General features: G+C 38.3%; 5 protein-coding genes across 9 annotated transcripts; 2 read left to right on the top strand and 3 right to left on the bottom strand.

Annotated features, from left to right (window-relative positions):
- Positions 1–8150: 8150 nt before the first annotated feature.
- Positions 8151–49746, bottom strand: prkci (protein kinase C, iota). The gene is made up of 18 exons (XM_042497331.1): positions 49421–49746; positions 36883–37004; positions 33685–33774; positions 30940–30990; positions 30034–30119; positions 27857–27994; positions 27661–27715; positions 25679–25731; positions 23610–23786; positions 20188–20285; positions 19206–19292; positions 18966–19101; positions 18732–18819; positions 17187–17312; positions 15580–15659; positions 15185–15274; positions 10357–10472; positions 8151–9864 (listed from the first exon to the last, which is right to left on the bottom strand). Exons 1-18 carry the CDS (start codon positions 49501–49503, stop codon positions 9777–9779), a joined length of 1764 nt encoding a protein of 587 aa, XP_042353265.1. The 5' UTR covers positions 49504–49746; the 3' UTR covers positions 8151–9776.
- A 2601-nt stretch (positions 49747–52347) lies between these two features.
- Positions 52348–65385, top strand: phc3 (polyhomeotic homolog 3 (Drosophila)). Its single transcript, XM_042498418.1, has 15 exons — positions 52348–52418; positions 54052–54258; positions 55011–55166; positions 55257–55337; positions 56058–56210; positions 56375–56464; positions 56687–56909; positions 57772–58415; positions 58507–58630; positions 59934–60241; positions 61101–61260; positions 61344–61461; positions 61899–62031; positions 62915–63221; positions 64917–65385. The coding sequence occupies exons 2-15, from the start codon at positions 54085–54087 to the stop codon at positions 65069–65071; spliced, it is 2826 nt and encodes a 941-aa protein (XP_042354352.1). The 5' UTR covers positions 52348–52418; positions 54052–54084; the 3' UTR covers positions 65072–65385.
- Positions 65386–67591: 2206 nt separating this feature from the next.
- Positions 67592–75587, bottom strand: dapk3 (death-associated protein kinase 3). The gene is made up of 9 exons (XM_042497996.1): positions 75516–75587; positions 74618–74716; positions 72243–72603; positions 71695–71824; positions 71465–71513; positions 71354–71380; positions 71087–71239; positions 70933–70978; positions 67592–70217 (listed from the first exon to the last, which is right to left on the bottom strand). Exons 2-9 carry the CDS (start codon positions 74677–74679, stop codon positions 69687–69689), a joined length of 1359 nt encoding a protein of 452 aa, XP_042353930.1. The 5' UTR covers positions 74680–74716; positions 75516–75587; the 3' UTR covers positions 67592–69686.
- Positions 75588–79265: 3678 nt separating this feature from the next.
- On the top strand, positions 79266–93242 carry sppl2 (signal peptide peptidase-like 2). 2 transcript variants are annotated; one of them, XR_006106392.1, is made up of 15 exons: positions 79266–79359; positions 82095–82211; positions 82733–82915; positions 83029–83118; positions 83423–83562; positions 84965–85107; positions 85864–85960; positions 86218–86334; positions 86765–86846; positions 86961–87035; positions 87122–87184; positions 87659–87758; positions 88586–88663; positions 89910–90184; positions 90839–90927. XR_006106392.1 is itself a non-coding variant. In XM_042497698.1 (15 exons), exons 1-15 carry the CDS (start codon positions 79312–79314, stop codon positions 91004–91006), a joined length of 1662 nt encoding a protein of 553 aa, XP_042353632.1. In that variant the 5' UTR covers positions 79266–79311; the 3' UTR covers positions 91007–93242. The 2 variants fall into 2 exon arrangements, 1 of the variants encoding a protein (XP_042353632.1); XM_042497698.1 differs by having other exon boundaries at positions 89910–90070; positions 90839–93242.
- A 1103-nt stretch (positions 93243–94345) lies between these two features.
- arhgef18a (rho/rac guanine nucleotide exchange factor (GEF) 18a) lies at positions 94346–119519 on the bottom strand. Of its 4 annotated transcripts, XM_042498273.1 has the most exons (24): positions 119323–119519; positions 114049–114245; positions 113016–113111; positions 112508–112564; positions 111932–111990; positions 111179–111310; positions 110624–110727; positions 109510–109650; positions 108852–109102; positions 106210–106335; positions 105853–105970; positions 105020–105271; positions 103822–103898; positions 103348–103529; positions 101938–101993; positions 101477–101656; positions 101047–101190; positions 99984–100099; positions 99849–99905; positions 99700–99747; positions 99057–99524; positions 98131–98440; positions 97684–97788; positions 94346–96093 (listed from the first exon to the last, which is right to left on the bottom strand). In XM_042498273.1, exons 6-24 carry the CDS (start codon positions 111244–111246, stop codon positions 95942–95944), a joined length of 2955 nt encoding a protein of 984 aa, XP_042354207.1. In that variant the 5' UTR covers positions 111247–111310; positions 111932–111990; positions 112508–112564; positions 113016–113111; positions 114049–114245; positions 119323–119519; the 3' UTR covers positions 94346–95941. The 4 variants fall into 4 exon arrangements, with proteins under 4 accessions (XP_042354207.1, XP_042354208.1, XP_042354205.1 ...); XM_042498274.1 differs by lacking the exon at positions 113016–113111 and having other exon boundaries at positions 111179–111332; XM_042498271.1 differs by lacking the exon at positions 113016–113111.
- Positions 119520–123990: the final 4471 nt, after the last annotated feature.

Genomic DNA, 123990 nt, shown 5'->3' with positions numbered 1-123990 from the left:
TAGTATTAAGAGTAGTAGTAGCATTTTATTTTATTTTTTTTTTTATTTTATTTTATTTTATTTTATTTTTTTCTATTCTATTCTTTCATTTCACGCACATAAACAAAGGTGCCATATTTTACAAAAGGTAAATTTAGAACATGTGCATTTATTCCTCCCTTTATTTTTTTTTTAAAAAAGTGAATGTTTATACCATTATTGTAATATTATACATATGTATATTGTTTAAATATATAATAATAATAATAATAATAATAATGTTATTTTAGAACATGTGCATTTGTTCCTCCCTTTATTTTATTTTTTTAAAGTGAATGTTTATACCATCATTGTAATATTATACATAAGTATATTGTTTAAAAAAATATAATAATAATAATAATAATAATAATAATAATAATAATAATGTTATTTTAGAACATGTGCATTTGTCCTCAAATTTATTTATTTTTCCCAAATATGTAAATGCTTATACCATGATTATAATATTATATGTATGTAAATTATTTTTACGAATTATAATAACAATAATAATAATAAGAGGAAGAGGAATGGGTTTTTTTTAATCAATAATTGACATGTTTGTTTAGAGGTCTTTACAGGGATCCAGATTTGGGTCTTCACTATTGCTGCTCTTCAAATTGAATTTTGAGTGATGGATTAGATTTTTAGGGTCATTGGTGTGAATTTTTTAGATGTATTATTAGTAGTAGTAGTGGTAGTAGTAAAAGTATTAAGAGTATTAGTAGCATTTTATTTTATTTTATTCTATTTTTTTCATTTTCATTTTTTCATTTCATACACATAAACAAAGGTGCCATATTTTACAAAAGGTACACCACCACCCCCAATATTTAGAACATGTGCATTTGTTCCCCCCTTAAAAAAAGTTAATGTTTATACCATTATTTTAATATTATACATATGTGTATTGTTTAAATATAATAATAATAATATAATATAATAATAATAAATAATAATAATAAATAATAATAATAATAATAATAATAATAATAATATATAACAATGATAGTAACAATAATAATAATAATGTTATTTTAGAACATGCATTTGTCCCTCCCTTTTAAAAAAAAAGTGAATGTTTATACCATCATTGTAATATTATACATAAGTATATTGTTTAAGAATATAATAATAATAATAATAATAATAATAATAATAATAATAATAATAATAATAATAATAATGTTATTTTAGAACATGTGCATTTGTCCCCAAATTTATTTATTTTTCCAAAATATGTAAATGTTTATACCATGATTGTAATATTATATATATATATTTAATAATTATAATAATAATTTTTTATGTATAATTTTATCTATAATTGACATGTTTGTCTAAGCTTTTGTGTGGGATGGGAAGGATTAGGATTGTGAATGTCTGCTCCATTTATTCCAAATAAACAAAAACCCAATAAACATAATGTAAAAGTAAATAATACTAATACTACTAATAATAATAACAATTATAATACTATTATTTTCTTATTTTATTCAATTTAACCCCCCCCCCCCTTTTGCATGCATACAAAATGCCAACAAGCATAATGTGAAAGTGAATAATAATAATAACATTTATTTTATTCTTGCGCACGCATAAACAAAGACACAAACACACACACACACACACTCACACACATAAACACACACGCTCACACATATAAACATGGGTGCCAAATTTGACAAATTTTCCAAATTAAACTGTTTTTGCAAGATACTATTACAATTATTCAGAATATTAATTTATTTGTTTCTTTTTTTGTCATTTGTTATTGTCATGAGGAATTTTGTTTGTTTGAAACAATTTTTTTCTCTACATTTTTGTACATTGTTTCCCCATAATATTTCTTTGATTTTTAGGTGTAGATTTTATTTGGCGGGGGGGGGGCAGAAAACTCAAAATACACCTTGAGAAAAACCTTATTTCAGTGAAGGATTCTGTGTTTGTGTCTGGCTTTCCATCACCATGAAAATGAGAGGATAAGAGAGGACAAACTCAGTGGACAAAAAGGGTCTCCAACACCTCCCCCACACGTCCCCGCTCTCTTTTTATGGACCCATCCTCTGTTAAAGGTCAAGAGGTCATTCAGGCAGTCCATTGTGCCTTTGGTGATGATGGGAGTTAATGAAATCTGAGCTGGAATGAGATTTTATGAATTATATCTTTGATATTTTCATTTTAAGGAGGTTTGATTCCCTCAGCGAGCAGAGGATGAAGTACATGAAAGCCATAATTGAGTTTAAGTACCTAAATCAATAAACCAGAAAATGAGTGAAAAAATTATTGTCACTTATTAAATATTACTTGAGTAAAAGCGTTGAAGTATCTGATATATACTGTACTTAAGTATCAAAAGTAATTTTATTATATTAAATGTACTGAAGTACTAAAGGTAAAAGTATAAGTAAATGATGATGATATAAAGCAAGAGAATTAATGAAGGTTTTTTCCTCTAACACCTGGATCGACACCAGCTTTCTTGTGCTGCATTCAGACACTTTTCAAAAGCATTTAAACCTCTGGAACCTGCCAAAATTGGTTTCATTTCCTTAAAAAAATAAAATAAGATAAAAAATCGTAATAAGCAACTTTGCTCGAAATGTCACGAAAATTGCAAAAAAAAAAACAGAAAAAAAGAGAGAAAAAAATTAAAATGCAAAATTAGCATGGGGATATTATTTTTAAAAAGGGGAAAATTCTTATAATAATAATAAAAAATATTTTACAAAAAAATAATAGCACGTTCTAAGGTCATTTCTTGTTCGTTTTTGTTTTTACTTTTTACTTTTTTTTTTTTTGCTTATTTTTAGGTAATTATTTTGAAACTTTTTACTAATCATGCCAGTTTGCTCAACAATCAAAGGGTTAAAAACGGAGCCTAAGTTACATTTGAAGAAAATCAACATCTTTTTCATAACTTGAAGGATTTATTCTGATTTGGTTTTATTGTTTGAAAAACTTTATGTCACAGCTTCGTTTGTATGAAAAGTGCTGTTGGTAAAGTACAAATACTCCCTAGAAATAACTACTCAAAGTATTATTACTTTGTTACATTACACCTCTGCTCTGAGCAGCTGTTTATTCTCAGATCTGAATATCATCTGTAACTCCTGTTCTTGGCTGGAGCCCTAATCTGTAAAGGTTATCACGCTCTGTCTCCTTTTTTTCTTTTTTTCAGCTGGCTGGCTGACCCACAGTCTGATGTCACACGTCTGTGCGAGCAGAGAGGCTTGATAAAGCTTTGATAAACAACACCGTCGGCCGTTTCGCCGCAGCCTCTCTCTGGCTCACTCTCTGACAGCAAGGTCAGCAGTTGTATTATGAGAGCAGATGTGCGTACACCCTGTCCAGCCCCAGAGAACAACAAGAGGGACATTGATTTTCCTGTAATAACATCACTCTGTGTACTGCGGGGAGTAAATTAATCTCATGTCTGCCATATTGTGACCAGCGCTGATTGTTCATTAGGAGTAAAATATTTTTAAAAATCTGACAGATGAGGAGCAAAGAGATTCACAGACAGAGTGTAACACATTGATAAGCCTCGCCATTAGACTCTAACTGTTATTGGACTTAGTACTAAGTGGACCCCCGGGGGCCTCGCAGTCGTTTTCATACATCCTGTCTGGAATCGATGGGGGATATTGAAATATGTCAGGAGTTGTTGAGTGGATGTGTCTGTAATTTGGGGTAATGATGCTTGCTGAAGTGCTGGTCTGCGGTCACACGCCTTTTTTTTTTTTCTTTTTTCTTCTAGATAAACCGTGTTAGGATTTGGTGTCTTTTACCCCCCGTGTATGCAAATGAATCAGGAGAAAGTTTAAACTGTTCAGGATTCACATTAATGGGGAAATATTCACTTTTCTTAAAATTAAGTTGATACCCTGATAGTTTTTCCAAATTCTTCCAGAATGCTGAAGACTTCAGGTGTGGTTGTGGCAGGTGTTAGTCACGTACCGGTCACGCTCTTTCACCGCGGAGTCTGAGGTGTGTCAGACAGTTCAGGGCGGACGTTCAGCTTATGTTCTGCTCTCTGTTTATGTGTCACCACTTCTTTTTCTTCTTTCTTCTTCTTCAAACCTCAGAGCGAGTGTATATTTACAAAACTAATAAAGTTTGCCAGTTCGAACATTAAATATGTTCTCTATTCTATTCTATTCTATTGATTATAGGTCAGTAATAGGAGGGATTATAGGTTGGAGTTGGGGTTGTAATATATGTCATTAGAAAATGGGTCTTTTTGCATATTGGATGCTTTTTTGTATATTTTTGTCATATTTTTAGTATTTATTTTTTGTTATTTTTACATATATTATATACTTTTTTTTTACATTAACGCTCTGAAACCTGAGCAAGTTGTCTGGATTTTCTTTTAAAAACAGGAACACATTTGGTAACAGTAATGTTAAGAGGACTGTAATTGATTGTTTCTGTTGTTATTGCTAAATTTATTATGATTTTTTTTCTCAAAAAAAAAGGGAAAAAAAAGAAAAAAGGTAAATATAGAAAGGTTGGCCATTTGTATCTGTATCGACAGTAGCTTCTGTCATTAGTAAGAAAGGGTCAGGTATTATACATATATATTATATATTTTCTTCCTGCCTGTTTGGTCATAGAAAGTGTAGAGGTATTATGAGAAAAAATGAATCGTCTGTTTTTGTTATCGTTTTGGAAATTACACACTGAAACGAGCAAATGAACCAAATATGAATATGAAAGAGGGAGACAACACAAAGACAAATTATGTACTTTAACAATATGATGCATTGATTTAAACTGGCCTTGCTCGTCGTCCTTGCCTCACGGTCAGCCGTGCTTGTTAAAAAACGGTGTGGCTCGACTGCAGTCCACTTTAGATGATGTGGCACACTGTGATTGGCTCATAGACATCAAATCAAATAAGTTTGTGCATTTAGGTGGAGTCACATGACAGTATTGATAGATCTAGACATCCTAGAAAAGTTATGTCCATCAGAACAGCGGGGGTACCTGAAGGGAGTAAGTTTAAACCTGTATTTTTCCAGACCATAACCAAATTTCACGTATTTTTTTGTGTTTGCGTGTTCATCTCCTGGAGTCCTGAATCATATCACACACATCAAATGTAGTTATTATTCTAATATAAGTTTTCAGCTCTCAAACTAGCTGTGAGCTGAAATACAGTTTTTCACTCTTTATTTAAACTGAACATTTGAAAATCCAACGATAATTTCTGTTGGAACAAAATGCCTGAAATCACAGCCAGAAATTATTTCTGGCTGTGATTTCAGGCATTTTGTTTTTAAAAACTAATTTCTAAATCAAAAACAAAACAATAAATTATTTTAATAAAAAACACACAAGAAAATCATATTTTTGAAAAAAAAATCACAGTTTTTTTTAGGGATTTAAAAAATCACTTTCTAAAATTAAAAATCACCAACATTTTGTAATTGTGTCGCTCATTGGCCTCCTTCCATGCTTTTTAAAAAAAAATAAATCAAGCCAATTTGCTCTGGTTTCACAGGGTTAACCGCAGCAGCACAGTATCTGATTCATAAAAACATGCAAACGTATCTGTTTTACAGAAACGTACAACCCCAACATTTATCATAACGACTGATTTGCCATTTTTCTCCTTGTAAGCCTTGTTCATTCGTGCAGAGTACGAAGGTGTTTCTGAAGTGAATCGTCTCAAGTGTTTCCTAATGAAAGACACGTTTTTATACCTCAAAATACTTCACTGTGTCATTACAATCACTTCAGCTGCACACAGCAATTTAAAGCCACCTCTCAAGGAGTGTGTTTAACAACAGATGCTGAATAGCAACTCATTACTGCAGAGCTCAGGTCAAGAGCTCCGGTGTTGTATCGGAGAGTATTTCCCCGTCTAATAGTGTTTCCCCCCATTAATGCAAATTTCTCACTGCAGTGGTTAGGTTTGGTAGGGGCACAAGTGCACAAAGACCAGGTGAGTAAAGAAATAATAATTATTATTAATAAATAATAATTCAAGTTTTTTCTTATAAAAAGCATATATAGTTGTTTTTTAAAATAAAATAAAATGGTTTACCAAACACACTCCGGAGTTTAAATAATATAAAATATAGCTTATAATATAACATGTGCAATATGAATATTTCATAAAACGAGGGAGAGGGGTGAGAAATGGAAGAGGGAATAACAAAAATATATGACAATAAATTAGATAGGCCGAAAAGACAAAAGTTAAAGTTCTAAATAAGTTATATAGAGAATTATGTAAGTGATTCAAGTAAAATAATTGCTAAATAATTTAAAAAAAACTCCGAAACACACTTAATTTCATCATATAACCATAAAGTGATGATTGCAAGTATAAAACCTTAAAAACACTGAGAGTTTGGGTCGGGTTTAGAGAGGGGGACACACACACTGACAGGCAAAATGCAGCATGATAACATGAAGACTGAGCCAAGCAGCACACTACCCACCTTAAACTGCAGTGTGTGTTTTACTAAGAGGATGCATTTAGCACCGAGTATGATTCTTCTGCTGCTTAATTAATCCCTTCAGGGACGGAAAAAAACACCCAACAAGATAAGAGCAATTAAAACAGGATGTTTTTTCACATCCTCCTCCGTTTTACATCATTAATTATACAAGGTTAGTGTTCCCCGTGTCTTCCACCGGGTGATGTGGAGACACGCTGCCTGGGGGAGGCGTACCCCTGTTCTCCAGCGGAGAGGGCACAGGAACAATGTCAAACACACCATCAGGGGAATACAGAATTATGCAAAGACATTTATCCTCGTCCTGCAATGCTGTATTTGTCTCACGGAGTGGTACAAGGGGAGTAATTTTCCACAAAATCTGGTTCAGTTGAGACAATATACAAAGGTTTAGTGGAGCAGGATGTGAAATAAGCCGCACACAATGGGTTTCTATCCAGCATTGTGCGGCTTATTTCACATCCTCCTCCGTTTTACATCATTAATTATACAAGGTTAGTGTTCCCCGTGTCTTCCACCGGGTGATGTGGAGACACGCTGCCTGGGGGAGGCGTACCCCTGTTCTCCAGCGGAGAGGGCACAGGAACAATGTCAAACACACCATCAGGGGAATACAGAATTATGCAAAGACATTTATCCTCGTCCTGCAATGCTGTATTTGTCTCACGGAGTGGTACAAGGGGAGTAATTTTCCACAAAATCTGGTTCAGTTGAGACAATATACAAAGGTTTAGTGGAGCAGGATGTGAAATAAGCCGCACACAATGGGTTTCTATCCAGCATTGTGCGGCTTATTGCGGCACACAAATCAATCCGTTTTATTATTTCTGACACATCATCATTTCCACGACCCTTTCTTTTTCACCTCTCGGCGCTCGGCACTGTGTGAGGGGCGGAGGGGAGGGCAACGGTGTCAATGACCTTTTGACCCCCGGGGTACGCCGAGGGCCTTCTAAAAGCCGGACGGGAGTCATGTGACCAGTGGAGACACGAGCAGCTGGAGTGGAAAAGCTCAGGCTTGATGACTCAGGTCTAAAAAGGGTTGCTGCAGTTTAAGGTAATGTAGATTTAAGTCTTTTTAAGACTTTTTATTAATGCCACTTGGAATAAAGTTGGAATAAAGACCAATTTTCTAACTAAAATTGAAAGAGAAGTTTATTGTCCTTCAACTTTAATGACCCCGAAATTAGAATGAAATCAATTTAAAGTTACAAGAGTTTTTTTTCTTGGTACAAGATTATTGTTTTGGCTTTTGCCTTTATTGAAGATAGGAAAGCTTAAGCGTGAAAGGGTACGTGGAGCACCCACTTTACCAATCTGATAACTGGGCGCCCAAAGTTACAAGAAAATTTGCTACAAAAAAAGGAATTATTGGAAAATTATCAGATCATTTGGGGAGAATATTAATTCTATAATGATTATAATTATATATTTAAAATTAAGTTACAGAAAAATAATTGTATTACGATTAATATTTTTTATTTTATTTTAGCAGTTGTTTTCTGGTCATTTCCTGTTTTTTTCTTCCTTATTTCAGGTAATTAAAATATTTGGGTCATTTTTTAAATTTTTAAAGAAATCGAGCCAATTTTCTCAGGTTTCAAAGGGATAAATTAAGGACAGACCCACGCTGACACAAGCACGTATTACCACAAGGAGAGAAATAAAATGTTTATTTTACCGTCTGTGTTTTTTTCTTTGCACACTAATAATAATAAACGTCAGCAGAGTCCTCTGGGTGGTAAACATCCCCAAAACACAACAAATACAACAAATAGTGTTTCCATCAGGTTCACCCAGTAACATTTTGGAATCAATGTAGTGATAAAAAAAAAAAATCAAAATTTAATCTGATTGACAAAAAAAGTAACAAAAAAAAGCTAAAGTAACGTGCAACAGATGAACAAGTTCCTCCGGTCACCACGTGAGCCCGTTAACGTTTTCAGAGTAGAGAGAAGCTTCGAGTGGACGAGAGTCTGGAGGTTCATGCGCCATCGCTTAGTGTCGTTACAGTCAGGGGAGAGAGCGGCTCTTCAGAGCCTCGATATGCTTCGGTTTTACAAAATATCTCATTCAGGTTATGGTCGATGTGGAAAAAACGGAGCGCACAGTCTGCAGTCTGCGTCGTGGCTTTGAACTTCTGACCGAACTCTCGTTTCAACAATCACTTTTGATTTACGATGAAAGACGTGGAATGGAGAAAGTACAAAAAAAAAGATGACAGACGATGTTTCAGAAAGGCATAGTATTAAAAAAAATGAGCAAAAGAAATCTGAATATATAAATTCTATGACTCGGGACAGCACATCTTTATGTTCACTGTACCTTCGATTTCGTACCAGCCAGACATTTTTCAGAAAAATGTTTTTTGGTCCTGTTTGTTTCATGGATGGTCTGCACAGTAAAATCTAAGCTGTGCTCTAGCGTTTTTAGATGTGCTTCTCTTCCAGCTCAATCCCTGCATAGCGAGCTCTTTATTGTTTTCACAGTTTGAGTATTAACTCTTTGTTAGTGTCGGGTGGTTTCTGCTGTATTCCTCATTCTGCGGCGAAGGGACTTGAAGCAGACACCGTCCAGATGTTGCGTATTCGTCTAAACAACGACGCCTGAACCTTTTTTTTTATCAGGCTGGACATTTAGAAGACATTAGAACAACATATATAATGATGTTGTTAAATAAAACATGAGAAAAATATATAGATTTTTTAACCTTTTGTTAGTGTTATGCTTTTCTCTACAGAAGGGGCGACAAATCCAAAATGACTTTCCGATGATTTGAGTTGTCAGTTTTGTCCGTCTGTGGCTTGAAGCTAAAAAGGCCTTGTCTAACATTTATAGTAGAATCATATATATACAAATAAAATATGCATTGAAAACGCTCCACCAGCTGGAAGGAGAGGATGTTCAGTTCATCTGTCGGGGGCCGAGCCTCACCCGCCGCCCCCGATGTACAGCAACCTTGGAAGAACTTTGTAGCCTCGTCGGCTACCGATAAAGAGGCCCCGATGAGAAAAATCGATATCAGTGCAGATTTACATGATATAAAAATAATTAAGAAAGAAGGTAGGCTTAAGGGCAAGTGGTTATAAATGGCAGAGTGTGAGACTGGTTTTGGCAAATAAGCGTTCTACGGTGCATGTGCGGCCCTCGAACAGAAGGTTGATGTCGCCCGGGTTGTCTCGTAACCATGCAGCTTGAAGACACTGAGACGCCACGTAACACGTGCATGAGAGTGTGTGTGTGAGTGGTTGGTGTGTGTGTGGGCACAGATGCCGTGTCCCCTCACACACACTCCTCCGCTGACATCAGGAGTGGGTTGATGTACTCGAATCCTTCAAACTCAGACTGGTCGATCTTCTTGACCACATCGCTGCGACGAAGGAAAGAAAATTGGCATCAATTATAGAAATTATGATGTTTTATAATACAGGGTTCACATTTTAACGGATTAGTTTTTCCATGACCTTTCAAGGAGCCGTTATTTAAAAAAAAAAATCTTGCCGTACAGTCTCAAAATATATTTAAACGTAATTTCAGCTAGCTGGCGTATATGAAGGGAGAGATGGATCGCAGAAAAAAATAAACGTACATGATGTTAAACAAAACGTGACATATCGACGCACATTAGATCGACTTTATGTCAATAGCTTCAGAAAAATTTAATTGCCGCCAGGTTACATTATGTGGAAGGTTAACCACTGAAGATTACTCTAACAATTTCATAACACGCAACAAAAATACCATGACTTTTCCAAAACTTTTCCAGGTCTTCAATGACCGTGGGAACCCTGATAAATAGTGAAAATTACATGTTACGTTAATTCTGATAAAGTGACAGCGAGATAATTAATTTGGGACTCACTCGTCATCAGGCGTGAGCTGGATGGGCTCGTTGGTGAACTGGGCGTCGAAGTTGTCCAGTCCAAATTCCCCTGAGATGTTGGGCTTGAAAGGAGGCACCACCTGCTTATGCTCCAGCTGAAACAGCGACACAGAATCACTTCATCAGAACTGCGACCGACTCCGACCGACCGTTACGTCGGTCAAAACGGATTTGGCTGTTCAATAACAATATTCATCTATTTGTTCATTTTTCCAGTTTGAACAGAGTTAAACGAACATGAAGGTCGTCAGATTATTTCCTGCTCATTCTGTCCCGTCTGTCCTCATTGTTTACTGATTTTATATTTGGAAAGCTCGACTTGCCCAGCTAGAACTGAAGAAGAAGCGTTCACGAACTGGTGAACTGATTGAATCGACAGAGAGGCGTTTGCCTCAAACACGATGTGTACCATCCCATTTACACCTCGGCTACTTGCGATTACATTTATCACATTAAAAATAATGCTGGTGCATTTACTCACACCTGTAATTACTTTCGTTTTCACTTACGTGTTTAATTAATTCATTCATTGTCCCTACTGACAATAAAAACACGTGATCACTCTCCGAATATCTAAACACAAAAGTAATAATGACAGTTGTTGACCGAAAGAAAATTTATCTGCAGGTGCTTTCATAATCGATGGACAATTTCAGTTATTTTCCAGAGACAAACATTTTTCTGGCTCCGGCTTCTTAGCTTTGAGGATTTGCTGTGTTTTATTTAAGTCAATATAATATCGTTTATTTTGAACTGTGGGTCAGACAGAACGAGCACTCTGAAGGCATCATATTAGGCTCTGGTTTGACCTTTTTCTTTGACATTTCTAATCACTAAATAATTTATGGATTGAGAAAATAAACTGTGTATTGCAGTCCCATAGTGATGGTTCAAATGTTATTTTGGAGCTGGGTCTATCATTTATGGGAAACGAGCTGAATAAGGTCACTAAAATCATCCCACCACAGATTTCTCTCCACTGATAAACACTCCAGCTGAGGCCCATTGTGCCGTTTAAAACTGTGACTAAAACCTTGATGACGCACTCAAAGTCAGCGCCTCAGATTATCACAGTGTGGAGGAAACTCTCAGTCCTTCATCCGTCTCTCAACTGGCACGCAACCACGCTCCCCCTGCAGGCCGACAACTGCACTGCAGGGCGAACTTTCAGGTTAGTGTGTGTGTGTGTGTCTGTGTGTGTGAGAGAGAGAGAGAGGAAGTGGGAGGGGTGTAAGCTGATCCCTCCAGACACTGTGACCGACCGGTGGGTCCCTGCTCCAGACCAAACAGGGAAAAAGGGGTCATGTTGATCCCTGGCGAGCTGTCTGTCTGACTGTCCGTCTGTCTGTCTGTTCACTCGTAAAGGTCATTTCTGTCCACCTGACGAGTTTAAAACGTGCCTGATCATTTACGCACGGGCAGAGTTTCAGAAGTACGCTCCTTTTTCTTTAAAGGCGTATTTACATAAAGGTGCAAAGAAACTTTTTTTTCCTCCCACAGTAACATGATTTGAATTTTCAATGCAGTAAAACCACATTTCAATCTTATAATGCATAAAATACTACTAGCATAAAATTGCTGAATTGATTCATAACAAAGAATAAAAAAAACAAACTATATTGTTAATAAATGGAAATGTAAAAGAGAATAAAAACAGAGTAAATTATTAAGTATTTAAAATAAAAATAAAAATTATACAAACTTGGAAACTGTGTTGTCCACAGAAATTAGTCGTTCATTTAATCATCTGATGATATCAGAAGGTTTAAATTTGGGACTGAACAATAAAGCTGTCGGTTCAGCTGAGTTCATAGAGGAAAAACAAAAACAATAGCTGCAGGGTGCAAATTTAGTAAATTTAATTTCTCTCACTTTGAATTATACAAAATAATAATTATAACTGTTAAATGCAAACACCAAAACACCTGTTTTTCTTTTATTTATGTATTTTTAAACGTGTTTCTAGCTTATCAGAGTAATATGTTGCACAATATTATATTCAACTGGTTCAGTCCTGCGACAAAAATTACATTTAATTTGTAGCATTTACATACGGTCTGCAACTGGCAAAGAAAAATTATGTATTAAATTTTTCTGTCATAAAATCTGTGTTGAAGCGTTAAGTCGATGAGTCAGTCTACAGAAAATTAACAGACAACTATTTCGATAATTCATTCATTGTCGTTTTTTAAGCCGAACAGTTAAACGTTTGCTGGTTCCAGCTTCTCAAATGTGTCACAGTTTAATAAATAGGGAAAATCATTTGTAGTTTCAACCTTTTATAAAAATGTTATCTCGATCAGCCTGTCATCTTTTTTTTGAATGTCACAGCACGCCACAAAAACTGAGAAAAACGATTAGATATTTGTTTAATTTTACAGTTCTGTCATCGAACAGGAATGTCGTTCACTCCTAAATGACTTTTACTCGTCGCTGACACTGAGAACAGGACGCTTCATTAATCACTGAGTATTTTTAGTCTGAGTTTAATGTTTAGTGAAATTCCTATTAGCGATTCTGAGAAGCTCAATATAGTCGAGTCCTTTTCATTTACATCACACAAAGGTCTTTATAAAAAGGACCAAAATTAGGGATGACCTAATTTGATCTCTATCAGGGCATTTTTTAAATGATCAGGATCGGCTACATTGAGCCAGATCCAATCCTTTGTTTTACGTCACACAAATGTTTCAACTGGCAAAAGTTTCATGCAAAGCAATGCAAAGTGCAGCCGTCACCATTACTCCCCGTCTCTCCTCCAATCTGCACCCGCCCACCGTGACACAGCGCACACGACAAATGACAGCAAAATGAAGTGTGTATTTATGTTATACACTGAAGTTACGAGCACTCCTTTCAGCTCCTGCACTTTACTGTCGTCTCTGGCACATTTCTGTCTTCTTTCTGACCTGTTTTCTGTTACTGTTTTTAATGGTGTGAATAAATAAATGAAATGAGAAAATCAAGTGTGAAATATTTTTGGCCAGATAACTCGATATTCACATTATGACAACAGCGCAGGGCTGACTATTAGTGCTTTCACTAAATATTTACACAATGAGATTTTAGTAATCAGGAAAGTGGATATAATGACTAAGTGAGCTAGAGCAGCCTGGTTAGTAAAAAACAACACTCATGAGATTACGATGTCCAAAATTTAAGGCGATATCTAGTCTCATATCATGATATTGATATAATTTCCATATATTGCCCAGCCCTGATGCCGGTTCACCAGGGAAGGCACAGAGACAAACAATCTGTCACACACGACTGCAGGTGTTTACAGGGAACCACGCAGAAGCTAATAATATCATTACTCTACAGCCGCTACATTGTACAATCAGCATGTAATTTATGTCAGGTTAAAGCCACATTATGGCCGAACCACTGCGGTAAAACACACACAGCACTGCTACGCCGCATCCTCAAACACAATGTGTATTTGTTGACAAGCTGAGGGACGTGGAGCCGGCAAAGACGCCGTGAGAGGCCAAACAGTAATATTGTGCAAATAAGACTCTGCTAGCATCAACTGTGCAATGTGGACCGTTTACATGAGAGAGCTCCCCTCTGTGCTGCACTGGACTCACGTGCACATCCATCTTTTGCACACTTATTTGCACCTTTTTTTTCATTTTTATTGCTCTTTTTAATCTTCTTGGCTTTTTGTTTGTTTCTTTGTTCTCTGTACATCCTCTATCTCTATTATGATTAATATTGTTATTTTATTTTATTCTAGGTCAAGTGCCTTCCTTTATATATTTGCATTTATATATTTGCATATTTGCATTTTTGCCTTTTTTAACGAATATTTCATTCAGTTGCTGCTCTCTTATTTGCTGCTGCAACAAAACAATTTCCCTCACGGGATTAATAAAGTATTTCTATTCTATTTTATGCTATTCTATCCTATAATGTCTATAGGAGGAGGAGCTACATTAGAGAGAGTCATTTCTTACATGGTAGTTGAGATTTGGTTTACAAGGTTCCAAACTTACGAGACAACTTTTTGCCATAAGATGGATTTATTGATTTATTTTATGCGAGTCTGAGACATAACTTGCTGTAAAGCCGTATGTACTTCTTGTAAGAGAGCCAAGTGCTCTGTGGGATTTGGGAGGATGCCATTCTCCCTGCTGAAAGTTAGTGTACTTTTAGATCAGCTTTCAAACTACTATTTTTTTTTTAGGTGGAAAAGCTATATAATTTTGCTTTAAAGCAAAAATGTGTCAGTTTCCATTCTAATAATACATTTATTAATGGCTTCCTTATGACGATAGAAAGTTGTTTCACAATCTGATGGCTTGATTGATTTCTCCTTCAGACAAATGAAATGAAATGTTCATCTGTGACACTTCACCTCTACAGTATCTGCTTTCCTGTCCTGTCAGTCAGTGATCCATCTCTACTCATTTCTTTTCCATCTCTGACTTCCTGTCTTGGTCAGTCCGTTAGTCCGGCTGTCTGCTGCTGTCTGTCCTCTGCTGTTTGTTTCTCAGCCCTGTCTCTCTGCCTGCTCAACAGGACACGAGTCTCATGGCATCACTAATAACCCTCAGCTTTGACAGAGCTTCTACGCCTGCAGGGCAGCAGAGAGAGAGAGGGTGACCCCGTGCACTTGGATTTGACCTTCTGCTGTCTCGCAGCAGCTTTCTGTTTTTCCTTCTCCCTGCGATCGATATATGGATTGATTTTGACCTATTTAGCAACCGGGCATGCACTGGCACCTTCATTTGAAATTATGATTAATATCGTGATTATGCCAACGAACTCAAGAAAAGTAGAAGAGAAAATTTAAAAAACTCACAAGGTCCCAGTCGACGTTTCGGAAGAATGGATGGCCCATGATGTCGGCAAAGCCTGTCTGAGGGTGGCAGCCTAGACGCTCCTTGGGATCCTGTGGGAGCGAGGGCGAAAGAAGGGTGAGAGACGGTGTGAGATGATGGCAGACGAAAAGTCAGATGACGGGCAAGAAAGGTAGAGAGGGTGAGAAAGGAGAGAATGTGCAAGAAAGGTGGAAATGAGGAGAGGATTTTGGTGAAGGGGGAAATACAGATAGATGAAGAGGTATAAGAGCCACAGAGTGATGGGGGTGGAAGGACGTGAGGGATGGCAGTGGCTCCCACTAAAGCCATAATAATGTAATTCTCAGGGGAGAACACTGTTTTACGATTGATCCCGACATGTCTGACCCTTTCTTACCTTGTTGAGGAATCCCTTGAGGACGCTGGCGGCTTTGACTGACAACGAGCGGGGGATTCTGATCTGTTTTTCCAATATTACTGCAGGAGGTGAGAGGAAAAGAGAGGGGAGAGAGGAGTGAGACGGACGGTCCCTGGAGGCTAGGATGACAGAAGACGGCACTGACCCTGCTGCAGTTACGAGTTCAGTCCTGTCGAGTCTACTCGTGTTGACCATAATGCACAGAAGCCTTTCGACGAAGTGTCGAGGCCCTCTGATGAAGCCGTCATCATATAATATTTCAGTCGCATTTTAATTCCCGTCAATCCAACGCTTTTCTGGCAGCTTTAAGAAAACACTGACATGTTTTGAAACAGTATTTTCAATGAAATAACGACATGCATTCACACGTTTCTCTGTAACAGATGCCGTGTGCCTGGTGCCGGGTGGAGGGGCTACTGCAAAGGTGTCAATACAAAGGTGTGACATGATTCCATGGTGCTTTTTTCCCTCAGGTTATAAACTTTAGCAGCATGTGCACGTACGTGTGTGTGTGTGTGTGTGTGTGTGTAGGGCTATCATGATAACCACGGTATTACAGTATTGAAAAGCCAACAGCAGGGGATGGCAAGGAACCGCCACAACTGCTCTGTTCATGTTTCTTTATTTCACGGGAGCATCGTGGAGTTACTGTCTATTCTGCACTGAGGGCGTTTCTTTCTTATTTCCTAGACTTTAAAAAAATTTAACTTCAGGCAAAAGACTGCAGCCGCTCATTACTGCCACTTTTTACCCCGCCGGTAACAGCGGAGGAGGGGCCACAAATATCAAACTCCACATCACTGAAAAACAACAAGAATGGACAGGGCTCATACACAATTTTACAATAACATTTCAATGACTTGGAGGCAAATTTTAAAGACAATACAATTTTCTGAAACGTCCCCTGATACTTCTTATCAGTTCTGTTTAATTACCATACCATTATGTTATCTAAAAAAAAAAAAGAATTTAAAGCAGGATTGGAACTACATAATTATATTACCAATGAAAACAAAACCACACTTTTTGTTCTAAAAAGATTTTTGGGTATTCTTTTTTAAAGAAAACATCTCGGCTTTTTTAAAAAAAAAAACATTCAAAAATATTTGAATGATTAATGGTGTAATATTTGGAGAGTTTTAAAGAAAACATGCCTTCCAGATGAGGGATTGGAAGACATGTTTTCTTTAAAAATCACCAAAAATTACACCATTTATCATTCAAATTCCTAATGGTCCCTGGACACATCATGTGTTATCATATCGGTTTGTCAAACAAAATTCCAGACTTTTGCCTCCGCCGACATTCAGATTCATAGCAGCCTGACGCAACTAAAGCGCCTCAGCTGAAAAATACACAACATGAACGACTATTTAATTTGTCTTCATTGTTGTCACTTAAAAAGCAAAAGCAACAACATAGCCAACAGCCTGACAGTAAAGCTTATTTAAAACACATTACAATCAGGATAAATTAAGTTATTTGAAAAAATAACAAAAAATGGCAGTGATACCACATATTGAGCCAGCCTTGATCACCGCAGGGGAAAATCCTTTACTGTGTGTGTGTGTGTGTGTGTGTGTTACCTTGGAAGAGGTAGTCTTCTGTGTTCTGGTCTGGGTTGTCAGAGCTCCCGACGATGTCGAAGGGCGACCGGCCCGCCATCATCTCAAACATCAGCACGCCCAGCGCCCACCAGTCGACACTGAACCCTGAACACACACAAACACAAACACACACATTGAATGTTGCAACAAGAAAAGAACATCGAGAGACACAGACACAGACACACACAGACACACAGACACAGACACACACACACACACACACACACACACACACACACACACACACACATTTTAACCCCCAAACAGAAACACAGCTGTGTGTGAAAAGTGCGCTGGAATCTCATTAACAGAGCAAACAAAACAAGGTATCGAATCACATTTATAACAATGTTCATGCGTGTTCAAGCATAATTCTCATTATCTCCAGGTTCAAGGTATCTTTAACTCATATATTTCAAATACTGGCACAAAGCATAACAGTATTTTGGGGTTACTATAGCAACCACTCCCACCGTGAAAGCATACCAGTGTTTTTGCATGCTTTCACCCCTTGACATCAAATCTCATACTTAACATTTTTTTCAGAACGAGCCAATTAGAGCTGAACGGCAGTATCCTGAAATACACACAGTGATATGTTAAAACTGTTATATTTTTCACCTGAAATTAGCATCACGACACATGAAAATAGTGAAGAGAGACAAAAGGTTTGGTAAGAGATTTGTCTCAGAATAATAAAAATATAATATGCGGCGATAATATGCTGATAGATATGGGAAATCAAATAGTTTAATATGGATTGCTTCGTGTAAACTCCTCACCCAAGAAAGAAAGTTACGTGAACATGCCTCTTCTGTTGACTCTTGTTATGCCTCTTTTTTATTCTGTTGTTGTTGTTGCACACTTAATAAATCAATCTCAGAGTAATTATAATTGGTCGCTGGCTGTGCAGGCGGCGCCCTCGAAAAACCAGCAGCACATGTGTAATTAAATTAGACTTAATTATGTTATTCATCAGATAAACTAAACGGTTTGTCTTCACGTATAAAAGCACACTGAGCTAGTTTCCAAGTTGTGTGAAGCAGTAAAATGGATTATGTACGGTAACGTGGTGGATTTAATTATAACAGTGAATCCAACAAGGATTCTGTTTCATGCACATTAAGCGATTTTTTAGTATAATTTTATACTCAGCTGATGAGGTTTTTTTTTGTTTTTTTTACTGTCAACATTCTGCTACAGCGCCCCCATCCCCACAGAGATCCTTGCAAGGTTCATCTTATTTTTTTATTTTTATTTTTTCATTTTTTAAAATGTATTTATTATTTTTTTTGCAGCAGTGCTTTGTAAGTTCTGCTTATTTTTTTTATAGATATTTTAAAATTATTTTTATATTTTTCTAATTTTCAGCTTTTTTTGTCTTAATTTCCTATTTTTTGTTTTATAGTGTGCATGCTAATTTAATCCTAAACCCAGACATTACTGGATAATGCCTCCTGTACTGTATCACAGCAAATGAAATTGTAGCATTTCTACTGAGTGCTTGCGTATTGTAATTCTCACCGTAATCCTCTCCTCTGAGTATTTCAGGAGCGATGTAATTAGGGGTACCACAGAAAGTGCTTGTCGTATCACCTGGTCTCAAGCCCTCCTGCAAAAACAAAAAGATCACGAGCTATGAGATCATGTCAGAGGGCCGTTAAACCGACACTGGAGCTTTGCAGGTGCTTTTATCATTTAGCATCGTGGCGTCATTAGAGCCACCGTTTTTCATACACATTAAACCGCAAAGCCCACCTTGCACATGCCGTAGTCTGTAAGTTTGATGTGTCCCTCAGAGTCCAGCAGCACATTGTCCAGCTTCAGATCTCTGTAGATGATTCCCCGCTCGTGGAGGTAGTTAAGTGCCAGACTGATCTCTGCTGAGTAGAATCTGACAGAGACATTCAGGTGTTTTCATTATCACATATGAGCACCGAAAGACTTGAAACAAAATCAATCTCTCTCATTTTAATGAGACAAAAAGTGCGACTCTACCTGGCGTGTTCTTCTGGGAGTTTCCTTTGTCTTTGCATGTGGAACATGAGATCTCCACCGTTCACATATTCAATAACAAAGAACAGTCTGTAGAAAAGAAGAGAAAATGTTACAGTTTCTTTCTTTTTTTGAACTTAAATACATCATACAAAACTGCTGTTTCCCTTTAAGAGGACCTAAGAATCTATTTTGTCGATTAGCTTCTAACTAAGGATGTACCAATCAGATCTTAATGATTCGGTATCGATCAGCTATACTGAGCTTCGTATAAAGAACACTGTAAATTGGAAGAAATGTACCCCCCCCCCGTCCCCGTCTATTTCTCATTGGATCAAAGATGTTATGTATTTCTTAAAGCCAAAAAAATCAAATACACACACAAAAGGTCCTTTGAAACCTTTATATATGAAGACCGTTTTAGGATTGTTGCTAGAATGAAATAAGTTGTACCTATAGAAGAATAAAAGAAATAAGTTTTTTTGTTTGTTTTACTTTTTTTTATTTATTTCTTCTTCTTCCTCTTCATGTTTGTTATTGTTTTGTTGTTGTTATTATTATTATTATTACATTTTAAATATTTTATTTATTTATTTATTGGGGGGGGTTCTCTCTTCTTTTGTTTCTTTTTTTGCCCCCTGTCTTTTTTATATTTTTTTATTTGTTTGAGTAATTAACACAATTATTTGATGAAGTATGCTGTTTTCCCTCCCTCACCTGAATGTATTTTGTAACCTGTAATCCTTTGGGTGGGTGGGCAGAGTGTTCGGGGGATGAAGACAAATATACATGTTCTGTACCCTTTTTTTCTGGGAAATCTGAGAAAAATCCATCCAACATTTTTTTAAAAAGGAGTATTTTGTTTTCTTTAGATTTATCTAGTTTCAGTACTTCCAAATTAGGATTTTAGAAGTTGTAGAAAGTTAATGTTGTGCTGCACGTTGCAGAATGAACCGTGCGACTCCAACAGAAGAGACGCTCTCACCTGCTTTCTGTCTGAAAACACGAGTGGAGGCCGACCAGGAAAGGATGATTAGACGCCTGCTCGAAAACGTGCTTTTCTGTTTGGACCCAGTCGATGTCCTGGAAGAGAAACACACAGAGACACACCCCCAGAGTAAATCAGAGACCACTCTGACACGGTATGCTTGAACTAATAAAAGCTGAATAGGCAGAGCGTTTGATCGACCCTCCTGCGCGGACAGAGACCCGGGCGGGCCGCGGCAGATAAAGGGCTGAGCCGGTAGAAGCAGGTCTCTATCGATGGCCGAATGATAATATGTCTGGACACGGATGCGGCTCGCGCTGACAGGGCAGGGACACCAGAACACTTCACCATTGATCGAAAGGCACTTGTCAGTTTGTCAATCACACTAAGTGCGTCTAATCAAGGCTAACTACTCCGACTGCCTGTGACTGTGCCGCTACACGTGTACGCTGAGATCAATTTCTGATGACATGATGGTTTATCTACATCTTCTTAAAAGGACTGATGGCTTGAAAAGGTCCGTCAACTTAACTCAGTGTTTCACACAAGATACACAAGACGGCTGTTCAATAACACGAGACAAATGTTTGTTGAGTTTTGAGTAGCAGCTCTTATTAACCGTGCTAACAGCATTAATTATGATTGTGATAATTGCATTAATTATACACGGCAGTGACAGGAGACTGATGGCTTCACTATTTACTAACCTTCTAACATTTCAGAGCGTCAGAGGGCTGTAAAAGTTTGTGTATTTGTACTGAACCGTCATAGTAAGGGGGTCATGGTCCGGTGCAGTATTTTATAACATATCTACGATTTTAGGTCATTTCCAGGTCTTGGATGTGTCTAGGACTTTAGGTAATTTCTTAAATTTTAGAACATTTCCTGGATTTTCAGGATGTCTCAAAGATTTAAGGACATTTCTCCGATTTTAGGATGTTTCGAGGACTTCAGAATGGTTCTAGGATTTCATAGCATTTCTAGGATTTTAGGACACTTCCAGGACTTCAGGACATTTCTCGGATTTTAGGAAGTTTCTTGGATTTCAGGATGTTTCTCAGATTTTAGGATATTATGGGCTTAGCTAGGACCTCTGTCTGGGGCTTGCGGGGGATCATCCCCTGTCACTTTTTTCTTTTTTGCTAAACAAGCTCTATTTTGATGCCATTTTATGCACTCTGGCACCTTATGTATACTGGAGGTACACAAACAATTATATCACAATTATACCACTTTACTTTTTATTGTGAATTAAAAAATGGTTGGCAGGCCACAGGCTGTAAGCTGACTATCACTGGCTTAGACTGGTCGCTTACGCACGGAGCAGGTTAGGACATCTTCACTGGGAAACACTGAAACAATGTGATGTTTGCTCGTCGTCATCACGACCAGTTAGGACTTTTCAAAATGCATTAAAAGAATTGACCCATTTTCTGCAGTACTGAACTCTCCAAAACAGTGATTTTGTTCATGTTAAACCCCTAATAGATAGATTTGTATTGTTATTGTTAAACTGGACAGACTGAAAGACACAATTTCACTTTTTAGATATTGCATATTTTTCCTTTGTAAGTAGCTATCAAACATAGACTCCTCAAAAGAGGATGACTGGTCTAGAAGCTGTAATGTATGCATGTAATGTATTAAGTCACTTGTTTGACTATTAAAAAAGAAGCAAGATTACATGAGATGCTGAAGTGATTAGTTCATTAATTAATAAGTTGATCAACATTATCAAATATTTCATAATTGATGAATAATAAGCTGTTCAAAAAAAGAAAGCAAACAAATGATTCTCAGATTCAGCCTCTCCAATGTGAGAATTTGCAGCTTTCTCTTTTTCATTGTAAATAGAATAAAGTCATACTTTGGACTTTTGACTGGACAAAACAAGACGTTTAAAGAGTTTTAAAAATAAATTTTCAAATATTTTGTCACATATAATATAGTATAAACATTCAAACAACTGAGAAAATAACTGAGTAATGAATCAGTCATTAAGGTAATTGTGAGATGTAGCCAGACACGCCCACATCATGTCGTATTTTCATTTGCCTGAAACGGCAACAATGGGAATAGTTCAAATTAATTTGTACATTAACTTTTAACCTCAGTACAAGAAAACGACAGCTGGGTAGATTTATGTCTTTGATCTTGAGCCAGTTCATGCTAAATTCAGTCTTTAAAACACCGTCAAACTGCATGCATAGATACAAAAAAAGCAGTCCTACTCACAGTAAATGGAAACAAAAGAAACAAACCAAAAATTACGTTGATGGACTTTTAGAGCATTTTACCGAATGTGAATCCAAATCTGGTTATTGAATCAGAATGCTTTTGAATCCCTTATCAAATCTTTTGTGTCTACTTTAGTTTTTTATTTTGTTACTGTTCTTTTATATTCATTAAGTCTGCCATGACTCATTTTTTTGCTGCGAGGGAAAACATTAAGCGTCAGACTTGTGACTAAGCTTATGCAAATTTTGCATTTCACTGTTGTTTTGTTGACTTTGTTTGTAACTCACACTTTGTATCGGTTGAGTCATAATCCGTCCACAGTTTAAGTTATGGTTTAAGGCTTTTCCGCTGTGTTCAGTAAGTCAGTCTTGTTAACAACTGTGTCACTGAGTTAGCACGTGTTTGTATACCTCACCAGTTTTTTTTTCCTTGTAGACCCCTGCAGTGTGAGAAAGAGGCAAAAGAGAATATCTAAGAGAGATCGTTAATGAGAGATTCGATAAGGGATTCGTTGGCTGCCGAACTGAAAACGGCTATCAAAACCCATTCAATCCTAACTCCATAAAGGGTTTCACTTTAAAGGGGACCTGTTCAGCTCATTTTCAGGTCTATACTAGTATTTTGGGTTTCTGCTCAAACATGTTTACATGCTTTAAAGGTCCAGTGTTTAAGATTTAGGGGGATATATCAGCAGAAATGGATTTTAAGATAATAAGTATGTTTTCTTTCTGAAGTCAGGTGAAATTAAAAAATGAATAAATAAAAGTAGCTCCCTGAGATTTTACAAAGTAAAAGTTTCTCCCATGCTGGAACTTTCTTTGCACTTTTTAATTAATTAATTTTATCTGCGATCGTAAAAATACAACGCCGATACAGATAATTGGCCCCAGTAATCGGTCAAACCCTACTCCTGACATTAGCGTGTAGTTGCATGTGTAGACTGTAGATTGTGTTGTGCACTTGCAGCAGCATTCCTGGAGCAGATGACCATTTGAAGAAATCCGTCACAATCAGTCTGTTTCCTATCATTTGAAACTTTGGCCGCGTTTATTACAAACATCCGACATTGTAACGTCACATATACAGTATGACAGAAACAGGTCCCCTTTAATCAAAACCCACTGATTCTCGGTGTCAGAGTGCACGAGTGAAACATTTCGACTTTGATGTGCGCTGTTTACCTCGTCGTCATTGACCAGCTCTTTTTTCACCACCTTCATGGCGTAGATGCGCTCCGTCTTCTTTAGCTGCACCAGCAGCACCTTGGCGTAGCTGCCTCGGCCGATCACCCTGAGCAGATCGAAGTCTGCCAGGCCGAGGCTGGAAGGCGATTTCACCGGGTCCTCACTGCTCACCGCCTGACGGGCAGGTAAGACAGAGTAAGAGGGCATGCTCGACACATCGCGCTACACACAACATAATGTGATAAACACAAGGTCAGTTTGGCATGCAACATTTCAGTCAATCAATCTTTTCTCAACTTTTCAATGAACTATTGAATGAGCTGCGCCCAGTTGTTCAAAAAAAATTAATCTGCATCAGAATGGTCCCAGGTTTGAAAATCCCATGTTTTGTTATCCAGGATCAGTTAATCCATTTTACTTCATACTGGTTTATCAACAACAAGAAGGAAACAAAAATCTTTGTTCTTCTAACTTTAAATCATTGTTGTTCAATATTGATAGCTAAGGGTGGGTGATATGACCCTAAAATACTATTACAATATTTCCGGGCATTCTACGATAGTGATATTCTTGATGATCGGACAAAATACAGAAAAATACTATGTTACATAATATCGTGCATAACGCAACAAGTAACAATCTTGGAATATCACAATATGAATTTTTCTGGTTATATTAAAAATCATAACAGTATTATCGTGAATTATAAGATATGGCATACCCCCTTTTAATCGCTATTTTAGTTTATATTATTTTATGGGAACAAAATACTCTTTTAACTTGACTTAATAGGTTTTCTAATGTGTAATTAATTTATTTTATCACTGTAACGGTTAAACAAATAATGTGCAAATAAATACACAAATTATATATGATAAATGGATAGATGGAAAGGTGTATATGTATATTTAAACAACCAGTTTTATAACATTTTTTTGTGAAATCCATCCTGAATCCATCCTTCTGCTGGAATCATGATAATCCTGATTTTTTTTTTAATCAAAGGTATCCTAATCCTACAAAATGTCTTGAACAACACAAACTGAAGGTTTGATATGCATCAAAACCAAGACTGGATTACATGATCAGATCCGATTTCAGATTTATTTATTTATTTTTATTCTGAACAACCCATGTTCAAGATCTGATCCAATCCCACATCCGATATCAGATCAAATTTCTTCTGCACAACTGGGCCCTGGTGATTTAGTTAGTGCACGAGGGTGATTTCCTTTGGGTGGTTTGCATGTGAAACTGCACCTCTTTATAAAAAGTAAATCTCAGTAATGAGTTTCTTGTCTGCATTAACCACCATCACGCCGCCACCATCAGATTAAGCGCTCCCCATATTAGTCCCACTCCTGTATAAACCTGATTACCACCCTCACCATTTCCTCGCCTATCTTCCCCTCTCCTCTCTTCTCTCCTGTAATCTCCTCTGTAGTGAACCGTTCCCACTACCTATCCATCTAACTCCGCTTTACGTCACACCCCCCATCCCCAGAGTCAGATACGGAACCACAGATAAGATCATTTGGCTTGCCCTCTTTTATCTCCGTCTATCTGTGTCCAACTTGATCCATTTTTTATCCGTCTTCAGCTCCCTGCTCTGTTCAACCACCCCACTCCCCACGCCTCCAACCCCAAACTACATCCCGGGCCATTAATCAGCCTCGGGTGTTAAGAGCTGTGATAAAAGGTTACTTTATTAGCTCCACCAGAGGAAATCAATACTCACAGCACTGCGAGGGTGCCTACGTCTGCATGCGCTCTATATCACACATGCACAGCAGGTGGAAGAAGGATCACCCAAATGTACACAATGGCAAAATAAGCAAGAAAAACAAACAATTACAGGTGATTTTTTTTCTTTCTATCCCTCTTGCAAAACTAATTTCTCACTCACAATACACACCCACCCACACACACACACACACACACACACACACACACACACACACACACACACACACACACACACACGCACACATCCATACAGAAAACATGACAGATTGACAGACTATGAGTCACACATCAACAGTGTTTGAAAAGATTTTCTCTCTCACCTCTTTCTCGCGTAATTCGTAAGTCAAGCTTTCAGTGGAGTTTTTTGGAGCGCCTGAGAGAGAGAGGAGAAAGTGACAGACAGACAGAAGGCGAGGGGGAGGCAGGAGAGGAAAAATAATGTAGGAGAGATGAGAGAAGGAGGAGAGAGAGTAGGTGAGAGACAGTCACACGCTTTGTTCACAGTCCCGCAGTCGCTTCTCTCTTCGATAGAAAACACCCGTTTCTATCCACTTGTTCAGCAATACAACAAAACAAGAGTAACTTTATTTTGCACTTGTGATCATGTAAAGGGACAGTTCACCTCAAAAGTACACATTTTTCCTCTTACCTGTAGTGCCATTTTAGTTGTTTTGAGTGTTGGAGATATTACCCGTAGAGATGTCTGACTTCTATCCAATATAATGGAACTTGATGGCACTCAACTTGTGCTGTTAAAAGCGCCAAAAAACCTAACAGTCATGTCTCTTTCCAAAAACCATGACCTGCCTACTCAAGATAATGCGCACACCTTGCTGTGAGCAGTTTCATGTTGGATTTTTTTTTTTCCTACTGAACTTCATCCACCACCCTTACATCAGCGCTGAACGAAGCATGCACCTCATAAACGAGAGGCTCTTGACAGCGTGAGACATTGATGGCGTCCTCCTCAGCTGAGCTGTTACATGCTGATTTGGTTGGCGGGTTTAGTTTAGCAGCAAGAAAATAGTTCCTACATGAGACCGCTCAGAATAAGGTCTGTGGATTATCCTGAGTAGTTGGGTTAGATTTCTAGAATGAGACATTGCTGTTGAGATTTCATAATGTTATCGCATCTTTTTGGCCCTTTGAGCACCACAAGCAGAGCGCCATCTAGTTCTGTTATATTGTAGAGAAGACAGACATCTCTACGGCTGATATTTCCAACACACACCAAAACAATGTAGATTAATAAATAGCACTTAACCCTGTGAAACCTGGGTAGATGGGCTTGATTTCTTGCAAAAACATGGATAGAAGACAATGAGCAACTTAAGAGAAATTACCTATAAAATTAGCAAGATATTAGTAAAAAGTACAAGAAAATGTACTGAAAATTAATTTTTGAAAAATCAAAACAACATAATTAACAAAAGGGACAAGAAAAAAAACTAAACTGCATTGATATGACCTGTAAAAAAATGATCAAATAAATTTATTCTAATATTCTGCACAATAAATATATAATAAAAAATAGATTTCTATGATGATTAGAAATACAGTTCTCTGAAAAAAATTCCCTTGCTTTAAAAAAAATCTAAATCCATTAATTTCCTGAAATTTGCAGGACATTTCTTTACAAGTTACTCATTGCCTGTTTACTCATTTTTTAAAAAAGAAAACAAACCAACTTACTAAGACGAGCTGAGCTTTTCTCAGGGCTAAAAGGTTTAAAAACTCGTGAAAGGCGTCTGAATGCGATGCAACAAGAGTGATGTCAACCCAGGTTTCAAAGGGTTCGGGTAGGAGGAAAAACATTTATTTTGAATTTGATGGTAAACTGTCCCTTTAAGTCATAATAATCAACATATTTCAAACCAGACTTAAACAAAGACATTTGCGTCTCAAATTCCCAGGTGGCCTGTGAGTGAGTATCTATGGTGTAAGGAGTTTCAGCTGCCTCATTAATAACAAAAACAACGACCCTAAGCCCTCTCATTCCAGTCAGCCTCGCAGCCACCTGACTGGACTTAAGTCTGCTGCTGTAGGTAAACCCCAGATGCAGCTGATCCGACTCGTAGTCTGGGTGGTCACTGATATGCTAATACGAACAGACCCCTGAGCTCAGCTTGTGTATTCTTTAAGGAAAAGTCTAATGATATTCTACATTTCCGTTAAAGTTAATAAACCTCATGAAAAACAATTAAACCAACAATTAATTGATCATAACAACAACTCTGCTGACTTCTGAAGACCATTAGTAAACACTTGTGTGTGTTCTCATGTGAGTGTGTGTGTGTGTTACCTGGCTGTTCAGTTTGGTCTAATTGACTCGATGGTGGGCCGGGCATGATTGGTTCCTAGGCAACAACATTTGTCATTCAGTATAATTGGCAATGAACAACAGAATATATTCTTTAAGTATGTGTGTGAGTCACTGATGGTAGCAATCCACTTTACTCCATCAAGCGAATGAGTATGTCGTCTGTCACAGGCCTCACCTGGATCATCGCTCGGCCACACTCCACTGTGACCAGTTTATGGCATTTCTTGTGCACCAGCAGTTTGCAGTTGATGCATTTGTAGCCTTGTCTCCCCAGACCCCAGATCCGGTCTGTACAGATGGCACAGTGGGCTCGCTGAAAAATCACCATCACAAACAAATAAGCACATCAGATTATTATTTTATATATTTCCATGTGCAGGTTTGACAGACAAACTTAATGAATTACTTAATGAACTTATTTTATCTATACAGCCGCCTTTGTGCAAGGAAAGCTCAGATGAGCTAAAAACCAACACTCATTCAATAAGGCCAGTATATCGAGCGATGCAAGTCGACTGAAAAAAAAAAAGCATGAACAAAAGTTTCACAGCATCTTGCTGGCTCACAAGAGGTCTCACGTCTTCTATATTATGTGCACGATAACATGCAATTTTGGTTAATGAATTGAAATGGGATTTAAAATTTAGATAGGAATCTCACATAGTATATAACAATTATTTTTAAAATTTACTGTTGCTTTTGTTTTGTTTGGTTTTTTTTTTTTTCTTCTACACATGTAAATCAGTCAAAATATATATTAAGTTTCTTGTCATTATTTTCCTTGTATTTCTTTCTTTAGTGTGTGTCCTTTTCTGATGTATTTTATAGCCCGATTAAACTGTCTGAAGTTGAAAATGCTGGACTATACAAGGCTTGGGCTCTCTTCTTTCTATTAAACTTATTGCATGTAGTGCACAGAAGCAGCAGAGAGAGAACATGGTGAATGACGGCATGTTTTTAACTTGGTAAATTAAGGATATATTTCGACCAAACCGGAGCTGGTGAGTGTTGGAACAGCAGACTTACTAATTAGATAATTAGCAAGAGTAATCAAGGTGCTTTGGGGGAGCTTTATTTTCTTTGTCAAGTTTGAATGACGTGTTTTTTATGATAGATAATGAGGCAATTAAGCCTTGTCAGTTTTCCTTGACCAAGATAAAATGGAATTCAACAGGTGTACAGTTGTATTTCTTTGTTTAATAAGGAAAATTGGTTAGAGAATATTACTTTTCTTAACATTTTGTGGGTTTCTATTGTGTATTTATTAGTCTGAAAAGTTGAAAATAAGTAGCTCACTCGCCGTTTGGCCGTTTGGCCGTTTGGCACAAAGTGTTTATGTTGTCATATACCATAAAACTAAAGTTAACATTTCAGGAAGGTATGAAGCATAACATACCACCTAAGCCTAGTCTATATGTGTGGGAATAAATGATTTTTTTTTTTTAACCAAAATCAGTGTGCCTCAGATGCCTTTTAGACCACCAGGATTTACCATGGACCAGTCATTGCATCTTTTTCTTGTGTGACTGTTTGCCTTAACCTTGAAGCGCGCCTAATTTTCTTACAATCACCTCCACCTAGTGTCTTGACCCAGTGCAGCACTCCCTAATGTATTCTTAGCAAGCACACATTATATTCAAGGAGACGCTACAGAGGCTGTGTGACACATAACGCCCCGCCGGTTTCAATCACATCACTCTGTGTCGCCACTTACTCCATCAATCAATACATCAAATCACGACAAATCACTTCAGGACTGTGGATGTCTCTCTCCTATAACTACACATTCACTAACTAATGTGTTAAGATTCGACTGACAAAGCAGATATTCCCCAAATATAATTCAACAATGATAATAATAAATACGTTAAGTACAGAGTGAAGGGCCTTACATTACTATTAACAAATCCACACACATTTTTATGGACAAAATTTCCAAACTTTTCCATGATTTTTGAAGGACCCATAATGACATTTTTTTTCTTGCACAACTTGCCATACTTTTTTTCTATAAAAGATATTAAATTCAAACTTATTTAAATTATTTTCAAACATAATTTTAGCTAGCAGGCATACAGGAACGGAAAAACGAACGCAGAAGCAAACACACGTGATAGCAAACAAAATGTTGTCCCACATGAGCGCATATTAGAGCTCTGTTACATCGACAGCTGCAGAAAATTAATTTGTCGGTGTGTTAAATTATGCGGAAGGTTATCCACAGAAGATTATCGTTACAATGACATTATACACAAGAAAATTCCATGACTTTTCCAAAACTTCCATGACTCTTCCAGGTGTGTCATGACTGCGGGAACCCTGTACAAAAATAAATTCAGTGTCATGTCTCACCCTGTTAAAGCGTTTGGCCTGAAAGGCGTGACCACTGGCGTAGTAAAGCTTCCTCCAGCGGCGAGCTCCACGTCGATATATAGACTCTGTGAAAAGAGGAAAAGGCTGCTTTACCTGTCTGTGCATTTGTGTATAAGTGTAGAAAAATTTGACTCTTAAGAGCCTCAATCTTAGGAAATTATTCCATTTTACTGCTGCTCAACCAAATTAAGGCCAAAGTCAACAATCAAACAGCATTTTATGAAGGTTTTACACAGCACAGATTTGAATTGTGGGTGGTTAATAAAGTTTATATGGACTTAGATAAGGATCAATAAGATTTTGAGCTTGTAAAACTATTCATAAATGGATGGTTTTTAAAGGCTGTGGATGTATTACATTTTACAGGCCTCTAGGTTCCACTGTTGACACTGAAGTTATACATGCAAGGATTGAAGCTTCACTTTTAGCCCTGTTCTTTTCAAAGTTCATATTTATGAGTTTAGGGTGTGTTCAGTGTCACGTACACTGTGGGAACTTTTAAGTTTCACACAGTTTTCGACTTTTAATCTGTGGTCTGATGTGTAAAAAAGATTTTTCTCTCACCTCACTCAATTTTTTTCCACAGATACAAATATTTTTTACACATTTGCAAACTTGAATTTCTCATGCATGCAGAGTTTTCTTTTTTTTAGGTGCACAAAGGGTGATGCACAAGCACAGGCTTTTTATTTATGGACACTGTTTCACAAACTCAAAAGTCTTTTTGATTCTTAATAATTTGAGTGAACCATTTCTATTATAAAATTCTCCTGAGTGAAAGAATTTGTTAAAATGTTTTTTTTTTTAATGGAAATTAAATGTAGTGGGTTTCTTTGGAGCCCCTGCAAATAAGGTAAAACTATGAGGGAAATTTGTTTTACTCACTGTCTTCTCCCGGACAAGGCATGCCAGGTTTCTCTGGTACACACGGGAACACTGCAGAGCAAAACAAAAACAGTTACATTAAAGTCTATTTCATCTAAAGGAGGAGAGGCTGACAGCATTACTGTGAAGGTGTTTATATGCTGCTGAGAACATTTCATTTCTTCTCACCATGACGGCAGTGTTTCCTGTATATGCACCTAGCAGTGCTGAAATATGACCTCTGCTGCTGATTTTTTATTTTATGAGCGGAGAGAAGTTCTCTGTCCTGTCTTTAGAAACGGTTATATCATTTTGCACTACGAAAGCTTCATCACCTTATACACCTGTAAGTAAATTACAAGTAAATTGTTGCTATAAATAAAACAACCAGCACCAGGTAGATGTCAACAATAAAGGAAGCAATGCTCATTATTCAGATCATCAGTCCAATAGATACACGCTGCAATAAAAATGACAAAATGAAATGAGATGAACAGACTGAAAACATTATCTTACTTGAGAAAACAGATGCTGACAGAGTTTGACTTTTGGGACATATTTATCAGATTAAAATATATATTTATAAATTATATAATTAATAAATCACAATTTATTTTATTGAAATCCTCAGCATATTGCAAAATATTTAAAATTGCAATAATATGGTATCGTGAGTACAGTATCATGATAATGTCATATTGTGGAGCCTCTGGTGATTCCCACCCCTACTGTATGTATATAACTACTGGAGACTGCATCGTCTTACACAATAATACTTTTGACAAGGGTTGCAACAGTATGATAACCATCTAAGAAAATATCACGGTTTCAGTGTGATCACATTACAGAATTATTATCGGTCAGAATGACCTTTAAAGGAATGAATGAATGTTTTGTAACTATAATTAAGACCTGAAATATTTTTTATGGAAGTATGTGTAAGAAGTCTCACCTTTGAAAATAACGTAAAATTAACAAATAAAAATAAAGGTGAGATTCTCCATCTGGTGCTTTTTTTTCTCTCTCGATATCATAGATACGCAAATGTACATGGGATGACAATCATCAACTTTCATATCCCGGTATACCCTACATCCAGTACAAACTCTACTTTTGACCATCGTGAACAGCAGTATTTCCACATATTCGGATCATACATTTAGAGTGCTCGTTACAGTGCACAAATGTGCTGTTTGTACTTCGACACTTAGGTGTCTGTTGCCAGCAGTTTGCAAAAAAATTGTGCATTTCACTTCTCCTGCTAGAACTCCATCCTCGGGAAAACACCGCTTCCTGTAGCAAACCTGACGCCTCGAGCGATTCATTTTGAAATTCACTCATTTTGTTTTTATGACGGTGCAACCTTGTTTGTGTGTGTGAAACATACAGTGAAGTTGGAAAAGACAATCTTTAAGAAGACGATGAAGATTGTGTGTGTGAGAGAGATTTCCAGCTAAACCGGGGCAGTGTGAGTCAGAGACGAGGCGTGGGCTACAGTCGACAAGCTCGTTAACGAGCAGACCTGGCAACCCCCCGCGGCACCGTCACATCCTCCCCTTCACCCTCCCTCCTCTGCTCATCTTCTGCTGTCTTGCCGGCATCCACTGTACTCTTGACCCCTCACCTCTGATTTGATTAAAACTTTACATTAACCGCACAGCGCCCGTCCCCTCTAGCCCCAGGTTACATCCTTAAATACACACAAAGCCTGTCAATCAAATGTTCCATATGGCTCCACATGTATGACCCCCCTCCCCCACCCTGCGTCTGAGTAAGCCCTGACCTCTAGACTTATGAAGTTGTACAACTATTTGTCAAGAAGGCTGAGCTCAGACGAGGATGTGAAGTCGCTCAAGGGCCCACAGACAGACGTCAACAGCGGAAGTAATGTTGTTTTCACAGGTCAGTGCGGCATTAACCGTGCGTTTGATGTCTCTTTGTTGTGTACAGTATCTAGCCGTCTGTTTTTCTAGATTTAGTCAGACATGTAAATGCACAGAGAGACTTAAAAAAAAAAAAGAACCTAAAAACAAACAGCATAAGGTTGTCATCAAACGCAGAGATTTTTGGATTTGTGGTGAACCAAATCTAAATGTGTGCTCTACATTTTTGTGGCCCCACATAACGCCAGAAAAAGACAAGAATCCCACTCGAACCATTTTCAGGCAAATAAACAGCTGCCGAAGTAAACCACATCTAAATGTCTGTTTTGCACTATTGTTGGACTGTGTTGATCAGATTTCCTACATATTTTGTATTCCCAGAACTACCAGGGGCGCTCTGAGAATAGTGGGTTCCTCAGCTAACTTTGGACTTAAAGGGATAGTTCACCCAAAAATGAAAATTGAGTCATTTTTTTACTCACCCTAATGCCGATGGAAAGTAGAGTGAAGTTTTATAGTCCACAAAACACTTTCTGGTAGCATGTAAACACTGGCATGAAGATACTGCGAGCTTTTGTTGGTCTTGTGGGTGCTTGCATACATGAGCATGGCTCCTGCACTATTGGAACCACGGGGCTAAAAAACATGGTGTCAGTAACGTTTATCAAAACAACTTGGCACGCTGGGGCTTTAGGACACTTTGGATGAGCAGTATGGAGACATTTTGTGGTTCTAGTATGTATTTTTTTAACATCACCATTTGCTTTATTTGTTTGGTAGATGAGTGCGGGCCTTTTCCCTGTGAAACTCCGGCAGTGTTTTATTTATATTGAAATCTAGTTATGTTATAAATACAGCTTGTGTGAAAAGCAGTAAGGCTCACCGTGGATAATGAGCTCCGAGTCTTTGTTGACTTCGTAGAGACGCAGAGCTTCTTCCAGCTCCAGCTGAGACGACACGGTGCAGGGGTCACCTGACAGCAGAGGAGAGGCAAGATGTCATTCAACACAATAAAAACAGTAACCAGGTTACTGGGAGGAATCAGGTTAGAAACCAGAGAGTGGTTTTACATCCTCTGACCTCGGTCCTACATTTACAAGAGCTTCATTTCTCCTCTACAACCATACTAGTGAGATGCTGCAGCTTGAAGCTAATATTTAATTTATATTATATTATATTTTAATTTATTCCAGGAGTGCATGCAGATTTTAACATTTACCATAAAATACAAAAGCCAGATATTAGTGATTTTTGTTTAATAAGTGGGAAAGGGGCTTCAGGTATTTCAGTTTGAGAGAGACCCTGCATTTAATTATTTAAGATACAAATATAACTGCAATAATTTGTTGACTAAACAACTAGTTGATCAACAGAATATTAATAATCCTTGATAATCATATAGTGGTTTCAGGGTAAAATCATAAGCAAAAAAAGGAGACCATTTGCCAGTTTTTGTGACACAAAAATAAGGATTTGATGCTCTGATGCTTTGATGTTCTTTGTCGTACATGATAGGAAACTAAATATTTTTGGGTTTTGGAGAGTTTGTTGGACAAAGCGAGACATGTGAAGATATAACCTTGCATTCTGGCATTTTTTACTTTTCAAAAAAATCATTGGCAGATTAACTGAAAATGAAAAAGTAGCAGCCCTATGTACAAGGACACATGACTTAAGATTTATAAAAAAAAAATTCATTTCTTCCCCCTGCACTGTTCGAAACATTTTCTGTCTCAAGTTTTTGTTAGAAAATCTAACAATCCAAGACCTTTTTGTGCTTCTCATTCAGGGGCTATACTTGTGAACACCTTCAGCACATTATCTTTTCTCACTATTACTGTATTTGACAGCTGCCATTCTTTTTTCTTTGCATTATATCGTTCACATGCAAACATTTTAAAAACCCTGTCAGAGATCTAAGAAGGGGAAAAATGTTTCTCATTTGCACGACATTTAAGAAGTCTGTTAATTGCAGGCAAATTAGACACAATTGAGTGACAAACATTTTGTGGTTACCAGAGAACGGATGTGAGTGTAAAAGGTGAGTCATACAGTTGACATGACATTTAAAAAAAAAAACTTGTTACACATGAGCTTTAAGTAAACTGAATAGTGTGAGAACATGTTGTGTCAGTCAATGCTGCCATTTAAAGTAGTCTTGTTTAAATCATACACGCCTAATTTGCACAGTGATCAATCTATGTCAATAATTAAAATACCACTCAGATGCAGATCTAATTATCTCCTTATCACTAACAGACAGAGTCAGGTGTCGGCGTGACACACTCAGGGAGAGGCAGCATGAGACAACCATGAGGCCATTGACTCTATTTTTAGTGGCCTATCTAACTAATCTCAACTACAAACCAACGACTTTATAAATAGCTCCTGAACAGAAACTATGACACACTGTGTGTGTTTAAAAAATGACTGCTGGAGGTTGACGGAGAACTAGTGGGTGGACTGAGACAATCATCACTTCTGGTTTTATCTGTACTGAAAAGTTATTAGGTTTTTGAGTCCATGTACGGTAAAAGATATTACAAACTGGAACATAAACAAACTATTTACGGTACATTTTAAACAGTGCTGGTATGAGTGCCTCATTAACCAGTCTAACCTGACTCACATCAGTAAGTTCAGTAAACTTTTCTCCACTAAATGTTTTAGCACTTTCCCCTTAACCTTTGCCTTACTTAACCAAGACCTTTAATCTATTTTTTTCCTGGTGTGGTTTGGTTTGGGGTAAGGGATCACATTTTTCTCATGAGAACCCTCTCACAGGTGGCACTATGGACTAGAGTCTGACTGATGAGGGATTTTTGAGGATGCTATGCAACCAATACTATTTTTTTATTTTTTTTTAAATCTGACAGAAATATTAGTTTTCTTACATCAACACCAGTGCTGGGCAGTATGTAGAAAATCAAACATCACAATCTTTTTGACCAAATCCTTGATATCAGTATTATGACAGTAGTGTACAGTTGACTTCTGGTGCTTTCACAAAAAATTAACACCATGAGATTTTTGATAAATAATCATCAGTAATGTCAATAAAATGACTAAGTGGGTAAAGGCAAATATTAGAACAGCTAGAACATAACTTAACTGTAATGCAACCTTTAAAACCAAGAACAAAAACAACACTCATAATATCAAAAATCTATGATATGTAGTTTTATATTACAATCTTTGTCTTTTTTAAAAAAAAAAAAAAAAAAAAAGGATGTCCAGCTAGCCACAAGCAACCAGTTACTACTAGTCTGCCTGAGGCACGTATTGTTAAATGATCACTAATAGTTTTGGTTTGTGCTTACATTAATTACAACTAAACTTTTTATAACATGGAGAAATAAAGCGCAGAATTCCTTCTGTAGGAAAATTCCACTTTTTTTTTGATTTATGGCAGATGACATGAAAAAAACAGACCTGTTGATGGTATTTTATTTTAAATCTTTAAACCAGTGTTACAGAAGTATTAATTAATTACACAGGTATATTCTCTAATTACGGAGATAATGACCTGAGTTCACATTGCGGGTCTGTGTGTGTGTTGTTTCCATGGCTGAGGCAGCAGGAGACACAGCTAGAGTACTTCATTACCACCATCAAGCAGCTTTTCCTTCTCAGACAGGCTAATGACTCCAGTGACTGTATGTGGGTGGCTACCAGTGGGAGCTGATCTGAGTCTAATGAGTTTGGTCAGGTTGACCTTATCCACAGCAGAGCGGTCTGACGGCTCCATCTTTCCTATGACACTATTACTGCTGCCTGACTAACTGACTGACAACCAGGTATTGGGCTGTACCCTTTCACGCCTGACGAGAAAAGACTGAGCCTTACAGTCAAGTGCGTGTCCATTTGAGCATGTGTTCATACTAACACATGGCACTGCTAAATGCTGGCAAACGTCGCTGCTGGGCTCTAAAGCTGTTAAATCTTGATGATGTCACATGTGATTACAGTTTGATTCTTGTTTTGTAAATAAATTCCCCCTGTAAGGTACGTTTTGGCTGTTGTCTGATGCCTCCTCTTACAGCACAGATTAGGAGAAGCAGTAAAAGATGGAGAGACTTACCTTCCTCGTCAATCCACTTCATGGTGAAAAGCTGGTCGTTGTCCATGGAGCACATGTCCTTCACCTCCCCGTACAGACCCTCGTATGAGATGGACGGCTCAAAATGAGTGATCATGATGTCCCTGCAGACAATACAAATAGGTCAAGTATTTTATTTTGACTTCTTGCAATTATTCTTGATGCAACAATCCAAAGTGTGGAATTGTGTTGCACTGCTTCATCAGACTGACAGCAAACCCTGCTACACATTATATGTAAACAGCTACGCAGACGTTCAATTTGTAAAAATAGTAGCACTGGTATTAAATTGGTATTTGACAGATACCAAAAGCTGGATGCACACAGCAAGAAAAAATCATATCATGCATTATAACAGATGTAGCCAGTAGCAAATAAATAAATAAAAATACATTTACCACCAAACAGAACAGACCAGAACTGTCTCATCAGTTTTTCTGAGGCTAAGGCAATAAATGCCATTAAAACATTTTAAAAGTTTATTTTTCTGAGTTGTCTTTTTTAGTTTACAATCTGTTCTATAGAATACTTACTAGAGCTAAACAGCAGATTAAAATTTTATCAAAATCTTTAGATGGCCCCCTGCAATTTTCAAATGTTAAGGGCAAAATGTGTGATGACAAATGACGAATTCTCAGATGCTGAGGTGACATCTTTATAATAAAGATCTCCAATTAAAATAAACAGAAAACAATAATAGCTCAATAACAATAATAATAATAAATACTGGATTCATATTTTGGTCGTTAACGATAGACATCGATTTTAAACACTCGCTCTCTCCGATGCACTCAAAGAAAAACTCTGGCGCACACCAGACTTTTGATGGAGAGAAAAGGAGGTGAGAAAGCGTACTTTCCCCCCAAACCCTGCTGTGTGTGAGTCACAGTCTCGCAGTCTGTCACATTTATGTGTGCATTCATCTGTACAGCATGATTGTGGGTGTGAGAAAGAGAGCAACAAAAAAAAGAGTGAGAAAGGCTGAGAAAAGAGTGAGAGAGAGCCGAATGAATCACAGGCGATGGTGGTTGTAGTTGTATTCTGAGCACTTTGGTTGCTGTTCACTGCTGCTGCACTCCATCACTTCCTGAAAAGCAGTCAAAACACTCAGCTTACTGCCCTAATCAACAAGTACATCACTGTCTGCCTCTTCATCTCACACATGCATTCAAATATGATGGTGAGACATGAGAGAAGGAGTAGTGGTGGTTGACAGAGCATCTATCCCTGATAATCTGTCCCTCATCATTTCATGGTGGTGACAGGATTGATGTCGCCTGCTCCCAGTCTTTTGGCCAGGCGCAGTAATGTTTACAACCCGAGGATGGGGGGTGGAGATGGTGCACGCTTTGCTTTTACAGGTCTGCAGGCGACAGCGGTTTGAGCTCATTTGTGGGCTGACAGGACCAGCCAAAACAAACGGGATCACCTTGGTAAAAAGGGAAGTTAAGAGGAGCTAATGTGTAAAAGCCGTCCCACCAGCAAGAGCGTGACCCCCAAGGACAAGCACCTCTTACTCCCTTTACTGCCATCGTCAAAGATGGACCCAGGTTTTCATCAATGTGAGAGCTTTACAGCAGAATGATAAAATCCAAACACATGGAGCAAACAACGCACATTTTCAAGGTCATCTCCACTGTAAGTCCAAGGACAAAATATCGGACGTAAGGTCACTGTGGGGTCAGTTACTGCCAGGAGCAAACACACAAATAACAGCAGACTGTGATTTATTAGTGGCTGATTTTTTCAGTTTTACATTACAGTCACAGCGAGATGGGATTAAGACCGTCTTTAGCGTCTGAACTGTGACACATTTCCCTGAGAAACCAAATATTTAATAGTTGTACGGTCAGAAAAAGGATTAAAATCAAATCATTTGATCGGACCGCTAAATGGACGATTTTGAGTTTAGCACGATCCAGAGGGACTGCTGGCTCCACAGACAACTCCCTTAAATCAGGAGGATGAATGAATGACCAAATTAGACCTCAGCCACATTGTTTTGAAAATGAAACCAAAGCTAATGAGCCACAACAAATTCGCACATACATCCATACAAGCACAATCACATATATGCACGGGCACAGACAGGTACACACACACATCTATCCAAACATGTACACGTGAGAGACGGACATACAAATGGAAACACAATTATACAAGCACAGACACACCTCAGTATTTGCTCATTCATCGAAATATTGTTTCTGGTATTGTTTTTGCTTATTTACTTCTCTTCTTTTTTTCTCAGTGTGTGTTTATGTATCAAAGTATACATATATGCATATGTATGCAGGACAGCACCATGGGCAGGAAGGGTGTGATATTTCAAAGATGTGCTATATGTAATACCCACAACAGGAGATTTACAAAGCAGCAAGCAGCGAACCCAAAGAAGAAAAACATAAATCGAAAATGTCCACAAATTGTGAAAAATAATGAGGTCCAGGAGCTCCTTACTCTGAACAGAGAATAAGATCAGCCACCATATAAAGAGAGATGGTAAATGATTGTTATTGCCATGTTATGCTATTAATGTGGTTTAAAAAGCGCTGCTGAAATATATGTCACACTAGAGGCCAACGCTGTTAGTTACTGTGAGTTACTCCTCTTTTACTATCGTAATGTCTGCATGCTATCTGAAAAATCACACAATGGAGCACCACAATGCTGCCATTGTTTGTTTCTGTGTAAAACAAAGCAAAGGTGGCGCAAAGAAGAGATTTAGTAGCGGCTCTATCGTGCCATCTCTGTGTAAAAAGAGCGTTTTTTTCTGGCATGTTTTGTTCAAAGGTGAACAAAATGACTAGAAAAGTAATCTAAAAGGCAACAAAAGGCATGAACCAAAAATGAAACAAAAAAATTCCAGTCCACATCAGGATACTAAAGTTGACAATTTATTGACAGCTTATACCATAAAAGAAGCAAACTACGCATCTCGCATTTTGTTTCGTCAGATTCGCTCTGTGGTAAAAAAGCCTTTTTCATTTAATCTCGCCTTGAATGCCGAGCATCTAAAGAGTGCAGCTTCCTCCCGCACAGCATGTATTAAACTGTCTTGACTGAAAATCACACATCAAGAATGAATAAAGCGTTCTGAGCAAGAATACATTGACGTAAGTCTCAGACTGATGCCTCCTCCTCCTTCCTCCTTCTCTTTTCTCACCCTCTTCCTCCATCCTGCTGGTGTTAATCATTGCCTGAGAGGGAGGGGGGAGAAAAAGCCTGGCAACTACACTCCTCTGGGACCAGTACGGCAGCTCTGCTTCCTCCTAGAGCCCTGATAACATCAGAAGATACACACACACAAACATTAAACTACAGGTTCCCACGCTTTGACTGTTGACAATCCAGCCGGCGTATTAATGCCAGCAGGCGACTTCAACTCCCTCCAGTGTAACTGGACCAGAGCTGTGGGTGTTCATTAAACACTGTGTGTGTCTACACTGTAGTTAAAGTTTACCCACGTCTCAGGTGCCCCAAACAGCATCGTCTGTGACACGGATACAAGCTCAGCTAATGGATACAGCACTTACAGGAGAGTGGCAGAGACTACAAAGTGATTATTAGAAGCAGGATCGCAACATACTTCCACCCAGGTTTATTTATATAGCACATTTAAAAACAACCAGAGTTGACCAAAGTGCTTCACAAATAAAAGTGAGCAGCACACAAGTAGTAGTAAAGCATTTTTTAAAAAGGCACAATAACAACAATTGGGGAAAATACAAGTCAATATCATAATGTTCTTTGTAATATCACAGTGAACTGAATATGTCACTATCAGACTCTGGTAAACTCTCTGGTAAAATTTCAGATTCAGATTCATATTCAGAATACTTTATTAGTCCCAGAAGGGTAATTTATGCAGTCAACCCATCATATTTTGTGACAGCAAAGAAACAAAGCAACTAATTAAAAAATAATAATAATTGGCAGTTTAACTAATGATAAAATGGATTAGTGGAGCCCAAATTTACAGGCTTACTGTGTTTTGTGTGATCTTAAAATTAATATCTTTAGGTTTTGGACTGACAGAAAACTTGGGCATTTTCTCACTATTTTTGACTCTATTACAGTAAATGACTGCGGCTCTGCTGTATAGCACATTCTCCTTTATAATTTCAGCCCCTCTGACAGCAAGGTAATAACGCCTGATGTTTCTTCACAAAACTTAATAAAGACTACAGCTGAAATTATTAGTTTATCAAAAAAAAGATCAACAGAAAATTGACAGATAACAATTTTGATCATCGATAATTACTTTGGGTGATCTTTTAATTGAAGAATTTCAGCTTTTTTAGTGTGATATTGTGTTGTTATTTTGTGATCATGGATATTTAACAACATACCTTTAGGTTTTGGAGTTCTGGTTGGACAAAACAAGCATTTTGAAAATGTCATGTAGGACTTTGTGTCAGCCTGTGAGGGGCATTTTTTACAATTTACTGCCATTTTTATAGCCAAACAGATTAATCGAGAAAAAAAAAATCATCTGAAGATTGTTTACCAAAAATAATTGTGTGTTGCAGCCACAATAATGACTTATCCTAACTTAACTGAAGTGACGATATTGCCTTTTCTAGGCTGCCATGGTCTTTGAAGACTTCCGTGCCATTTTCTTCATTTTGAAAAACGCATCAGACAATACTGCATTTTTTAGCCATTAATAACGCAACATCATCAAACCGATTCATCTCAAAAGGAATCTAAAATTACACTGAAAAAGAAGAGACTTGTGTTAGACAAAAAGAAAATGAGCTGTGTGATTCCTCAGGGTGACTAAGGCCAAAGGATTTCACATTGAGAGACTGGGAGCTCATCACTGGTGAGTAACTGGGAGGAAGCAGCATTCCTGACAGACCTGGCATTCCTCTGCTCTGTGCCGTCCTACAGCACAGCTAAATTAAAGGAGGAGGAGGAGGAGGAGGAGGAGGACGAGGAGGAGAGCGCTGGCCTGTGCCCCTGGCGTCTGTACTGCCGTGAGTAGGACTCTGCAGCCCCATCTGCCCAGCATGAAGCCATTCGTCACTGGTGAGCGCTCAAGCAGGAAGAAGGGTGCGGGTGCCTCTCTGGGCTTCCATGAACACCTCGGACCATCAATCTCTCTGTCACCGGCACCACGTATGCCCCCTGCAACACCTTCATACTACCACGTGCACACGCTCGGATGTCCAGAATCACACGCTAGCACTTCACACTAAACTTAGGTGTTTTTTTTTTTTCATAACTCTACGCCTTCCTGGAATTTCACCGGGGTATGCGGTATATGTCCATATCTGTGTGTGATCCAAACCCTACTACTCAATACACAATACACTCACAAGATGTCAACAAAAGGTAACATCTTTACACCTATTTTGCTTATTAAACAGAGAAAGACAACCATACAACTTCTATAATGTTTCTCTCTTTTACCTAAGACTTCTCCATCCTGTTTTTTTTTTTTTTTAGGTCCATGTTACCAGATCACAGCAGCAGCCACGCTAATGGCACTCGCTCGCCACTCAGCTGCAGCACATGTAGAGAAACAGAGTCTCACTGACTTTCCACATGATGTGCTTGGTTTTCAGCAAAAACAGACTGTGAAAATGGACTTTTGATCATTATATTGACTCTATACCACCTTTTACATCAGTTTTCATGTCTTTATGTGGCACAGACATGAGGAAATACAATTTTATCTTTTTTTACTTAACCTTTCCTGTTTGTGTTTCAAAATAAAAACACTTCGATAATAACGTCAGTCAATCAACGTCAGTTGTTGAGACAAGGCATTTTACTGTGAATCATTTGCAGAGGAAAGCAGTAGTTCCCACAGCTTCATAAACGAGAGGGATTTGTGCTTTTAATTGTGGAAATACAGTAGTTATTACATTAAGCGTCTCTGCTACAGCAAACACTGCAAGTGTGAACACACACTGCACACGCATGCAGCGTGGCTGGGGCGTAACCTCCACGGCATGTGATGGTCACTGCATGCAAACATCCTCAATACAACCTGAAGTTAATAGAAAGATGCATGACGGTATGTAAAATCACACCATTGGGATTTCTAAATAATTCCCTTGTAAACCAACATCACGGAAGCCTACTTCACACTAATATTTGAAGCAACATAAACACACTGAAGCAAATAGACTAATGTTGAAGCTGAAGTTACCAAAACAGCCAACAGGTCAGGGTGATTGAAACATAGACTCCAGGATGCGGTTGTCTCCAGGCAACACTGCCCTCCTGCTGCGGCGAACAGGAGGGTGCCTCGCTCCACACAGCACAATAGCACCAGCCAAACACGCGCCTGCTGAGCCATAGACAAGGTCACTCGAAAACGCCACACAGATACGTGTATGCAAACACTCGAGCTGTATTAAACACAATGTGCAGGATGTGAAGACGCCGCAACAGACAATACATCGCACGCATGTTAACAGCAGCTGAGACTCTGTGATACTCGTTAGTGAAGATGTGTGTCAGCGGAGGGGTGAGGGGTGCGCGACTTCGTGGTTCAATGCTTGAGGGGCTTTCAGAGTAAAAGTAAATGGCAAGACAAGGAACGCTTCCCGTATTTTAAACAAAGCCGAGCCTTGAAGCACTGATGCAGATGGCAGAGTCTTTGAAAGAGAAGAGCAACTCCTTTCAAAAGAGGAAAATGTCTGAACTGCTCCGTCGAGCCGGTGTAATCCCAGTTTCCTGCCAAACAACATGCCTTCCACAGGACTCCTGAAGTCAGCAAACATAAAGAAGCCCTGTGTTAGTCGGTGGGGGCAACTACACAAAATAATGTTTTTTTCTGGTCTGACATCGTCACACACAGGCAGTAAAACACAGAAATGTTTTGTTTTTCTAGAGGACCTGATACAGTAGCTATAACTTCAAGTTGCATGTCAACTTTAACTTCAGAAATAGACTGACAAAAAGGTTTTGTACGTCTAAAAAGACAAATCAGATCTATGGTAAGCTGACTGAAAACACAGAAAGAGGAGCGCATCAGAAGATTGCTTTCCTGAGCCCACACAAACAGATTCCTCCAACTAGAAAAAAAAACTGGTTAAAAATGTGACCAACACGTCAACAACTCCTGTTTATCCATTCTGGTAAAACACAGTCCTTCATGCTAACTAAAGAAAATAAGAAAGAATGCACAAATGTATTGCTTGGATAGGAATAATTACTCACATTACAACAATAAACTTCTTGATAAATTTGCTCCGTCTGCACATCATGTCAGACATGCAGGATGAGGATCAAACTTCTTTTGATTAATTGAGGTGTCTATGTAAAGCCTTTTCCATTTTGGCTTCTTTTTTGGCTGTTAAAACATTATATATCTTCACATACATACACACAACAGGACTGTGAAATATGATGAAATATATCATCTGAAGATAAAAAAAAGTCTATTGTTTCCTATTATGCTATATTTTTTATTCCATTGACATTATCTGATAAGGCTTTGTGTCTGTCTGTGTGGCCTAGGGGACGTCTACAAAACACAGGGCACCAAAACAAGCTAACACAGAGAAGCTGGAAAGCGATAATGAACACTGGGATTCTGCACAAGACACTGACACTGACCAGCCTACTCAAAACGAGGAGTAAATACCCAAAAGAGAGGCTACTTCTGTTGTTTGGACCTGGTTTGGGCATGAAAAGTCAAACACAGCACCACTATGACTTGCAAATACTATTAATATAGTCTGTTTCCAGCATACAGAAATAAATCATCATGTTTAATGGCGCTGCAGTAACAGTCTAACTTAATGAATAGTAGTGGCGGTAGATTGAGCAGGCGCAGCTTTGTGTTTTTCTACCTGCAGAGCTACGATCGCGACTATCTAGTCACATTTTGCGACCATGGAGCACCAGTGCGACTCGGAAATTTTTGTAATATATGAACCAGAGAGCTACAGTTTAACTTTGTGCCAGCGCTAACATCCAACTGCTGACCAGAAGTGTTGAGTCCACAGCAAAAACATCAACACTTCCTGCCTGAAACAAACCGGGTCTTTCAAAATTATCACAAAATGGGTTCTGCTTTGATTGATTTAATTAAATTAACTACTTTATTTAACTTTACTATAACAACATTATACTTAACGTTATTTAACATTATAACAGTATTTTATTAAAACTGTAGTTTATGTAACTTTATTTTATGGCAGTAGCTACTTTTTTGTAACTGGTTCATTTAATTTTTTTTTATTTTAGTAATTTAGAGGAGATTTCAAAATATAATTGTGGTATTATTTTAAAGCCATATCGCCAAGCCCATCTCCTGGCGTCCTACTGCTCCATCTGTCTCCACATTGCAATACTAAAGAGCTGAAAAGTCTGTGTTAGAAATTATAATTAATTGGCAAATATTTTGAAAGTTTATAAAACTATTTGTCACTTTTCAAGCAAGAAAGTAAAAAAACAAACAGCTTCTTTAAGGGAGAATTTGCTGTTTTTCTTTTTTCTTTATTATAAAAATAAAAACTGAATATGTGACAGGTTTTTCGATTATTAGGCAGAAAAATGACTATAGAGACATAACTTGGGACAAACAACATGATGGAGAACATTATCAGGAGACTGTCTTTTACACTACACTTTTATTCTCAGTCCATCACTACTACTGCATAGCATCTGAATCAGTCAGTTTCTCGTCATGTGGTCAGTGCATTTACAGCCTTCTCTATTGACCGTCAACCTGAATGACAGCCAGTGACAGGCTGCGACTGCTACAGGCTGACACCAGTCTGCTGAGGCTGGCGCTGACCGATAGCAGACATGCAAATAGGAATGAATGGACTCGGAAAGGAAATTATACTGAAAATAGATGAGCTGAGACACTACCAAGAAGTCTGAGCATTCAGAGAGTCAGGTTTACTTTGGTATTTGGATGTTTAAAAGGTTGAACAAAGAATCCCTCTGCCAGTTGATTTTATTGATTACCACTTTAAAACTTATCAGTGATGTGAGGCTCTGGAGTGTTTGGATTGCAGGGAGACCTGCAGACTCTCTAACCTTTATGTCACACATTTACTTGGGCTGCTAACAATTATTTTTACTATCGATAAACATTAATCTGGTCAAAACGCTGTGAGAAAATGATAATAAGTTTGCAAAGCCCAAGGTGACATCTTCAAGTGTCTTTTTGTTTTAGCTCACTATTATAAATGAAAAAGAGACATCAGAAATCTTGCCATCTGAGAAGCTGAGACCTGATAATGTGTAGCACTTATTTGACTATTTTTGCTCGAAAAATTATAGAAAACAATACTGAAACAATCCATTATCAAAATAGTTGCTGAATATTTTTTTCTACAAACAACTTTTTCAATGAGGTTTGTGTGACCTTTATTAAATAAATTATACATTATATTGTCTTAAAGCAGTGATTCTCAACTAACAGCCTCTGGGCCAAATCTGGCCTATGATAATGTGGAGGGTGAAAATAAAGTAATTCACACTGGGATTTTTTTTTGTACTTTAAATGTAAATAAGGTGTCAGAGTGCATAAAAAGGCATCAAAATAGAGCTTGTTTATAAAAAAAGAAGAAAAAAACTGGACACCCCCCCAACAGAGGTCAAGAATAATTATTCATGTATTAAATATTAACGTTTGTTTATACGCTGGCCCCTGGCCTAAAGTGTTTTTGTAAAACTGATCCCTGTGCAAAGTGGGGGAGCCAATGGCCCCTTCCCTACTTACTACCCTCTACTTCCAGCCCCTTTGCTCAAGCCGCACCCATCCTCAAACTCTGCCCTTAATATGATCTCAACTGCACACCTGTAAAGTTTTGTAGCTGCATCTTGCATGCTTGTGATGCTATTGCAGTGACGGACAGACAGTCAGGCAGAAATATAAACACCTGGCAAAGTAATTAAAACTGCATCTGTGGTAGTTCCCTCTATAATAGGCGTCACAAGGACCACATTTGACCCTCATGACACACACATATATGGACTCACAAGATGAAAACTATACCAGCCATCCTAATGTTGACAGGGCTGGTGAAAACAGTAAAGAAACAGTTCTAACATGTAGCTGATACCTGATCAGTCAGTACCAATCTGATATATAGAATATGTGCAACTCTTCAATCTTCCACTCCTAACTCTTGCAAGAAAACAATAACAACACTGATGACTTCCTGACTTAATAGCCAAACAGCGAGACCATCTTACCGCATTCCCTCTTTGGCAGCATAGCTGACATTCCTCAGCAGCCGCCTCATAAATACTTCAGATGCTTTCTCCTGTGCAATGACACCTAATGATCAACACATATAACAGTGTTCATCAGGTGTGTCACAGAGCCCGTCAGAAATACAACAGGTCTGGCCGAGGTGACTTGCACTTCACGTTTTTCAAGTTTTGGCAGGGCTCCAATCACTGGCTCCATCAAACAGAGCCAGCGGAGCAGGGAGTGTCATGAAAACAACCGGGTGACCAATGATTTTCCATCATCACATCCAAGTGCGAAACTAAAACAGCTGAACTGCCTATGCCAGGCTTGACAAAAACTCAAAGCACTGGCATCTCCATACTCAAACAAATGAATAGTATATTGATAGATGTATGTGTTTATAATCTCTTGTTTGTCTTTATCTTTTTCCCTTTGAGAAGTGTTTCCCACAGCAGCGCTCTTCTCAGCTGGATTGACAGCCTATTTTAACTGTAGGCATTATAGAGATGGTTAAAGCTCCAGCTGAAACAATTAATCAATTTGTCTGATGACAGAAAATTAATCAGCAGCAATTTTGATAACTGATCACATAAGTATTTAACTGAAACAAAAATGTCAAATATATTTGAGTTCCAGCTTCTCAAATCTGGTGATTGTAAGTTATGTTTGATATTGTTGTAAATTGATCATATTCAGGTTTTGGATTGTTGTTCAGACTACATATTGAATATTTGAGGACAAATGTAGGGCTTTCAGGACTTGTGACTGGCATTTTCACTTTTTATTGGACATTTCATAGATTAAACTATTTAGTACTTAATCAAAATAATAATCCCTACAAATTGCACATATTCCCTACACTAAAGACATATATAGTATTTTTGTAGAATCTTTTTCATATTTCTATCGTAATTTTTTTATTCTAAATGTGAAGAAATCCACACAGGGGTTTGCTGCTTAGCCAGTGGGTTTATTTTCTTTCAGTTTTGTTTGCTTGTTTTGCTTTATTGCAAATAGTAGCTTTAAGGGATTAATTCTGCTTTTATTTTGTTTTGTTCGCAGTAAGTGAGCCATCTCCTTTGTAATTTCTTATGTTTCTTTTTTTGGTTTTGATTTATTTGTGCCCACCGCTACAACTTTGAGAATCTAAGGCAGGGGTGTTTAAACTTTTTTTGAATGAGAGCCAAATTATATAATGTGAAAATACCTGGGCAGGGAGCTGCTTCTTGCATCAAAAAGCTAATTTAAAAAAAAAAAATTGCAAAAAACAAGATTAGCTGCTGTTAGATAACCTGCCAGTTTGCTTGTTTACAGTCTGTTTATGAGAACACAGTAGTTCCAAATTGATGAATGTCTACACGCTGTTGTCCAGCCACTGTAACGTGACGTGCAAAGTGATTATTCTTGAAAAACCAATATTGTGTGGCTGGCCATAGTTCATTGAAAGTCAATCTAGGGCTGAATGAAATTAATCAGAGGGTCATCGACATGCCTGATCTAAGACATATCTTGTGAGTTTCCCTTCCCAGTATGGGGATGCCTGATTCAGTATGTTGTTAAGTGCCCAACCTGGTTCTTCCTGTGTGAAGTTGATTTTATCCAAGAAAGTATTTTTGTAGCAAATACATATTGCTATCTTTTCATATAAAGCTGCTTGTCTGGCCTTATTATCTGTGGCTGCCATATTATATTCTTAACTTTTGCAGTAGTTCATTATTACTATTTCTTATTAATGTGTTAATTTTAGGCACCAAATATCAAAGCAAAATTAACTGTAAGAGTGAACCTACTGTATATAACTCTTCTGGTTCTGATCAATAAACACTGTCACAATTTCCTGTTGTCAGACTGGCAATCCCTAAATTACATCACGTCAACTTGCCAAAACTGCCAGTAAGAAATTCATGTTAGTCAATGTATAACAACATGCCAGGTTAATTAGAAACATTATCAAATTGGGCTAATAAACTCAATAATTTCTGCCAGTGACAGATAGTACAACTAATGGCAGCAACTGTTAGCTAACTAGCTGACAGACTAGCTCCAAAGCTTCCCAACTGTGTCACATTTAATTTAGAGAATTAAACCACTTGACAACTTCACCGTCTTACAGGGACATTTCTTAACCAGCACAGAAAGCCTGGTCTTACAGTGACAGCACGTCTGGACAGTCTCACCTGTCTGTCCGCCTGGACAAGTTGACCTGAACCTGGTACCCAACATTAGCCAGCCGTTAGCTGGGTTAGCTAATGTTAGCTTAGCCACCTTTACAAGTCCAGAATTGCTCCTAGTGTGGTTACAAATAACGTCGCTGACATAGAGGGAGAAACAGCGAAGTCTTACCCTTTATAGTACGCTTTCACCCGGACTTGGTGGGAATTCTCGCCGGGGTGGGACATGGTGCTGTCCCGCAACGTCGGCATCATAAGCTCAGCCGCGGTCGGTCCGAGTCACCGATGCCTTCCTTCCTTCTTTGGTGTCTCTAGTTGTGTATCACGCCCCGAAACCTTTGTTTATAAAGTCCGTCGACACACCGAGTCAACAACGAAGCAAGTGATGATAGAAATGAAGAATTTGGCCTTCCTTAGAGAAACAAAAATAACATGTAAAGTAAAGAAAAACTTGCGGGGTCCACCAAACAACTCCCTACTGCAAAGGCCTAACGGCGGGCGAGTCCATTGTCGGAATGCTTGGGGGAGGCGCTTAGAGAAACAGACATGTAACGTTTGACAAATATAACATTTAAAACATTAAAATAAACTGTTTTATAGAATTTTGACGTTAACGAAGTACAACAAACCAGTATAATATAATTAACAAATCCGAAAAGTTAAATAAATAACTTGAAAGCATCCCGACTGTACCAACTGAAATACTTTTTGTGGGTAAGTGCTGCTTTCGGGTTCAAACATCTGAGCTCGGACATCGTAAAAGTCCTCAAGACATGTCGCGCTTTCAAGTGCCTTGATTCGGAAATAACATCATAATTGGCCGGTAACAAAGGCAAAAGCATTTGTGTACTTCCTTTTATTTATTTATTTTTAGAAGTAGGTGAGTAACTGTGAGCTGCCGTGCTAGAATGAATATAAAGTGAATGGATGTGATTGATAAAAGATAACACAAAATACACACGCTGTCTACACAACAGGTTTACATTAACTATAAAAATATAAGTAATTGCTTTGGATATTAGTAATATTGTAATTAAATAAAACTCAGGCCTATTTGTTTAATGCATTGCAACATTAGTAAACATTAACAAATAAATAAAATTTAAATCTGTCTCTGTTGCTTGCTGCGTCTCCCTTAGCCATTCATTTTATCTACACGTGCATGTTTAAATCATAAATCAGATTATGTTCAGTCTGTGGTTCAAACATTTTTTTCCTGGTGATTCGCGCAGTTTTATCCATTTAAGACTTATTAAATACTTCTGACAGTGCTTGAACACCACGTGAAAAGAGCATCCTTCGCAACTGAGAGCGAGCTGTCCCCATGGCTGTCCCCCAGGATGAGCCCCGGGGACACCTGTCACCCAAATGTCCAGTGTGTTCACTGTATAAAATACTGTTGTTTTTGTTTTTTATTTTATTTATGTTATTCCTGTGGGACAGAGAGAGACACCCAAACATTAAGCATAAGCTTTATGCACAACATTCTGTCTGTCTGTCCATCCTTTTCTTTCTGTATTTTCTTTCTGTCAGTTTCCTCTCTTTGTCTGCCTTTCTTTCTTTCCCGTCTGTTCTTTTTCTCTCTTTTGTGTCCTTCTGTCAGCCTTCTTTCTGTCCTGATGCACCTAATAAGCCAATTAATCATTAATCGTGTAGCTATACATACTTTTGTTGCATAAATATGCATTCGTTTTTGTCAACCTATTCTTAAAATCAAAAATTCCGTCCGGACTAAGGGACTGTTCGTTATTTATGAGAATGGAGGGTGTGGTTCAGGGTCACATATCCCCCAGTCACTCAGGGAGGCTCAAGGAAAAATATGTTGATCCTGTGAAGATCATGATATCATCATATCATGATGCCACTCTGATAAATAAAGTACAGTCCCTATTTATGCTGATTCATTTTATGTATTTTTTATCATGATGCATTCTCTCTCTTTTTTTTGTGGCTCGTTTCATTTCCAAACACAACATATACAAACTGATTCTTGCAAATTTATCGCAAATAGATATTAATGTCAGTGTAAAATAAGTCAACTTTATTTTGCATATTACTGTCATGATATCCATATGCTTCAACTTTCCTTTTGTCTGTTATGTACTGACTTATTTAATGCTGCATTTTTTTACGATGCAGTTTGCAAACACACATTTTTTCTTCCTGTTTTATTTATAGATAAAATACACTAACTGTAAAGTGTCTTCTGAGAAAACAATGGGAGGGAGTATTATTTAAAAGACACTGTAAAGTCTTATAAAGATATAGTAGTAAAAAAAACTTGTAACCTTTATGTTTAGTTTATATTTAAATGTTAGCATTACTCATAATTTTGTTGTAATTGTGTGAAGTTGTTGCAACTTAAAAATGACACATGGAATTACCTTGAATTTTCTAGGTGCTGGCAACTTTAATAAATCATGTTAATCTGATTTAACTTGATCATGACACAGATCATTTTGCAAATGATGAATTTAGGAAATCTGCTAGTTCTGTTTTGTTATCATGTTTTAAAAAAAACATAAAACTGTGTTCTTTTTAGTTTAAAAAACTTCACAAAATCATGTAAATATAACTAGATTTATAGTGAACTCAACAATTATATCAAGTAGCCATAAATGAAGACTAACAGCCTGATTATATATACTTAGGCCTACATTTTTCAAGGCAATCACTTTCCTAAACTTTGTTAAGTTAAGATCAGCTTGGCAGATTTTGCAGTGGAGGAAACTTAATGTTTGTATCAGCTCGTTTTTTGAAGCATCTTTTTGCATTTTCGGACATTTGAAAAGAGTTGAAAATTACAGAGTTTAAATCCATCAACACAGTCTTCTTTTTTGAGCCGATATCTATAAAGCATTATATATCATCATGATACAAGATACCTAAATAAAAGCCACGTAAAACGCACTTTTGAAGCGGTCAAACATCTGCGGGACTGTCCCTGTCTGTCCACGCAGCAGCGCGCAGCGGACTCCGGCTGTGGAAGGTCCTCCCGCACTGCGAGCGGTGCTGTATCAAGCCGCTTTTTATTGCCTGTTGTGTACCGTCTGATTTTTTTTAATCTCCATTTTAGACAATACTGACGCATCCGTAGTCTTCATGACTGGGACAGAGTGCCGGGGTCTGGTCAGCTCCTGATGGCCTGATGGTCCGTCAATAGCAGGCAGGTAACGCCGACAAGAGGTGATGATTGTGCATGCATGAAGCGCGAGGCAGACAGACAGACACACAGATAGACAGACAGACAGGGAGTCACATCCAGATGTGCTGAATGTATTAATGCTAAGGTTCCGAAATTATGGACAGTGCATTTAAGATAAGATGATTTTGCGGTGGTTTAGGTTTTATCGAGGATAAGCTGCCGGTGTTTAATTGGACAGAAGCGGCTCTGCAGCAAAAAGCAATCAATATTCATCCTGCTGAAACACATCTTCAGGGTTCATCCCCATGAAATATGGCAAAGAATTTGACTATTTGAAGGCTAGCCCTTTCAGATGATTATATTATTATCGTGAAAATATATTTAGCAGGCTTTATCAGCAATTAAAAGAGAAAAAAAGCATCTGTTGTGGCACCTTTGTCTGACGTTTTTCTCTCTCCAGATGTGGCACAAAATAACCTTTACACCTATTTTGAAAATAGATCTGTAATGTAACGATTTACTTTTTTCATATTAGGTATTCATAACAATGTTTTCATAGGTTACATGCAATCCATCTGTTTTTCTTCATGCTGATGTCATATTTGTTTCTAACTTAGGTATAATTTTGTTGATGCAGTTATGCTTTCTATATTAAAATGACCAAAGAAAAATAGAAAAAAATAGATGCTCTAACCTTAACCACAAAGTTAAGTTTGGTTACTCAACATTTTATTTAATGTACTTTTCAATTATATACATTAATTTAAAAGACAAAATAATAAATAAAATTGGTGTATAATAAAACGCATAGGTTTATATAGACTATGTGTAACCTATATGAGATTTTTATGAACCAGAAATATATTGTTCTGTTTATTTAAGTGCTACATCTGATCGTTTATTATTATTGTTGTTGTTGTTGTTGTTGTTGTTGTTATTATATTATATATTATATGTCACTGTGCACTGTGAAATCAGATGAGTTCATCTAATGTAAAAAAAAATCTTGGAAACTGATTGCCTTGAAAATGGTAAGTAAAACTATTAATCTTTAGGTATGTTAATATGTAAATATTGTTTACTAATCATTTTGGTTGGCTAGTTTTGTGAAGTGAAGTGATACAACAAAATTGTATGTTGTTGTTATGTTATGATTAAATATAAAAAAAGTAAAATCAACTTGTCAAATTTACAATGCGTTATTTATTTATTTATTTGTGTGACTTTATATTCATTTTATTTGCTATTTCAATTGCTTTTTGGGTAAATTTCCTGAAGAGTGAAGCAAGTTAAACTTAAACTGAACAGACTAATCATGTTGACGAATGTCATTCGTCTAGGCATTTGTTTCTGTCTGACAAACCGTTTTTATTGTAGCTTTGTAATAACACAAGTATAGACAGTCCTTTAATTAAAGAAGAGATCTGCAGTGAACTCAATGTAATTAATTCGTATTTTCAAAATAAAAGCAATTTATGTAAAACGGTTTAATTCTTTGCAACATTAACGTGTTCTCTCAGCAAAGCTCGTGCTGCAGAGACGTTTTACGTGACAACAAAGAGCTGCAGCACAGAGCCATCATCACCCTGATTCAGCTGAAGTTGTGCCTGTCTCGTTTAACTTCAGGCTGTTAATTCCTGTCTGTTTCACCTCCACAGTTTTTCCATTACTGACTCTGAGTGACCTGGGAGATGGACAGACAGGACCCTGGAGAGAAGCAGGCAGAGACTAATAGGACTGTGGCCACCACCCCCACTACATCAGCAGCTGTCACCATGGCAACAGCCAGCTCTGGCAGCACCACGTGCACCCAGGCGCCCTGTGCTTCCCTCAGCATCATCTCACCCGACAGACAGGCGGTCCAGGTAATAGACTGAGCCCGGTACCTCTGCTTGCATTAAACGATATGAAGGAAAAGGCAGAGTAGTTTAGGTGATAGACTGTACCAGGGTCCTCTGCATGCATTGTCTAGTTTGACAAGAGGAACGTCCATGTAACAGACAGTATCAGTATATTTGAGACCTATGCAGGCATTGTAGCTTACAATAGGACAGGCTGGTAGTCCACGTAAAAGACAGTACCAAGGACCTCTGTATGCACTGTACAATTTGACAGACATGTAGTCCAGGTAATAGACAACATCTACGACCTATGTAGGTGTTGTAACTTACAATAAAGGCAGGTAGTCCAGTTAAATTCAATATCTGGAACCTTTGCAGGCATGTATTGCTTGGCTGTCAGGTGGTCCAGATAATAGACCCCTGCATGCATTGTTTATTTTGATTAGCAAGTAGATGACATCTTACGAAAGATAATCAGAACTGGAAATAGACAGTCTTTCGTTGCACTGCTTGGAGCATTTCAATTACTGAATTTTCATATCTCAAAAAGAAAAGTACCCATTACAAAGCATTACAAGTATTTAATTCTTGGAGTATTTGAATCCTAACATCGGATAAGATTTTTTCAAAATTAAATGTTCTAAATGCTACAAAGTTTCCTCTTTTTACTGCAATGAAAGCAAATGGAATAATAACCTGGAGACTAAAATCCTTGTGTTGCAGATAGTGGACTTCAGTTCATAAGTAATGTGCAAGATGTGTCCATCATCCAACAGGTGATCCAGCATGCCATCCACAGACCTCAGAGCATGGCGGCCCAGTACCTGCATCAGATGTACGCAGCCCAGCAGCAGCACCTCATGCTGCAGACAGCCGCCCTGCACCAGCACCAGCACAACCCCCATCTGCAGAGTCTGGCCACCATACAGCAGGTCAGATGGTGTCTGTCGTGTGTTAGTTTAAGCATGGAGAGTCGTTTTAACACAGTGTCATGAGTGTGATGTCTCTCTGATGTTTTTCAGGCTTCAGTCTGTCAGAGGCAGTCGCCCTCTTCATCCAGCGGCAGTTTGGTTCATCAGCCTGCTGGCGTTTCCCAAAACTCAGTAAGTTTCTGTGTTATGACTCATCAATCTGAGCTGCTCCGAGCACAAGTAGAAGGGAGCATGCATCTACTGCTAATCCACTTAGCACCTCTGAGCTAGTTGAGCTAGCATGAAGGATGACATTAATGTTTTCACCTCCTCCTGTCACAATCATGAGCCTGTTGTCCATGAGCCGATGCACGCCTCCTCCTGCACAGTGGTACAGTTGGCAATAATAGAGAAAAGGTAGTTCTGTAGTTCCTACGGGTCATGTTTTCTGGAAAGAGACATTGTTTTCTCAAAGTTTTTCGAGTTTTTCAAATATATTTTTCAGCTTTGAGCATCACATGCCAAGTGCCATCTAATTCCGTTATATTGGCGAGAAGGCAGACATCTCCACGGCCGTTATCTCTAACACTGCAACTCACACAAAAGGACACAAAAATGTCCTAAAATCTTGGAAATGGTTTAAAATACTAGACAAGTCCTAAAATCCCAGAGACATCCTAAAACCCTAGAAATGTCCCAAAGTCCCAGAAATGTCCTAAAATCTCAGAAACATTTATGGGGCTGCTGCAACTGGCCCCTGGCCTCCTGTCATTTTGCAAAAGTGGCCCCTAAGCAAAGCAAGCTGAGTATCTCTGCTTTAAATTGATTTTAAAAATCACTACAGGAAAGATGAAAAATATTTATTTTTGATTTTGGAGTAAACTGTCTCATTAAACTCTTTCTTTTATCCAGATAACTTTACCAGCATCTCCAGTGACAGCACAGCTGATTGGTCGAACCCAAACCTCCACTGGTGCTGCGACCACCATATCCCAGCAGACCATGCTCCTGGGAAACAGACCCGCCAACTGTAACCAAGCTCAGATGTACCTTCGCACTCAGATGGTACAAACCAAAGTTGTTGGACCTACTTAAAAACTGCATGACTTGTTTGTCCTGTTTCTATTTTTGGTGAATGTGTTTTTCTTATGTTTTCTCACAACATGCAATTTGTTTATTTGTAACCACCACGCCACCTGTCTCCCTGCTTTTTGCTTTTCTTCTGTAAGCTCATTCTAACCCCTGCTGCCACGGTGGCTGCAGTTCAGTCAGACCTCCCTGCTGTCACCTCCTGCTCCTCCTTACCTACCTCCTCTCAGGTACAAACTTTGCCAGGCACTAAATTAGAATAATGCATGTACGCCACAAAACCGCACAGTCACGGAGTTCAGGATGTCACAAACCTCAAGCATGAGCCAGATTGCAAACTTTAAAGTTATGAGAGAAATACATAAGTGAGAAACTTAATGATAGAACAGTCATGTATAAAGTTGGGCTTTTATAAACAGTGTAGAAGTGATTTCCCGTTTGTTTGTATTCAGGTGCAGAATCTCGCTCTGCGTGCCCACTTGCCTGGAGCTCTGGCCGCCGCCCACAGTGTGATTTTAAAGCCATCCACCCAGACACAAGCCGTGACTTCGGCCAACTCTTTATCCAAGACGTCAGTCTGCGGGACGAAAACCAACCAGCTGACAGACACCCCAACAGAAACTGGAACGGCTGATGTCACCAGGCTGGCCTCAGCAGCTCAGATTATAACCCCAGGTGAGGAAAATTTTACTCATGTTGCAGCTGACCAGTGAGCTAGCTAGCTTGCTGATTCCACAACGCTGTGATGCAACAGTGGTTTCAGATGAACAATTTAAAAAAATGAAATTAAAATTTGTACTAGATCTATGTTTGCAAATAAAGGATGAGTTGATTAAAATCAGCAACTATATGAAATTTCCATCCGGTTGCGCAGGCATGTTGCCGCTGATGGCATTGTACAATTCCTGCAGCCATGCCATTACCATGTCTCTGTGAAGATGTGTGCAGTCTCTGATATCCCGTCGCTGAGTGAGACTCAATCGCATCTCATCCACTCCTGCGACCACACATTAGCCAGAAGAAAGCTTGGTAGAGGAACAGCTCTCAGTCCAAGTCAGGTCAGCCTCGTCCTGATGCCGGCTCTCCTTCCTCTCTTCATCCAGTGCTTTCGGTTTTGTTCTTCCCCTCCGGACTGGCTGCTCGATGTATGCCGTTGGTGGGCATCCTCTTGCAGTCTGCTGCATTCAGTCCAAACCCCACACAACTTTTCCGATGTTGTTAAGTCTTCATCATAGAAAAGTCATGCTTCAGGAGAAGGGGCCATGGAGTCGAAAAAGTAGCAGGGATTTGTGGTACTAGCTGCTGCATCTACATGTGCTGCCGTCATCATTGATACTGTCAGCCTTTATTTCGAAAGAGCAACTGCCAGCGGGGATACACCAACTCCTATGTCATCACTTACTGCAAACAATGGTGTTGCTTCATTCCTTACTCAATCAGTAACTGACAGACATTCACATTTACAGGGTTGTCCTCGCCACGGTGATCCCGCCAAAAAGAGATACTCATGTCTGTCTTTGCGTTACTCTCCTTGCAGCTTACTCTCCAGTGCAGACCCACGCTCTGGTCAAGCAGCAGCTGTCCTGTCCACCAGGTCAGCGGGTTGCGCACCACCAGCTCATCCTCCAGCAGGCGACAGGAGGAGCTCCAAACCACAGGCAGCTCCAGCCCATTGCCCTCAGAGTCGCACCACCAGAAACAAACTCCAGCGCTCTTCCTCTTTCAGTTAAAAGAATGACCACCCCCAGCACCCAGTCGCAAACCAACAACGACCCCCAAAACCCCTCCTGCTCTTCTTCTTCTCCTCCATCTGGCACCAGCGTGTTTGCATCCTCAGCTCCGACCTCAATCCCAGCCGCCACCATTCAGCCTCAGCCTCCGCCTCTGGTGGCCGCTCCACAGCGTCGGACCTCATTTCCACAAGTGCAGAACCAGCCTCCACCTCCTCCTCCGCCTCTGGTTCTCCCCAGGCTGCCCCAGAACCCCCCCGCCTCCCTCCAGAGACTGTCCCTCCACTCGGTCCAGGCTGTGGCTGTCCAGTCGGGACAGGTGCTGCTGACGGAGCAGGAGCTGCCTGTAGCAGAGGCTCTGGTCCAGATGCCCTACCAGAACCTCCCACCTCCTCAGACGGTGGCTGTCAATCTGAAAGTGCACAGAGTCCGACAAAATGAAACGCCATCGGTGAGTTGCTCTGCATTGTGGTGAAGTTCTGTAAATATTGCCTGCTGTCAGTGTTTTTTTGATCCAGGGTTTGTTGTGTTTTGAATTCTAGTCGGGGCAAACGTGCAAAGTGAATGGATTGAGCTCAGAGGAGAGGAAAAATGAACGTTCCCCCAATCCACAGCGAGACAGGAGCCTGACACCTCTCAATGGACCTCCAAAGCAGAATGGTGCAGGTAACATATGATGAGGAATAAAACAGAAAAGATGGAGGCCAATAAAACTCGTTCTAACAATACAGAATCTCTGCATTATAAAAGTGCAACTTACTGTGTCTTGAATTAAAAATTTGAACCTAAATCTGTTTCATAAAGCTGGTTTGGAGCTTTATTTGACCACTAAAATTGGTGCAGAAAATTTTGCAAGACAATACGATAATTAACATTTCCTAGAAACTTAAAGAGACAGTTCACCCCAAAAACAAAAATAGATATACTGCCTCACAATGGTATGCCTCTCCACATCAGTCAAGTTGCACTTACAGTTTCCATCCATGTCTGTGAAAACATGGATGCTTCACACACAGAAGATACAATCAGCACAGTTTCAAGGTGGACACTCAAGGATATTGAGTCATTGCCAAAAACATGTTTTATGAGCTCACTGTGAGCTTGACCCTTGACCACCAAAATCTAAGTAGTTCAATCTTGAGTCTACTCGAACGTTTGTGCCAAATTTGAAGGAATTCCCACAAGGAGTTCTTGAGATATCGCATTCACAAGAATGAGACGGACGAGGTCACATTGATTTTCACCTTTGACCTTTGACCACCAAAATCTACCCAGCTGATCATTGAGTCCAAGTGAATGTTTGTGTCAAATTTGAAAAAAATCCCTTCTTGAGATATCACGTTCACAGAATTTGCTGGACGTTTGGACACAGTATAGTTCGGTAGAAAGAAAATAGTTCCTATGTGAAACTGCTCACAAAAAGGTCTGTGGATTATCTTGAGTAACCAGGTCATGATTATTGGAAAGAGACATTGCTGTTGAGTTTTTCAAATGTGTTATTTGGCATTTTGAGCACAAGTCGAGTGCCATCTAGTTCCATTTTATTGGAGAAAAGGCAGACATACGGCTGATATCTCCAACACTATGCAGCTCTCACCAAAACAATCTAGATTTATAAACAGCACTACAAATACAAGGGAAAATATGCTTTTGATTTTGGGTTGAACTGTCCCTTTAAATTCTCTATTTGTTGGATTACGTTACTTGTTTTGAATGATCACATAACAGCCTCCATACGGTTAAAATACTGTTCAAATGACTTCAAATTGGCTGTCTGCCACTGAAAAATAACCTATCTGGGACAAGGTTACTCTGGAGTAATGCGTTTCCATGGTCACACTTGTTTACACCTCCTTTAGGAAACAGAATTTCTTAAAAATAAACTGGAATCACTGGAATAAGCCTGGTTCAACTGGTATCCTCTCTTTAGAAAACACCCCTAAGCTCTGTTCTCTTTCCTGCCTCTCAGCAGTGATGGATTCATCCTCCATCACATCGAGTCGTTCAGTGATCAGGTCACCAGTGGTGGAGGAGCCCTCCCAGCTCACCACCACCTCCTCCACCACCACCACCACCACCACCACCAGCAGCAGCAACCCTCCTCCTCCATCTCCTCCTCTACCTCCTCTGGTCCTGCCAGCTGCAGTCAGAGGCCCCAGCCAGCCGCCCTCCTCCCCAACCAGCGTCCCAGGGAGCCCTGACAGGATTCACACATCCCACGTCCTTACACACCTCATAGAGGGCTTCGTCATCCGAGAGGGCCTGGAGCCGTTCCCGGTATGAACGCCGGATTAGCATTAAGTGTTAAGCTCTTGCACTGTATTTTGTTATTATAATAACTATTTAATATTCAAATGTTTACAGAGCAGGTATGATAGAGAATGTAGAATAAAACATTTCCAGTTTTTTAATTTTGGTGTCAAAATAAAAAAAAGGGCTTTTTTTTAGTCTCACATTAAAGGTGTAAGTATACTGACGGGAATTTGGTGGCATCTAGCAGTGGATTGCAGATTGAAACCAGTTAAACTCAGTGTTTAGGAGGTTTTTACCAGAAGCTTAATTATTAGCAGAGGTCTCTTGCTCTCCAAAACAAACGGACTAGAAACGCTGAATAAAGCAGATTTATGCTCCGGCGCTGCTCATTGCACATGGACTTCTTACTATTGAGGTCATTATGAAAATGTGAATGGTCCTATCTGGAGCCAGTGTTTGGTTTGTCCATTTTGGGCAGCTGCAGAAACATTGCTGCTCAACAAGGTGATCCGCATAAATGAGGACCTGCTGCTCGTGTTGATAAAAACAACTCATTTTAGGGGACGAAAACACAACTATTTATATTTTCAGGTAAATAATCTGATTGTATTTCCATCTTTGCTGAGCAAGTTTAGTGTGAAATTCATTAAAAGCCTGTCGCATATAGACGCCTGTCCCAAATATAAACCTTTTGACTTCAGTGATTTAGGCAAACAAAAGCCCGGGCTATTAACTGAAGTTTTACGGTATCTACTGATATCGTCTCTTATCGATCGCCAGCCCCTGAAACTGAAGCAGATCGTAGCAGATATCGTTTTGCTGTCCAGCGAATCAATATAATATTTTAGCATGATGAAACTTGTGATTTACACTCTTTATGCAGGTGGTCTCGTCCTCGCTGTTAGCGGACCAGCAGGCTTCACTTCCTGAATCTCAGGAAATCCAAACCAACGGGGACGCAGCAGCAGAGGACAGTCCGCTGGATGCTGACCAGTCGGATTCAACAGACTCAGAAATGGACGACGACGGCCCTGCAGCAGATGGTAGCTGACTTGTGTGTGTGGAAACATATATATATATATACTGTGTGTGTGTGTGTGTGTGACTAACAGCTGGTCCTGTGAAGTTGCAGAGCTGGTGGAGAGTGTGTCAGGTGTGCTGCAGTGCGAGTTCTGCGGGAGCCGAGGTTACTCTCACACCTTCCTGCGCTCCAAACGCTTCTGCTCCATGGCATGTGTCCGCAGGTAAATTAAGCGCTCACACATCGAGATGCACCAATGACACTCCAATTAACTGTTTGAACCTGAGAAAGGTAGCATGATCTCATTAAAAAACATGGGCGGAAGGCAATGAGTAATTTATAAAGAAAAGAAATAAAAAATAGCAAGAAATTGGTAAAAAAAAATAAAAATAAAATAAATATACAAGAAAATTACCAAAAAAAGAAGAAAAAAAAAAGAAAAAAGTAGAAAAACAAAAAAATACCATAAAAATTGTAAAGAAAGAAAAAAAAGTAGGATAAATATAAAAACAAGTCTGCACTCCGACAGGAAAATAAAATCTAAAACGGCTTTTGGGTTTCAGCAGTGACATTGAGACTTCAGTGACATTACTATTCAAATATGATAATCTGCAGTGAACTGTATGAATCTTAATTTAATTTTTTTGTCTCTGTGTTTAGGTTCAGTGTGAGCTGCACCAAGCGGATCACTGTGCTGAGAGCAGGTCGCTGGGGTCACAGGCCGATGGGCCGGAGAGGACGACCCCCCAGCAGCAGAGTCAACGGAGCCTCCCGAGAACACTTTCTGAGACAGGTCAGTTATTATCACTCACCTGATGCATGTAGCAAAACGCAGAGAGCTGCAGGGATCACTGGTCCTCTGAGACGAGCCGCTCTCTGGGGAACAGCTGCGTCTGACAGCGGCAGAGCGGAGAGGGAGACTCCAGATCTGTGAACACATAAATAAAAAATACTGTTTCAAAAAGACTCAGCCGAGACACTTCTTTATGTCTACAAAAAGAGTTTTCAGCCCAGGTCGGAAGAGATTAAAATATGTTGAAATGAAGAGAAAAAACTAACAGGAAAGTCTGTAAATAAAATGATGACCACCTTGTGAGGCACAATTTTATTTATTTTTTTAAAATGTCCAGAAGCATTATGTTTTCAGGGTTATCCATACGTACGTCTGATTCTTGTGAATACAATATCTCAAGATTGTGTCGAGGAAATTTCTTCAAATTTGCCACAAACATCCACTTAGACTAGAGGATGAACTGATTAGACTTTGGTGGTCATAGGTTAAAGGTCAAGGTCACTGTGAGCTTGCATCTGTCCTACTGTTGCAAATGCAATAGTTCACAAACACCCTAAAGAAATGTCTTTAAATTTGAAATTTAAAAATGACTTAATTTGACTTGATTAGATTTGGTCAAAGGCCAAGGTCACCGTCACCTTGTATCCGTCTCATTCTCATGAACGCGATAACTCCAGAATGCCTTGAAGGAATTTCATAAAACTGTTTGCAAACGTCCACTTGGGCTCAAGTACAGGTTAGATTTAAATCTAGTTTTTGATGTGTTTTTCGTGGTAAAAATACACTGTATAAACCACTGGTATACCTGGTTTACCTTTACTGTTAACAGTCTGCACCAAAAACACTGCAGACACATTGTCTTCTTTGTGTTTGTGCTCCACAGGCTCGTGGGTCGTTTGACTCAGAGGAGACCCGGCAAAGATCAGTGAGAGAAGATGAAGAGCAGGAACAGAACAGAAAAGAAGATGAGCCTCCCGTTCCCATGACAACCAGGCTCCGGAAACAGGCCGAGAGAGCGCGCGAGAGAGAGAAAGACCAGGAGAGAGAGCAGGAGAGAGCGCAGGAGAGAGAGCAGGAGCAGACGATGACAGAAACAATCAGTGTTTCTGATGGAGAAGAGGACGAAGACGTCGGCTGTCCGTCTCAGTGGAACGTAGAACGAGTGTTTTCTTTTATCAACTCCCTGCCAGGTACTGCTGACACTTTAGTACGTGTTTTATCACTGAAAACGGCAGATAAAGTTGCACCCTGAGTATCAGAAATAATTTATCCAAATACTAAACATAAGTACAAAGTTGATGTACATGTGCTTTTAATTAAGACTCCTTTTTTCACACTTCTGCTCCACAACATTTCAGAGGAAAATACTTTTTACTTCACTACATGTATCTGACGGCCGGATTTAACTTTACAGATATTTTTTTGCATACAAACATAAAATATGTTTTGTTATAATTTTAGGTAATTTACAGTATATACAAGTACAGCTGAAACAATTAGTTGATTGACAGAAAATTATCTATTTTGATTATCGTGTCAGTCATTTTTCATGAGAAAACATTTCATGTGTCCGCTTTTTGAAATATGAGGATTTTCTGCTTTTTTTTTTTTTTTTTAAATTTTAGCTATTTTTTTTAAAGGGTTGGATAACTGGTTTGACAAAACAGGGTATTGTAAAAGTGTCCCTTTAAGCTCTGAGTAACTATGCTGACATTTCTCACCATTTTTAGAGTTTTTACAAACAAAACAATCAATGGATTAACTACATTAAATATTTAACAGATTAATCCAAAATAAAAATAATCACCAGCTGCTGTTCTGTACAAAATAGAAATAAAAATGAGCTCCATATCAAACAATTGTAAGAATAAAATCCTGGTTTTATGGCAATACATCAGTTATTATAATCTAATGATATATAAAAGTCACAGGGACCACTGAATACTCTACCTTTTTAATCTTTAAGTGCTTTTATTTTTGTTTTTGCAGTGAACTGAATATTTCCTTCATGACTAGTGCTTTGTATTATGGGAGCAAAAACAAACCCCCAAAAACAATATTTTAAAAAATTAAAGTGTTTTCTGTTTTACAGAAAAAGGTGTCTAAGTGTGGTAAAAGTCTGTCTGAGTTAAAGCAGGCAGAATCTGAGTTCAGCTCATCTTTGTGATAATTGCATTTACTTTAAAATGCAATAAATCAGAGCACACTGTGACAGTTTGTAATGATTTTAGAATAGAAATTATTGATTTTTTTCCCCCTCAAAATATAAAATTACAATTTAATTTAAACAGCTATTAAAGTGTTTAAACTGAACATTTGAAACTGCAGTCAATAATATGATATGATCATAGTCATTATATGACTTCTACAAGATCATTTGGTCATCTGAAAAAAATTAAAGCCTGACAGCCATCATATTAATCCAGTAACGTGTACAAAACAAAATAAAATATCGTGACGCTCATAAGTTGCCAAACACAGAAAACGCCATGTTTTCTCAAATCCTATAATACACAAAAAGTAAACAAGATTTTAAAAAAACATTACCCCTTTTTATGTTATGCGGGTAGGTTGGTAGCACACTTTTGTTTTCCTCTCACTGTTCTCTCATTTCTAAAGAAAAATCTGCAAACACCACCGTTTTTACTGTCAAGGACATAAAATGAATCCCCTCCTGTGCATCAAATTAACGTCGCCAGATGGTAAGAAGAGCCGAGGTAGCTTTTAGTAAATTGCCTCATAAAAGCTGGAGGAGGCCCGTGTTTTTAACAATACGTATTTTTGTAGAAACTTGATATTTTACCAACTTGATATATGTTTATAAGTAAGTTATTCTTCAAACAATGAACACACACTGTTTATTCTGTAATCTGTCTTTTCTCCAGGTGGTCAGGATGTAGCCGAGGAGTTTCGCTCTCAAGAAATAGACGGACAGGCTCTGCTGCTTCTGACAGAGGAGCACCTGGTCAGCACCATGAACCTTAAACTGGGACCAGCACTCAAACTGTGCGCCCACATTAACTCTCTGAAAGATGCATAAAACATTTCTACTCTCCATCAGTGGATTTGAGTTGATGAAGAAAAACAGGACGGAGTTTTTAACTTTCCACCTCTGCAGAGACAACAAATAAAGCGACTTTGATTTGTCCTCGGACTCACACAAAGACGGTTAAAACAGACTGAGCCCACTGCCAACGATTTCACTGCCGAGTGAAGTCAAAACTCTGCAACAGCTGATTTTAACACAAAGCTGAGCAGCTCTTTTGATCTCCTCTCCTCACGCGATTGTAGCTCCGGTTATCCATTTGTTTCAAAATGGCAAAATTAAAAACTTTGTATCATTTGTAAACAAAGAAAACCACTTAACAATATTACACATGAAGTAAAAGGATGCTGTACAATCTCAAAGTTTACATTTGAAGTTTGATACACATATCATCAGCAGACTCATGATTTATGGAACCAAACTGATGACAGTTATTTATGATTTATTTATTATTGCCATAGTTAATATATAAATAAAACCATTCAAATATCGTGCATTGTTTTGTGGGTTTGTTGAGTCAAATGTTAGGATCTACTTTTACTATTGGACATTTATAAATGTGAAAAAGATTTGAACGCAAAAGCATTAATTATTTTTGAACAGACAGACTCTCAGGTTGTCTGTTCATACCACATATTCAGTAAAAAAGAAATAAAATTCAAACTAAAAGCAACTTTTTTTAAAAAATCTCATGAATTTTTGGTGTACCACCACCAGAGGGCGTCGTTTATGCAGCTACGATATTTTCCTGCTGCTGCTGTAAAGAGGACAGCACCGGGACAGCCAAGTAAAAGTTTGTTAACGGGCAGATTACTCATCCAACTCTAATAACGATGGTCATTTTATTTATTTTTTGAAAGAAGAAAAACAAAAACAGACCTATATTACATTTTGGAGGCAAATACCATTACCTATATCTGAGAGCTTTAAAAAAGTTATATTTCAGCTGACAAAAGTTTTTAATTTTTTTCTTTGACATTTTTTCTTTTACATATAACAATCATTTTAATAAGATAAGATAGAGTACCCCAAAGTTGTAAGTTATAAATGCGTAGTATGAGTCTCCAACATTTGGAAACTATTGGATGCTAATGTGCATATATGTTGGGAATTTTGCACAACTTTCCTGGTTTGTATAAATGTGCGTAATGACATATACTAACAGTATTTCAATCATTGCTTGGCCAATTTGCACATTATCTGGTTGGTTTTGGGGTTTCTTTGCGGAGGATGAATCCATTTCTGATCAGTTGTTATAACTCGTGTAACTAGTGCACATATAAGTCTCTGTTCTGATATTTTTGTTTAAAATTTTGTTTTAAAAAAACAAACTGCTTTCAGGACTTGTGTGTCCCACCTGGTAAATATGCCTTTATTATACTATCTTTGCCATGCTACCTGCCTTTCTTACCAACATTTACCAACTGTGTATCATCTCAGTGTGATGGTCTGTAAACTCAAATGTCAAGCATTGTTCCATTCATGTGTTTCTAAATATAGTATTATTTATAACCAATGAAGTTATTCCAATTATTTCAAATATATTAAAGTTACCTGTTTAATCCTGTCAATTCAATGTCCTTTAAAACATCTAAATTGAATAAAAATTAATTCAAAATCAACTCAAATGCAGTTAAAATATGCAAACATCTGGTCTACTAATATCAGAAATGGATTCAGCAACCCCAAAAACCCCCCAAAATAATGTCCAAATTGGCCAAGCAGTGGCTGTCAATATATGCCATTATGCAGATTTATGCAAATTAGGCATATTATGCAAATTGTCCAACATATGCAAGTTAGCATCTGGCAGTTTCCTAATGTTGGTGACCCACATTATGCATTTAGAAGGTAAAACTCAACATTTGTGAGATAATAATGGGGCTCTGGCACTATTAGTTTGTTATTTTTCTGATGTTCCTAACTGGTTAGCACTTACATCTGAAATATATTCTGTCATTTAGTTACAATGACAGTTTATTTTTTGGACAGCCCAGATGCAAACATTTCACATAATGTTAATCTGTGATTATTTTGGGTACACGTCATATTAATACTTGTAAATGGAAAGGATGTAGTCCCTCCTTCACTATGTTCATATTTAACTTTGCCAAATATAGTCATGCTGGATACAACAGCCAGTCACATTTACATCTGCGTCACATTATTTTGACATTTAACTAAATAAATCTAATCTACATCCGTCAAATACAGTGCGGTATAGTATTTCCTTCTGAATGTACTGAAGAAGTAGCATAAAGTTACTCAAGCAAAGAACCAGTAACTCAGAATAGTACTTCAGTTCAGTAAAAGTACTTCATTTCTCTCAAACAGCGAATGAAACGGTCTAAATGATAAACAAAGCAGCACGTTTATAAAAGTGAGAATAAACTGTACCGTTAGAAAAAAGTAATGCAATCCAAAACCATAAGTAACACTTTTTAACAAAAACTGAACAATATGGGCCGAAGTTAATATTACAGATATGAGCCAGAATAACAAAACAAACACGGCAGCAGTGATAAGTTTGTTTATTTGAAGCAAGCCGGACAGGTCTGCTCTTTCTTTTACACTTTACAGACGTTTAAAATAGATTTTGGAACACTGCTATAATCATTTAAGTGCAAATGAGTACATTTCTCTACTGAAAAATACTACGGACTATATCACATATATGTTCTACGTGGGGAATGTGTCGCCTGGATGGGAAACTCATCAGTGGAATGTTTCGAGTGTGCAGAGATGGTCGGAGTGAAAAACACGAACGGTTACAGTATACAGAGAAAGTTTCCATGCACACTATTTGGTTTACAAGGCTACTGTGCAAAAGTTGTTGCGTTATAAGACGTTGAGCAATATCAATGTGATAGAAATGTCATTAACTCCATGACAGATGAGTGCTCGCAGAGGCAATACGGTCGATCAGTTTACAGGCACTGCAGAGATGAGTTTATACATTCAAAATAAACGCTTTCTTTTTCACGGGTCTGTGAATTCAAAATCATTTCCAAATCCATTTCTGGGAGGTTTCCTGGAAGTAAACTTGTCACTTGGTGTTAATTATAGGTAAAATAGAGAGTGATCAGCTGGTTCAGTACAGAGTTTTTTTTCAAATGCTAAGTCTGTGCATCCTTGAGACTTTCAGTCAAGAGGATAGTGGGCAAACTGGACCTGCAAAATACGCACAAATTTAGCAAAGTTTTAACTGAATGATGAATAAATATTCACTGGGGTTTAAATGAACAACTTAATTCATGGAAATTCTTCTGAAAGTCAGTAAACCAACTAATATAACAGTTCCACAATTTTCTTCTTACCAGGAAACTTAAAAAATTATCTTAAAATCAGCAAATTCACAGACCTGTAAAATAAAGCATTAGACCTTAAATCTTATTTTCTATTCTGAGTGTTTATATTTATTGCATCCTTTATAGTCGACACTCTGTGCAGACATATGAGAGAGAATTAATGTCAGCTGCAGTCGACTCTGAAATGAACCAAGATAACCCGACACTATAAGCTGAATGCATATTGTGAGGCGTCCTCCGTAACCTGAAGCAAACGCAAACAGGCTGCAACAAGTAGTGAACTGATTGATTAGTCAATTGAAAACTACGATACCCGAGTCATCATTTAGCAAACATTAGACAGTTTTATGTCTCTAAAATGTGAGAATTGAATGCGTTTCTTTCATACATGATAAACTCCAAAGCTCTGGATTTTTCGAATATTAGTTTGATAAAAAAGCATTTTAGGATGTGACGTTTCATTATTCTCACATTTTATTAGCAAAATGATTAACCGATTAATTCAGACATTTCTGCGGGTCAGTGAACAAAGCACAGGTGGAACTCAGATAATATTTTCCCTCAGCAGCGGTTTGAGGAATTTGACTGGCAGAGTGGATAATTTATCCGTCTAGTCAGAGCTGATCAGATCGAAACTTAAAATGACTGAAACTTTTAGATCTGGTGTAATGAACCATTAAGTTTCACTTGCACTGCACCTGACAATCTGCTGCTCCGTCTGTGCCCAGAGTAGACTCTGTGCTCTCTGAGTATGGCTTAATAAATAACTGAACGATTTATATATTCCAACAGCACCCCTACTGAGCGGTCCAGCTCCAAAAATATAAAATCAATACGTGGTGGCAGACTATTTAACTGCAGCAGGCCACCACAAATTAATGAATGTGTGGGAAACCCTGTATTTGCAGCCATAAAGAAAATGAAAAGATTATTTTACAGCATGAGGACATTCAGGTATAGTTACGTTTCTGAAAAGATGACCAGGCTAAGAAAAAAGTAAAAAAAAAGAAAAAAAAAGCCGATAAGGTTGCAAATAATTGTCAAAAAACAGTTCGTACAATCTCTAAATTTATAAATTAACTTATGAAACACAGGAATGAGCCGTATATTGCCTCTCTGCTTCTTGCTGGTTGTCTCAAGCGTAACATAAAAAGAGTGGAACATTTCTCCCGATGGGCAGCAGCAGCGTAGCTTATGATGACAACTGACCCACTCGAACTCTGCTGTGCGAGACACGTGCAGAGAAGACGGGCAGGAGGATACTTGAGATTCAAAGTGTCATTGCTGGACGTCCGCCGGGCTCAGGGCATGCTGCTGAGGGCGTCCTTCTCTGCAGATATGGACTTCACCAGCTCCTCCACCCAGCGGACCTCAGACGCCACCTGCTCGGCCAGGACCTCGTAGCGGTTTTCCAGGCGCCCGTACTTGCGCTTGAGGATGTTTGCGGCCTGCATGGTGAGCCGCGCCTCCTCCTGGCTCTTCTTGCGCTGAACTTGAGTGCGCTGCAGCTCCTGGCGGATGTGGCTCAGATCGCTGGAGATGCTCTGGTTCTCCTCCTTGTACCAACCCTCCTTCTCCTCATATATGGACAGCAGCGCCGCCACGTCCTCCCGGCACGAGCGCTGATTGCGCTCCAGATCCCTCAGGCCTTCCTCCGCTGCCGCGATCTCCTCGAGGACCTGAGAGAAGCGCTCGAAGTTGACGTATGTGTTGTTGGGTGGCATGCTGGAGTGGGACTTGATGGTGTACTCCTTCAGACGGGTGGTCTTCAGGCGTCGGCGCTCAGTCTTGTGGTCTCTCTCTTCTTGGCGAACATTTCGCCTCTTTATTACCTGCAAAGGGAAGAATATAAATGTCTGAAATAAGGATTTCAATTTGATTTATTTTTAAAAACAACAAAAGACACAAATACAACATTTTTGTGGAAAATACCTGTACCTACATCTGAGAGCTTAAAAAAATCGGATATTTCAGCTAATATGACTTTTAATTTTTTCTTGTACTCAAATGTAACATTAATACACATTTTCGATAAGTATTTTTTAAATTTACTTTGATAAAGAATTACACGGTGCAGTATGACCAGAACATTTAAGAGACCATCAGACCATTTTTTTTGTTCTGATATTTTTAACTGGTTGTCACTTAAAAATAGATATAGATGAATATATTCCATCATTTAGTTACAATTATATCGTTTTTTTTAATGACCAACCTGGATGCAAACATTTCAGATACTGTTAATCTTGTGATTATTTGGCTAAATATCATATTCATACTTGAAAGTAGAAAGGAAGTAGTCCTTAGGTGTTCATATATAACTTTGTAAACTACTTCAAGTCAGAAAATTTGAAAAATAAAGCTAAAAATCTGTTTACATCTTTATGTTGGTCCTTGCTCCTTTGTGCTCATATCTGGTTCCTCTTTTTTGTATCTGACTGTGTTGGAGCAGCATTTCCACCATTGTTGCTAAATTCTATCTGCATTTTTTTTTCTTGAGTTAAAATAATTTAAGAAAAAGATATAAATGCTAAATAAAACACCCACCTTAATCCAGGGGTGCTCAAGACTGTCATCAATCTTCATTCTCTTCCTGCAAAAGAAAATCCACCAGTGAGAAAATGAGCCTGCAGAAACGTACATTTGTACAGAACAGGATTTTTTTTTCTTGTTTTGGCATAAAATCTCATTAAGTTCATACTTGGGATCCTTGACCAGCAGACGGCGTATGAAGTCCTTGGCCAGCTCACTGGTGTTGCTGAAATACTCCTCATCAAAGTCGTAGTTGACGGCTGAGATGTTTGTCAGAGTCTCCTGCTTCGTCTCACCCAGAAATGGTGAAGCACCGCTCAGCCTACAGGAACACAGAGAAACGATTTGCTCCATAAAAAAACAACACACATGAGGAGTAAGTGATTAACGTTTCTAAAAAAATGATGTGAAAGTTGTGATGTGAAACGTTACTCACAGGATGTACGTGATTACTCCGATGCTCCTGCAGAGGAGAGAAACAAACATGAGTGAAAACTGTCAGGCAGGTCAGTATACAGCGTCAAAAACCAACATGTTGACATCTTACCACATGTCCGCCTCCAGTCCAAGTGGCTCATAGTTGACTATTTCTGGAGCTGTAAAGCACAGAAGAACCCAAATTCAAACCAGATGTGGAGATCTAAAACGCACCATCATCCACTTACAAGGTTTAGTTTACTTGCCAGCGTGGGCACACGCTAACACAAGAGCTGAAGTGGAACATTTTTTACTTTATTTGTAAAACAGGATATTCAGGGAGGTGAAACAGGATCTCACCGACAAACTCTGGAGTTCCAAAAATGTTCTTGAACTCGTTTCCTGCTTTAATCTGATGAGCAATCCCAAAATCAATCAGCTTGATCCGGGGGTTGGGGACGTTCTTGTCCAGCAGCATGATATTCTCAGGCTGAAAGATAAAACCATATAAACTAACATAAGTGAGAGAACAAGGTGTTAAAAGAAATAAACATGTACGCAGAAAGTTACCATCATGGTCTTGCAGCAGCTTGTCACCAAAGCAGAAAAAAAACTATTAGAAACAAAATTTTCAGAACTGCCTGAAGCCTGAGGTTTTTGTTTTGACACACATTTACCTCAGTACTTAAAACTGTGGCCACATTTAACATAAAGATCCCACAATGTAACCTAATATATGTGACCAAAAAAAAAAGGAAAAATCACTCCGCACACACCAGTGCAACATACTTACGGTACAACATTCACTTCTTTTTACACCTCAACAGGAATTTTCAGTAACATGTCAACTACGACTGCCGGCCCAGAGCCTCACAAACAAGCCGTCCTTAACCACACAGACCACTGACCTTGAGGTCAAAGTGAGCGATGCGTTTGGAGTGTAGATACTGAACGCCGTCCAGGATCTGCTTGAGGAACTGGGTGGCCTCCTCCTCCGTCAGAGACTCCTTCTCAGCAAGGAAGTCAAAGAGCTCTCCTCCGGACACCAGCTCCAGGATCAGGATCACGTCTGTCTTGTTTTCAAAGATGTCGTGCAGGGTGATGATGTTGCTGTGTTGGATCTCCCGCAGGATGTTGACCTCGCGCTCGATCTCCTCGCGGCTCACCCCCCGCCGGCTGGAAGACAGCCGCCGCTTCTTGATGAACTTGGCTGCATACTCAACACTTGTGCTCTTCTCCTTGCACTTGCGAACGATGGCAAACTGTCCGCTGCAGGGAGGAGACAGGACAGGGATGTTAAAAAAAAAAAAAGGATATTAAATGACCGCTTGCCTCTATTTTTTTCAGCTTCATGTTATTATGGTGATTGAATTCTTGGCTGCTGGTCAGGGTATATAAGATACATCAAGTCATCACTTTGGGATATGATAATGTGATGGACTAAGTCTGTGCTTTTGGGCAAAAAGAAAAGCAATGGTACCTTTCCTAGTAAACAAATAATTGCTTTAACAGACAGTAATATTCACAATATGACTGTCGGTCTAAAATCACAATAGACGCCGGCGTCGTAATGGTGTGGAAACAACATTTAAATTGGTTTCCCATAGCAATCAATTTAGTTCGAAAAGTTGTCTAAAAGTGAGACTTTAAAGATCTTTAAAATCAAGAAAGAAAGACAGCAGGTTGGTGCAGAAGAATGATGAAAAAATGAAATTTAATTTTGGAAGAAAACTTGAAATAAGTTGATCTACACAGAAGAAAAGTTAAAGTATTCTCACTGCACTGGCAGACTTTTCCACTTCTGTAAGAAAACTTTAAGGATGAATGAATTGGTAAAGAGGAGATTTTAGGAGTTATCTTGTGACCCCTCAGATTTATCTTGGTGGCCTATTAGGGGATCCCAACCCCTAGGTTTGCAAACACTATGCTAAGTAATGGACTAAAATTACTGGACTCAAACTGATTGTTAGTTGCGTACATATTCAGTAGATTTGCTTGCAAACTGATATGTGATGGTGAAACCCTGCACATGCAACACTGGACAGACTTTACTGTTGTAGACAAAGATTATGGAACTATATATATTCTATTGTTTTGTTTTATATAATCAGGTTTAAATAAACAAACAACATTACTGACAAGAACAATAGGACCAATGTGCAGGTGAGGAGAAAGCATTTCATGATGCACGACTGGGCAGAGAATCTAATGTTCTCCCATTTAATGTCTGCATACCTTTCTATCTCACAACACACACACACACACACACACACACACACACACACACACACACACACACACACACACAGAGCCCTCTCCTATAAAGACTCCACACCGCAGCAGAGGTGGAAAGGCACATTGAGAGGCAGTGATGTCATAGTTTTGCTGCATTACTGCAGAAAAAGTAGCTTGGCTATAGAAAGTTGAGTTTAAACTATTAAGATCTTATGACAGAGTCTCAAACTGTCAAACACGGTGTAAAAAAGATACTAACAGGATATTTAATACGTCTCTGACATAAATGTAAACTTAAATATTTTTGACCTTCGCCAGATCAAATGTTTCGGATGGTTTGCAGCTCATATCTGTCATCAAAATCCATCTGCAACTCAAGTAACTACGTATGATCTGATTAAATTTCACACTCACATGCATTTCTATTTTTGAAGTACAGGTAATCAGGAAAAAAACACACACTTGTGCTCTGCCATGCAGCTTAAATGGTGAACTGCTGCAAGCTATGTTCTACACAGGTACTACAAAGATCATGCTATACTTAACTACAAAAATATTGTTCAATGAAACAAGGTAGGCATTTGTATTCACACAACGCTACATAAATTTTGATTGCATTAACACTTTTGGAGCAGTCCTCCATAGACGGAGCCACCAAAAACATGTTAGACAGGGTTCCTACAGCTGAAGAAGGTGGGATTTCAGACTTTCTAAAACCTTTTTAATGCAACTTTGTAATGAAGTTTAAGACCAATTTTACAGTAGCCAAAACTGAAGGAGAAGAGATCATGAACTGACATCAATTACTTAAGATATTTGAGAATTGTATCTATTGTGACATACTAAAAGACTTTTTGGTGATGTTAATACATTCTGTAAATTATTATTTTTACAATACAACCTCAGGAAAACAATTTTCAACAAGACTTTTTAGGATTTGCGGGACCCCTGGTTAGAGTCAAGTGTGACGCTGTCGACAGCAGTTATATAAGACACTTTCAGATACAGTGTGTTTTGTCGTAGGAGAAAGAACACGTGGATACCATACCTGCCCAGCTCCTCTCCCATCTCATAATACAGCTCCACATCCTCCTGTCTGAAGCCAGCCATGGTGTGCTGACTGGAATGATGATTTTTTTGAGATTCGCTGCAGAGGAAAATAAAAAGATATAAATGCTGGCAGTGTTTGGTGTGATATGACAATCAGCACAGTGACCAAAACAATCAATTTTAGTAGATTTAAATTGTGATATAAACCAGAATTTCTGTTTTCCACCTACATTACCAAATACCTGGGTTTCTTTACTCCTTATTTGGCCCGAGTCAACACAGCTTTAGTTTTTTTACAGACTTTCTGGCTGATGTCAGACCTGCATACCAGTCCTACTGACATCATCTCCTGCCCGGGACCGGCCAACTCTTACTCAATTAAAGGGACTGAGGTTTAAAAGTACTATCAGGTATTTGTCTCTTTATCATTTAAACCTCATTTAATGTGACTAGACTCTAAAAAACACAGTTAAAATAAAAAACATGTCTCACACAGCGCACACTAATGTTTTACAAGTCACAAAGATGCTGAATAGCGACTCTGCCGTTGAACGTATGTTACAAGCAGACATTTTTTCCGTAGTGAAAGCAGGAAATGTCGAGCTTATAGCCACAAACACACAAAGAAACTCACGCCAAAATGTACAACATATTCGCAAGAGGAACAAAAACAAATTTATAATTGTAAATAAGGGAATTCAAGCGACGAAAGACAGCTAGCTTAGCTGGTTAGGTAGCTAGCTACCGTACGTTTATGTATAAACACCGGCTTTTTGGCACTGCCGTTAGCTTCTTCAACACGGATAAAATACCGCGAATAACACGTTAACACTGGCGGCGACATAATATTCAATAACATACTGTGTGAAATCACTGCTGTAAAAAAGTGTACTTACAGTATGGTTGGTTATGACTGCAGCATTCCTCCTCTCAGTGGATGTGTGAACTCACACTGAACAGTGTGAAGATCACCACAATAAAATACACAACGTCCGGTGTTCAGGTTCAAAATAAAAGCCTCACAATTGACAGACGCGTAAAGGTATGTCCATGTGGCAAATGCACATTTTTTTTGGGTATCTCTATGCAACCCTAGCACTGGGACTAGTTACTCCTGCAGTGGCCTACTTTAATTTTACACACACTTGTATTATATGGCTCTGTGCACAAAATGTGCGTTTCAAAAATCAGGCTATAAAAAATATTATACATTAATATGATTTTCTACTTCATTAAGTTTATTTTTTAAATCACAAACATCAAATATTCATTAGTTGTTAAAATTTTTACCCTTAAAATGCCAGGTTATTGTCATGATGTCACTTTGAGATATATATATATATGTAAGTAGTCATTTTTTTATTTATTTTTGATATGTCAATTATTTGCAACAAAATTGATTGTGAGAATACAACTAATAGAAATATTTTCTCCATATACCTAATATGGTAAAAAATTAATTAAGTAATTAAAAATAAATTAAAAATTACATCATCCGGTGGAAAATAGTAAAATTTACAAATTCCGAGGCAGAAGCTCAGAGTGACACCCATAGTTAGTACAATGATCAAAAATAGCAGTTTGAATGGGTTTCAATTACATTTTAGTGTTTTTAGGGAAAAGAAGGATATTTCTTCAACAGAATTATGGCATTGTGGAGAAGTCTTTGAAACAAAATGTAGAGTCTTGTGTTGGAAGACAAACTTTACAGAAAAATATATTTTAATGATTAACGAATAAAAAATAATTTTGATTGTTAAACAATAAGAAAAGGTGTTTTAAGGAGTTGGATATGCACTAAATTAGGATATTTGGACTGATCACTTGAAAATCTTGGAAATCTGAAAAGCACCCATGGTGTGTTAAGGGGGGTACACCTTTGCATTTAGCTTCAAGCTCACCATTTAAACTGCAAAATATACTTAAATTCCAACAATATTTCTTTATACACACAAGTAGCATCCAAGGCCTCCACTTCCAGAAGTTATGATCTATATTTTCTGATCACATAAATATTTTCACTGAAGACAAGTAATGAAAAATATCAGCCAGTAAGCATGTCAGTAATAAAGTTCAGTGTTTCAGCCACCAAAAAGGAGTACTAGTTTTTAGAAATCAGAGCAAAACTAGCGAGTATACGCACAAAAAGGTGATTTTATTCTGAAGGCAGAAATGGTTTGAGTTCCGGTGTTGATACGTCACTTGACGCAGGTAAATATCCGGCAGACGGAAGGACATATGGATGACATCATGCTGAGTGATTCAAGCTGCTGCAGTACGTCAATGAATAACAAGATAGAGCATGCAACAGCACAGATTACAGAGGGACTGAAGTCATTTACACAACAAGCAAATAACACTGGTTGCCATGGTTAAAAAAATGACTAAATATTAGTATATCGTAATGATATAAGGTAATTAATGATATAAATCTTCATGTTTTAGTCTATTATTTCGATTCATTGTTAATGTTTAGTTTGATATAGTCCAGTTAGAACAGTTTAAAACACACACAAAAAAATTAAATAAAAATCAATACATTTGCACTTGAATGTCAAATCCAAGAGGAAAAGTTATTATCCTGCATTACATTAAAAATACCTTATATATTAACATATAATATTATCTCAACAAATGGACTATTTATCACAATGTGCAATTACTTTCCATGTGCAACTGGTGTAAAAATGTTTTTAAACTGTTGAGTTTTGCATTTTGTTTTTACATTTATATGTTTATGTTGCTTTATTTATCTTTTACATCTCTAATAATGCAAATTTCCTCATTGTGGGACTAGTAAAAGATTATCTCATCTTTGATAAAAACACATGTATTGTCAAACAACGGACTGTAATACTATTATCTTTGTTCAACCCTTTCCTTTAATGTCAATTTAATTCGCACTAGAATCAATACTAATTCACCAAGAAGCCCATTATAAGTAGGTCAGTAAGTAAGTAGGTAAGTACCGCACAGCGTATAGAAGAAGTCACAGACTGCTTACAAAGTTAATGTTTGAAAAAGCAGAAAGCTGCAGATTAGCAGTTAAACTGGAGGCCGTCCAGTAATCTATAATTACAGTGAAAATACAGGGTTTGGGATGGAAAACATAGCTGCAGCCATGCCAGCCTCGCTGCCAGCCTCTTTGGCTCAAATCTGACGACAAGAGTCCAAGTCGTGTGGTGACTGAAGGATTTTAATTCTACGTGGACTTCTTTCTGTAACATGCAACATAAGTCTGGAGCTGTTAAGAGCTTTGACAGAATTTTGAGATGGTAACATTAGCCAAATAGGAAATCCTCAACAAATGGCAAAAATGAATTAATGAATAATATATACAGTTATGCCTTTTTAAAGCTTTTTTTAAAATGACATACTATACTGTGATTTTTTTAAAACTTTTATGACATACTATACTGTAACTTTATACATTGCAATGCAATAAAACACAGATTTTCAAAATATTATTGATGACATACAATATTGTTATTTTTTTCAAAACTTTTTTATGACATATGATATTGTTACTTTTATGATTTTTTATGACACACTATAATGTGATTTTTAAAGATTATTTTTCCTGAATCTCTGCTGTGATTGTTTAATTATTTGTATGACATACTGTGCTGCTTTTTCTCTTCATTTTTTTGGTAACATAATATACTGTTTGTTTTTTTAATCACATATTATACTGATTCTTTTTATTTTTTACAAATACTGTGCCATGATTTTTTATAAAATTACAATACTGTGACTTTTTAAAATACATTTTATTATGACATACTATAGTATGATGTTTCTGACACACCATCCTGTGAATTTTTAAATGAAATTTTTATGACACACTATAGTGTGACTTTTTAAATGACATACTATACTGTTATTTTGTGATTTCTTTGTACCGTCATACTATACTGTAATGTTTTTATGATTTTTTTGAATGTTACACTACACTGTGACTTAAAAAAAACACGGCATACCTACTTGTATGACCTACATCATTATAAACTGCACTGCTGACTTTATTTTTATTTATATTTATACAGATAATGTTCCGCACTTTACACATGTATATATATGTAGATATGTACAGTCTTAGTTTTTTTTTTTTAGGTTTTTTTAAGCATATTCCTTTATACTCTATTAATAATGTGTGCTCTTTATTCTCTGTTCTTACTGTATGGCGCTGCTACATCCCAATTTCTCAGTTTTGAGATCAATAAAGTATATCTATCTATCTATTTATAAACGTATAGCATCACATAAATTGACTGACTCTGGCAGTGGGGAATAAATTACATATTTGCAAACCTATTTTATGTGAAACCTAAAAAATAATCAGGTCTGTATTTTATGTTTTACCTCATGAAATGTCCTCAATCCTTTAAAAAAAATCGATCACTCATGTATACTCATCAAATCTATCATTAATAAAAAAAAATAAAATCAAACATCTTTAGAAACTCTTGAGCTCTGGTTAAATAGACTAAAATGCTTTAGATTTTTTTTGAATGACTTTGACTTCAACCAATCAGGGACGCGTTCACTTTCTTACGACGGTGACAGCCAATCAGAAACCCCGCTGAGAAAAATGGGCGTCGCTTGTTGGAACAGCTGGTGGGGGCTCGCGTGAGGGGGCTCGAGCCGAGCGGTTGGTTGGTTGATGGGGGAAACAACAACAAGCTAGGCATCATGAGGGTCCCCGAAACACTGATTTGGGCCGCTTTTCTCGTCCAGAAGGTGAGAGAGACTGACCGTGTTTCTTCAGAAACTGTTTCTCTGTGCGTTTGTTTCGCATTTCGGCACGGGGCCGACAGAAACAGGTTGTTTTTTTTTCCAGCCGCGTTCCGGGATTATTAGCTCGGATGCTATTACTGTTAGCTTGCGGAGATCACCGCGGGCCCTGGAAACCCGCACATCACTCACATTTTTATGCTACATTAACGGAGCGGGATTACTGCTGATTCACCACATCATTTTAACCCCTTTATCGGTTATGACAGACTGGATTTTAGGTCCGATTAACTGACATTAGATCGGAAAATGTTAGCTAGCAACTCGCATCATGCTGCAGTGAGAAATCAGTGTTAACGCGTCTGAAATGTGTGAGATGAGGATTAAAATGTGTTGATATTTATGTCTGAAATACTGAACTGCACTTTGACCCCTGTTAAAGTGTAACTGTGTTGTTTTCTCTGGTCTTTATAACAAACGACATACCGGTTGATCGTTTGTTATTACAAACAGAAAATAAGGTTTTGTAGATCAGGCACTTTAAGTCTTTAGGGACTGTTCTTAACTTTTCAGAGGACGGGAGTGGCTGCGGCGTGACTTCGTTTTTTGTTTTTACTTTCCTAAAAATATGTTTTTGAGCCTCCCCGAGAGACTTGGGGATAATGCCTAATCTTCCCTAAAACATATATTAGTTTTGTTTTTTTTGATGTTTAAACATTAAAGTGAAGTTTTGGTTTTCCGCTTTCGCTTTCGCTTTTCTGATAGAAACATTCCTCTCACATTATGTGTCCAAGGATTGTTGGAAATGTGAAAGTCAAATGATTATGTCTGTTTTTATAGTTTCTTGAATGAGAAATATTATAGAGGAATTGTGTAATTTAAATTTGTAGAATTTGGTTGATTTTTACAGAATACATGGCATGTTTTCTTTGAAAATCAAGTAAATACAAAATACAGACATTTAAAATTTGTTGTATTTCTCTTACAATTTCTGGCTATGATGAACAGTCTATACAGAGCAATTTGTATAATATCTGTAAGTAGAATTTGGCCAATTTCAAGAATATATGGCATGTTATTTAAAAAAATAAATAAATGATAAGTAAATACACAATACAGCCATTCAAAATTATATGCCCCGCTTAAGCAAAACTAAAAAAAAGAAGTCCCTCACCACTGCTTAAAAATTATGTTATGCCGCCCCTTTTTGCACCACCCCTGCTCTCCACTGTTATAAATATTGAACAGTGCCTTAGGATTTCAACTGCAGTAGTCTAGCACTGACTAGTAGTAGATCATCGGCCGATATCCTGCCAGTTTATTAGGCACGCATGGCTAACACTAGCTAACGCAATCTATTACAACACTGCAGCAGTTTCCATTCAAATGTTCATTTTGTCTTGAAAATGTAGATTTAACTGTATTGAACTATGGATGTGTTCATAGTATTATTTTGTCCACTTCACTACAATTCAACAGCACTTCGTACTACGATGTGTATACTAATACACGGTATCGTTTAAGATGGAAAAAAGGATTAAAACTTTGTAGGGCAACAACCAGAAAAGTACAGTTTTACAATCAAACAGTATGTGCCATTTCACATTTTCCACACAGTTTAAAGCAGGTAATAATTATACTGGGCCCTTACCTGCTCTCCTTAGCTTGCAGTCGCATGGTCAGTTTCTCCTGTATATGCGGTTTTGTAGCTTGTCCGATCTTGTTTGGCCATTTTTGTCCCGGAGAGCCGCTCCACCTTAAATATCATTTTTACCAGCGGTTTGGTGTCCAACAGTATCCCGCAGCTGATGGGCACCGAGGTGTTTAGTCTCAAATATTTCTCCAAAAGACATTAGAAATGTGTCCCGCAGAAGATAATCCACATCCGCATTGACTAATTTATGATAAATACTAACGTCTGAAACCCGCGAGCGCGCGCCAACACTAATTGGTACACCGCCAATCAAATTACAGCAGGGAAACAGCCAATCAGCGTCAGGTGGCGTCAAATCTGTGCCACCTGCTTTCAGGCTGCAGGCATGCTCATGGTTTCATATTCATTTCTAAGTTATGCAGTACCACAAAAACTCACTTTTCTCTCCTCCTTTCCTCAAATCAGTCAAATTATCACCTCTAAGTCTTAATATGGCTAACATCCAAAATAAATCCCCACTAATCAGTTATATAACATCATCTCCAAGCTTTATCCTTGTTATAGAACAGGATGTATCGGCTACATATAGCCTGATTTAAGACCATATTTTAAAATATTCCTGTTAATAAAAAATACTGAACAATAAAGACTGTTTATAAAAAGTACTGTATAGCCCAGGGTGTACATTATGAATGTTTGGGGTTTTTTCCGTTTTTACTCTTCATGGAGGCGAAGACTTGACATCTACAAAACTTTGACTTTTTTTAACCTTGCATGTCAGAAATCTAAACTTCTGAAGACAAATAGACATAGAATAGACACATTTACTAAACATCTTTTAAGTGTTAAATTGCTCAGTGAGTTTGCAGCTGACGGTGCTACGAACTGTTTAGAGAAAAACTGTTTAACTGATCATTCTCTGTCAGCAATACATTTGACTTTCACTTTGCTACAAGACTGCAGGTGAAACGGCAACAACAGTTCATGTGCACCTGGAAATAATATTCCAGTATATGGTCCAAAAATCAAAGTTTCAAGTATTTAATGAACTTATAAAATAACACAGATGCTGTTGTCATGCCGACAGGTGGTGGGAGAGTACGGCATGGCCCATTTCAGTGACAAGGGCAAGAGCAAAGGAAAGGATTACTGCATATTCTTCAACTCACAGTGGGCTCGTCTACCTCAGGACCTCAACAAGGCAGTAAGTCATGAGAGAGCGACAAGAAGTGTAAAATAATAATGACTTCATAAAAAAAGACCTGCATAGTTCATAGCCTCAAAGAGCAGAGGGTATCCACAACAGTTTAGAGTTATATGCACGTGATCGATAAAATCTTTCAGGAAGCCTCATACAGGATGTTGAAATCTGATCTCTCCACTCTCAGTGCCTGTTGGCAGCTGCTTTATGAACCGACTGCAAATGTTGGAGATCTGTATGATTTATATCAGAATACAATGAGCAACAATAATCCACCCTAGAGGGGAAAAAAAGCATAAAGGATTACATTTTTTTGTGTTTAATTGTATCTTTAGAAATCCTAGATCCTAAAACAGTCAAGACAAGACTTGCACCTCATTTTGGAAGCATTTTTGAAAGCACAGCCTCTTAATAAATTCACATCAAATAAGTGCTGTCTTTTTTTAAAAATTTATATTAAGTTTTGAAAACTAACAGAATGTCGTCCTTGCTCTGGCTAACATTGCAAATCTTTTGTCTTCAAGTCACGTCTTCAGATCTATGACCTGACAACATCGGTCCTGTGCTCGCCCTCTGACGTCCCGGAGGGTGGCTTCCCAAATCGCATCCCCATGGTGATGAGAGGCAACTGCACTTTCTATGAAAAGGTCCGACTGGCCCAGATTAACGGTGCCAAGGGCCTGCTCATCGTCAGCAAGGACAGACTGGTAACGCTGCTTAGAACTCTATCTTCAGGCTTTTATTCACTTTGCATTAAGATCAAACTGATTCTGGCACTTCAGAAAAGAGAATACAAGTTTCTTTCGTTTGTTTTTTGCAGACACCACCAGCAGGGAACAAGACTCAGTATGAGGAGATTGACATTCCTGTAGCGCTGCTCAGCTACTCTGATATGCTGGACATAAGCAAGGTGAGAGTTCAGACACAGGCTATTGAAATGGTAGACAAATAAACATCTGGCTGCCTGTGAGGCTCCAAACAGTATCAGTTTGTCTCTTTCTGATAAGTTAATAAACTCTAAACATTTGACAGTATGACAGCAAGAGCCGATGTGGATATATTTCAGGTTGAGAGTAATAAATAAGCAAAAATACAAACTGGATCTTTGCCAAATGTAAAATAATGCAAGTTTGGTGAGAATCTACACCGGAGAAGTATGCTACGCAATGATTTAGCAAAATCTTTTGACTAAAGTCTGTTTCCACCTCCTGCAGACTTTTGGTAAAGGAAGACAGGTCGCCATGTACGCACCCAATGAGCCGGTGTTGGACTACAACATGGTGATCATCTTTTTGATGGCTGTAGGGACAGTTGCAATCGGAGGCTACTGGGCCGGCAGCAGAGACAGCAAGAAGTAAGTGGACGTGATGGAGGAAACTCACTTATCAGCATTATATCGTCAGTTGGGTTTAAGTGTTTCAACCTGTAGAGAAATTACTCCACATGATGTGCTGGTCATGACGGGCAGTGATGCACTGGAGGATAATGAATGATGGCTTTTTATTCTCAGAGCAGAGGATAATCGGGCTGGGAATTGTTTAAAAAATGACAATACCAGTATCAATACCAGTTCTCGTTAAGCGATGAATGGCTGGTTTCCATTTACCCTCAAATTGCGCAAATTGAAAAAAAAACAAAAACATTTTTTACACTCGCATTCAGTTCTTTTGATTGGCGGACCCGTACTTCCTTAAGGAATATAAACAGTCAAGAAACTGACACATTTCAGACTTCAGCCTCCTGCAGACTGTGAGACTGAGACGCACTGTAGTGGTAATAGTGGTCATTTTTTGTCTCTCATATATCACGGAAGTAAGTTATCACGTTCCCCTTCCGCAGACCCCGGGACAAAAAGGATCGAATGCAGGAATTGTTTGACTGAAGATGTTTAGATACTACGTGAGCTGCGTTATTTTGGTTGATACCAGATTCCCAGCCCTCAGGGATACCTTTTGTCTGGTTTAAAATGAATGTTTTAATCTAAATATGGTACAAAAGTTGTTTTTAAGGGACAAAACTGGTAGCTGATTATCAACAATGATGCTGGTTGTGATGAAGAGTTTACTTCAGTATGTGTTTCCACTAGATGACATTATTATAGGCCACAGAGTTTCCTTCTGCCTGCATTCTGTGCTTTTACACTGCTAAATTTAAATCAAAGTTAATCAGGGGGTCATCTCCAGGGAAAATTAGTCACAGTTTTCTTGGCGACGAGCTACAAGCGTGTAATAGCTCCGTCTTTCCTCTTATTCGCCTCTACCCGAGCAGTCTGCATTGTGTCCCTGCGACTCCACTAAAGGGCAGCGATGTTTGCTTGAGGCTGTAAGAGTGACTCATCGGCCCGAGCCAATCCGAGTCGGTCCTTCCTGACGGAGTTGCCAAGGTGACTGAGGGCACAGTCAGATGGGGTCTCTGACGCACAGGACCGCGGGCAAAAAAAACATTTTGGAATATGTGTGTGTGTTTGGAACTCGGGAAGGAAGTAAGTCCCGGCCAGCCAGTCGGCCTAATGATGGTAAATATTGACTGCCGATGTTCGGATGATCGTCCTGGCTGCTTTGGCAAGTCACCAACCATCAGTGAAAACTAAAACAAGTGAAAGTAAAACCTAAGAGGCTCACTAACTGCACCGAGACCATTTTCCTTGAAAAGCTGGCTCCAGCTGTGCATAGACGCTGATCATTAGAGTTCTGAACTTCCCAAACAGGCCTGCTCAGGTCAGCACGCCTCCCTGAATTTCCTTCCTCCTCCTGCAGACGCTACATGAAGCACAAACGGGACGACGGTGCGGAGAAGCAGGACGAGGAGACCGTAGACGTCACCCCCATCATGATCTGTGTGTTCGTGGTTATGTGCTGCAGCATGCTGGTGCTACTCTACTTTTTCTATGATCGCCTGGGTACGACACGAAAACACCTACACATCATCGACCTGAACACACATAATCAGGGTTCCCGCGGTTCCTTAAAAAGTCTCAAAAGGCACTGACTTCATTAATGTAAAAATAGGGCCTTAATTAGTATTAAAATATCTTAGATCAATCTTTTTACAATCTCAAAGTAATTGAAAACATATATCTCTAATATGTTTTTTTTGTTTTTAAATAATTTACCAAATGGCTCTGAAAAAAAGTCTTTAACATGTCTTGATCTGCAGGAACGTTGATAATATGACACTCAATATGCTGATCAAAGATACTCGTTCAGGTTTTGTTAAAAAAAAAAAGCTCTTTGGTCAGATCCACTTTAATGTGACCAACAGATTATTAGTGGTTTCAGTCCTGTCTGCCCAGTATTTATTGCTGTGCTCAAACTCAGTCTGTAATTTTTCCCTCGGTCTTTGTGGTCTGGCATGACTCGATAAGGCACTTTTTTGGGATAGAGTGTGGAGAACGTGATCGAGATTGTGTTCCTTGTGTCTTAAGATCTGCTAGCTTTTTTTTTAGCTTTCTGAGCTTTTATTGTCTTTGATCACTCAGCACATTAAATACTCGACACAGCGGTGAAACTGACACCACTATTCAGATATTCAAAGACTAACTTTGTTAAAAACCAAACACCCCAAAAATTGAATTTCTTCAATGAAATATGAGTGAATATCATGTAATAATGTAAACTTATCTCCCGCCTGCGTCCTCTGTTTCCTCACTGTTCAGCCATTTGGGTCATCGCCATCTTCTGTGTGGCGTCCGCTGTCGGCCTCCACAGCTGTCTGTGGCCTTTTGTCAGGAGACTTCCTTTCTGCAAGTGCAGGTGAGACTGTTAACATGGTTACATAATACTGGCTACCCAAAAAGTCTACAGTTTCTGAATGTCCATACAGCTGCATAATTTTACCGAGCTTTGTGTATTTGTTTACTCATTCACTTTACTTACTATACACCCTCAAATAATGTGGTTCAAGACAGAGATGGGACCTCAGGGTATAATTTTAGGCATATAATTATTGTAAGTTAATGGTTAGCCTGAGAAAACACTGCACACTTTGTGGGTTTGTCTTATGGCCACAGGGTCCCAGAGAACAACTTGCCGTACTTGCACAAACGGCCACAGATCCGCATGCTGCTGCTGTCGGCCGTCTGCATCGGTGTCAGCATCACGTGGATGGTGTTTCGCAATGAAGACCAGTAAGTGCAAAGAGAAAAAAAGTGCAAAATTCAGTCACGTGTACACGGAAAACAGTCACTGCATTAAAACTGACAGGATGTTTACACGTTGTGTGTGTTAGTCCTTTTATTATTTACAAAAGTATTTACTATCCTGGCAGAAATATTAATAGATAACAGTGTTATCATGTGGGCTGCAGATGCACTGAAATTAATTTTTATTTACATTTAAAAGGATATCTGCAACAGTAGGCCAGAGTATTACATTTAATCTCTAAACGGTGGTTTAAGAGCCTACGGTGTTGGTTGCTTGTTGCGTGACATAATAGTAGCATTTTTCTGTGTGTGTGTGTGTGTGTGTGTGTGTGTGTGTGTGAGATAACATGTTAGAAGTACATTATATGCTGCTGATGGTGCTGGCTGACTCACAGTCTTGTTATGTGTCCTCCAGGTGGGCGTGGGTGTTGCAGGACGCCCTGGGGATCGCCTTCTGTCTCTACATGCTTAAAACAGTCAGACTCCCCACATTTAAGGTGGGTCAGCACTCATATAAACAACAACAATGTCAAAAGTGTTTTAACTGCGTTTGGAATAATACGTGTTGGTTGTAAACTCACCTGATGTATTTTTCGGTCTCTTCTCTGCAGGCTTGCACCTTATTACTGTCGGTCCTTTTTGTCTACGATGTTTTCTTTGTATTTATTACACCCTTCTTCACAAAGGTAAGTCAAGACTGCTTTCTCAGGGGTGTTCAAATGTCTGCAGTCAGTGTGTCATGCTTACGTTACTCATGGCTTTCTCTCCACAGAGTGGGGAAAGTATAATGGTGGAGGTAGCGGCTGGTCCCTCTGACTCCTCCACGCATGAAAAGGTGAGTTTGTTTTCAGATTTTACAACGCTCCAAACCTTTCAGCTCGGAGGAAAAGCAGCTGATAGGAGCACTGATTAGTGTTCATACAAGGTGCTGGAAGTACTTGACTTTTACTCCCACATACCCTGAAAATCAGACATTTAATTTGATCCTTGAAAAAGTACTTGAATATAATTGAGAGAAAAACAGAAATATCAATTATTTCATGAAACGTATTTGATGAATTTCTTTAATTACTTTGTCCTTTGCCAGTCACATGCCGTGAATAATTTAACGGTTTTTAACAATAAGTTAATTTTTAGGCCCAGGTAGCCTGTTTGCTTGATTTACGGATTTTCACAATTTTCTCTTGTAACATATAACTGTGGAGAAAACAATTTCCTTCTTGAAAGTCCTTGACAAGGTACTTGAAAGTTCCTTGAATTTGACTCGCCCCTGTCTGTACAAACGCTGATGAATGTTTGTTTCCTCCAGCTTCCCATGGTGCTCAAAGTGCCCAGGTTAAACTCCTCTCCTCTGGCTCTCTGTGACCGGCCCTTCTCCCTCCTGGGCTTTGGCGATATCCTAGTACCGGGTAATTAACTGCGTCATCCCACCACAAGAAACTCAAACTGATTAAAGCTTATAATATGGGTTTTTTATGGTCACAACGAGAAAATTACTGAACCACCAATGACCACAGACACCCTGTTTAGACTTTCAGAGGAGCAGAAAACACTGTTGTGGCTGCCAGCTATGTAATTTCAGAGGACCCACATTTTCATGGCTGCAAATCTAATGATATATAATTACAAGGTTTAGTTCTCACAAATTAATGGCTGCACAATAATACCTTTCCTTATTTTTTTGTGAAATATTTTATTTCATTTAGCTTATTTGGTGTATTAGGAAATGTCAAGTGTTAATTATTTATTAATTATTCACCCAGTGTTAACATTAGAAGAAATCTGTTTTTCTTTCACTGTGAACAAAGAATCCAAATTAAGAGAAAATTCTTGTTGAATTGAAGTAAAAGGGGACCGCGTTTAATTGATAATAATTTAAAAATGCAAAACTATCAAAACGTCCATTTACAAACTGTCACACAACTTGTGCTGTATAATCCAAGTCTCATTTATCCGGTCGAAAGCTCAGGACATTAACACATGCATGTATGCGGAAACCTTACTATTAAAAACACATTTGCATTAATAGTCTCACGCACAGACGGGTAGTGAATCTGGGCAAGTGCGTGCATCTGAAGTGCACAAACATGATTAGGATTATACAGCGCGAGTTGTGCAAAACTTTACAAATACACGTTTTGAACTTTTGATATAACTGTGCTGTTGCTAAACGTGGACCCCACTGACTTCAATTCATGCCTATTTATAAATGCCTTATGTTTTTTTCTTCTGTCAGGTCTGCTGGTGGCGTACTGTCACAGATTTGACATTTTAACACAATCTTCTAGGATCTACTTTGTGGCCTGCACAATCGGTATGTACACGAGCAGGGGTCACGTGAGGATTGTATCTGGTGAAATGCTGCTGTAGCGTTATGATCAGACCTATTCAGACAGGATTAATGTTAAAGGGGAGGTTGGCAATAAAAAATAAATACTGTGCTCCTATATCAATTAGCCCATTGCTCTGGACGCCATTACAACAGCCTATTTAATAAGTTTTTACAGGGTCTTGCTCTCCTGATGGTTTTACATTTTTTTCTCTTGTAATAGTTTCCAAATATATCTATTGCAAGTGATAAAATGTTCCCATCCATTAGATACTGCAAAAGCATTTTTTGACATCCTCCATTTTTACACAGAAGACAAATTTCACACTGAGCTGAAAAAAATAAGAATAAAGTGAAGGACATACTTATTTTATTTCAAGTTATAATCTTACTTAAATTTCGATTTTATTTCTATTTATTTACTTTTCTTGCAACCATATACAAATGGGACAGTGGGACGATGGGTGTTTAGGACAAACAGCTCTTCCTGCAGAAAAAAATATTCAGGAATTTATTTTGAAATCAAAGAATGTGGCTCTGGATGACATTTAAATTACAAAGGGAAAGTGTAGGTAATTGTGGCTCTTACTGTCACTCGATTATTACTGATTACCCACAGAAACGTTCTCATCATGATTAAAATCACCTACCAGGGCAGCTAATGTTATCCCTTTGAAACCTAAGCAAATTAGCTCAATTTATTTCAAAAACACAGGAAGAGAGAGATGAAAAATTCAAGAAGATATTTTACTAATTTAGAAGAAATTAGTAAAAAGTTACAAGAAAATGAGCCAAAAATAAGCCAACAAAAAGGTATCAAAAAAAGACCCTAAAACAGTGTTATGCTAACCAAATGTTTTTCTTTTTTTCTGTAACATTAAATAATAATAAGATAATTATAAGTATAGTTTTTTCCTTCATTTTTTAAAATAATTTCCAATAAAACCCCCCAGCTAAATTTTGAGGGGGGGGGTTGTCACATTTTACTGATTTTTTTTTTTTACAGTTTATAGAACATTTCTTGCCAAGTTGTTTTTGAAAGAAATCAAATCAGTTTTCTCACATTTCAGAGGTTTGAATGCTAGTGAAAGGCATCTGAACGCAGAACACGAAAATAATTAATTCAGTGTAAATGGGTCTTTAGAGCGACAAACTGCATTACGTTGTTGGTTAAACATGACTAGACTTTTAAAATGCTGACCGCGTGTGTGCTGTCTGTGTCTCCTGTCAGCTTACGGTATCGGCCTGCTGATCACCTTCGTGGCTCTGGCCTTGATGCAGATGGGTCAGCCGGCCTTGCTCTACCTGGTGCCTTGCACTCTGCTCACCAGCCTCACTGTAGCGCTGTGGCGCAGGGAGTTGCCCCAGTTCTGGACTGGAAGTGGATTTGTGGTGAATACCAGTTTGATATGACCGCCTACTGCCGAAGAACAAAAAACTATCAACAAAAGAAAACACAAAAAAACCCTAGAGTTTAATAACATGCAGAGTAAAGTAGAATTTTAAGTTGAGTAACCCCTTTAAATAATTCCATCCGTTCCAACTGCCTCTTTCTGTTCTACTGTCCACCCTCCCTCACCTTCCTCCCATCGCTGCTCCTTGCCCTTTATTTTACTGTGGTGTGCTCTAGTCTGCTGCTGAGGGCTCAGCTGTCTGTGAATGTCACTGCAGGTACTCCATCTGAGCTTGCTACTTTACACTACCATTAAAACATCTTTTATAAGGTTCCTTTTTTTGTGTTTTATTCCCCTCAAGAGTAGTTTTGTTTTGTTTCTGCACACAGATCTTTGACAGATTAGTGGTTAGCGGCTATTACTGGTGGTGATGGGTGATTTAGATCAGCTGGTGTTAAATTGTTAGCATGTTATCTGTGTGGTTTACTGGGATTTTCTTTGGTATTCGTCTCTTTCTCTATGCATATCTGGGACTTTTTGTTTTATATCTCTGCGTACAGGAATACCTCTGACAACATTAAGGCTCCTTAAATTGGGGATCATAAACAGTCCATTTAGCCTTAAATCTACCCGTGAACAGAGGAATGACTGTATTTTCTTTGGTTTTGTTTGTCTTTTCTATTCTGTCCTCTGTTTTCATTACATTTAGTTTTCGGCTCCACACAATCCAGCCATCTTATATAGACACTGTTTTTGTCCCCTGCAGCCTCCCATAGTGCTCGCGCCGATCAACTGTACACAAACTGCAGCGCCACAGACAGAGGATCACTCGACTAAACCGGAGCCACAAACCACAGAGGAGGACTCACCCAATCACCCGCCTCAAGAAACGCCCCCCGCTGAGCGAGACGAGGAGGAAAATAAATCTAACTGAAAGGACGTTCCAGTACGGCATTTTACATTTCACTCCATGTTTTATTTGTTATTTTTTTGTTTTTTTAAATTTTGTCTCAGTCAGTGGACATTTTTAAGTATGGATGTTATAATTTGCACTTGGTGCAAAAGGAAGAGGAGATCTGTGCTTTCTGAACGGCTGGCTCAGCGGGGCGCCAGGATCGGACACACGAGGTCGAGGCATTGAAACAGACAAACAAACGGAGTACAAAAACCTGCACCGCAGCCCTAACACCTTCTTCTGTTAACAGTCTGTACCGCCTAAAGGGAAAGAAAAGCCAAATCTGGAAGCTGTTGAACACTAAATACTCTGACACCGAGCAGAGGCTCTTACCTCTTTAAAGGCCCGGTCACACCAGCGTTCAAAACAGCAAAAATTCACAACGAAATCAGTCATTTCAGTGGAATCACTGCAGTTAGTGGATTTGTTCACAGGGACGAGGTAAATCCCCTATTTTTTCCAAGTTTATTGAGCCATCGTAACGTATTAGCAGTGTTGCTCCATCCACTTTAATAAATTATTAAATGCTCCACAAAAGAGGAGTTGTTTTAGGCAGTTATGAAGAGCTGCAGCTATTTGACAGCTGACAGAAAACTAACCAGCATCCATTTTGATAATCAAATAATTGTCATTTTTTAAGCCTAAGATTTGCAGGTTTCAGCTTCTTCATTGTTTTGGTCTCATACATGAAAATTAACTAAATATTTTTGGGGTTTTCAACTGTTGATCAAATAAAATAAGACGTCATCTCAGGCTCTAAGAAAATACGAAAGGCGTTTTAGAATTTCTGACTTATTAAAGACAGAATTAATTCATTAATCAAGAACTGACTGAATTAATAACAGAAGTAATTATTAGTTGTAACCCAATTTTGAACACACCGGCTATTTTCTGATGACGATAAAGCCTCCCTGGGGTGAGGGCCAATATTTTGGGCTACCTTCTCTCCCATGGGCCAGAATTTCAGGTTAATCTCGATGAACATTGATCTGCATGTAACAAAAATAAACAAAAGATTGCACTAATATAAAGCTAACTTGTGATCAGGCCTTAGTTTAATGTGTTCTGCCCCTCTGAATGGACTATTTATCTGCCGCTCAAATATAAACGATCGATATCGGATATCTGACCTCAACATATATATGCAGAGTAGTCACCAATCCTCCACGGACAAATTCTTCACTGTGCCACTTTCTGGTGTGACGGGGCCTTAAGGATCTCCGTATTTTCTCAAAAGCACACTACATAACAAGCCATTGTAGCTGTCTTTATCCCTCCATTACAATATAAACTGTCACAATATAAACTACAGCAGTGACGGCAGAAGACTCACTTTTTAAAATGTGGTGTTACAGATGTTGACTGAGCCAAAGCTATCAGAGTTTTGTTGTTTGTTTTTTTTTAAACTGAAGGATTTGTCGTTTTCTCATCTTACTTTTGGTATATTTTGTTTTGCATGATTTTGTTTTTACCCTTTATACGCAGCCAGGGTTTAATCTATAGTGCAGACTGTATACATGACTGCGACAGTTAAAACGTCGGCAGACACAGTTTTGTTCCCCTCCAGTAGTTAATCTTGTGTCTTAAAAGTTGGTTTTGGCCTTATTGTGTCCATGTTGGGAGGTGAAGTAGAATGTGGTCGTCGCTTTATGAAAAACACGAACTCTTAATGCTGGTGTGCTGCAGTTTAACGTACGAGCTGAGGAGCGAGTGACGGGTTGTGTTAGTGTTCGTAGATTAGTTCGTACGAAGCATTTGCACAATATTTTTTAATTAATGGGCTGACAAAAGCCGTTGGCTCATGTATTTATATGTTTATGTATACTCAGAAAGGGTTAAAGAAATCATGGTTTCTATATATCCAATATTCATCCTGCTTTTGTTTTTAAAAGTCCATTTGTGACTCGAAGGTTTCATGATAAACACCAGAGGTCGACTGCCGCTCTGTACGCCAGTCAAGATACTGTATCTTTCCGATTCATTTATGATGCCTAAAAATCGAGTTCAACATTCCCGTGTAGAAGCTGAGGTCAAAAAAAAGGTAAAATTGATTTGGTCGGAGGTGAAATGAGAGCAGCTTCGTTGTCTGGTTGTGTGCCCGCGCTGACTCGACAGGACGGGAGATTATTCATTCACCAGTAACAGTTTGTTGTCACCAAGTGGTTTTTAAAGCCTCTGATGAGGAAAACGTATAATAAAGAAACATTGTATTTGATATTTGGCGTGTTTGGTTTTTCTTGCACAATTTTACAATATTAAAACTCGACAGGGTTTGGGAGTAGGGCTTGGCGATATGGTTTTAAAATAATATCACAATATTTTTAGGCTATATCACAAATATAATATAGGCTCAAGAGAGAGGAGACACAAGCTCTGCTGGATGCGGCCTCTGAGCCAAAATTTCAAACATTTTGGTGAACATGCAGCAGAATTTTGGCAAAATTTAGTTGTGGGGAAAGAAAGTGTGTGGACTTGTCCATATTTCCAAATGCACCCTACTTTAAATCGAGGTCAAGGTGTCCAGGCGGGCTATTTTAAACTACTTAAAGTCATGAAAATTGGGTTAAATATTATAGAAACATTTAAAAAATTCATTGGTAAAAGCGCGTGAGAGCCTGGTGTTTGGATACGTTGATGTCAAACATGACCGCAGCGGTTACAGTTTGTGAATGCGTCTTTTCATCCAGCTGTGAAAAAGCTCCACTGCTGCTCAGACTCTGCAGAGATGAACAGCAGACTGATAAAGAGCCTCTCTGTTGCTTCAGCTCAGTCACTCAGTGGAGAGCTGATCTCACTCTGGATCACTATCTGACCCACTAAATTGTTTTTGTTAGTGGACGGGTACAGCACCATGTACGTATGCCTACATTTAGTACCCTGGTGGACATCAAACCTCCGGACTTTTACAGTGTCCTACTTAGATTTTAAATCGTCAGGTTCGACCTGAATCTGATCTTTTAAAAGTCTCCGTATTTTGTAGTGAAGCTCAATCACACACGCTAATAACATTTCTAACGGACCAACACCTGTACCAACACCCCCAACTGTCTCAGGGTCTACCACTGCTCTCAGATGGTCAAAATTCTCTTGTAGTTCTCCAGATTTATGACCGACTTTCACAATTTTTCCCCTTTTCTTTATCACAACCTATTTATGGCACTGTGTAGCATCAAAAAGCCCTACAACTCTAAAAGTCTGGCTCCACCCAGACAACAATACAGACACACCTGCGGACCGAGAGAGAGATGAAGAGTATTAAAAGAGACATTTCAGTTCAGTTCAGATGTTCCGGAAAGAATTCTTGATTTTTAATTTTAAAGGAAAGGTGCATGCTTTTCATAAAAATAGACAGGTCAATTTTTCTGTTGTGCACGGGGGTCAGACTGTATGATGAAATGAATTAATGAAATGTGATGAATATTAGTCTATGCCAGAGATTCATGTGAGGTAACATCCAAGTGACAATCTCCAAAGCTGAAAAATGAAGCAAACGCAGAAGTGCCAAGAGCAAAAATCGCAGTTCTTCTATTGGCCACTTGAGGCTGGCTCCAAAATAAAGTAAATCCCCATAGACCCCCATGTTAAAATACCCAACTTTACTGCAGACAAACATGTTTCCAGCCTGGTGCAAAAATGATTTTGGTCTCTATGGCTAATGTTTACATTCCTGACAACTGTGCAGGGGTTGAATTGTATAACTTATTCGTTAATATTTCATTAAGGCCCATAGTCATGCATATTTAAGGGCGAGGACGCTTTGAGTCACAGGCTGTCGGTGAAGCGTAGCTACAGTCTCTGAGGTCCAGCCCTCGCTCCTCCACAGCTCCACCCTCTCACCCAAATATGTTCGCTTTTAGCTACAAGAAAAAAAAAAGATGACGATGGCCAGATGCCAAACTCGAGGATTCAATGGGAGTTCACAAACCAACGGCTGACATCGCTCCATTACTTATACAGTCTACAATATACCCAAATATCACCTCTAGATTTGAGTCAGCTCAAGTTACAAATCTTGTTTTTTTTTTTTCGGTTTTCTGCAGTCAAATGAAGTCAATTGACAAAAAAACAAACAAACTCAAAACTGTCAAGTCAACCCTCTTTTTTTTAATTTAATGACCCATCAGTGGGGATCTGGAAGATTTAACCAACAGCTGTCAGTCATCAACATAAAGAGTTAAATGTTAAATTATGCTAGAACATTATTTAACAACAATGTCAGAAATAAGTCTCTCACATTTTCATTAATGCCTCCAGCAGTCACCTGAAAAAACCCTGCTGATACCGAGTCATGATAGTATTTACAGACAATAACTTCACAGCCAAAATGTAGCTTCTTCTGCATACTCTATTAAATTATGATGTGATTATCAGACAAACTGGACCACACGATAAATATCACAGCCTTCTTGATTCGCTCTGAAGTAAAATGTTTGGCAAATCTACAGCTTCCTCTCACCACATTTATCATTCATTAAATTAAAAAGAGTCAAGACGTGAGTGCTGAACGGTTAAAGACAACCTGCTGTCGCTTAAAATAGAAATGATAAAAAAGAACTTCTCAAGAAAGTCTTTGGCAATAAAAGGTTTCCCAGTATCTTTAAAATATAATCTTTCCAAATGTGCAAATGGGCCCTTTTTTCCATTTTTAAACTGAAAAATGTACACCTATTTTTTTCCATGTTCAGCTCATCTGAATGCTAACATTCGCTTAAATACCATAAAATGCTATAAGAGTGACGGTCCGCTTCATAATGGATACACGTGGATGTCATGAAGTCATGTCCAATGTCTTTTAACAGCTCCAACAGTTTCTCCGTGTGTAAAAGTCCTTTTAAAAGGTCCATCGGTCTCTCCGTGTGTAAAAGTCTTTATGGTGGACAAGGCATCATCCAAACTCCAGTCTGTATTTTATGATTAAAGGAATATTACCTTCTCTTTGCCCTTTTCCAGAACCTCTTTGGGGAAAGGAGGCGGCGGTGGCGGCGCCTCGTTGCTGCTCCTCTTGTTTGTGCTGAAGGACTGAGACGTTTTCACATTGTGGACAGATTCTGGAGGGTTGAAGGCTCCTGAAGAGACAGTGAAATAAGGAAATACATAAACAATGACCGCAGGCATGATCATCTCATCCAAGCACAAGTTATGGGACAGAAGTTTATGAACCAAAATGTGGGAGAATTATTTTAAATTGTTTAACTGACAGATTTGTTCAGCAAAGGCAGTAATAGATACTGATATTGCTCAACACCACAGCATAATGTCTCAGTTTTAAATCGTAAAAAAAAAGAAATCCATAATAATATTTCTCTTCAAAGACACTTTGAGAAGCAGCCAGAAATAAGTGTCACGACCCAAATGTCCTGCGCTGCCTGCAGTTTTAAAAAACAGCTTTGTATCTTTTTTGATCATTATGAAACCAGGTTACACAAACAAACTTCCTAACTCATGTTTGACAGGTTTCAGATTCTCCACAAGGCGGAGCTGCTCCGTCACTAACCAGATCTACACATGCCGACCTGCACCTCATACGAGCAGCTGACAGCAGGGTCCCGGCCATGGATGTATCGTAGGTCAGCAGAGTGTGCACTCTTTTTGGCTGCACTCAGCCTGATTCAATATGTGGACAAACTTAAATTGATGGCACTGATAAACAATTCAGAGTTTGCATACAGAAACTATTCGTTCATGTGTTTTAATTATAGACTTTTTAATAATTGCAGAATTGTTACTCTCACCCATCTTTAATTTTTGTACAAGAATATTACGACTCTAGGCCGAGTACAGACGCCTCATTGAGACAAATCAATCATCCCCATGTTCTCTGCTAATTCGCCTGCTACTAAACCTTTCATCAACTGCAGACCAGATTTTAATGCGTACATGTTGTAACCCAACGATATGATGATGTGACTTCACTTTTTAGCCTCCTCCGCCACATACAGGAAAGAAGACGAATAGCAGCTTCGACATGTCACATTGCTCTATTTTATCACCTCCTAACTGCGATTATTAATCAAAAGGGATCATAACTGCGTCACTGGCCCCTCTGAACATCTAACAATAATCAAGCTTTTTCAGACACTTGACCATCAGATAAGCTGTATATAAAAATAGTCACCTCCACAGAATCAATTATTCTACCATTAAGCAACAGGTTTTGAGAATATGGGGTACCAGGTGGCTCAGTGGATAGAGCAGGTGCCCCATGTGTGAAGGCAGTGTCCTCGCAGCTGTGGGTTCGATTACGGCTTGTGCGCCTTTCATGCTACCTGTCTAATAAAGGCCAAAATTGTAGAAAAAAAAATTAGCTAAAAACAACCCCAAAAATATATTTTTTAGGAATAGAAATTAATTCAATACCATCTAAGCTTAAGGTTCAAATACTAAACACTAAAATAGACTGTGGTAAACCTAAACTGCTTTTATCGTTTAGTTTTTGTTCTTCTGGCATCTGTACTCGCTCTGGAAGAACAGTTTGAAGTTTTTTTTAAATGTATTTTATTTTATTTTTTACACCATGTATCCTCCTTGTTTCTCAGACTGGGGGTGAGTGTTGCAGACTAGAAGTTTTTGAGACTATCAATTCAAATCTCATGTGAAAAAGGTGAATGGAAACAAGTGACAGAGTGAGAAGTCTTTTCTGTTTTGATCGACGGTACCTGACTGGTGGATTCTTTGAGGACTGCTGTTCCTTTTGGCTCTCAGACTGCCTCCTTCTTTCCCCGTCACTCGGATGGGCAGCACCTGGCTCACGTCTATACCAGCTACATGAGGAAAGACAGGTCCGGGGTCAGTGCTGTAACCATGCAAGTTGACATACTAACCCAATCTTAAAGGCATTTGAATCTGATTGAGCTATTAACCAGCTGTGGTGCAAACCACTGAGCCCACTGCTGATGAACAATGTAATCAGCTGCAGCTGAATGTTTCAAACCAACATTTAATAAAATGTGGCAGTTCTGTTCATGGATCTTAAAATGTTTCTCTGTTTATAATGTCTGTTGTATTCTAAAAACACTCTTTATAGCACCAGTTTTAAATCATTTTCATAAAAATAAATTTGCCAAAGTCAAGTCAGAGATGATGTTAAAGTCCTGTCTCCTGACCTGCGCTGTGCGTTCTCTGGTGAGACCCCTTCGTCTTGAAGCCCTTCTCCTTCCCCTTGGACAGAGCGGCCAGCTTGGTGGGGATCTGCTGCTGCACGGCGGCAGGTTTGTGCTCCTGGTTGGTGGTGCTGATCAGGTGGACCGGCAGCTCGGGTTTGACCGGCATGGGGCTGATGCTCTCCCTGCGCGGTGGAACCTTTGGAGGAATTTCGTTGGAGTTTGTGGGCAAAATGTGAGGCTTTGTTGTTAAAGTCCCACCTCCGTTCACGGTGCTTCCCCTGAAAGACGGGTGACTGGAGAGATTCCAGAACTGGGGAGAAAAAGGACACGTGTGACTCAAACCGTATTAATTCAAGGAGCTAAATCCTCTTCCTAAATTTCAACAAGCTTCATTAGGTAATGTTCACAGGTAGAAGTGAATCAGGAAGACTCTTTACGCTCTCATTTCATTCAGAGATCATCCTCCTCATCCATCAGCCATCCCTCTCTTCACCTCCACCACCACACCAGTCTAGACTCCATCTGAGGTAATATTCCTAAACCAACCATGGCAACTCTACGCCCGAAATATGCACATCACCATGGAGACCAATCACCAACGAACTTTTCACAATTCATTAGATAATAAATTATTGTTCACACTAAAAATAAATATATCCTGACTGAACAGGCACTTGTGCTTCTTTAGAAAGATGTATATTCTGACACATTTTGTATTTATTCTTAAAATATTTAATGAAATGTATATGTTTCTAAATGCACTGTAAATCAGTGCCACTGTTGAAGTTACTTATCAAGTGTCAACGTTAAATTAGGGGCGATGACGCTCTGATTATGTTGCGCCCTGATATTTTACACCTCTATTATGAAAATGCAAAGTATATCTTTAACAAAACATTCAATCAAATTCTCGTCCTCTTCCTCACTTGTGAAGGATCATCATAGTTGGAGTGTCCTGGCATGAGCTTCTTTATTTTCTCTAGACGCTTCATCTCCTGACTTAGTCGCTCTTTGTCCTTGTACACTGATTTTGTGGACTCCCTCAGGTTCTCCAGGTCCTGCTGATAGTCTTCCTTCGACTTTTCCAGCTCAGCCTTCTCTTCTTTGAGCTTCTCCTCCCACTTTCGGCAGTCCTCCTCCCTCTGCTGCAGCTGAGCCTCCAGCGCCTCAATCTGCATCCTCTGCCGCTCCTTCTCTTTCTCCCAGCGCTGCTGCTCCTCTCGATGCTGCGCCTGCAGCTTGTGCAAGTTGGCCAGCTCCTCCTTCTGCTTCTCTAAGTTGCGCTGCTTCTCCTGCTCGAGCAGCAGGCTACTGTAATGACGAGCGGGCTGCTTGCTCTTCATCTGAAAAGCGTGCTGCAGCTCAATCTGGCTGTCCTGCTGGGCGATGATCGCCTACACGTTGTGGAAATGAATACAAAAGAACAATTTATTACTGTTGTAGAAAACTATTGGCATTTCGCTTACAAAGCATCAGTTTGGCTTCACAACCATAGCCAAAAGCAAAAAAATTCAATAACACTTTTGCAAGAAGTTAATACAATATACTTAAGAGCAATTTAGGTCTTACCTCTAAGCTGTACAGCCGCTGTCCGAGCAGTATCACCCTGTCGTACACCTACAGAGAAAAATAATGCACACAGATTTGCAGTGACGGAGACATATTCCTGCAGAAAAGAATACAAATGAAAAAGAAAGAATGAGTTTTAGAAGGTTTACCTCCGCCTCAGGTACGTTAATGGAGGATAAATAGCCGTCTGGTGTGTCCTCATCAGTCTTGAAGCAAAACAGCACAAACAATGTAAATCCTTCATGTTTTATTAGAGTTTAGACTCTTAAATCAATCTCACTCACCGACTGCTCGAGGCTCTCTGAGCTGTGACTTTTCCGGAGCTGAGGGTCACTGGTGTTGTGACTGATGTACACCGGGATGGCATCGCTGCCGCCTGGCCTCTCAGCTGCATCTCCATCTGAGAGAATGAAATCCAAAGTCAACACACTTCACGTATTCAATATGAGTCAAGATCTCTCAGTCAAGAAACAGACCTTTTTTGAGTGAGATTGGTTACACACAATAACAAACAGAGCAGATGAGTGAAAAAGATTACATTTCTCTGTAGGGTGCTTTCAGTGATGCTGTCAGACACGTACAGTAACAATCTGAGCCTGATGGTAACAAAAACAGGCACTTGCTTGAAACAAAGCACAGGTATCAGGCACTTAAATTCAGTTATTTTCAAGAACTTGTCCAGATCATTTAAGACTGATTTTTGGACAAAACTTTAAAAAAAAAATTATGTGGGCATAGCAAATAAGTAGTTTATATGTGATAGGTTTTGTGTAGAAATATGATTACTACTGTGAGTTTGTTTAATCTACATTTTGCCAACAGGTAACTGCAAGTATAAAGTAAAAAGACATAATTATTTGTATAAGTCTAAGTGTCTAAGTCTAAGTCTTGTAACATCTTGATTGTGGACTTTCACACTGAAGAGCTTGACTCGTTTTGATGGAGAGAAATTTAAAAGAAGGATAAATAAAAATTCCATGAAATGTTTCTGGCAATTAATATTGTACAGATTCAAATTTAAGACTGTTTAATGAATTTTACAGCCTAATATTTATGGAGTTAAATTTAAGACACTTCAAGTCCTTTTATGGATGGACATAAAAAATTGACGGTGTACAATTAAAAAAAAAATGTTTTCTTCATTTGTCACTTAAACACAAAAATACGGGAAAATGAGGTTCAGTTTGAAAAATACTGAAGTTTTCCTTTAGACAATAAAACACAAACCTTTGTCAACCTGTCGTTAAATATACTAGCCATGTTTTACTTTCAATCTTCACTGTCAGCACACTAACATTAACATGCACGAGGTAATGTCACAAACATGTCGGCTTTATGGCAGCTTACTTTTTATGGCGCTTGCTCCAGGGTAACTGTCAGCCACTCCAAAGGTCTCAGCCCTCATGAGCAGCCCCCCCTGCGTCTGTTTCTCATCCATAAGAAGGTTTGGGTCTTTTATTCTTGAGGAGAGCAGGTTCTGCAGGGTTTCCACTGCAGACAAAAGAAAAAAACAACTCCTTAATCTCCTCCTTAAAAGACATCAGCGCTCTCTGAGTCATGACTTTAAACAGGGCAGAGTAGATTTCATCTTTACTTTTGTAAAGGTCTCCAGAATTTAAATATGGAGTCTGTTGACAAAGCTGTGACAATGTTTTCATACTGTTGCTAACAAGCACATACTGATACTGAACAATCGCCTCATTATTCCAATCATTATAAACAAGACTGAGTCACAGAACTGAGGCTCTTGTAAACAAGTTGTCGGCTCGGCTCTTACCCTCATTGATGGCTCCTCTGAGCAGCGTCCCCCCCAGCTGGAGGTCAGAGGCGTCTCCTCGGAGCAGCAGCCCTTTGTGGGGGGTTTCCTGCTCCGTCACAGTCTCATAAAGAGCAGCAAAGATCTGCTGCTTCTCTGTCAGACTTTGCTTTATCTGGTCATCCCTCATCTTTAGCATATCTAAAGAGCCAGAGAGTTCATTAACAGTTTCATAGAACCTCTAAGGGCTTTAAGTTTGGCTCCGTATGAAACGGTTTTGCATTGATTTTTGGGAACACCCTGTCCTACAGGCACATAAGTGAGCTGTTTCTTAAGCATGTGTGAGTAGAAAATGTGTGCACCACCTGGACATTTCTGCAGTAGATAAAAATAATCAGTTGAATGAGTCTCAGAGTCAAAAAATGTCTTCCCATAAATAAATTTAAAAAGTGTGTGTAGGAGAGTACGACCGTCTGTCTTACCTTGAAAGTGTTGCAGTCTGGCAGTCAGTTCGCGGTACAGTGCCTCTTCTGGGTAGCTGAATCGAAAAGACATCTTCATCAGTATCGTTTTTTTTATACTTAAATTTTTTACCAGTTCATTTCTTCTTTTGAATAAATGTATTTTTTCCATTTGAGAATGGTCGACTTGTTGTGCTTTTAAGTTTTGTTTGCTGTGACCAGCAGCTCTGTAGCTTGCTTTGATGGTTGGTTGTTCGGTTGCTCCACAAAAATTTCCCTGCCCTTTGGCAACAGTTTCTGCCCTTCCCTAAGAGAATGATATTTGGCATTGAGGTCAAGCGTCTGTGTTCATGCCGGCGTGGGGATGAAGTAACTTACTGCAAAAGGGCGCATCGCCTTTAAATGTATTAACAGACTTGCCCAATATTTTGTAGAAACATTGTTCATCAGTAAAAAGACAGCTGATTAATTGTTCTTCATGCCAGTTAGCAAAAAGGGTGCAACCTGTGCATGCATGCACGTGCGTGGTACCAGCTATTGTAAATTTGTGCTTGTCATCTCATGATGTACTGTTCTGTTTGTTGTTCATTATAACATCTGTTGCACGTCTGTCTGTCCTGGAAGAGGGATCCCTCCTCAGTCATCTTCCTGAGGTTTCTTCTGCTTTTTCCCCCTCTATAAAAGTTTTTTTGGGGGGAGAGTTTTTCCTTAGTCACTGTGAGGGTCCAAGGACAGAGGGATGTCGTATGCTGTAAAGCGCTCTGAGGCAAACTGTGATTTGTGCTAATGTTTTTTATGAATAAAACTGAATTAAACTGAACTGAATTGGTTGTGTGAATGTGGTTTATGTCAGAATGGAAACATTGTTTGGCTGGTTCTTCATTCAGCTTGTTTAATGCTGGCACGAATCTCAACAAATGTAGCACGGAAAAGATTTCCATGACATTCGGTCTGTGTATTCAAAACCCGCACAGTTCTCATGTCTCTCTGAAAATGTATCTATTTAAAAAAAAAGCCAGATATTTATTAAAAAAAAAAAAAAATTGTAGAAGAAACTTGAAATGCCTTGACATTTTTTAAGCACATTTATGTTCCAAAGAGAAGGAATTATTTTCATTTAGGAATCTCAATGAGATTATAATTTGCAGGAACTTGAAGCCAAATTGTCAACTTTGCACACAAGATAATATAACTGGCTGAGTAACATGAAATTTACTACTGATAAGGCTACAAGAATTTCACTGATTATCTCTAACACAGAACTAAATTATGGCGCACTTATTTCAGTCACATCTCAGTCTTATCATCAGGTTTTTGTGATATTAACATAAACAGCTGCAACTATTCAATGACACTTTTGTAATAAAAAAAGTTGTGCTGCACTTCCCAATAAAACCGGTTCATCTCTCTTCCCGGATGTCCTCATCTTACCAGTTCACAGCTTCCCGTATCAGTGCCGTCCATGTGATGCATTCCTCTTTGGAGCGTGTGTGGATCTCGTACATCTCCGGCATGCTGGTGGTGCATGCACAGATAAGGTACATGGCTTTGTCCTCATGAGCCACTTCTCTCACTATCAGCCTTTGAAGGGAGATCACTGGTGGTTTGTTATCCTGCATGAGCCACGATAACACAGCAGGTGTTACTCTTATTCAAATAATTATCACAATCGCTCCTTGATTATGACATCATATTGTGCAAGATATCAAATCAATGTTATTATTATTATTGAAAAATCAATATCACAAATTTCCCTTAAAGTGCTTTGACATATGTGAAAATAAGCCTGTGTGTTTGACTTATTATTGCCTCTGTCCATGTGGAAAAAGTTGAAAAAAAGAAAAGGTATAAAAGAACTGAGTTGAGTTGAGCTGTCTATCATTATCTATCTTGGGCAGAACTCACCACAGCAGCAAATACAAGCTTCTGATCTTTCTCTTGTAAGAGGAGGAGCACGTCTGACAGCAGCACAGCGTGGATGTCTGCAGGGAGACAAATGTTTCAGCATCACAGCAACAGAGGAGCTAAATGTTGTGACTCAAGCTGCCATAGAAGATGGACTTGTTGTGTGACTGTCAATAATCGAGACCTCAGTAATCACTTAAAGATATGCTGCTGTACTGGTTCTCTGAATATTTCGTCTTTCATAAAAGCAAACTGCCCCGAAGTTGAACCTCATATTAAAACACAAAGTAAACGAGTATCAACAAATGTTGGTGCTATAATACTGCAGTAATCCAGTATATTGATACATCATCCCTTAAAGCTTCCTCGAAATTTGACCAGTGCACACACATACACCCCATTAGGGAAAAGCGAAAGCGTAGCTGGAGGTGTATGAAAGGTTTTGTGTCATGTACAAAAAGGATGACAAATTAAGGTGTTTCCATACAGGGAGTACACACAGGACATGATACAGAGTTTCACACACATTGATTACTTGCGGCTGCCCACCATGATTAAGATATCTGCCACCATGTATCGGTTTTACAGTTTTGGAGATGGGTCGTTCATTAGGAGCACTATTGGAATATACATACTTCGTCAGATTATTCATTGCACTGCACTCTTGGAGTGCAGAGCAAACTCTGGGCACAATCGTAGCAGCAGAACGCCAGGCCCAGTAAAGATTAACCTAAATTAATGCAATGGTCTGAACTTAATGTGCTGAGACTAAAAGTTCTGCAGCAGCTGCTCCTCACATCCATCGCTCTAACTGGCTCTCTGATCGGACTGTCAGACCAATTATCCACCCAGTGACTCAAACTCCTCGATCTGCTGCACTGTCTTCATAATAATGACATAATAATAGTAATACTGTGATACAATCAGTGATAAAGAGACATTTTTTTCCTCGTCATGGTTAATACGCAAACACTGAAATAAGTTGTAATTTAGTTATGATTTCTTTTTTAAAGATTTTTGGGGGGGCTCTTTTTTTGATAGGACAGATAGCATGAAAGGGGGAGAGACAGGGGATGACATGCTGCAAGAATCGAACCCACGGCCCCTACAGCAAGGACATAACCTTTGTAAATGGGGTGCCCACTCTAGTCATCATTTCTAATGCACAGGGAAATAAAACAGCCACAATGTCACAAACCTTTTTGTCTGCCGGAGGTCTTCCAAGTGACGGTGCCTTCGTGCAGCAGCGTCTTGTTTCCCTGGAGCAGATCCTCCCTGCGGAGAACCCGGCCGTCCTTCAGCCGGCCCTGAGATTTTGGCTCCAGACGCAGACCAATCTCTCTCAGACGAGCCACTTTCTCGTATTCACTGACCTGAGCGTTCACCTGGGAGATGGTGTCTCTGATCAGCGTCAAACCCTGAACCAGTGACTTGTGCTCGTCTGTGTCAGCTGAAAGGAGCATGAAATATATTAATCCACCGGTCTCAGTTTATAAAAAACATCTTATACATGCAATCATTCTAGTCAGCATTTGTGTTACCAAAGACGGTGGCCTGTTGGACTTCAGTGATTTCACTTTGTCAAAGGCTGATCACAGAATATAAGAACTACTAGTCAACACCCGGGAATATGTGCACTGCAGCTACATGCAGACTTCAGGAGACCTTGTTCAGACCACATGCTAAGAAATCTGCTTTGTAAGAGCATAGGTTTTTAACCACTGTGAAAGAATGGAAAAATAATGCTTTATTTCTGTCATTAAAGCTGCAATTCCACCTTCGACCACAGTGTGGGTTGCAAAGGCAGGGTGGCGCTGTCCGTATTTACGTAGTATTTTTATACAAAACAGGTACAGGCAGTGGCTGAATGAGACAAAGGGCTTCATCAGTCTCTACCTATGGCAACTGTCAATGCCCATGTGCATTTTCAGATTAATTGGGCAAAAATGGATGCAGGCAGAAAGACAGTCTTTTTTTTTCTTTATTTTATTGTGGGATAACAAGTAGGTGAGATGCAGTTAAGACTTTTACCTTCAGTGTTCTGAATGATTCGCTCCACCAGGACGGGATATTTCGTGATGCGCTGAGTCACCAACAGAAAACACTCAGGGATCCCTAACCTTCGCACCAGGGGCAGCTGACCTATTTTCTGTATAAAAAAATGAGAGGTTTTGTGTTTGAAGATTTGCAGAATTCTTCTCAGGTTAAGAATTAGACTGTTTTCTTTTTGTAGCGGCTCTCAGATACTGATGCTTAAGACTAATTCAATTAAAGTTTTTGTTTTGCCTACTATAATGCTTTTATACTGTGACAACACAAAACCACAAGCCCTCTTGAAGAAAACCACGTCCATGTGCATACATTGACCACTGAGTGAAGGTTGCTCACCCTCATAAGAGCCTGCAGTTTCTTGTTGTTCTGCAGCTGCTCTTTGTAGAAGCTGATGGCTTCAGTCTGATGACTGCAGAAAACACTGTAACACTCCATCATCCCTTCTCCCAGTGCACCTGAAAACTAACACAAAAAGAGAAAGGTATTAAAATTTATAATTTTCCAAAAGGCATACAATTTAGTAGTAACAATGCTGGTTTGAATTTATTGTCAACATATGATATCACCATTGTCTTTAGTTTAGGAGAGGGAATAATGGACTTTATTTTAACTTTAACACCCACTGCTGTTAGAATATTTGTTTCACTGGTTAATTAATGTTTGTATGTATTACATACATACATTATCAATGTATGTATGTATGTCATATTTTTGTGAAATTTGCTCTTCTTTTCACATGTACTGCTACAATGGGGCATGATAATACTTCAGAACAGAAGTCTCTGGTGTATCCTTACTTCTATCACAGAAGTAAAAATGCTTCTCTGGGAATGTGATGCCACTGATGCAGCATATTTTCTGGTCTCATGGTGCAAACACACCCGTCTGTTGTCCCTGACTGGTGCGTTTCAGACATACCAGCCATTCCTATGGACACCTGTACACTTAGTCGGCACATGCAGAGCGAGTGACAATGACGCAGACAGGTAGATAGATGTACTGTATAAAGTGTGAGGTGAAGCTATGCAAGAGAAACAGGAGTGCACTATAAACAATATCTTAATCTTAGATAAAGTGGTTTTAGGTGTCGTCGATGTAAAACATATACGGGATCATGACCCGACAGTTAAGATTTTAGAATTTCTTTTGGACACTACATGAGCATAGTACCACTTTGGTACAGAACTAGACAAGACGATGGACCCCATATCTGTGAAAAGGACTGGTATGATATCCAGTGTGGTAAAAGACAGGCATCTTGTTGAACTGGAACCACCAATATTCAATTTGTTTAAAGTTGGTCATATTACTGAAAACACAGGAACCTTTTATGGACCTCTGACCCTGACCTAGCTAGACTTAATATGTTTCATTTCTGTTTGGAATGAAGACATATGTTTTGTGACCATAGCTGATCCACGGATGTATTTTTATTGTATTCATTTTCAATAAAAAAGACAATTGAAAAACATTTTTTTTAATTGACTATATTGACAATGTGCTGCATGTTGGGCTGTGAGCAATGCCAGCTAAGTAGGTGCATCTAATTTTCAAAATATAGGTAGGCCATCCAAATATTGAAATGTACTGAACAAAATGTGCGTTGTTGTTTAAGCTAAGCAGCAGTATTCTACGTCAGACTATTTGCTGTAGATGTCTGTGTAATAATGTAAATATAGAATCAAGGAGCTGTAAATATACACTGAGCAAACTGTGGAACTGGATGTGTCGGTGAAGCCATATGGAGTTTCTTCCCCTGAGCATCAGCCACTTTTTTTTAGTTGTTCCCAATTAGAGGACAGCATACACCTTCACCTGTTGGCTCAGAGAAAAAAACTTTTCACCAGGTATCTTTTTTTAAAGAGACAAAGACTTTTTTCTGTTCCCACTCAGAGAGCTTGTAGCTGAAAATCTTTTAAAGTTTCCATATCATGAGTGTTTTATATAAACTTGGGGGAGTAAAATAAAAGCTGTGAAAATATTAAGTCCCTTACTACTATAATTCCACTACCCCCAAAAAAACTAGACAGCCTTCTAACTTTACAAAGCAGTAAGAATTTAATGCTGTTTCTATGTAGTAAGTGGAATACCAATAATTGTCAAAGTTTTAAATTTGCATAGTCATGCTCATTTTTCCAGCCATTCTTTGTAAGAAAAAAATGCTTTGGAAACTCAGCCTAAATGATTTAGAAACGGACAGCAACCTCTGAGGCTGAGCAACAAAGCCAATGCAGAAATGCCAAAAAGTTGCACTACTGGCCACTTGAGGCTGGCTCCAAAACAGAGTAAATCCCCAAAGACCCCCCCTCATGTTAAAAGTCCCAACTTTACCGCAGAAACATGTTTACAGCCTGTTTCAGAAAACGGTTTTGGTCTCTAATGCTAATTTCAAAATTCATGGCAACTGTAAGGGAAGTGAATTCTTATATAACTCACTCATTTACATTTTATTAATGCCCAAAGTTACACATATTTAAGGGCAGGGCTGCTTGAGTGACAGGTGCCACCCTCTTGTTTAAATATGGTCAGTTCTGGCCCCAAAAAAACAAAGACGGTGACAGCTGAAATGCCAAAATGGTTAACTATCTCTGGGTAAAATTCCCCTCAAAGCAAACTGTCCCTTTTAATTAGAGAGCGGCTCTCTTCAGCAGCACATTATGAAGATATATATAAAATGTCAGGGAAAGAGGATGGAGGTGTGGGGGCCTTGCTTGGCTGTCACTGAAAGGCTGACTAAATAAATGGCATCAACTCCGCATTTTTTTATTTAACATTTCTTAGATACAATGATAGATGTTTAAGAAAACACTTGGCTACTTTTATTTTATTATTAATACTTTTTTTTAATGTAGTGTGTTCTTCTAAGATTTGCTTTTTTCTGGAAAACAAGCTGGGTTTCCTTTGCTTGAGTTTGTGCTAGTGGAAAAAAAAAGTGAAATGTGTTATAATATGGATACTATGTGATGCTGTAAAATTACCTGAGCGATGAGAATATCCCCCAGTTGTTTGATCTGGTAGTTGTTTGGACTTCCCTCCTCCTGACTTTGGCTCTGGCGCACTTTGAGGAGGTTAAGGAAGTGCTGATGGAGGGTGAGCAGGCTTTCCACCCCGAGGAACAGTCGCTCCAGCTTGGCCTCCTCTATCAGCATCGACTGCCTCAGCTCGTGCATGTAGACACGGAGAAGGATTTTTATGGTGCGAACATGGTGCATCTCCGTCTGGATCAACTCTAAGAAATTGACAAAGAGGGACTCTTTATTAGCATATTCAGTGTCTAAAACATACAGAACATTTGAGTAGAGTACGATGACAAAAATTATGAATAATAAAAAACAAAGTTGTGAAGGTACATAAAAGCAGTCCAACCAGGTCACAAGTGTACTTCAAAGTAAACATAATTGCCGGTGTCATTATAGTTATTATCAGAGAAGAAGTGTTTGAGTTAAAGATAGCATCAATCAACATCATAATTACAGGCACTGTCATCTTAATAAGGGCCATTATTATGTCTTCTTCAACGGGAGATCGACATGAGAAAGTTCTGTTTGTATATACACACACTTTAAAAAGATGATACATGATTACTAGAGATATTTTTGGGATTATTTACAGACAGATTTAGCTGTTTAAGCGTACCATAGATGACGTCCTGTCTCTTAACAGCCTCTTTGTTCAGGGCCTTCAGGTAGTTCTGGTCCACAGCCACGCTCCACGACTCCGCCTCCAGGTTCTGGTGGTCGGACTCGAGCTCGCCTCGCAGCAGAGCATAATGAGGATCTGGATGAGACGCAGAAAGTCACGCAAGGACATGGATCACCTAAACAAGACTTGTGCTTTGTGGTCATGTGAGTCTGTATCTCAGTGATTCATTCTTGGTCACACACAAGTTTTTTTTAATCATTTTTAAATGGCTGCACTTCTGTGGGAAAAATGTTTTTTACATGGCGCCAGTTTATAGTCATGTCATACTGTTTTATTACAAAAATAGAGTAGGGATTAAGTCAACAAAAAGAAAACTTTAGTGGATATCTATCAAAAATGCCACTGCAGCACTACAAATAATGCATTACTCTTTCTCTCTATCAATTATTGACAAAATATGATAAAATAAATAAAACTTATTATGTATCACTATATAAATAATAAATAAAACTGATCATGTACATCACTGAAGAACGATTTTTATACTATTTACATGGAATGTATTGTTGTCTTTTATATTTTTTAGGGTGTCTTTTATGTATTTTATACGGAAATTGATGGCAAATTTTCACATTTGTGGACAATAAAGTTTTCATAATTCATAATTACCTCTATTGTTACAGAATTTTATTTATCTTTAATAACTTCAACAAATTACATTTTTATCATTTATCAAAACTTCAGCATGTGTTCCCCCATTTGTATGCAAAGTGCTATACAAATAAAGTCTGATTGAAAACTTAAAACTGTAGTTATAAACTTAACAGAGGAAGCACAACTTATGTTCTGAAATAAGCGATGAAGTTTGGCTGCCTCTGTGTGCACTCTCAACTGCACAGCAGCTCTGCTCTGTTCTCTGCTATGTTTACATTTTAAAGAATATAGTTAATATTTTCTTCATAATGATGTACTATTTCACCCATTTACAGCTTTGGCACGTTGTCGACAAGCGTGTGTAGGTGCATCTTACTATTTGAATAGTGCGCCCTTTAAAACGAAGGACGTAGAGGGAGCTTTCATCAGTTTCTCATCCTGCTGACTCACTGACCTTCTAGGTTGATGGGCTCAGTACTGGAAGCCAGGGACAGAGAGTCCTCAGAGGAGTGCCTCAAACGCAGCGCATCGATCTCATCCATCTGCACCGAACCTGATCTAGATGGTATGTGATGAGATACAGCTCAACAGGTAAAAGTGATGTCAGCACAGAAACACAAACACACAAAAAAACTATACACATTATCACACATTGTAATTGGTGAGTGCTGTTGCTTTTTTCAGTGTTGGAGCTTCCATCAGACTTGAACGGCTGATTTTATCTATCGGATACTGAGTGTAACACAATTTAAAGGTCAAAAGGAAAAATGCCAGTAAAACAACAAAAAACATAACATAACTCAGAATCAGGTTTTGTAGCACACATCTCTGTTGACAATGAACCCGGAAAAACATGCAACTGTTTGCTTTCCAGTCAAGAGTCAGTGGCTGACATACAATCTGTGTCATGTTGAGATAAATAAGGACACTGTGGGTTGATCTGTGAATGTGGCCTGAGACACAAAAGGTGCATGATGGAGATGAGTTCTTTAAATAAATCTTCACCAACCTGGAACTTGTGTTGCTGTAAGAGGAGGAACCGGGCTGAGTGCTGTGTTTCTTAGGGGTGACTGTCATGCCTGGACTGAGAGAGCAGGCAGGGAGGCCATGGAAAGCCGGGGGAGAAAAACTCTCCCCAGAGCTGACAGAGAAATGGAGACAGACTGTGGGTAACCGAGAGAGAAACACAAATACTGGGTGATTCAGGAGGATTTATTGTCACATGCAGCAGACACTACAGTGAAATTGAGTCGTCCCAACCCACCAACTGGGCTGATAGATCTGAATCTAAATAAAAAGCACCAATACAAAGGTGTGGGCTTAATTTTAAACTTGGGAGGGGCGGGGTGTGTGTCTACGGACCACTTTGCATCTTATCTGCATCAATTAGGGTGAAAACGTCTTTAATTTCATCAAAATAAAAGTCTGAGATCAGGCTATAGGGCTTCTAATTACTCCCTTCTTTGCACTGCATTTGCATTTTTACACAGAAACAACTCCACCCCTCTATGCCATGATAGTACCTTTAATACAGAACAGTTAGGCAGCATAATGGCGCATCTTTACCACCTTAAACAGGCAGTGTAGATCGGGTTATAGACTCGCAAGGTCAAACCAATACCAGTTGTTGAGACCACATCACTGTAAAACAAGACCACTAAAAGTCAAAACAAAAATTATTTCCCAGGACCAAAATAAAAGCAAGAAGGATTTCAAGGATGAAGTGCTTGTCACTCAACAGGAAATGCATATGAAAACATACCTTTATTTTTGTTTTTGAAGCTCTTTGCTGACTCACAGGCCTTCAAACAGACAGGCTACCTGCAAAAGAAAAAGTACTGTGAACGCAGACTGCAGGTCATGCTGCTGAATCCAAACAACAGGCTGCTGCTAAACTAATCTTGCCTGTGGAGAGGAAACTGGTTTAGCAAACTGAGACAGAACAGCTCAAGTCAGATCAGCTCTAAAGCAAAGAGACATGCAAAAAAAAAAGAAAACAATTGTGCCCGAGAGCACACAGCTGTGCTACATGTGATTTATTATAGTGACAGAGGAACAGTAGCTTTTCGCACATACATGGATCAATGTTTCCAAGTCTATTTTAAAGATACATTGCATATGTATGTCAATAAGCTCTCATATACTCAGCATTTTCCTTTGGACTCTGTGATGCACATTTCTGTAGAGAAAGGTGCGAAAATGTTTATTTACTTCATGATAAACCTCTGACTGACACATCCTTTCAGAGCCCGCTTTGAAATTAAAATCTGCTTCATTTATATCCTTGAATGACTTTAAATGCCAATCATCACTATGTCTGGGACCCAGAATGACTCACCTTGTTTATATATACTTCTGCTTAATGTTTTCCGTGTTCTGCTGTCTTCTTATGACACTGGAAAAAACATAAAGGGGAGAAAATCCAGTTAAACCAGTGGGTTAAAACGAGAGAGGAAACTGCAGAAGAACAATCATTAAACGCGCTTTGGTGCAACTCTGACAGAATGCAGTGTGTGTCCTGGTTTAAGTGCAGTGGTCCTGGCTGTGTCTATGTGTGTCTGTGTGTGTGTGTGAGCACATGCTAACAGCCCTCTGAGGGCCAATTTGCCTGATCCATCATTGTGTACAAAAGGCCTCCACTGGACTCAAAGGCAGCAGTAGCAAAGCTTGTCACAAATCCAACAAGAGATTAACAGCCCAATAATGTCAGTGGTAACATAAATCATACTGAACAAATGAGCTTGAAAATGCATTAAATACAGCCACAATTGGTTAGAAACATTAATTTTTTCCAGGTACGGTAAAAACTGTATTGTATTGAAGATGTTGTTTGAAGTCAGACACACCTAGAACATACACATTACTGTTTGACTAAAGGAGTTGTGACACAGGAGCTCTGCTGCTAGCCTCTGGCTCGCCTGTGTGACACACGACAACACGTCCTGCAGAACAAGAGTGGAAACCACAATATCAGTGTTTGCAGCATACTGCTTAGAAAGGCTCACATTCATGAGGTTTTTAAATGCTGCTAGAGGTGGGCATCATTTTTGAAATGATCCCTTTATTTTTGATTGAACTTATCTATTTTAATAACAGCTCTGAGAAAAAGACAGTAAGTACTAGTAAATGAAAAACATGTAGGTGACAACAGACAGTTTTCCAGTATAGATTTGTGCAGAACTTAAGCGATATTTTCGAAATGTTGATGAAACACAATTGCGACATGACTGCGTTTCCATTGAGTTATGTTATGCCGCTTCTCCTCTCGGGAAAAAAATCCAAGAAGCATGGCGATGGATGTTCAAAACATCAGCACCATTTGCAACCACCACTCTAGCTGTCATTATTTCCATATGTCATATTTTTTATGCAAACGATATTTGTAAGGCAAGCTCCTTATCTGTGAGAGTGAGAACCTATGAGGGATTTGTTGGAGGTGATAGTCCACAATTTCACAGAGGAACTGTGGATTAACAACTGCTGGATGATCCACACAACTTTTGAAGACTTACATAATGCAATAACTCCTCTATTAGTGACCTATAAAAGTGAAAAAAAATTTCCCATTGAAGTTTTGCAAAATATGGCTTTTTCAAATCGCCCGAAATACCTCATGACAGTTTTTTACAATAAATGTTTTTTTTTTTTTCGACTACTACTTACTTTCCATAACTCTTTTCTTTTTCTGTTTTCTAAGACAGAAATAGCAGCAACTAGCCCATGCTTTGGACTTAACTGATGATAAAGTATTTTCTATTTTCATAGGCTACATGACTGCACCATATGTTGCATTCAAGAACATCCTCAGTATACAAACAAACAAACAAACTTTACAGCACTACCTCCTTAGGCACTTTTTCCCAGGCACTATCACCTTACTTTCTTTAAAGACGTGTTGCTAAGTCCCATGGTATGTTATTAGCCATATTGTGGTTGTATGGTTCAGCCCCTTGTTGTGAGCGACAGCCACACCTCAAATGATTCACCCACGCTGAGCAGAAAGGGACCAGAGCAGCATGATATACAGGTCATTCCCTGCAAGAGACAAAACAAGACCAGCAAGTCTGCCAAGTATCCTGCAGAGGACAGAGAGACAGGGCGAAAATAATGCTTAGCGCTGTGTTTGTGGAAAGCAGTTTCACTTAAAGATACATGGGCCCTAATCACTCCAACAACAACCACAACAAGACTGTTAAAACAAGTGAGAGTTGCTGATGTTCTCTCGTCACAAGACAAGGGAAACCAGGCCATCGACGGTTAACAGCCGTGAAACTATACCCATTAGCCTGAGGAGGCTGTAAAAGCTGACGGATACAAAGAAACCAGTGATCCGTGTTGCTTGCTCTTAATCAACCCTGGAGGCTGCATTTGTTTTGTTTCATGTCATTACAGAAGGATAATTTTTCAAAAAACTGAAACACCAGCTGACTGTGAAATCCTTACTCAAAGCAACAGGTTTTGGTTGCACTTTCTGTGTTCCCAGCCTTGACACACAGTTTACTCATTAACTTCTAGAAACTGTCTGTTTTTTTAATGATCTTTAGTGTGCTGTAAACACATGCCAATGTGTCTATGTCAGTATGAGCAGATGAATCCTACCCTTACGAATGACACATGTGTGTATGCAATGCAACGTGAGCTCTGCGTAACCTACAGCACTTCCCAACTGTAAACAAATGAGACTGAGCTGAAACTGTTGTCTCTTTGACCCTCAGGGCCCCCTTAAATAATATCAACACTCGTATCGCTTTGTGCACAAAATGTACTTCCCAAAATCAAGCTTTGAAAAACGTTACGCATTCATATTATTTTCTACTTTAATTGAAATCATTTCATAACCAACATCAGTCCTTATCATAAATATCAAATTTTCATTAATGTTCAGAATTTTGACCCATTAAATGCCAGGTTTTTGCCGTAATGCCGTAATTTATCACAGCCTATGACATGTCAGTGATTTGCAGCAAAATTGATTGTGACAGTATACCCAGTGGAAATAGCATGTATTTTCTCCATATGCCATATATGGTAAAAAAAAATAATAAAAAATGATGTGGATGTGGTCAGATGGACAATAAAAATGACAAATTCCAAGGCAACAGCCCAGAATGACACCCAGGAATAATACAGTGCATGCACTTATGTTTTGAATGTTTGATATTTTTGGCTGTGTTCCTGCATATGTCATACATTTGGGCAAATTCTGTGTTTTTATTTATTCTTAGAATTTCTAGCTCAGCTCCTACAATAAGTCTAAAATACACTGTAATCAAAATTGTTTCATTCATACTGCAAAATCACTGAAAACCGCTCAAACTACAAAAAAAAAAATCTACTTTGCATGTAGTGCATTGAAAATATATTTTTTTTCTATGTAAAAACATAGCAGCATCATAAAAAAACTGGCATTTAAAGGGTTAAAATTCTGAAAATTAATGAATATTTGATATTCATGATTAGGACAGATGTTGGTTAAAATTAGTGTGTAATATCAAAGTGGGCCCTAACAGTTAATATACGTTATAATACATTTGTCTAAGCAACCCATATTGAGTTATTTGCTTAGCAGAGAGGCCTACAGTGTGTTTTTTTAGTTACATATTTCATATATTTTATTTTTAAAAAGTTTGGAATACTTTCACATTTTCCCTTTATATTATTTAGAGATACTGCCATGCTCTTGAAAAAAACAAACAAATGACGCCCTCACATTAAGATTATTTTTTTAGTTTGAACTTTAGTGACATGTCAGAAAACTGTCGCAATCATGTAATGCCAACTGAATTAATTCTTGTGAGACATTTATTTCCTCAACTGCCAGCTGCTAAATACAGTCACTTAACAGGCGTACTGTGATAATGAGGTGACACTGAAACCAGTAGGACCAGTGTTTGATTTGTTTTGTGTCAATCCTAATTAATTCTAGCGGTGATGCAGATTTATCAGGCTTTATTTTAATGTGTTTAGAATATGGCAAACACCATCATTTGTTGCACAGTATGCATGTTTTATTCCTTTAAATAAAATACATTCTGCGTTATTGATCACACTCCCAACTAACATCTTCATTCCCTTTAATACTAAAACTTCAACCGTCATTTTAAATCATGTCACTTTAACTGTTCATACTCAATTTACACATCTGCTTTCAGTGATTACACTTCAGCTGACACTTCCAAGTGGCATTTTCTCTCCATTTATACATTTAAGTTTATGGGTGAAAATGTACAAACTTAAATGTTTGAACAATTCTTTTTAATGTTTTTAGTTTAGTGTTAGCCGAGACCTCTGCCAGCCAAGGCCAATGGTCCGTTCATGAGGACTTTGGATGGTTGTTCTTCCAATTTCAGTATGTTCATGATCATTAAATGTTGAAATGTGGAAGGAACATGGGCACTACAAAGATGTGTTTTACAGAGTGCTCAATGTTAGCAGGCTGACGTGGAAGTTAGCATCATCCTGGTTCCCTCTTCGATAAACAAACATTTATAATACTTTGAAGTTTTGTTCAGCAATATGAGCTTCACAAATGATAACCTCCTTTTCTGATTTCTGAAGGCTAAATGCAATAGCCAGAGGTAAAAAGCTAACGTTATAAACAAACTTTACTATGACTGCATAACTTAACATCCCAAACACAACGAGGCTCTAAAGCCACATTCGACATGATGTTCTGTGGTCTTATTTATGCTTTATACACAAATAACAGCTTCAACGTTTGCAAATGGGGTATTTTCCGACAAATTTTCTGTCTTTTTTTCTTTTTCAAGTCTTTATTAAGCAAGGGCCATGCATAAAAAACATTAATCTCAAAATGGGAAAAGATGACTATACTTTTCACTAAAAACAAACAATGTCACACACTAATAATATTACATTACAACAGACAATACAAACAGATACAAACATATATCAACATATCAAATCGTCCTACAACAAACCTTGAAAGTCTCCTCAGCTTGTGTTTACCACAGACCTTATTTAAGACATCGAGAAAAAACATCAACATTTGCATATACTCAGTGACTTCAAGACGAGGGAACTGGATGTGCTGATATGCTAACTTGTGTCCGGGTTTAAGGACTCGTTCCTGGGGCAATCTATTTAATTGCTTAGAGCGTTTAAACAACACGCTATTGAAATAACTGTCAAACATATGCTACCACAAAAGACTGTCAGAAAAACTGACTCCATATTTTGCAAAAAAAAGTATCAAAACTCGAGAGGTTTCATAGTCTACATTTACGCACATCAACTCGAAGGAAACGATACTGACAGAAGAATAAATCCACCCAACACTATTTATCATAACACGTTTAGGATTTCACTCCTTTTAGTACCATAACCTAAACTTATATGTCAACTTATTTCAGCACTGATATTTTACCGCTGTCTTCTCGGTTTCTTTTTAATATCATTTCACGTATGAAATGAGGCTCTATTTCAGTGACACTCAACTTATGGCCTGCAGGCCAAATCTGGCCCCCAATAGGATGACACATGTCCTTAAAATCTGAGAAAGGTCCTGAAATTCTAGAAATGTCCTAAAATCCCAGAAACATCCTAAGTACTAAAAATGTCCCAAAAATCCTAGAAACATTTTGAAGTCTTAGAAATGTCCCAAAAAAGTAAAAATGTCCTAAAATCCTAAAAATGTACTTAAATCCTAGAAACATCCAAAAACCCTAGAAAATTCTAAAAATGTCAAAATCCTGGTAACGTCCCAATGTCCCTCAGACATAAAGTCCTAGAAATGTCCTTAAATCCCAGAAACATTTTGAAGTCTTGGAAATGTCCAAAAATCCTAAAATGTCCTGAAATCCTAGAAATGTACTTAAATCCAAGAAACATCCTAAAACCCTAGAAAATTCTAAAAATGTCTCAATATCCTGGAAAGGTCCGAAAGTCCTTCCGAGAAATGTCCTAAAATTCTAGAAATGTCCTAAAATCCTAGAGATGTCCTAAATCCAATAAACATCCTAAGGTCCTTGAAATGTCCTTAAAAATAATAGAAACATCCTAAAATTCCAATGATGTCCTAAAATCCTAGAAATGTCTGAAAATCCCAGAAACGATCTAAAGTACAAGAAATGTTCTAAAATCCTAGAAATATCCTTAAATCCTAAATGTAATGTAATCGTATTTAAACAGTGACAGTGCACAGTAAAAAATAAACCTTAGATAAAACAAGGGGAGAAGCTTTGTATCAGGTTCTAGCAAAGCTGCTATTTTCCGCCTGTAGTCTCTGGGCAAATTGGTGGAATAAATAAATAAATACATACATGACAGAATTTGAGTAAATACAAAAATACAAAAACATCCGTAAAAATGTCATAAAATCCTAGAAACATGTATAAGGCTGCTGTGTGGGCGCGAGTGGCCCCTGGCCTCCTGTCATTTTGTGGCCCCTAAGCAAATCCCTGCTCTATTTCAAATTAAAACACATGTTGCTTGCTTCAACTGCATCCAGTTGCTTTATAAATCACTTCAAGTGAACCAGGAGGACATATAATGGTATCCTAAAACACGCAGTTAAATCACATCATAATCTCTCACGTGTAACATGCAGTTAATTATTAAAAATAGTAGTTTTGAGGACATTATCATCGGGGTTTGTGTGTTATCCGGGGGAATGTGAGGAATGCCGAGGTGACAGTCAGCACCTGACCTGGATTCAAAACACTGAATATAATGTCTAACTATAGCAGCAGAAGCAGCTGTTTTTTGTTGTTTTTTAGTTTCACGGATAAAAACAAACAGCTGTGGAGTGGCTGCAGGTGATTTACACACCTGCCTGACGTTACATGTACCCCAACGGCTGCTAACAGCTGGCAAATGGAGATATAAAGTTAATTTCCGATAATACAGGTGATACTAACCACACTGACAAAAACTACATCGGTTGTTTTTAGTCAAAAACAACAAGTTTCAGTAAAAAAGGACTACATTTTCAAAGTTACGTCGAGTTAAAAACAGTCTTTGTAAACAAATGCCTTCATTATCGCGAAAACGTTAGTTAGCACGTCAAGCTAACGCTAAACCCATAATGTCAACGCTGTGTATGCTACCATTTTTAACCAGCGGCCGTTTGGTAAATTGTTGTCGCTGGTGTTAAATGAACAGGGCGGACAAACAAGTTGATAAACTTCTTACCTGGAGCTGAAGTAAAGCAGCAGCAGTCCGCACCGAAACCACAACTTTCTGTTTAACTTCCAGACAAAAGGCAGGTGAGAGTACCTGAGAAACTTCCAGTGAAAGGCAGAGACAGAGAGGATGGCTCCGGAGGAACAAGTGCACGGCTCAGGAGTAATGGAGCCGAGCAGGAGGAGGAGGAGGAGGAGGAGGAGGGTGTTGAAGAAGAAATCCCAGCCTCCTTCCGTCTCTAAGCATTGTGGGAACCGTTTCAGCGCTACACATTCCGCGTGTCCACTTTGTCCACCCACTGACAGTATGGAGCCAGATCAGGCTCAGGAGTATTGATCGTTTACCAAAAGTAGTGTAAGTGAAAAAATAAAAAGTGAAGTGGAAAAATAAGATTTGAACCTGTAAAAAAAAAAAAAAAAAAGGTACCTGAAAGTCTTGAATTTCGAAATTATAAACTTTGAGAAATCCCAGAATGCATGGAAAAAATCTGTTCAAACTGTAATAAATAATTTATTCAAAAGTATTAAAAAAACAGAATCAAAGTTACGTTTTTGAACAGATTTTTTTCATGCATTCTGGGATTTTTCAAAGTTCAATTTCGAAATTCAAGACTTTCAGGTACCTTTTTTTTTTTTTTTTTACAGGTTCAAATCTTATTTTTCCACTTCACTTTTTATTTTTTCACTTACACTACTTTTGGTAAACGATCAATACTTCTGAGCCTGATCTGGCTCCATACTGTCAGCGTCCTCACTGTCTTCACTGCAGACATCATTCAAGTTTCTCATGTTTCTGCACAATAGCCCTGCATGCTCTGCTGTGCTGCTGCATTGATATTTTTAAAAAATACTTTAAACCGTGATGACACCCAGTCCAGCAGGGTGGAAACCAGTTTGTGTGAAAACGGAGGTGCTTTTTATTTTTGCACAAATAAAGCTTTTTTTCATGCAGGCAGCTGCAGTAAAAGCAGGCAGGACACCAGTGGTGGAGCCAAATGTTATAAAAATGTTTTCCACGTTCAAAAGCTACACCATCTGAGATAATCAAATGCTTCAAAATCTGTGCAAAATTTGGGGAAATGATAGTTGAAAGTATGAAGGTTTCAGAAAATGTTTATGGTGAAATATTTATTTTCCTCAAGACTTGGGACCCCCTACTAGCCTATATAAGCAATAATCTTACTATCACCATCCCCTTTTTTAAATGAATACTTTTTTCTTTAAATTATATATATGCTTTCATTATCGCTTATATATATATATATATATATATATATATATATAAATAAAAAAATACATATAAAAATATTTGCCTTCTTTTTCTGTATTTGTCTTGTTTGTATGTCTGCGCCTGCTTGTTTACTCAGGGTCTGTATATATATTTCTAATTATATAACCCAAAAAAAGGGAAAAAAAAAAAAAACCTAAAAAAAAAGTTGTATTATTGTGGCCAAAAAAAAAAAAAAAAAAAAAAAAAAAAAAAAAAACATGGGAAAAAAAAAAAAAAAAACCACATGGGAGGACATTTTTTTTTTGCTATTCAGTTTTAAACTATTTCTATAAATGCGTTTTATTAAAAAATTGACTTTTTTTCTAAAAAAAAATAAATTGACTTTTTTTTTCTTTATAGATTTCATTACAAAGATTTCATTGCACTTTTTTTTTTTTTTTTACAAAAGGCATTTCTTGTGACTGTTAAAGGGTTTATTAACCAGTTTGTGCCTTTTCTGCATCAAGTTATGGTCAGGGCTCCCACCCACTTTCATGGATGAAATTAAAAAAAACTTTCCATGACTTTTCAAGGACCCATACACTTGTGCTGCTTGCTCAAAATTGAAATTTTAGGAAAATGTGATAGTGAAAAAAAATGACTTTTTCAGGTTTTCCATGACTGTGGGAACCCTGTAAGGTCTCTAATTTTGTAAAGCAAAGACTTTGACCTTTTACCTGTTTCACTTGAAATATTTTGTCATTCACTTTTTCCAAAATTTTTAAATCAACATGGATGAGAGGTCCTTAAGAGGCTATTAGAAGTGGATTTTTGGACATCTGTAATTTTCTAACAATTGGGTGACTCCATCTGCTGGGAAAGATTATGTACTACAGTTCAAAGATTCAAACAGCTACACAGTGGACTTTGTGCTGATGTTTTGTTTCTCCTTTACTTAGATTTTTTTGTTTGATGACTGAATAAATATGGAGCAGTATAGTCATTCAGTTGCATATCAGGTACTTACTTCAATTCAGGTTGTGTTTAATGATGTCCCGGCAGACTGAGATGTGGAAATAAAGTTTTTTTTTTTTGACATTTTTTCCCAAGCTTTTTAAAAATAATAATAATAACAAAAAAAAATTTTAAATCTAATTTTTGCGACATATGGAAGTTGCTCATTGCCTTTTTTCCTCCATGTTTTCAAGCCAATTTGCTCATGGTTCAAAGGTTTAAATACTTGAAGTGAAGTGAAAAAAGTGAAGTGGATCTAGGTTTCAAAGAGTTAGTTTACATGCAGGCATCGTTTTAAAATGAAACCTTTCTGTAATTGCACATACAACTTCCTGTGTCTTTATGGGAGACAGGTATGTACAAGTAACACTTATAGTCGTGATTATTCTTCATCTTTACGCCCTTTACATGATAATGTTGAAACAATTTACCCTGAAAGCTTATTTGTTTTTCACATCAGGTTTTAACATTATAATGAGTGTATATTCAACACTGTGCACAAACAGATTTGACTTAAAAGTGCAAAAAAAAAAAAAAAAAAATAGTTTGACGTCACACAGTCTGTAGCCGCCATTTCATTGTTGCCCAGCAGGTGGCATCATTGTGCTAAAGCTCCTACAGTCTGCAATCAGCGATGTAATCAGTTACAGATGATACTCTGATTACTGCACATAGCATTTAATATATGCAGTTTTATAAATGCTTTTGATTTACCAGCGTATATACTGGCAAACATGCACATTTTATAGGCTGCACTTCAATGTGTTGAGAGTCTTATTAATTTTTTTTTGTTGTTTTTGGATTTATGCTTTTAGTTATTGTTCTTTATCCAGACTTCCCACAGAACCCTTGTAATTCTTGAAAGTTTGTAAATTCGAGGGGAAAAGAAAATCAAGATGATTTGTTTTTAAAAATTAACAGACATAGGTAACTGTAAGCGCTTAACCCTTTGAAACCTGGGGCGACATCACTTTTCTTGTGCTTCTTTCAGACACGCATCACAAATATTTAAACCTTTAAACCCCAAACAAATGAGAAAACATGGGAAAAAAAAAACTGTTTTGGGAAAAGAAAGAAAAAAAAACTGTTTATAATTATCATACTTATTTTCAGGTAATTTTCTTGTACTTTTTCACTAATGTCTCACAAATTTTTTTGGATCATTGTTTCTTTCATTGCAGCGTATTTGGTCAAATTTAGCCCCCTACTATAGAAAAATGGTTAGAAATTAAAAGAGAGATTTATACTCTGGAAAAAAAAAACCTATCAGCTTAACAAAAACTGTTTTTGTTGCCAAATGGAAGAAAAGGATCATCTTCAACACAGTGGTCAGAGCTTCTGGACTAACTGAATTATAAAAGGTGCTGCATAAATATGCACCTTTCTTTGAAAATGGACATTTGTAACATTATCTTCACCTTTATGATGGTGAAAGGAAAGTCATATAAATCATACTTATGGTTGTTTACAGAAATTAAACCCAATAAACATTAAAGTAAAAAAAGTACATGCATATATACATTTGGTGCAAGAATAGAAATTTAAGAGCTTTTTATATTGTTTCATGAAACATTACTCTTTCATTGTTGTCTGTGAGCTCATATAAAACCTGCTAGTTCTCATTATAAAAATTCTCAGTATATATATAAAACCCTCGTTCAACTGCAAATTATGTTATCAAAAAAAATCTGTTTCACATAATTAGGATTTTAAGGTAAAGTTTTTCACTTCAATCATTCTTATTGAAGCAAAATGTAAATAGCTAACTGAAAAAAAACCATTGATTTTATTATTCTAGGGGGCTAACGAAAGTTAAATTTCTATCCGCAATACTAATAATTTATATAAAAAAAAAAAAAAAAAAACTTCCATGTATCGATAGGATATTTCCACACAAAATATTGCAATATTATACTGTAAAGATTTTTGTTCATGTATGTTTTTTTGTTTCTTTTTTAAATCTGGCACGGTTAGAAACAAACTCTTTCCTCTGCTACTAAATGAGATAAAAGCACATTTACCCTTTAAACAAACACACACACGATCATCTCAGGAGAAGAAACACAACAACACAGTCTGTAAAAACACACCGACCGAAAAGAGAACGGAAAATAACAGAAGCGCTGCCGGAGCCTCTTTGTGAATGCACCTTGCTGCATTATTTACAGCACTATTTTTATTTGATCTTGATATGATCGGCAGACATCTCAAGCTGAAGACATCAAACACTCCTTCTCCCGGGCATTGCGTAGCAAAAAGACCAAATGCTGTTGGTTGATCATGAGTCCAAAAAAAAAAAAAAAAAAAAATTAGTATGATTTTCTGGATTAGAAAAAATAAAACATAAAAGACTAACATGTAAAAACATTTTCTATGACCGGAAATACCTCAAGAATGACAACAACTATGTACAAAAAAAATTAACAATATATTTATATATATATATATATATTT

The sequence above is a fragment of the Plectropomus leopardus genome, chromosome 12 (assembly GCF_008729295.1).
Source record: "Plectropomus leopardus isolate mb chromosome 12, YSFRI_Pleo_2.0, whole genome shotgun sequence".
NCBI classification, from domain to species: Eukaryota; Metazoa; Chordata; class Actinopteri; order Perciformes; family Serranidae; genus Plectropomus; species Plectropomus leopardus.
The sequence above is the reverse complement of the archived record's forward strand: the minus strand, read 5'-3'. Positions and strand labels throughout refer to the sequence as shown.

Coding starts and splice junctions, on each gene's coding strand:
- prkci (XM_042497331.1), bottom strand. CDS start 49,503: ATGATGCCGACGTTGCGGGACAGCACCATGTCCCACCCCGGCGAGAAT. Junction 27,995..30,033: donor AGGCCAAACGCTTTAACAGG/GTGAGACATGAC, acceptor GTGATTTTTCAG/CGAGCCCACTGTGCCATCTG. Junction 23,787..25,678: donor ACGAATTACGCGAGAAAGAG/GTGAGAGAGAAA, acceptor CCTGCCCGTCAG/GCGGTGAGCAGTGAGGACCC.
- phc3 (XM_042498418.1), top strand. CDS start 54,085: ATGGACAGACAGGACCCTGGAGAGAAGCAGGCAGAGACTAATAGGACT. Junction 55,338..56,057: donor CTGGCGTTTCCCAAAACTCA/GTAAGTTTCTGT, acceptor TCTTTTATCCAG/ATAACTTTACCAGCATCTCC. Junction 56,910..57,771: donor AGCTCAGATTATAACCCCAG/GTGAGGAAAATT, acceptor CTCTCCTTGCAG/CTTACTCTCCAGTGCAGACC.
- dapk3 (XM_042497996.1), bottom strand. CDS start 74,679: ATGGCTGGCTTCAGACAGGAGGATGTGGAGCTGTATTATGAGATGGGA. Junction 71,825..72,242: donor TCGCTCACTTTGACCTCAAG/GTCAGTGGTCTG, acceptor TTTATCTTTCAG/CCTGAGAATATCATGCTGCT. Junction 70,218..70,932: donor TTGAGCACCCCTGGATTAAG/GTGGGTGTTTTA, acceptor TTCCCTTTGCAG/GTAATAAAGAGGCGAAATGT.
- sppl2 (XM_042497698.1), top strand. CDS start 79,312: ATGAGGGTCCCCGAAACACTGATTTGGGCCGCTTTTCTCGTCCAGAAG. Junction 88,664..89,909: donor CTTTGTGGCCTGCACAATCG/GTATGTACACGA, acceptor GTCTCCTGTCAG/CTTACGGTATCGGCCTGCTG. Junction 90,071..90,838: donor GGACTGGAAGTGGATTTGTG/GTGAATACCAGT, acceptor TGTCCCCTGCAG/CCTCCCATAGTGCTCGCGCC.
- arhgef18a (XM_042498273.1), bottom strand. CDS start 111,246: ATGACAGTCACCCCTAAGAAACACAGCACTCAGCCCGGTTCCTCCTCT. Junction 110,728..111,178: donor TACAGCAACACAAGTTCCAG/GTTGGTGAAGAT, acceptor CATACCATCTAG/ATCAGGTTCGGTGCAGATGG. Junction 97,789..98,130: donor CCAGAGAACGCACAGCGCAG/GTCAGGAGACAG, acceptor TTCCTCATGTAG/CTGGTATAGACGTGAGCCAG.